General features: G+C 42.3%; 3 protein-coding genes across 5 annotated transcripts; 1 reads left to right on the forward strand and 2 right to left on the reverse strand.

Annotated features, from left to right (window-relative positions):
• The first annotated feature begins 11,346 nt into the window (after positions 1-11,346).
• Positions 11,347-84,965, forward strand: LOC127620834 (interleukin-17 receptor B-like). 2 transcript variants are annotated; one of them, XM_052094094.1, is made up of 13 exons: positions 11,347-11,474; positions 11,574-11,598; positions 11,789-11,908; positions 37,251-37,378; positions 49,340-49,475; positions 49,565-49,609; positions 60,644-60,783; positions 60,923-60,991; positions 61,439-61,505; positions 69,304-69,378; positions 75,812-76,075; positions 81,368-81,759; positions 84,657-84,965. In XM_052094094.1, exons 1-13 carry the CDS (start codon positions 11,388-11,390, stop codon positions 84,666-84,668), a joined length of 1,560 nt encoding a protein of 519 aa, XP_051950054.1. In that variant the 5' UTR covers positions 11,347-11,387; the 3' UTR covers positions 84,669-84,965. The 2 variants fall into 2 exon arrangements, with proteins under 2 accessions (XP_051950054.1, XP_051950053.1); XM_052094093.1 differs by lacking the exon at positions 84,657-84,965 and having other exon boundaries at positions 81,368-82,154.
• LOC127620831 (uncharacterized) lies at positions 72,322-79,496 on the reverse strand. The gene is made up of 2 exons (XM_052094089.1): positions 79,337-79,496; positions 72,322-75,559 (listed from the first exon to the last, which is right to left on the reverse strand). The coding sequence occupies exon 2, from the start codon at positions 75,150-75,152 to the stop codon at positions 73,080-73,082; it is 2,073 nt and encodes a 690-aa protein (XP_051950049.1). The 5' UTR covers positions 75,153-75,559; positions 79,337-79,496; the 3' UTR covers positions 72,322-73,079.
• Positions 84,966-117,215: 32,250 nt separating the features above from the next.
• Positions 117,216-130,208, reverse strand: selenok (selenoprotein K). Of its 2 annotated transcripts, none has more exons than XM_052094103.1 (4): positions 130,151-130,208; positions 120,771-120,861; positions 120,603-120,680; positions 117,216-117,312 (listed from the first exon to the last, which is right to left on the reverse strand). In XM_052094103.1, the coding sequence occupies exons 1-4, from the start codon at positions 130,167-130,169 to the stop codon at positions 117,216-117,218; spliced, it is 285 nt and encodes a 94-aa protein (XP_051950063.1). In that variant the 5' UTR covers positions 130,170-130,208. The 2 variants fall into 2 exon arrangements, with proteins under 2 accessions (XP_051950063.1, XP_051950064.1); XM_052094104.1 differs by having other exon boundaries at positions 117,225-117,312.
• Between the last annotated feature and the right edge of the window lie 13,971 nt (positions 130,209-144,179).

The raw sequence follows: 144,179 nt of genomic DNA on the forward strand, positions 1-144,179 counted from the left end.
TAAATTAATTAGTTTTAGAGAATTTCTGAGTGGAATTAAAAGTTGGATGGGTGCAACAGACGATGAGAACCAAGAAAATAATGAGGGTTTAGGAGACACTATTGGGCCAGATAATAATGTGTCTCAGATAGCAGTAAAGGCCCCTATTCAAAAAGAAGTCACTGCTAAGGCCCCCAGCATTGTCTCTAGTTATAGCAGCAAAGCCTCCAGTACATCAGCAGCTTGCTTGCAAGCTGAAGCAGAGCGTGCTGTTCTGAAGATAAAAGCAAAAGCTCTTGAACAGAAGCATGCTCTTGACATGGAGGTGGCCTGTTTGAAAGCAAAAAAGAAAAGCTTGCTTAAAATGTTGAGCTGGCCGCAGCTGATGTAAAGGTGAAAATTCTCAAATCTGCATCAATAGCAAAATATCAGAAGCATCTCAAAGGTAGATTCTACTAGTTTGTTTAACTCAAAGTCTAACATATCTACTGATTACATTCTTCCTGCTGTTACTTGTAACGCTTGGACCGGATAACTCAAGAGAAATCGAGGGTAGAAAGAGCTTGAAGGCTGAAAAGGCTGTATCATGCACATTTATTGACAAGTGCACAGGCAATGCAATCCTCTCATACATGAGAGATACTCTTCCTTAGCGTCACAAAACGTATCAAATAAAATATACAGGAAGAAGGGTAGAGCACGTCTAGCATCAACAATGTCCTCATCTCATCTCCAACTACGTCATCACGCATAGTACACGTCATGAGTGACGTAACCATCTCTCTTAAGACGTTATTTAACTCGTTTAAGGCTCTTATGAGAATACTCGACAAAACCGACATTTTGACATAATTATATGTTATTGTTCGTTCAAGTGCGAAAGAGAACTCGATTCTGGTGTTGTGTGTGTATGTGTGTGTGTGTGTGTCACATCAGGACATAGCATCCATTTCATTAACAAGGGTAACCTAAACAGTCTTGTCTATTTAACTTCACCTGCTGGCCCAGGACCCATCACTGATTCTGCCTGTTCCTCGCTGTGCTCTGCAAGATCCCCTGTAACAGCCTCTGCCTGCTCACTGGCTTGCTGCTCTGCCTCACTTCGGACATTATCGTCAAGTGTGTTCTCACACCTGCCTTCTTCCTCAGACCTACACTGTGCTACATTCCTTCTTAAAATTTTTTTAGATGCTTGTCGATTTTCTCTTCATTCTCTGCAAATTGATATAGCACAGTGTGACTAGTCATAGCTAGTAAACCAACTTTGCAGCTTATCAGCGCTAGCATTAATTTCAGCTACTGTTAATTCAACACTGTAAAAACTTTACTGAAGTTAATTTAGAACATACATTCATGTCTTCACTATAAGCCACTACTGTTATGGCATACATATACGTTGCCGTTTGTCGTCTCTCCTAAAAGTGTAGATGCTCTCCTGTGGTGGAATCAGTCAGTCAGTCCTGCTTCTTGCACTGACTGAGCAGTCAACGACGGGATTGGAGGGGGTGGACTCTGGTGGTGGCGCCGGCGCCAATAAATCTACAATCTTTTTTGTAGCTGCAGCAGGTGTTTTATTTTATTTCACTTCACGAACTATTGTGAATTTACATTATGTATTCAAATTAATAGTACCCACTGCAAAAATCATACTAGGGTGGCCACAGTTTATACATTGGTGGCCACCCCTTGGGGGCGCCCCTGCTCCTCAGCCAGATATATGCGAGAGCCCCACAATGAAAGAGTGGGCGCTGACTCCTGAAGTAAGCGAGGCGAGCGCAAAGCATTTTGCCCGAAAGCAGATAGCAATGCTCGCACCCGCCCTGCTCCAACGCGAGAGCAGCATGCTCTTCTCCCAAACAAACAAAGCAAAACTGATGCGTGTCCTTCTCTGCAAGAGAGCGTAAACAAGGGACCACGCATAATTTGCTCTGATTCTCAGTCATTCTCTCTCTATTTATATATATATTTATAGAAAGCAGAGAAAGGAGAAAAGGTTCACTGCGCACTGCCTAACCAAATTCTAACTCCTAGCAGAGGAAAGAAAGTTTGTGACAGGCTTGTGAGACACACACACACACACACAGAATGGGCTCTGAAAAAAGTGTATCTGATGACACGCTGGTGACGCGTCTATTTATAGCCTGGCCACAGGTGCATCCAATGATCTCACCAGCCGAGGCTATAAATTCCGGTCAATGTTCATTGACATGTTACACACATATTCACAGCTGGTCACAATGTAGGATTGTTCCCAAAGTGCTTTTCTCAGCGCAGCATCCTAGTGAAGCTTTTTGTAAAGGGAATGGCAGATGTTCAGTTGATATGGTTTCTTTCAAATTTTATCACATTCTTAAAAACATAAAACATATTCGAAACAAATATTATCGTTCCTATGCCCCTGAGATTCCATTACATAACAGAAGAGTGCTTAAACACGCTTTAAGTGTTATACTTAAGGAAAAAAACTTAAGGTGTTTTATGCAATTGAGCACTGTTCCTTGATGAAGATATTGATGAAAAAATCTTACAGCAATACGTTAATCCCAAACTATGGAATTGTCTTGATGCAGAATTATAACTGTAATAATATAAACATGATAAAGATTATCAAATTTAAGAGTGCCACTTTACCAGAATTTACCCTATTTGTGGAACTATTTGTTTCTTTTAAGGTATTACATTTTAAAATACAATACAATTTTATTTCTATAGCACATTTAAAACAAAAGCATTTGACCAAAGTGATTTCCAGCAGTAGTATAATAGTAAAACAGCATATGAGCATTCACACAACACAATAACGTTACTCCGCCTCAAATTCCAACCTAAAAAGATATGTCTTAAAGCAAGACGTAAAAATCTCCACTGTAGGATAATGTTTAATGTTAAAGGGAAGAGAAGTCCAGAATAAGGGTGTGAAGAGGTCTGACAATAAGGATGGAACGAAGAAGCAGATCTCTTCAGAAGTAAGGGTCCTTTTAATAGCCACAGCAATATTTTACAAACTTTATGTCTCTATGAACAAAACAAAACTTCTCTGCATAACATAAATCTCTCTTATTATTTGTCTATGCCAACACTGGATTGACGCGTTGTTCTCTCTCCCGTCTGGAGGTTCTGTGCCCGTTTTTATGCCGCTCTCCCGATGCTCACTGAAATTAGAGACAGGTGTTAAACATAATTTATCTCAGATGCAAGCGCCCTTACCGCTTTCTCCCTCGGACGGGCTCTTGACCACGCCCCCGTTGCCACATACCCCCACCGCCCAACTCAGGCCGGGGCGCCATCCGGCCTGTCTACCCCCCTTTCTGCAGATGGCGACAGCCATCTGCACCCCTGGTCTGTGGACCACCTCGAATTTAAAGGGCTGGAGGGCCAGATAGCAATGGGTGATCCGGACGTTAGTATCCTTCATGCGGTGGAGCCATTGGAGTGGGGCGTGATCCGAGCAGAGAGTGAAGGCCCACCCCAGCAGGTAATATCGAAGTGTGAGGACCACCCACTTGATGGCTAGACACTCCTCCTCTACCATGCTGTACTTGGTCTCCCTTAAGGAGAGCTTCTGGCTGATGTACAGCACCGGGCGCTCCTCCCCCTCTACCACCTGCGAGAGTACGGCCCCCAGCTCTCTGTCTGAAGCGTCCGTCTGCGATACAAAAGGGAGAGAGAAGTCAGGTGCATGTAAAAGCGGCCCCCCTTGGGTCTTGGGCAAGTCGCAATCGCCACGGTCTTGTCAATTTGGGGACACACCTGGCCATGACCCAAGTGGAACCCCAGATACCGTACCTCCACACACCCACACACCAACGCGCACTTCTTGGGGTTTGCTGTGAGCCCCGCCCGCCGCAACGACCTCAGGACCGCCCTCAGATGTTGTTTGTGCCGCTGCCAATCATTACTGTAAATTATTATATCATCTAAATAGGCAGCGGCATAAGCTGAATGTGGTCTGAGGATCCGATCCATGAGGCGTTGAAACGTGGCCGGGGCCCCAAACAAACCGAACGGAAGAGTCACAAATTGGTGCAATCTGAACGGCGTGGAGAAGGCTGTTTTTTCGCGGGAAATTGGTGTCAAGGGGATCTGCCAATAACCCTTCGATAAATCCAACGTTGAAGAAAATCAAGCAGTACCTAACCAATCGAGCAACTCATCAACACGGGGCATCGGGTATGCGTCAAATTTAGACACCGCGTTGACTTTTCTATAATCCACACAGAAGCGAACCGACCCGTCACTCTTGGGAACAAGAACAACTGGGCTGGACCAGTCACTGTGGGATTCCTCTATTACCCCCATATCAAACATCGCATCCAATTCTTCCCAAACTATTTTCTTTTTGTGTTCGGGCAAGCGATAGGGGCTGCTACGTACCACTACACCCGGCTCGGACTCAGTGTGGTGTTGGAAGATGTTCGTACAACCCGGTAGAGGGGAAAACACATTTGCAAACTCCTTTTGCAACTCGGTAACATCTGCGAGTTGGCACGGTGAGAGGTGATCCCCACAAGCGACCGGAGTGTTATGATTGTGATTTTTGTTTACCTCCGGTCCGAGCTCCGCCCTCTCTGGAAACTACCGTGGCCAACGTCACAGGGACCGCCTCTCTCCACAATTTCAGGAGGTTGAGGTGATATATCTGACACGCGCCCCCTCTATCAGTTCGTTTAACCTCATAATCGAGATCCCCCACTCGTCGTGTGACCTCAAAGGGTCCTTGCCACTTGGCGAGTAATTTAGAGCTCGATGTTGGGAGCAATACGAGTACCTTATCTTCCGGTGCAAATTCCCTTAGCTGAGTACCCCTGTCATAAAGCCGGCGTTGGCGCTCTTGAGCTTGTAGCAAATTCTCCTGTGTTAATTGCCCAAGTGTGTGGAGTTTTGCTCGAAGATCAAGAACGTACTGAATTTTATTCTTATTATTAGAAGGTCCCTCCTCCAAAGCTTCGCGGATGACGTCTTAGCACTCCGCGCGGACGCAGCCCATACAGCAGCTCAAATGGGGAGAAGCCAGTGGAGGCTTGCGGGATCTTTCGAAGTGCAAATAACAGGGGGTCAAGCCATTTATCCCAGTTTCTAGCATCTTTGTGCACGAACTTGCGAATCATATTCTTGAGGGTTTTATTAAATCGTTCCACTAGGCCATCTGTCTTTGGATGGTACACGCTAGTGCGAATCGACTTAATGCCCAACAGTTCAGAAAGTTAGCGAAGTGTACGTCAGTGGTTCCCAACCTTATTTTGTCTGAGACCCCCTTTTTCCCAAGAAAATATTTTAGGGCCCCCCTTCACATTTAATGATATTATCGCTCTTGTAAGCTTGCAGTAAGGATGAAAATTTTATTTTTTTCAAACAAACGGTATGTTTATTACTGTAACCATATATATTTATGCAAAACTAAAAGCCATACTATTGAAAATACAATAACAAAAACGTCAGTAGGCCATTTGTGATTATTTATTTACTCCTAAGTAGCCTATAAATTGGCCCTATTTGAAATGAAATAACAAAAATATCAGTATTCACATTAGTGTGTATGAAAAAAAAATGAATATAGACTATTACAAAATTAATGCTGTCTGGGACCACAATACTTGTATGTTTACTGCATGTTATTTGTGAGGCTTTGTCAATCAGTGTGAGGATTGCTGCTGGCAGTGAGTAATAATTTGGTCAATGCGTGGAGAGATCTTTGACAAAGCAAGACGCATATCATCCTCAAGGGTCAGTCTGGCCTTGTGTTTGGTTTTAAGGGCTGTCATGGTTGAAAACACAGCTTCACAAAGGTAGGTGGTGCTGAAGGGTATCAGCACCTTCATTGCAGCTGTGTGACAGACTGTGTGTTCTTCTGCAATTTCAGACCAGAATGATTCCAATGGGACCTCACTGAAACGGGCTCTCAGGCTGGCATCAGAGGATATTTCTATAAGCTCTTCCAGAAGTCTTGATGGCAGAGTAGCTGGAAGCTTTGCTTCAATGTTCTCAGTGAAGGGGTTTCTGATCCACAGAAAATTAGCTGCTTGCTCCTCAGTTAGAGCTAGGAAATAATGATCAAATTTCTCCAGGACCTTTGAGAGATGCACTGTTATTTGATGTTGAATGATTTTAAAATTAAAATGTTTTTCTGCAATAAATGCATGGGTGTGCTCGAACATGTCACTGATTCCGGAGGAGACACGGGTTTTCCACATGTGTAGTTTTCTTTTGAAAGCCTCTACTCGTTCATGCTGCACCACAGTGTTTATGTTTGAACCTTGCATTGCTCTGTTAAGCTTGTTCATTTCACCGAATATAGCTGAGTTAAGCGAGCCATTTGTCACTGTCCAAAAACTCAGCAAGGTCTGGTCTCTTGTCCACAAGAAATTCACACAACTCTTCCCTCAGGCTGAACAGACGCATCAGCACCCGCCCTCTGGACAGCCACCTCACGTCAGTGTGTATCAGCAGGGTATGGTAATCAGCGCCTACCTCTTCGCAGAGCGCAGTGAATAACCGGGAGTTGGTGGCTCTGGCTTTCACAAAGTTCACGATTTTTACGGCCACATCTAAAACTCCATGGAGACTGGGTTCCATTCCTTTTGTTGCAAGCGCAAGGGGTGCAACACTTTTGATACACTGAACTACCCCGGACTGCCTGCCAGTCGTCGCAGCAGCTCAATCAGTACAGACCCCAATACAGTCGCTCCAGTTTATCTCATTTGATTTCATGAAATTATCCAAAGTTTCAAAAATATCGTTTGACGTTTTCGTGGTACGTAGCTCTTTACAAAACCAAAAATCTTCTTTTATTTCGTTTTCCCATTCATAACGAACGTATGCGAGGAGTTGTGCCATTTTTGACACATCAGTAGACTCATCTACTTGAAGTGCGAATTTATTACCACGAAGTCGCGCAGAAAGCTGATCACTCACGTCTTCTGATATGGTTGCGATGCGACGTTTGACTGTACTATTTGATAATGGTATCTTGGCCAATTGTTTTGATTTATTCTCTCCAAATAATTCCTTGACAATTTCTGTTGCGCATGGCAAAATCAAAGTCTTTGCAATTGTATGCCCTTTCTTTGCTTTGGCGATTTTCTTGTCAGTAGCTGTGACTTCCCTCATCTCATTTTGCGAGAGTGTCAATTCTTTTGCCTTGTGCTCAAAAAATGCCCCGGGCTTGTATCAGCAGGGTATGGTAATCAGCGCCTACCTCTTGGCAGAGCGCAGTGAATAACCGGGAGTTGGTGGCTCTGGCTTTCACAAAGTTCACGATTTTTACGGCCATATCTAATACTCCATGGAGACTGGGTCCCCTGTATTGGGGATGAGTTGTCTGAAAATGTCTTATTAATTTGGACGGCCTCATGCATTCGTTAGCAAGGACTTTGGCGCAGAAAATGCACTGTGGTTGGGGCAGGGACTCTTTGCTACGAGAAAATGAAATAAAACCATATTTCAGGTAGCTATCTTGATATTTCCTGCATTTCGTGTTTGTCGTATTGCTAGCACTGGTAGCACCGCGACCAGACTTGGTGGGAGCTTCCTCACCTGGGTCCAGTATTCCTGGGTCATTACTATCAGCAGCTGTAGGCGAATCAGTGGGACTCTGTAGTTTTTGTGGAGGACGAATTACAAATTTGTCAATTTTTTGGTCAGATAAAATTAGCTAATCTAATATAATCTTCTCCTCACTGCTCAACACTTTTCAAGTTTTCAAAATATGACGCGACCCCCCACAGAGCTCGCTGAGGCCCCCTTGTGGGCCGCGACCCCCCTGTTGGGAACCACTGGTGTACGTGACATAAAAGTCGTGCCCTGATCGGTGAGGATTTCTTTCTGAATCCCCACCCGGGAGATAATTTTGAAGAGTGCCCCTGAAACACTACATGCTGAGATGTTGCTCAGAGGCACTGCTTCCGGTTATTGCGTTGCATAATCCACCAGGTCTAATACAAAGCGATGTCCACATGCTGTCCGTTCTAATCGCCCGACGAGGTCCATCCCAATCCTCTCGAAGGGGACCTCGATCAATGGAAGGGCCGCAAGGGCCGCGAGAGAGTCGCACATAACACATCTCCTTGCTTTCATGCAGAATGGGTGAGGCGGGAACTAACCTCGGCCTCCACTCTATGCTTTGTTCTGCGAAATTTAATTGTAAGGGTCACCACAGGGTATTTGTGAATATCCCCATGCACACACTTCACTCGCACCGATTTATGTGTACCCGATGCCCCATGTTGAATCAAGCGTTGGTGGATAGTGGTTTGATTACAACCGGTGTCCACCAATGCTTGGTAAGTACCCCCCTTGATTCTTACCGGTATCCGGTATGTTCAGGCTCGATCGGGGGCAGCCTGCAGGGCATCGGGTATCCGGACCACCGTCCCCAGCTCCATCACAGGGCAATGTTCCTGGGAGTGCCCCCGGGTCCCCACAGCCGCAACAGGCTGGCCCAGACGCCACGCCCGCACCTGTGTCAGCGGGCACTTCCACCTGAGGGGGAAGGCGGCGAGATGCTGCAGAGGCGGGGGTCGTCCACTGCCTTGCGCGGGGAACTGGTCACGTTGGCGGAGCTCCTTGCCTCCGCGGGGCAGGAACGGGCTCTGGGGAGAGAGCAGAGTGAGGGGGAGAGGGGGAACACACAGGGGGAGGGGGAAGAGAGAGAGAGTGGTCCTCCATGCGCTGGACAGCTTCCTCCAGAGATGATGGGCGGTGGCACTGGACCCATTCCGCTGTACCCTTCGGTAAAGACGGATCAGTGTTGAGGGTCAGTGATGACGAGGTGTTGCTGCATTTCAAGTCAAGTGGTTTTTATTGTCGTTCAACCATATACAGTTAGTACAGTACACAGTGAAATGAGACAACGTTCCTCCAGGACCATGGTGCTACATAAAACAACATAGGACAAACACAGAACCACATGAGACTACACAGACTAAATAACATACCTATATAAAGTGCACCTGCAATCGTGTGCAAAAAGTACGGGACAGTGCAATAAATTACTAAAAATGAACAGGACAATAGGCACAGTGAGAGACAATGAGAGACAGTGCAGCACCGACCAGTACACAGTAGTGCAAAAAGATGACAGTTTCTAAAAATGCCAAATGTAAACATAACATACTATGAAATAGTGTTCTATGGATATAACAGTTATTGAGGTAGCAGCCAGGTATAAAGTGACAATAATTAAAGTGCAACTCAGGACACGTGTGTGTGTGTGTGTGTCAGTCCAGTCTCTGAGTATTGAGGAGTCTGATGGCTTGGGGGAAGAAGCTGTTACACAGTCTGGCCGTGAGGGCCCGAATGCTTCGGTACCTCTTGCCAGATGGCAGGAGGGTGATGAGTTTGTGTGAGGGGTGTGTGGGGTCATCCACAATGCTGGTTGCTTTGCGGATGCAGTGTTTTGTGTAAATGTCTTTGGAGGAGGGAAGAGAGACCCTGATGATCTTCTCAGCTGTCCTCACTATCCTCTGCAGTGCTTTGCTGTCAGAAACGGTGCAAGTCCCAAACCAGGCAGTGATGCAGCTGATCAGGATGCTCTCAATAGTCCCTCTATAGTCTATAGAATGTAGTGAGGATGGTGGGTGGGAGATGTGCTTTCCTCAGCCTTCTAAGAAAGTAGAGACACTGCTGGGCTTTCTTGGTAATAGAGCTGGTGTTGAGGGACCACATACTGATGGAATTTAGGGAGCACTGTCTTGAGATTAGCATGGTTGAAATCTCCGGCGACAATAAACAGTCCTTCAGGGTGAGCGTTCTGCAGTTCACTAATAGCCCCATACAGTTCACCGAGCGCTTCCTTAGCGTTAGCGCTGGGGGGAATGTAAACTACATGTTATAATAACTGGTGAATTCCCATGGTAAATAAAAAGGCCTGCATCTAACAGTCACAAGCTCCACCAGCGATGAGCAGTAACTAGAGACTAGCATAGTTATTGCACCATTCCGTGTTGCTGTAAACACACAAGCCACCACCTGGAGTCTTACCTCACAGAGCTGCATTTCTGTTGGCACAAAACAAGGCGAGCCTGTCTAGCTGGATGGCGGCGTTCGGAACTCTGTAGCTGAGCCACGTCTCCGTGAAAACAAAGACACAGCAGTCTCTAAGCTCACGCTGCGTAGTCTGCTGGAGTCAGATGTAGTCCAGTTTATTGTCCAGGGAGCAAATATTTGAGAGCAGGATAGACGGGATAGCCGGCCAGCTAGGGTTTGTTTTTAGCCTAGCATGGATCCCCACCCTCTTGCCGTGATTTCACTTCCTCGTACACCACTTACAACGTCCCCTCCCCCGGTCAACTGCATCAGGTGACTCCGAGGTCTGGAGGCCTGGTCTCCGCAGCAAGCTGAGTTCACGTAGCTTCTCCTGCAGATCATCATGCAGTTATGAGTGTTATGGATCTTAAACCTAATGAGATTTTGTGGGATCAGCTTGACTGTAAGGTGCACGAGAAGTGCCTGACAAGATAGCCACATCAATGGCAAGTGCTACAGGAAATGTGGGATGAAATATCACCGAGTATCTAGACAAACTGACAAACTGATTTGTTTTTGCATTTAATATGAATAGTTTTAATAACAAGCAATGTTTTTTAAAGACTTTTTATGTATAAAAACATATTAGTGCACTAAAATAATATATTGTTTAAAGATTATATAAACAATCAAAATAGTTTTTTCTTTTACACAACTTTACCATGCTATCAGTTTCTGCCAAAACATAATACATTCTAAAGTGATTTTTACTAAGAATAAATCTGTGGTAACCTGTTATTATCAACCACTGACAAACAATATGTTTGTATGATACATGGTTTGTTTTTTATTTCAGCGAAAATCATCATAAATCAATCTATTTAAACACAATAGAATAGAGCAATTTACCACTAATCTAAACCATTTGGTTGAGAAAATGTTTCAAATAATTAACAATGACATATCAAACGTTTGGTATGTAGTTGATGTATCTTCAGTAAACCCTCTGAAACCATATATATATATATATTATAAATAAATAAAAAATCTTGCCTTTGAAAGATTCACAAATAAGTCCCACATCACTTATTTCACTTCTGCTTTCAAATCCTGAAATTTTGTGAAAAATATTTTTACAAAGTTCCTAGAAACTAAAGCAATATTTAAGAGGAAAAAACATAGGAATGTATTATGTGGGCCCTAATGTGTGGAAAAAAGCAATTAAATAAATTTCAGAGGTATCCCTTATATTTTTGCCCTTTTTTGGTGCTATAGAATCTGACAGTAACCTGCAGGTGTGGAGTGTTAGTGAGTGCTGTGTGCCTGTGGCTTAATCCGCCACTGCATGCATGTGATTTGTGGGCGTGTTTAATTTTGGCAGGAGATAAACCAGACATACATCTCATTTCTACAGGCATTTGTGTTTTCTCTCCTGTCTGTTTTAAATGGATCCTATACACTGCGTGATGACTACTGGTGTTTTTATCTTATTAATTAACTTGGTAACTTCTGACAGCAATGCTCCCAATATAGTAAGTATAATCCTAGCATATATATAACACAATTATATAAATAATCTCATGTTTTGATGGCTCGTTTGTTCCATCAATTAATAATTTTGATATTCACAGGTTGCCACATGTAACCATACAACAGGTAAGTGTTACAAAACATAATGAATTTATTAAGTTGCATTAAGTTCTTTCTTTCTTTCTTTTCATATCAATCACAGAAAATAAAAGATCAAAGTTCTTCTTGTTTTTTACTGTAGTTGCAGTGAACAATTAATATTTTTTTTTGGTCTCAAATAAACAAACTTTTTACATGTAATTCTTTTCTATTTCAGATGCAACTCTGGGTTGGTTGAAACCAGTTAGTTTTAATCCTTCACCCTTACGTGAACTGTCTGTGCAACTGAGTGAATCTGAAGCATCACTCGTTATAAAGTGGACCATTAATATTGACAGTAAGAGATATTTTCTTTGGTCTCTTGAAAATGTATTATAAAAGTATGATGATAATTTTTGGATCTTTGTGTCATTTTAAATTTAGTGGCATTTGCATCTGGAATATTTCCAAAAATGAAACTAAACCTTTTTTTTTTTTTTTCAAATAAAGTCTATAAATTGAGTTTCATTTTTTTAAAGATTAGATTAGAAATATTACAAAAATAATGAATGAAAGAGCGACAGACACTAGTCAAAGGCATTTTGCAAATGTTATTGTATTTTTAATATTGTTATGTGGAACCTATAGGATCACTTTACTATACCTACTTTTTTGCATATTGTGGCAGTTTCCTGATGAAATGAACACTAGAGAGGATACAACATAATGGACATTTATTCCCTTTCACACAAATCCCAAGTAAAACAGCAGATTATCTGTTCATAAACATTTACTTTTCACCCTGTTCCTGACACAATGCTATCTTATGTCATCAAAACATGTTTACTATAGTGCTTGAAAGGCAATACGTTTTATCGTTTGTACTACATATACAACTACATTTACAAGCTTGTTCGAGTGCAATGAAATTACGTGGATGTTGACGTTGCACTTGTGATATAAAAGGACTGGGGTACGAGTCCCGAAGAGCATGCGAGTTGACATGTGAGCTGAAAGTGTGGTCAAGTTTAGGTTAAATGGTTAGGGAGGTAGGTTTTGTTGATTGAAAACTATTTGGGAGAACATTTAAACTCACTTTTAGTGCCACATAGTGAACATTTCACCTCAGAACTGGCGTGATATGTGTAATTTAATTAAGTAAAAATGTTGCCAGTCACATAAAAAAGATCAGGCTGAGAATTGTCTTATGTCTTGTTCAATCTATTGTTTGTTAGTTTGAAATCATGAAGCTTGATTATTCAAATTATAAACACATATTATTTTTTCATTATTTTAAATGATTTCTATATTGTTTATAAACTGTATTCACCTTTCAAACCATCTAGCTTTCCAGATATGTTTGAATCACTTGAATTATTTTAACATTTATACTTCATTTTATTTGTGGTTAGGGTTAAGGTTAGGTGCTGGTTAGAGTATGGATTAGGATTAGGGTTGATAACCCAATTACATCAAGTACAAATTCAGCATGCACAAGTGAACAAAAATCAGACAAATAAGTGAGCTTTCTTGTTAAAAATAATATCTAAATAAAAAATAATAATAAATATCTGGTAGCATTTTGACTAAAGTATCAGGTTGTTCAGAGAAAACCATTCGGAGAAAGATTTGCTCAGGGAGGAAGATGAGTTCAGTCTTCTCAAGATAACACTTTGAGTTACATCCGGTTTGAAATGTCAGAGAGATATGAAGATCTCTGAGATTGCAGATGAGGATATTAAGATATGTTGTTGAGCATCACTGGCTCAGCAGTGATAAGAGATTGCCTGCCATTGGGTAAAGCTTTAGTTTTATCTGGTGTATACACATCTCTTCTATGAGCACTTGACACTCATTAAATAAATAAAAATAACTTGTATTTTTATATTATTCTTGTTGTACTCTAATCTGTCTTGGAAAGTATTTTCTTTTTTTTATGCATTTGAAACTTTGAAATGCAGCACTTGTTGGACTACTGTCTCCGCTTATGTTGTATTATTATTCTTTTGTAAACACTTTGGAGATCAGCGTCTGCCAAATGAATAAATGTAAATATGTAGGAGAAAATTAAAGGTCCCAGCCAGGGCCGGATTAGGTTTGTAGGGATATTTGGTATGCAACATTTAGAAGGGAATTTAGGGTCTCGAAATATGTGAGCTATGAACGTCATGGTTACTGTTGTAACCTCCTTTCCCCGATGGAAGGAACGAGACGTTGTGTCGATTGTATTGACATAAGGGGTCTCTTCTGAGAGCCTCGCATACCTCTGAACTTAAGAAAAGGCCAATGTCAAGTTGGCAGACAGAATTTGCATGCAACGCCCCCGGACATACGGGTATAAAGGGGAGCGGGGGAGCAAATGTCAGACAGGTTTTCACAGAGGAGCCGAGAATAAGGTTACGACGCATTACAGTGGTAGGGATAGTGATGTGGCAAAGGGAACACAACGTCTCGTTCCTTCCATTGGGGAACGGAGGTTACAAAAGTAACCATGACATTCCCCTTCTGTTACTCACTTGATGTTTTGTCGATTGTAGTGACACAAGGGGTCCCACTTCAAAACGCCATGCTACCCATGTTACGTGACTGCCGAGCCAGGTGCAAGCAGGCTGCTGCGTGCTAGATGCAGCTGGGGCGGCTGCATATAACCCTCTCCAACACCTCCAATGAAAGGTGTCATATACTGCTCTTGAGGTTCTCAGCACCCATACGGGAACAGGCGACATGACTTTTATGGGAGCCAGCTGGCCAGCCACGCCTTTTCTCTCTCTATGTTTCTCGTCATAGAATTAAAAAGCGGCTGGGGCTATCTTAACACTATAGATGCATCTGGGAAGGCTGCCTTTTCCTTTCCTATTCTGTCAGAGGGAAAAGGCCCTGTGGAGACCACAACCTGCCCAGACTAAAGGGAGGTAACTTGCGGCTAATACACACAGGGGTTGTCAAGCCACCTGTGGACATGGTGCGGTGGTAGATCCTGCCTGACAAGGAAGGAGTTGCTACAGACATGGTGACCGGGGGCAGCGAGGACTGCCCAAGGGAGACGCAGGTCCTGCCAGCAGGGGGACCGTATCGCAGAAAATACATCACAGGGAGTTGCCTGAAGCGGGAACTATGCCTGTGGAGCCCAAGTCCAACACGGAGCACTCAACTCGTGGTGGGTCTGGTGGCGAATTCCTCCGCCGAATTTGCTGGCCAGAGGGCTAGGGAGGAAGAGCATCCAGGAAGCAAGAGCTTAGTGGCTAACCTGGGAAAGAAGGCACACTGGATCAACTTGGTGAAGGGCACAAGGTGCAAGTGGAACACCCGGTCGAGCACCAATTTGCGAACAGACGCCACTTGAGGGCGTAAAGCTGCCTGGGGGAGCTCTGGCTCGGTTGATGTCTACGACTGTAAGTGGTAGACCGCTTAAGTCTTCTGCATTCCGGCCAGTGGCCAGACATGGAGGTTTCAGAGGTCTGGGCACGGTGCCAGAGGGTGTCCCGTCCCTGAGAAAGGAGGTCCTTCCTCAGGGGAATTTGCCAGGGAGGTGCTGTCACGAGGAGCATGAGATCTGAGAACCAGGTCCGAGTGGGCCAGTAAGGAACCACTAAGGTGACCTGTTCCTAATCCTTCCTGACCTTGCACAGCACCAGCGCAAGAAGGCTCACTGGGGGAATGCGTACTTGCGCAGCCCCCTAGGCCAGCTGTGTGCCAGCGCGACTGTACCGAGAGGGACCTCCGTTAGGGAGTACCAGAGCAGGCAGTGGGAGTTGTTTTGGGAGGCAAAGAGATCTATCTGCCGAAGCGGCCCCAAATCAGCTGGACCACCTGGCAGTGGAGCCTCCACACTCCACTGAGACCTGTCGCGACAGCGCGTCTGCCATCGTGTTGCGGCCACTTGGGAAATGAGTGGTGAGCAGCGACCTGAGTCGCGGCTAATTCTAAAGGAGGAGATGGCGGGCCTTGGCTATTTATGTACGCTACCGTGGCGGTGCTGTCTGAACAGATCAAGACATGCTTGTCCCGAATCAGCGGGAGAGACCCCTGCAGAGCGGGAGAGACCCCTGCAGGGCAAAGAGTACAGCCAACAACTCGAGGCAGTTGATGTGCCAACGCAGGCTAGGCCCCATCCAGGAGCCAGCGGGTGCGTGCCCGTAGAACACAGCGGCCCCAACCCAGTTGAGAGGCGTCTGTGGTGACCACGGCATGTCTGGACACCTGCTGTAGGGGGACTCCACGGTATGTGCCGCAGTGCCATGCCCATCATGGGACACGAGTCTGAAGCCAGTGCTGAAGCAGTCTCATATGCATTGACCCGAGCGGCGCGACCGAGGATGCCATATGCCCCAGGAGCCTCTGGAACTGTTTGAGAGGAGCCGCTGTGCCTGGCTTGAAGCGAGTGAGGTACCTGAGCACTGACTGCGCATGCTCAGTCATGAGGAGCGCTGATATTGAAACTGAGTCTAACTCCATGCTGGGAAAAGAGATGCTCTGAACCAGAGAGAGCTTGCTTTTTTCCCAGTTGACCTGAATCTCCAAACGGCTGAGGTGCGCGAGCACCTGGTCCCTGTGGGTGCATAGAGTGTGCTAGTATGAGCCAGTCATTGAGGTAATCAAGTATGCGGATGCCCACTTCACGTAGCGGGGCAAGGGATGTGACCTTGGTGAAGACGCGAGGAGATGACGGGGAGGACCTTGTACTGATATGCCTGGCCGTCGGACGCGAGCCGTAGGGCGCTCGATGCTGGGGCTGAGAGCTGGGCCCGTTTGACGCGGAGCTGCCTGGTTTAGTTGCAGGGGGAGCGCCCTCAGCAGGCAGATGGGGCACGGGCAGCGTTGAGGTGGTGGCACGAAATTATGTGAGATATAGCTTCCGTCTGCCTCTTCACTGCCGAAAACTGCTGGCCGAATTCATGAGTGGTACCCTGGCCCAAGGAACCAATCAAGTAGCTGTGAGGGGGGGGCGGATGTTTCCAGTCCACCTCACGCTCGCGGCGGCCTGGGAAAGCATAGCCGACATCCGTGCGTCAGGCTCAGACTAGGCGAGCAGACCCGAAGGTGGCAGCTCAGATGAGTAATCAGCATCAGACGCCGCTGTGATGCTCTCCGACGCAGCGTAGAAATTGTCATCCAATTCCAGGGGCTCAAAGGAGAATGCCGGCTGGCCGAGTGGCAGAATGTGAAATAAATAATCAATACAGTGAAAATGAACTTTATGGAGTCTGATGACAATGCCTTAAGAACTATTTATCCTTCTTTGAGACTACGTCGATTTGCTACTTTACTGATCAGAACCTTTGCCACTGTCATAGCATCTGCCTTCCTGCATGGGGAACAATTAGAGCCCACATAGAAAATATCAACAAAATCATAATACAGTATTTATTCTCCTGACATGATTTCTAGCTCAGTGAAGTCCATCATAATGTGCTGAAAAGGAAAATCATGTGGGGTGGAAGAAGTAAGATTGCTTACTTCACCCTTCCACGTTATTCGCTGTGCAAATGTGACAGTTTTCAACAAAACATCTCTGTAAGTGCCATTGCTGTAAATCCTGGAGCCACCCAGGATGTCTCAATCAATATCATTAATAGCCAATTTTTCGGGACATGTTCTGCCACATGGGACCATTTAAAAAAAAAAAAAAAACCTTGGATACAACAAAACGGTTTGGCAATAATATGGCTTGTTTGGCTTGGTGTGCCTTTAGACACCATCTTTCACTCCCTCTCTCACACCTCTCACTCTCACAACCCCCTTTGACCAAGACTTTGTTTCTTGGCCAGTTTGTATGCTTTGAATTCAAACAATGTTGGTGATAGTTGCGCATAGCCAGAAAAATGTGAGCAAACTGGGCACTGGTTGACATTATTTTTCCTTTTGTTTGTGCAGTGCACACATCTCGGATCTCAATTTCTTTCAGTAATAACAGATTCTTGAGCAGTTTATTTATTAATGTAAAGAGTGATTTGTGAAACACCATAAGGTCTTATGAAAACTTTCAGCTTGGTTAAGGTTTGTTGTTGTTTTATAGTATATGTAAAATAATGTATATTCTTTTACCGCCTGCTGATCAAAATCAGCCCCCAGGCTAGACACATATTAGAGGTATGAGAGATACTGTTGAACAAAGCTGCTTATATGTTTTTGACACTTTTGAATCCATTTCCTGTTTAAAAGGCTTAACATCTATTTCACAGGCAGTCTGACTCAGTAAACACAAGAACAATTAATGAACACATTAGATGAGAGCCCTTTCACATATAAAACCTAAATTACTTAAAAGTTCCAAAAAACATAGTAGGCTTGGAATCTAGCCTCTTAAGAACCTTGCCATTTTTGGGGATTTCCGCCTGGATTTGGCCTACCCAAATTAAAAAGCTTCCCATTCCCACATACTTTGGCCTAAATACACAGTTTTGGTGTCATTTTACAGGAAACCCTTTGAAGTTGCATAAAACACTGCTAAAAATAAAAAAAATTAAATATATGTTGTCTGAACAGTAATAACCCTCCTAAAAAAGAGAGCTTTTTGATTTTTTTATATAAATTCATTTTTGAAAGTGTATAACTCAAGCCCTGTAAACCCTAGCAGCAAGCAGACAGTTTTGGCTGTTTCCACTAGATGTCAGCAAATACCTGAAAAAGGAATTTTGTCTGTATCATGTTTTATTTAATATCTATTTCAATTTATTTGAAGGGAGGAATATTACCTTTTTTGGTGTACTTTCCGCCTACCCAAATCTAAAGTCTCCCCATACCCATATACAGTGCTATAAATGCAAAATCCCAGTGTAATTTTACAGAAAACCCTTTGTCATTACATAAAACACTGTTGAAAGTGGTAAATATGCGCTCTGGTGTCTGGTGAGACGCGTCTGTGTGTTTTGGGCACGTAACCTACCCAGTGATCACTTCACAGTCTGGATGCAATATCACAGCCCCTGATTGGTCTATTTGATCTTGAGAGACATTGCCGGAAAGCAGAGGGTCTAAGCTTTACGGCAATATATGCTTTATCCGGATCAGATGTTTACATATTTTCCTGGATTGTTGAATATCATGTAACATTACTTTGTGGTGTTTCTGCACTCGTGTGACATATCGAGGGATTACTTGGGCACACAACCACAGAAAACACTGAAAAACGGCTCATTTTGCAGAGAATAACCCAAGGTAAAGGATTATGTAGCATTTGTGGCTAACTGTGCTGTCTAGTGCGAGTAGCACGGCAAATATTCAATAATTTCACTTGTATGATTGTATACTTCATGATTCATTCGAAGTGTATTAGATATGTGATTATACCTCAATAAAAAGACTTATTGGAACTTCTTACTGGCAATGAGAGCTTTCATTTGATACATGGTTTGTACATGTGCGTCATATTTGAGCGATATGAGACATATGTATTCAAAAACGCACATAATTATGACCACGACTTTTGATTGGTGGAACTATGTAATTTATTGTAAATAAGTTACTTAGTGTAAAACAAATGCCAAAGTGATGCATATCTCAAGAAAGTAGACATTCTAAGCTTTCAAATGGTACCAGATATGAGCTCATAACTCCTCCGCATACATTTAAAATTGGAAGTACATTATTACTGACGTAATTTTAAATCCCGGAACCGGGATCGTGGATTTTAAGATGCTAGAGAGACACAGGAGCAAACGCACACCTTAAGTTTAGAGGTGGAAGTTAGGACAAAAACATTCAACAGAAAAATATATAACTTCACACTCTTGTACAAGTTTATTTTATTAGCAATGTTTCGGCAACAAGCCTTTATCAAAGTTGATAAAGGCTTGTTGCTAAAATGTTGCTAGTAAAATAAACTTGTAAGAGAACGTGCAGTTATATATTTTTCTTTTGAAAAGCTCAGAATTTAGTCCAGCACTGTGGTATCATACACATTATACCTAAAAAAATCTAATTTAAAACAGAATTGGTTATCTTGTGTTATAGGAATGGAGAAAAAAATTAAATATTCAGGAAAATTATCACAGAAAAAGATGACTGTACGGTTGGCAGATTTTGGGTGACCACAATTCTGAAGCGATGCATTCTAGTAATTTAGTTTGGTCCTCACGTGGCGTTTTTACACTGTCTCCAAATCCCCTCCAAAACTGTTCCCCATCTGTCGCTCACTTCGACATTGTGCCGAGTGAAGCGACACTAGGGGACTTTCTTGAAGTCCTCGATTACCTCTGAACTTGAGAAAAGGCCAATGACAATTTGGCAGACAGAATTTGTATGTCCCTCCCCCTGACATACGGGTATAAAGGGAGGGAATCGTGCAAATGTTCATGAAGCTTTTTCTTCAGAGCCGAGCGGTTGTGCAATCAGTGAGCTGAAGATCACTACTGTTCCGCTCGTCTGCTGTTGGATCTACAGCGCTTTTTCAGCTGCTTTTTCCTTCTCTGCACGGCAGTGCAGCTTTTACCCAGAGTGCTTTGACAGCACTGCTAAAAGAGAGTATATCTAAAAGAGTTTATTTTCTCTAAAAGAGCAATGTTAAGATTTGTAAAGATGCCCTTCCGCCCCTGTGTAGTTCTTGGATGCGGTGATTTCTCTCCGCTCCTGACGGTCATAGATGCTGCCTCGTGTGTCTGGGTCGCGATCACACTGAGGTGGCCTTTGAGTATGGTTCATGTTCTCACTGCGAGAACTTAACCATGGCAACGTTGCGGTCATGGCTTTCCTTCTTTTATTTATTATTTATTTATTTATTTATTTGAGCAGTAACCATTCTGCTCAAAAGGACAGAGCCGAAGCAAAAGAGCTTATAAGAAAAATTCTCTTTGTATTTAAAAAGATTGATGTTTGAACTTCGTTTTATCACTATCTCCAAATTATTCCATAATTGTACCCCATTGACTGTAAGGCTAAAACTTTTCAAAGTTGTACTGTGTTTCTGCGTCCTAAAGTTTAAATCATCACATAATTCATAACAACCAGTACGTTCTTGAAACCTTTTTTGTATTTTGCTTGGTAACAATTTGTGCCTTGCTTTGTATAGAATCTGTACTGATTGGAACTCAACAATGTCATAAAACTTCATGATCTTTGATTTTAAAAATAGTGAGTTTGTGTGGTCCAAAAACCCTACTTTATGAATTAGTCGAATAACTCTTTTTGCAACATTACTATTGGTCTTAATGTACTTTTATAAGTGCTACCCCATATCATAGAACAATAATATAAATAAGGCAAGATCAAAGAACAATATAAAGTATGCAGTGCTTTACTATTTAAAATATGCTTTACTTTAGCAATTACAGAAATGCTTCTTGATATTTTAGTGATGGTATATTTAATGTGAGAATTCCAAGTAATTCTATCATCTATAATAACTCCAAGAAATTTGATTTCATGCACCCGCTCTATAACAACACCCTCTATCTGGATTGCTTCCTGAGCATTGGTGTTACTGTTGCCAAATATCATCATTTTACTTTTACTCAAATTTAGTGATAATTTGTTTTGTTTGAACCACATATTAACACGTTTGAGTTCCAAGGTAACAATTTGACACAGTTGTTGTAAATCATCACCCGATGCAAAAATATTTGTATCGTCTGCAAACAAGATAAATCTCAGTATTTTTGATGTTTTACAAATATCGTTTATATACATATTAAATAATTTTGGACCCAGAATGGAACCTTGAGGTAAACTGCACACAATTTCTTGACAACTCGACTGATGATCTCCTATTGTCACACATTGTTTTTTATTTTTTAAGTAACTGGTAACCCAGTGTAATGCTACCCCTCTAATCCCATACTTTTCCAGTTTGTTAATCAATATATCATAATTTATTGTGTCGAAAGCTTTACTTAGGTCAAAAAATAACCCTATTGCATATTTCTTGCTATCAACAGCATTCGTTATTTCATCAACTATATCAAAGAGTGCATGTGAAGTTGAACAATTTTTCCTAAAACCAAACTGATTGTCTGAGAGTAATTTGTTTCTTTCTATAAAGCTATCAAGTCTAGAATTAAAAACCTTCTCTAAAATTTTTGAAAATTGTGGTAAAAGAGAAACAGGCCTGTAGTTAGTAAAGAGATGCTTATCTCCTGCCTTAAACAGAGGAATCACTTTTGCTACTTTCATACTATCAGGAAATTGGCCAGTTTGCAATGACAAGTTACAAATGTATGTTAACGGCTTACAGATACTTTCAATAACACATTTTAAGGTCTTCATATCCATATCATAGTGGTCTGTCGAGGTTTTGTTTTTACACCTTCCAACAATGTCCAATATCTCATTTTCCTCAACAGGATTAAGAAACAATGTCTTGGGATTTGTGTCTATTAGCTCACAATTATAGGTCTCGACATTTGAAATTTTTTGCAATTTCTTAAAGAGGATGCCACTCCAGCTGCCCCCCGCATCGCTCCTTCGTCCCACGGGATTGATAGATCCCCACGAAGCACCCGCCCTCCGGCACGCTCGTTGACAGTCTGTTTACTCCCTCGAGCCCCCCGAGCTGGATGATGAATTTGCCACTGCATCGGAGAGTGTCCCGGCATCTGACGCAGAAGAATCAACTTTGGGTCAGCACGCCCAGTCTGGGGCTGACGCCCAGATGGCAAACATGCTTGCCCGGGCCGCCATCAGCATGGGGTTGGACTGGAACCCTCCATCCTCCCCACAGCCTTCACGGCTAGTCGATTTGTTCCTCGGGTCTGGGCACTGCTCACAGCCACTGGACAGGCCGCCTCCGACCTGCATGCCATCACCAGGCCTAGGCACTCAAAGATCTGCACTTGGGTAGTCATGACCCTGACGTGTTGCAGGAACTGTGCTCTGCGACCCACCTCGCCCTCCAGGCCATGAAGGTCACAGCGCGGACACTCGGGCAGTCCAGGAATGTCACCTATGTCTGAACCTGGTCGAGATGCAGGAGGTAGACAAGCCTACTTTCTCAACGCCCCCATCTCCCAGCTAGGTCTATTCGGCTACAGCGTCAATGAATTCGCACAGCAGTTCTCGGCAGTGAAGAAACAGACGGAGACCATTTCCGACATCATGCCCTGCTGCCGTTCCAGCGTGGCCCGTGCTCTGTCTGCTTGCCCAGGGTGTCCAAATGCTAGGCAGCTCCGCCTCAACCTGGGCCCAGCTCTCAGGGAGCGCACTCCCCCGGCTCCCAAACGTCCTCGAGGACCCGGAAGGCTCCCAAGCCTTCCTGAGATGGATGACCCATGGAACGAAACGTTTGCTTCAGAGCTGGTAAGCAGACCACTCTGTCCCCCGGTGGAGGGCCGGGAAGAGAATCCTTGTATGAAATGATTTCCTTTGCCGCACCCCCTTCGGGCTGCGGTACCCACATTCTCAATAAAAGAGTGATTGTGACACCAGTAAATAACTCAACCCAGTTCTTGTTTTTTTTTCATTATTCATATTTCTGTCTCTTGTCTGACCTTCTTACCAAGATGTACCATTAAATTTTCTGGACAGTTTGTCAGCTTGCCTGTCACGATTCACTGTTGTCTGCCCTGTCTTTCTCCCCTGTCATCTGTTCCCGGACTACACTTCCCATAATTCCCTGCTCTTATCACTGCCAGCTGTCCCTCATTGTTCCATGAAGAACGCCGCGAGATCCATATTGTGGTCAGTTGTTCTGTAGCGTTAGAAAGGAAGTCATGAGAGCTGGATCTAGGTGCAGCGAAATAGTATTTAATAAAGTAAACAAGGTTCAGATTAACAGGGTAATCACAGGAACAAAAGAAACATCCACGATGGGAGAAACATAGGAACAGAGACAACATCTACGACAGGACTGGGTCAGTGAACAGGAGGTCAATACATATAACTACATTCAACAACTGACAATACTGAACAGAAATCAGGGCTTAAATACACAAAGACTTATGAGAACATTAAACACAGGTGAGGAACAATGAGAGACAGCTGGCAGTGATAAGAGCAGGGAATTATGGGAAGTGTAGTCTGGGAACAGATGACAGGGGAGAAACACAGGGCAGACAACAGTGAATCGTGGCATTGCCACACCCTCCATATTGCTGCTTCCTCTTTGTGTTGATTGGTTGTAATGTCATAGGGTAACAGAGGGGGTCAGTAGTGGTGGTAATGGAGATACATATGGCATGGATGAATAAACACAGATAAAATGTTCATGAAAAGATGCAGTTTATTTCATGCACAACAATGAACAAAACATGGTACCAGGAGTGGGGTCTAAACGGGGTGCGTTGTGAAAAGTGACATGGATTCTTTGAAGCCACCGAGTAGTCTAAACTAACGGGGAATGTCGACAGCAATTGGCGCACCTTCAAGCAGCAGTTTCAGCTGTATATCGCGGCCATGGGCCTAGAGACGAAGCCGGACACGAGAAAGGTAGCGTTACTGCTAACTATAGCAGGCCCTCAAGCCATAGAAGTGTACAATACCTTTGTGTATGATAATGCTGATGACAAGGATAAGCTGGATATAGTGCTTGAGAAGTTTGATGCCCACTGCTCTCCGAAAAAGAACGAGACATATGAGAGATATGTTTTTCGCTCACGAGTGCAGCAACAGCGCGAACCTTTTGATAATTTTCTGACCGACCTGAAGCTTAAAGCATAGTCATGCAATTTTGCTATACTGAGGGACTCCATGCTCAGAGACCAGATCGTGTTTGGTGTGGAGGATAAAAAAGTCAGAGAAAGGCTACTGAGGGAAACGGAGCTGACGTTGGACGGAGCTATCAAGATCTGCCAGGCAAGTGAGCTTTCGCAAATGCATGTAAGAACATTCAGTGAGATGACGGCGTCGGCGAGCACAGCGAGCGTCAGAGAAAGTGATGACGCGGCTGTAGGTGCTGTCTCCAGTGAAGGAAGGAGACGCACGCAGACCCGACCTGCACAGCGAACAGACGGACAAGCATTTAATTGCAAACGCTGCGGTTTGCAGCATAAGCCAAAACAGTGTCCAGCTTATGGTAAGCTATGCTCTAATTGTCAGGGCAAGAACCATTTTGCAAAGCAGTGTTTCTCAAAAAGAAAAGAGGAGAATAATAGAAAATCTATAAACATAGTGGAGGACACAGATCTGTGTGAAACATTCTTTGTTGGTATGGTTAACTGTGAAGATGAAACAGAAAAACAAGTCAATGCTGTCAGAGAGGATAAGTGGACAGCACCATTGGAGATAAATGGGACTATAATAACAATGAAACTAGACACTGGAGCAAAGGCAAACCTGATCAGCACATCTGACATCAAAGTGATGAAAGTGAAACCAAAAATACACAAAGAAATTACAGAGTTGAAAGACTACAATGGACAGAAAATAAAGTGTTTAGGTACATGCAGGCTGAAAGTGACTGTAAAAGAAAAGTACACCACCTATTCTTCTCTGTTGTTGCTGAGGACCTTGATTCACTACTGGGTGATAAAGCCTGTGAGAATTTGGGGCTGGTGAAAAGAGTGTATTGCATCAACACAGCCGCAAGTACACCAAGTGACACTGTTGACTCTATAACACAGAACTATGAAGATGTTTTTAGAGGTTTTGGTGCACTGCCTTTCACATATAAAATCCAGTTAAAAGAAAATGCACAACCAGTTGTGCATGCTGCACGAAGAGTTCCAGCACCACTGAGAGACCGTTTAAAAAAGGAACTGGACAGGATGACGATGTTGGGTGTGATAAAGAAAGTTGAAGAACCAACCGACTGGGTCAACTCCATGGTGTGCGCAAAGAAAAAGAATGGCGACCTGAGGATATGTATGGACCCAAAAGATCTGAATGAGAACATTAGGCGTGAGCATTTTCAGATACCCAAGCGTGAAGAAATCACAAGTGAGATGGCGAGGGCCAGATATTTCTCAAAACTTGATGCATCACAGGGTTTCTGGCAGCTAAAATTGGATGAAAACAGCACCAAATATTGCACCTTTAACACGCCTTTTGGCAGATACTGCTTCCTCAGACTTCCCTTTGGCATCATCTCAGCATCTGAGATATTTCACAGAGCCATGGAGCATATTATAGAGGGACTAGATGGAGTTCGGGTATATGTTGATGACATTATCGTGTGGGGCTCCACAGTCCAAGAACATAATGCGAGGCTGACAAAAGTGCTGGAGCAGGTACGCAAGTATGGATTAAAGCTAAACAAGAGCAAATGCCAGTTTGGAGTTGAGGAAATCATCTTTCTGGGAGACAAGCTCTCTGCACAAGGCATTCAACCCGACCAAGAAAAAGTCAATGCCATAATAGACATGCCAAGGCCTACTGACAAGACTAGAGTGTTACGCATCATGGGCATGGTCAATTTCATAGGTAAATTTATTCCAAATTTATCCGAAAAAACATCTTGCATCCGTGAACTCCTACACAAAGAGACTGAGTTTAATTGGACAAGCAGACATGAACTCGAATGGCAAAAACTCAAAGAAAGACTGACAACTGCACCTGTGCTGGCATTCTACGACCCGACAAAGAGGATCAAAGTGTCAACAGATGCCTCAAAGAACGGAATTGGTGCAGTGCTTCTACAAGCTGAAGGTGAGCATTGGAAACCAGTGGCCTATGCATCCAGGTCCATGACAGAGACTGAGTGTCGATATGCTCAAATAGAAAAAGAATGTCTGGGGCTAGTGTTTGGCCTGGAGAGGTTCCACAGCTACATTTATGGCCTACCCTCCTTCACAGTGGAAACAGATCATCGTCCACTAGTTGCCATTATCAAAAAGAATTTGAATGAAATGTCACCAAGGATTCAACGTTTGATGATAAAAATGCAGAGGTATGACTTTGAGCTGATCTACACGCCAGGAAAACACCTGATAATAGCAGATGTGCTTTCACGAGCACCTACAAGTAACATCGGAAGTACCACTGAAGAGGATGTTCAGTGTCAAGTAAGCATGGTGTCTTCTGCACTTCCGATATCAGATGCAAAGTCCAGACAGATAGCTGTTGAAACAGCAAAGGATACAGAGCTGCAGTGTGTTATTAATAACATGAAAAATGGATGGCCCATAGGTTCCTGTACACAGTTCTATCACATCAGAGGTGAACTCAGTGTCATTGATGGACTGTTGCTGAAGCAAAGCAGAATTGTCATTCCACTAAAGATGAGACAGGATGTACTACACAGGATCCATGAAGGTCATCTCGGGGTCAAGAAATGCAAACGGAGAGAGAGATAAACAGTTTTTTGGCCTGGAATAAACAAGGACATTGAGAAATTGATCAGTATATGTGACACGTGTCAGAAACACAGGAACAAGCAATCCAAAGAACCTATGCTGGTAACTGAGGTCTCAACAACGCCATGGCACAAGGTTGGAATGGATTTGTTTCAGTTTAAAGGAAAGGACTACTTGGTGATCATTGACTATTACTCAAACTTTCCGGAAATGGCTTTGTTTTCAAAAACATCATCTAACTGTGTCATAACCCATGCAAAATCCATTTTTGCCAGGCATGGCATACCAAACACTGTAATGAGTGATAATGGACCATGTTTCAGTAGTAAAGAATGGCATGACTTTGCAGAACAGTACGACTTCAAGCATGTGACATCCAGTCCTCTGTATGCGCAGTCAAATGGAAAAGCGGAAAAAGGAGTCCACATTCTCAAACAGCTCCTAAAGAAAGCTGCTGACAGTGGCTCAGATCCTTACCTTGCTCTATTAAGTTACAGAGCATCACCACTGGAGTGCGGACTGTCACCTGCTGAATTGTTGATGAGTCGAAAACTGCGCACCACATTGCCAAGCTACATGAAACAAAACAAAGATTCAAGGCTTGAACAAAAACTAAAACAACAAAAATGAAGCAGAAGTCATTCTATGACAGGACAGCTAAGCAGCTTCCACTTCTGTTGACTAATGACATGGTCAGGATCGAAAATCCTGATGGTTGGAAAACAAAAGCAACTGTTCTTCAGGAAGTAGCTCCAAAATCTTTCACTGTGAGGACTGAGGAAGGACAAATATTCAGACGTAATCGCCGCAGTCTTCTTAAAACACAAGAGACTTTCCCAGAGCTCGGCAATGCCCACACTGAGTCTGAGTCCATTTCTCCACCTGTCACAGACTGTAACACCAATGCACATACTCCAGGTGAACATGTGCTGAGAAGATCTACCAGAATAAGTAGAAAGCCTGAGAGACTGAATCTGTGATAATAGTAATTGACAGTAATACAATGTTAAAGTAAGAAATTAGGTACAACAGCTGTTTGCTGGTAGTTTGTTTGGTTTATTGTTGAAATGTTTGCCTTAAAGAAAGGGGGATGTGATGATTGGTTGTAATGTCATAGGGTAACAGAGGGGGTCAGTAGTGGTGGTAATGGAGATACATATGGCATGGATGAATAAACACAGATAAAATGTTCATGAAAAGATGCAGTTTATTTCATGCACAACAATGAACAAAACACTCTTCTAATCTCAGATGTGGTCCTTCTGTTGGAGGAACATCAATTTTGCCTCATCTGTGCAGGCTTTGACGTTAGCATTAATTTATCCAGGAAGAATTTCACCCTAGTGGCAGTCTCATTTCAGCTAACCCTCCCATTGCTCCCCTCAACTCTTCTCTCTTTGTGAAGCAACAACAATATTTATCAACAAATATATTCATCCCTCTTTGTTTTTTCCTTGTTTTTGAGTGACCATAAAATCTTAATTTGAAATAAAAGCAAAGTTTTTCTGGTCTACCTCCAATTTCAAGTTCACTTTAGCAGTTTTTTATTGCATCTAAATACCGTAGTGTTATTTCATTCTATTTCTTTTCAAAAATGGTATATCTTAATATCTCTCTATCTATTCAGTATGAACTTTTTAGTTTCAATAATAACATAATTCTGTGTGTACACAGCTTTTGCTGTAGACACAGAAACACAACAAATAGAACCTTCTTGAGGCTCTGAGGCTCGAGCCCTCAACAAAAACATCAGATCTAAATTGTCCAGAGGCTTATAAGATAAACCTGTCCTCTTATCTTATTATCACCATTTGTCACGGTCCTGTCACCTTGTCAGGTTTGGTTTCTGTCTGATGGGACCATGGCATTATCGTCCTGTCTCATATTTTGTGTACCTTTTTATGTGAGCACATGTGTCCAGTTGTTAGTGACCGTCGTGCACGAGTTACAACCATGCTCTTTCTGGTGATGTCGCAGTCCTGTCACCTTGTCAGGTTGAATTTTTGCCGAAGACCGTGGCATCATCATTCCCTAATTGTTGTGGTCAAAGTGTGTTTATGTTTTGCCCTCATGTGTTTCAGGTGCCACTCGCATGCAGAATCAGAATTTCCATGGGAATCCTGATTGTTTCCATGGAAACACTGATCATGACATCTTTCAGCTGCTAGTGGCACTTGCCCCTTGTTTGTTTCCTGCTTATTTTAATTAACATTTGTTTTGATTAAAAAATACACAGCAGAGAAAAACACAACACATACACAACAAATCAACATTTAACCCCCACAAATATCCCTCCCTAATCACCAACCTCACCCTAACCCCCAGCGAACACTCCTGTGGTCATGTCACATCAAGGGATGTCATAACTTTACTTAATCGGTTAGTCAGAATTTTTGACAATAATTTTACATCTAGATGAATCAGGGAAATTGGATGGTAACTCTTACACTTGCTTGGATCTTTGTAATTTATAAGAATCAGACTTGTCCGGGCTTGTGTCATGGTTGGCGGAAGCTTTCCATTCTTTCATGATTCTGTATAAACTTCTAACAAAAGTGGAGCCAGTTCTGTACCATAAGATCTTAATAATTCAGCGGCAAAACAATCGGACCCCAGAGCCTTGCCTGCAGGCAAGAACTTAATTACACCGCCAAGCTCTTCCAAGGTTATCTCAGAATCAAAATTATTTTTTTTTGCTCAGATGTCAGTTTAGGGAGATCTAATGATTCCACACATTTTCTAATGTCTTCATCAGTAGATGAAGACGTGGAACTATAGAGATCAAGATGCTTTAATAGCATTATTAATATCAATGGCTGAGGAAAATATTTCACTATCAGCAGCTTTCACTGAGGGAATGGTAGAAAAAGACTCCCTCTACTTTATATATTTAGCCAAAAGCTTCCTTGCCTTGTCCCCCTACTCAAAATATGTCTTGCCCTGAATAGCCAAAACTCCACCTTCCACGAATAGTATTCAAAATAGTATTATATCTGTGTTTCAATCGGGTCAATTCTCTGAGGCCATCAGAAGACATTCGGCGCTTCAGCTCTGCCTCGGCACTTTTAATATTCCCTTCCAACTGCACGAGTTCTCGCTTTGCATTTTTTGATGAATGAGGCATACTGTATGATCTGACCCCTAAGCACCGCATTAAGTGCATAACGAGGACCAGTTGATCTCCATATAGACATTGATTTCAGCATTTGTTGGAATTCAGGATTTTGCAAAAGGGATACATTAAAATGCCAACTATATGATTTATTTTTCTCCATATGTGGCAACACCTCTAAACTCACCAGGGCGTGATCTGAGACAAAAATATTTCCAGATGAACAGATGAAGTGAGGGACTTAGACATAAAACATTTTTTTCTAGAATAAATCTTATGGACTGATGAAATCAATTTATAGTACCTACCAGATGGGTTCAAAAGTCTCCAAATATCTGTAAGACCAAGATGTTTACACATCCTATGAAGCGTCAATGTTGCTCTAGGGGGCTTGCATGCTTTTGCTTCACTATCTTAGGGACTGAGTTCATCAATATATTAAAGTCTTCTCCCAATATTATATCATAAGGGGTGCCATCGGCTTGCAACATCCCTTCAATATCTGAAAAAAGCCCTGATCGTCAGTATTAGGTGTGTAAATATTAGCCAAAATCAACCTTTGCCCCTGAATTTCTGCTAAAATAATAATAATTCTTCCTAATTTATCTTAATCTGTTTGAGACTTTTGAATTGTAGATGTTTACTTATCAATGTAATGACTCCCCTTCTCTTACTTGAGACAGTACTAAAGAAAACTTGTCCACCCCATATCTTCCCATATTTTCAGCTTCCTGTGGTTATCATATTTCTTACATTTAACCTTTCTTTTTATTGGGTGCCCCCACCCATTGAGACAATTCACTAATATTAACATTTTTACATATTCGAAAATTTTTATTGTGTGTCAAAAATACAATTATACAGACCACATTCCACATTGGTGCAACAATCAACACCCGAACTTTCCCCAGAACCAAATAAAATAGATGAAAAAAGAAAAACTTTAGCATTAACCCCACGTGTTTCTATACCAAAATTTGTAAAACAGAGAGAACCCCTCCCCCCAGGACTCCTTATTCTTGCTCGCCAAACTGTCATGTACATTTTCAGTACTGACCCAAAATAGAAGAAAATTCCCTAAACTACCAAACTAACCTGGTACCTGGTAACTGGTCATCAGTGTTTTACAACTCAGCATCTGCTTGATAGTTTGGCAACATCCTGCCACGGACAATACTCACTCGATCTGAGATTGTTGTATGTCCCTCTAACTAACAATACTCACTCAGTCCGAGATTGTTGTATTGTGTCACTGCAACTCACTTATCTTAACTTACAGTATGCTGCAGCAAATAACTCAACCGGACTCCAGTTTCTCTTTGTCTCATTTATTAGTATACGATCTGTGAGATCTCTTTCCAGTAGAGACTCTCCCAAACAAAATAACTCTATGCATTTTTACATGCGTAACTCCCATAATACTTGTTTACTTCATTTTGATTGGACATGGTTAGGATTAGCTAAACTTCTTGGCAAGAGATCAACATTATGATATATTGTTATAAATAAAGAATATGATGAAAATTCCAGTCATCGTTAGTTGAATGTTCCAGTACATAGGGTTCAATAATGTCAGATTTCCATTTTCCAGTTTCCCTTAAAAGATTCCACTTGCACTGACCCTTTGCATCTTCTTAGCTATCTTTTACTTAACTAAAACTTTTCCATCACAGTCCCAGCTACTTTTTGGAATAGATTTCATCAGTTGTCTAATGCCGAAGAAACATCTCCAGTTCTTGAGAAGGAGTTTCCTTTTCATTTGTGTCTGTTTATTATAAGTGGAGATCCAGTTCTGAAGTTTCTTTATTGTTAATGTTATAAGTTCTTGTTGATTGACAGCGGACAGCGATGCTCTATCGTGAATCCAGATTATTATCTGCACATAACCAAATTAATATTCATGACCCCCCCCCCATATAGTGAGCAATATACATGCCAGTTCAAGCAAAAACATGTGACGATATGACCTTAAAATTTTAGTTGCAATGTTATTGGAAAACTCAGGCCATGATGAAATTTTACAACTGTAGATGTTTTCTACATTTTCTACATACAATTTTACAAGTCCATCTGACTGACAGATAATAATTATATGTAGCACAATACTATCCCCCATGTCATTCGCCCACACCCTCTATTTCATTTGAAACATTTTTATGTGATATGGTAAAGCATATAGGAACATTTTATTTAAAATTAGCTGATAAAATTGGAAACAAATATAGAAATATAGCTGGCGCATCAGCCACATGCAGTCACTGACTGGTGAACTAATTTCATTCATAAGAGCAAGTGGACTATAATAGAATTCAGGCAACAGCAAGAGGTAATCATGGAAATTATTTTGTCTTTGGTTTCATGAAAAAATTGTTGTTCCAGTCTTCTTATATGTTCAGCAAAAATATTATTATTTTATCGTTTTTCATTGCTTAAACTGTTTGTTTCTAATCCCTGATACAAATTGATTACATTTGTTAATTTTTTGTAATATATAAATATATACAGTACTCTGCAAAAGTATTAGGCACATATGATGCTTCACAAAACATTTGTCTTAAGATGGTTATTTATATTTTCACATTAGTGTGTTAATAGGAAATATATACTTTAGACTCCAAACATTTATTTTGCAAATAGAATAGAACAGAAGAACAGGGAGCCCTGCAACAGATGGCATGGTCCCCACAGAGTCCTCCACTGAATATTGAGTCAGTCTGGGATTATAAGAAGAGACAGAAGCAAACCTTAAATTTTTAAGGAAAAACCACCTTAAGTTTTTCCTTATGTGAAAGGAGCATTTTGTAATGTTAATGTAAATTTTACAGTAGAGTGCTACAGTCTGGTTCCAGAAGTAAAAATACAATTAATTTATTCCATAGACTAATTGATTTTCAACTATAACTTATAAACCTTTAAAGACAGACCTACTGTGAGATACAAGGTTGTTCATTGATTGTGTATGCTAAAACAAAGTTTGTGATGTGATTCTCCTCAGAGCTGGTAGGGTTAGTAAAATTATTGTGGAAAATATTTCAAGAATCCATACTGTTGCACTCTATTAATCTTTGCTTGTGGTCAGGGGCATAGATTCAGGGGGTTTGGGGAGGAGGTAAACCCCCCAGTAATCAAAACAAGCAAGTACAATTATAATTTATACCATGATCAATGGAAATATGGGAAAATGCCCACTGTTCAAACCAAATCTATGCTCTAGAGCAAACTAGAGCATAGATTTAGGCTTTTACAAGAACGTTAGAACTTTATGAATTATAGAAAAACGTACTCATTGATTCAGTATGTTTTCCTACAAGCAAACTTTCAGTTCTAAACTGATGCAGCCACTATTGCTAAAAAGAGTGATAACGACTGTATAATACTTATTGGCTGTAATTTAAAATGTAAAGTTCTGCTTCACTGAAATATAGCGCACCATTTTTCTAAGCATCCGTTTCCATGGTGACTCCGACACTCTGTTGAGAACGCCTTTCAGAGATCAACATGAATGTGCAAGTTTCAAACTCAGCTGGGTTGAGTAAACTAACCCAAAACTGGGATTCTGGAATCAATACCTGCGAATAAGCAATGGTTTGTTTAATCAACTCAGAGTTCAGGGTTCAACTTTACTGAAGCATTGTCATCAGTTGCATTTTTAACCTTTAAGTTATCAAGGAGAGCATCAACAAATTCTGCAAATATACTAGGTGTCATAGATAAATCCATCACAAATTGCACACTAGTATTGTCATTTTGGCCTCTTTTTGATAGAGACACATCTAATTCAGTGGCAGGAGATATCAATATATAAAACAAAGCAAATGGCGCTACGTCCATAATAACAGTGGGTGAATTGTTCAGACCCTTACTAATGAGCAGATTAAGAGTGTGTACAGTGTGTGTGCCCATTTACATGCTGAGTCAGATCAAATGTGTTTACAGCTGTTATGAGTTCATTTGCAGTGTTGTGTTCAGGATTATCTACATGTGGCAAAGCGCGTGAGGCAGCTCTATTATAGATGGAGTCGGGCGGAGCAAATAATTATACCCACGCTCAAAACTCCGGTTGATATTATTTTCGACTACGCCACCTGAGGAATTTCACCCCAAGAAATTAACAACCTCTAACTAAAAGGCACACGCAGATCCTAATCATAGACGGAATCAGAGACAATGGTAATCATACAAAAAGTTTATTAATTGGTTAAAAGACACAATAATTAAAAGCATTGACCAACAATCACGCTCATCTACTTGTTAATTTTATCGTGGGCAACAGAGGAACCCGGGCTTACCAACAGGGGCAGTCTCAAGATATCACCCTTAGGAAAAATCACTCTATTCACCAGTGCACACACACACTAGCACACACTCAGCAACTCATGTCGGAGCAAACCACAACACACAGTGAGGAGGCCACCACCAAAGATCACTCGTCTGCCCCCCCGGGTGCCCAGGTCCTGTCAACAAACGAAAAAAAGACATTAAGAAAGAGCATAGATATGCAAAGAAAACAACATACAGCTATATAATGAATTAATTGATACAACCCCAAGAAGGAACCAACCAGTTGGTCCCTACTCAGCAGTCACAAATCAAAACCCTAAAAAAATAACAAAGACACAGTATAAACTCAAAAGTAAATAAAACAAATGGTCAAAATGGATTCGGCAGTGTAACTCAACCAAATTTGAGTTACAAATTTATACTGTTTTGATAAGTAATACTGTAATACAGTAATTCTCTAATCACCATTAAATTCAAAACAAAGATATAAATTCAAAACTTACTTGACCATTGAAATCAATTAAAGAAATAAACAAGAAAGACAGAAAAAGAAACCCCAAGCACTAAATCACTGAGCCCAGCACAGAACATTCAATTTAAGACAACATGAGCTCGTGGACAGCGTATCAGTCCTGTGCTGGACGCGGGATAAACCGTGGAAACAGAACAGCAGTCTATGATGAAGCAAAGCAAACAGCACTTATGCTGAAGCGCAGGGCGTTGGAGCAATCAGCACATTATGATGAGGCACAGAGCACATACTCATTCGGAACGCCGCTATTGCCCTTAGCGCATGCCTAAAACAAAACAGAGGATGTTATACTGCAATTCATTCACCCTTAGCTTCAAGCTCGAGCAATATACTCATAGCAAAGCATGCTGTCCCAGGATCACTATCCCAAACTATGCGGTGGATGGAGCCAAATGTCTCCGACAAAACTCATTGGCAGGAAACGCAGATAGATCTTACACTGTCTCGATTGTCCACATTCAACTTCCCAGGAGTACACACTCAGTAGACAGCACAGCCAGCGGATAAGCAGCTTTAGCGGTCTTTACGATCAACACAGTCAACACTGCACTCCAGCAAAGAAAGCAGCAGGGCGCGCAGATGACGTCACGGCCCCAGAAAATTACGCACATCAATGAACTGGTAGCCCGTGCTCTTTATACGCAACAGGTGCCAGGCCATTGGCCAAACCTCAAACAAGTGGGAGGGGTGATAACCAGTCCTGCCACATACATATATGAATGTTGAAATCCCTAGCAAAAACAAAACAGTACAAATTGGTGGAAGTTCAGCTCTGTAAAGTCATAAACAAAGGCTGGAGAATATTTCGGAGGCCTATAAATAATTATAAATAAAATACAAGGAGTACCTTTTACCACAACCACCAAATGACACATGCTTGCATTGAAAGACATCTTTAAATATTTCAGCTAATCCTCCACCTCACCTAACAGCTGTACAGACACTCACAAAAGTAAAGTTTGGAGGGGCTTATCTATTGAGGACTGTTGATCTGCACCTGTCATTTAACAATGATTCAATTAGGAACATAAAATCCAGATTGTTGATGGTGATTAGGTCATTGACTAAAAATAACTTGTTCTTAAGTGAGTGAATGTTTAAAAGTACTAACTTGACAGTATCTTGTTTTGGCCTCACAACAATCTCGGATTGACGTCTAATAGGCAACAGATTAGATAGGTTTGCCATATGTCTTGAGAAGGCCTTAGTCTTTCTATCACTTAACATAACAGATATAGAGAAAGCTACAAGCACATCGGGTTCCCGCTTGTTCTGTGTACATTTGTGAGTGTTGCTGCTACCAGAGTGAAGACCTAACACATGTCACTTAGAGCTGTTATCAGTTGTTTGTTGTTCACCGGGAGCAGAAGAAGGACGATGTGTGCCCTGGTGTCGTGGCAGTGGCTGGAGATCTCTCTCAGAAGGACGGGAAGGGCAAGCTGTGCCCGCAGGCTTTGGTGGTAGAGGGGCCTGCTGCTTTTGGTTGGTATTTGGGGGCTCGCTGTAAAGGAGTTCCAGCATTCAGCAGTTCCTCCATTTTCTCAGAGAAGCTCAGAATGGGTAATGTTGGTGAGAGGGAGAAAGCGTGTTGTAACAGGGGCTGTGGCTCTGGTGTTTCTGGAAGCTCAAGTCTTCCTTGTTTTTCTTCCAGAAAGTTGTCCTTGGGTGCTGAATCTCTGTGAGTGGGGCTCAGCCAGGATTGTGTTATTGTTTTCCTTGTGGGATGAGTAAACCGAATGTCCATTCAGCTGCTGAAGTGTTTTCCTGTGGTTATCCAGATACTGAGCAGGTGTTTGTGAGCCATTCAGGTTGAGTGGATTCTGGGAACTCTTGCGCCCAGTTTGTTTGGGTGAAGGCCATCTGATTTAAAATAGTAGCTACCATACACCAGCAGACAAATAGCATCTGACACTATTTATAGCAAGTGTAAATAGCTTCTACAAAAAAGGGATCTACATCAATAAAATAACTATAATTGACAAAAATCCACTCATAACAACAATGAATGTGAAAGCAATATTTACCAATAATTGTGAAAAACTAAATTTGATGATAAAATGTTTCTATTTTCTCACTTCAGTAACGTAATTGAGTGTTATGTAAGTGAAAGTGTACTCACTAGTTAGGTTCCTAAATTTCAATTAAATAAGAATAACACAGCAGTTTAGCCTAATTATGGAACAGTGGTTCAAGACATGATTGAAGAAAAAGACATCAAATGAGGTTAGGTGGTCTGCAATTTTTGTTTTACTGTTGAAGTGGTCCACCACCTGAACAAGTTTGAGAACCACTGGGCTAGACATCTATCAAAGGATTAATGCTTAACATATTAAATTCTGACCTCCTAAATGTAGATGTTCAAACCATGCATTTCTTTTAAATTGAAAGATTTAACAAACATAAAACGCTACTCATAATCCATACCTATCTGGTCATAATATGTCAATGAATGTGTTGCTGGTCAACATGGCCACATGGGAAATCTACATTTGTATTAAGTAAAAGAGATGGAGGATTATTTTGGCAATAGAAGATGTGCAGCAAGTTCTTTATAGCTCTGAAATTTGTAAGTAGATTAAATGAAAACTGTGTTTTCAATCTTAACATATTGTAGGCAGCATTACCAGGAATAACGGCACATGGATAGAGTTGAATGGAGAAGAGATGGATGTTTTATCTTATAAATGTCAGTACCAGCCTCCATTCACCTCTGGGCAAAACAACTTCACTGGCCTACAACAGGTAAATTATTTAATATACAACAATTATAATTAAAATACACAAATTATTTAAACATATTGAATTACACATCTACGTAAGACTGTATTATAAATGTGTGATTGTAACATTGGCAAATGGCACATTTAATTTTGAATCTATATTTTTCTAATGATGGATAACTTTTAAAATTTGAACTTCAGTCATTTAAATGCTATAATTTAAGATAAGAGGCCAACTATTTTAAAATGAATTTATTGTACTAAAATGTTAGTGTAAATATTAGTGTAAATATTAATAAACTATTTATTAAAAACAAAAAGCTGTATCAGTGTATGTGCTGTCCTATCCATCTAAAAAAAGAGAGAGAGAGATATTTAATCGCATTAGATAGAATGTCAGTGGTAACTAAATGTAACTGGATCTGCTCGACCCACTCCGAGAGGGATTAGATCTGACTTCGCCGGCATGGGAGGTGAGCGTGCTAACTAGGAGTCTAAAGGTTACATGATCTAGTTAGTTGCTAGTGTGACTCTTGAGGCCAGGAGAGTGAGGATTACACACTGCATAGCACATACCAGCTGGCTACCATTACACTCCCCCCCCCCTAAACCTCAATCCCATCCCGGGTTTCGGCACCACTGTAACTAGATGCGTTGGACCCACTCCGAGCAGGATTTTATCCGGCATCGCTGGCATGGGAGGTGGGAGTGCTAATGAGGAAACTAACGGCAACAGCCTCTAGCGCCAGTTGCTAGTGCGCGTCTTGAGGCCAGGGGAGTGAGGTTCACACACTGCACAGCACATACCAGCTGGCTACCGTTACATATACATGGGTAATTCCTGTTATGCTGTAGGTATACCTCTTGCAATTCTGTGGCCTTGTCCCAAATGGAACCCTCCACCCTTGCAGTCTTCCTCTGAGTCCAGACTTTGGTGACGTAAGCGAGGGCAGACTGCTGGGGCACTAGTCAGCAAGTCCATGAGGGTGCATTAGTTATAAAAGTGTGCATTTGGGACAGACTTTAAGACTTCAATCAGATGATGCATTTATTTACACTATGTTATGTTAAATCTTTAGAAAACAAATAAACATGATTCAGACACATGAATGGTTACAGGCAGGTGCTTAGAACACAGTAAAATGTACAGAAAGAACATACCGCCATATATTCGCAAAAATAGTAAAAAAATACACACAGCCACACTTCAGTTAGACTGAATGTTGCTATATCAATAAATATGAGCAATCCTACAAGCTACAGCCATGTGCATTAAATTATTCTCTCCTGTCTTGATATTTTAGACTCACAATAACTCTAAAATCATCTTTGAAACAACAATAGCAAAGGTTTAATGTGAGGTTACTTACATTTATGAACTTAAAACTTCCCCAAGGAAAGTTATTCAATAAACTGAATAGGTTTTCATATCTCTGGAAAATGAAATGAAACAGAGTTCCCTGTCTGTCACTCATTTGACGTTGTGTCGATGTAGTGACACTAGGGGTTCGATCTTGAGAGCCCCAATCACCAATCACACAGGCCAATGAGAATTGGCGAGTGGAATTTTCATGCCACTCTCTGCCCCTGACCTACGGGTATAAAAAGGAGATGACGTGCATCACTCATTCTTCGGATCTGAACGCATGTGTGTTCGTCCCTGTCACCAATGCTTATTCTGCTGGATTTATGCCACATTTCAGCAGTCACCCTTGCATGGTCGACTGTTGTGCTTCCCCTGGGTGAGTCTGCAGCTGCTAAAAGAGTATATTCTAAAGAGTAGATTTTCTTCAAAAAAAAGCTTGCACAAATGATTGTCGTCTTTTTAAAGATGGCTTTTTGGCTTTGTGCTACTGGATGTGGCCGTTATCTCTCCCCTACGTATTCCCATGAGATCTGTCTCGAGTGCTTGTTGTGCCAGCACACCGAGGCAGCTTTTGTGGAGGGGTCATGTTCTCATTGCCAGAACATGCCCATGAGAACATTGTGGTCATGGCTCACCTCCTTCTTCGTGAAGCAGGGAGCCACCGCGGCTGCTTCCCAGCCCGGTCCGTCCTAGGCTGTTACTTAGGTGTCCGGGTCGACGAGGACCTCCCATCCCCCAGCAAATTTGTTCTACCCAGAGGAGCTATCGAGCGATGCAGGCGGTTTGCCTCAGGGCAGATTTAATGTCTTGTTCGGGGCACCTGATGAGGATGAGTCAGTCGCAGCATTGGAGGGTGGACTTCTGCTGTTGGAAGCAGACAAATCTTCTGAGCTCCCGCCCACGGCTAACTACCTAACTAACTACCCTCACCGGCGGAGCGGCTAAGCTATATGTCGAGCTTCTCCGGGTAGAGCATGCCGTAGCGGTGCATTTATGCCACACGGTGCAGCCACCTGGAGGGACTGATCAAGGCTCCCTTCCAAGGCCTGTAAGTTCTCTACCTGATGATGAAGGCTTACAAGGCCGTGGGTCAGGACCCTGCAGGTCCACCATGTCAAGACGTTGAAGGATCTACATGAGGGTAGAACCGTCCCAGGGCTTTTGCAGGAACTACAGGTGACAAAGGTCACAATGCATGCCCTGGGATGGACGATGTCACCTCTGGTGGTCCAAGAGTGGCACCTTTGGCTCAACCATGCAGAGATGCGTGACGGCGAGAAGTTTAACTTTCTAGATGTGCCCATCTCCAAAGTGGGGCTTTTTGGCGACACTGTCGAGGTGTTCGCAGTTCTCAGTTCCCGACGGTGAGGAAGCAGATGGAGGCAATCAAACATATCTTGCCGCGACTCGGCCACCTTCAGGCTTCCGAAGTCCCGCACCCTGTCTGCCTCTTGCCAGGACCGTCCTCCTGCGGCGCCAGCCCCGGCTCCCGTACCATCAGAGCCCAACTCCGGTCTTTTAGAAGAAGATCCTCCCATAGGAAGGCCCCAAGATGCCTCAGATGAACAGGCTTCAAGGCGGCCCTGACATGGGTGACCCAGGGATGAGGTGACTGACTCTGACCGGTCTGGCCCTGGTGAACTTACCAGCCCCACCATTGCCCCTGGGCAAGCGTATGGTGTATTCGCCCTCTGTGCCTTGGCACCCACATGGTAAAAAAAAGAGCAGTTTCCTCATTCCCTAGATTATCACACTTGCGATGGCCGAGGGGTGGAAGTTTTTCCAGACAACCAGTCGGACATGAGTACCTCTTGTTCCCTCAATCTCTGTCAAGAGATGTCCAGTGAACAGGTAAGTGTGCTGGTCTCTGGGGCCGCGCAACCGCCCAAGTCATTGGTCTCCATTGTGGGCTTGAATTGCGGAGAAAAGCTTTTCTCTTCTTGAAATGTATAGGCTATGTCTTGCTGCAAACCACCCTTCCCGGGCACGATAAATCCAGTCGTCCCCTTGGTGCTGCTGGCGCGGAGTCTGGAGGCCAGGTTAGAGCCCTCCAGCCCCATGCAGTAGCTCAGCAGGATGATTCGCCTTGGCTACACTATCCAATTTGCCAGACGCCTGCCCAGGTTCAGTGGCATCCTCTCCACTGTGGTGCAGTACCATGGTGTTTCTGTCCTCTGGGCAGAGGTTGCCACCCTTTACAGCCCTGATTTTATTGTGCCCAAGAGAGGGTGAGGGTCTCGGCCAATATTGGACCTACGTGCTTTGAACAAGGCCTTACACAGACTTCCGTTCAGGATGTTAAAGCAAAAGTGCATCCTGGCATCAGTACGACATCAGGATTGGTTCGCAGCCATCGACCCGAATGACGCATACTTTCACATATCAATCCTTCCTGGACACATACACTTTCTTCGGTTTGCCTTTGAGGGACAAGCATACCAGTGACAAGGTCCTCCCCTTTGGTCTGTGCCTGTCCCCTCGTTAACCAGGTCACAGAGGCTGCCCTGGCCCCATTAAGAGAGAAGGGCATATGTATCCTCAATTATCTCGACAACTGGCTAATCCTAGCTTACTCGTGTGTGCACAGGGACCTTGTGCTTCAGCACCGTGACTGACTCGGGGTTCAGGTGAACTGGGAGAAGAGCAATCTTTAAAAAAGAGCAGAGCATCACTTTTCTTGGTATGGAGTTGGACTCGGTCACTCTCACTGCACATCTTATGACGAGCGTGCACAGTCAGTGCTGACCTGCCTAAAAAGCTTCAGGTAGTGGAACGAGTGAAACAATTTCAGAGGATCCTGGGGCATATGGCATCCTCGGCAGCAGTTCTCCCCCTCGGGTTGATGCATATGAGACTTCAGCACAGGCTACAGATTTGAGTCCCGAGGTTGGCATGGCGCCACGGCATCCATCGTGTGACTTCCACGCCACAGTGCCATCAGACTTTCAGCCCTTGGTCAGACCTCTCATTTCTACAGGCAGGCGTTCCCATAGAGCAGGTCTCAAGGTGCATCGTGGTCATGACAGATGCCTCGAACTCGGGCTGGGGCACCATGTGCAATGGGCAAGCAGTATCAGTGTATCAGTATCAGACTCCACCCCACGTAGTCCAGCTGATTTGGGAGAGATTCGGGGAGGAACAGGTAGACCTGTTTGCCTTCCGAGAGTCCTCTCACTGCCCACTTTGGTACTCCCTGTCTGTGGCTCACTTCAGCACAGATGCCCTGGTACACAATTATGCGTTTCCTCCAGTGAGCCTCATTGCACAGACATTGTGCAAAATCAGGGAGGATGGGCAGCAAGTCCTGTTCATTGCACCGTACTGGCCCAACCAGACGTGGTTCTCAGACATGATGCTTCTGACAGTAGCCCCTCCCTGGCGTATTCAGCTGAGGCAGGACCTTCTCACTCAGGGACAGGGCACTCTCTGGCACCTGTGGCCAGAACTCTGGAATCTCCACGTCTGTCTCCTGGACCGGACGTGGAAGACCTAGCGAATATTCCGCCAGTGGTGGTAAACGCGATCACTCAGGCTAGAGCCCCCACCTCAAGGCGGCTGTATGCCTTGAAGTGGTGTCTCTTCACAAACTGGTGTTCTTCACGAACTGGTGTTCTGGTGGTGAACCTGCAGGTGCTCACTTCAGAGGAGGAAGACCCTTGTCGCATCTGTCTGGACTGCACGCAGAGGTTCAGATGCTCGGAGTAGCACTTTGTCTGCTTTGGAAGACAGCAGAAGGGGAAATCTGTTTCCTAACAGAGGCTGGCCCATTGGATTGTGGATGCCATTTCCTTGGCTTACCAGTCATAAGACCTGCTGTGCCCTTTGGGAGTTCAGGCGCACACCACTAGAGGTGTTGCGTCCTCCTGGGCACTGTCAAGGGGGGCCTCTCTAGCAGACATATGCAGGGCTGCAGGTTGGGCAACACCCAATACCTTTGCGAGGTTTTACAACCTACACATAGAACCGAATTTGTCCCTAGTGTTACGAGGTAACAGCAGGTAGGCCGGGCAGCCAGTTGGGTGTACCACTTGCATTATACCCTTCCCCATTTTCAAGGTGATAATGTGCATTATTTTGTCCACAACAGTTCCTTGTAATTGGTTAACTCTGGATGCCTCTTTAAATCTTAAGTGCTGTTCGGTGATGAACTCGGCAGAGGAGTGACACCACCAGGCCCAGTACTCATGGTATGCCCCTTTTCAGGTGAGCCCATGTACTTGGGCTCAGTGCTTCATACATGCTGATTCCCCTTTGGGTAATCCTGTGTGATGCATTTCCACTGTTCAGGTTTCTCCTCTGGTGAACCCTGTGTTTCTCCTCATCAGAGGCTCTCTCTGCTTCGCCACTGTTGCTGTGTACCATCTCCATAGATAGGGTCCTCCCGGTGGTCTCATTCCATATGTGAACTACCCATTGGTAAGTCCATGTGAGGTATTCTCCACATGTTAACCTCCCTCTGGTAGGATGTGGTCTCCTTAGTGCCCTTCTTCCTGGAGAGGGAAGAGCACTTCTCAGTGTTATTCTAGAAGGTGCTCAGCAGGAAATTGCTTAACAGCAAATATCAGAAAAGGACACCGCTGTAGCCGCCTTGAGTAAGTGCCTTCCCCCCTTAAAAGGACTATGGAGACACCTTACCTAAACTTGCTGGAAGGTCACAACTTGGTCAAGCGCTCGCTGGTTCAGTGGCTGTGGCGTATAGGAACCCCTAGTGTCACTACATCGACACAACATCCAGACAGGGAATGTATGGGTTACTGGTGTAACCCCTGTTCCCTGATGGAGGGAATAAGACATTGTGTTCCTCCTGCCGTTGTGCTGAACAGTCCACTGACATGGCAGGGACTCTCTATCGGCTCCTCAGCATAAAGCTGAATGGGTGATGCACGCCATCTCCTTTTATAACCGTACGTCCGGGCGGAGAGTGGCATGCAAATTCCACTCGCCGATTCAAGGCCTTTTCTATTTTAAGCAAGGGTGATTGGGACTCTCAAGATCGAACCCCTAGTGTCACTACATCGACACATTGTCTCATTCCCTCCATCATGGAACAGGGGTTACACCAGTAAACCAGATGTTTTGGCCCAGTTCTACACATAAGACTTAAAAGCGATACTATATACACGCATTCACACTCCGCTCATGGACGATGTGTAAACCCAGCTTACTGACAAGCGCATCTCTCAGCAGGCATTTTTGCATCAAATCAAATGTGTTTACCTATTTTCTTTGGCCTGAACAATAGCACATTGCATCAACAACTTCAGAGACTGGGGTTCTGGTCATGCATTAAAACCCAGGAAGTAATTATGTTCACGTATACCACAGGGCTTTTAAATGCTTGATTCTGATTGGTTGACGAATGTTCTAAGGCATTTAGGTAAACCAACGGCTATGAAGAAGTTCCTGGTCTTGACCGCATAACGGTTCCATATCACTTCACCAAATCACTTCAGTTAATAGCAGAAAAATAGCAGTACAGGCTATCACAGCAAAATAACCACATTGTAACGTTAGCAGGTGGAGGCAGACGAGGAGTGAGGATCTAAATGCGGATTTTATTTAACAAGGTGAAAACTAGACAGACAGGAACAAAGGAAACATCCACGATGGGATAACGGAAACAAAAACATGAAAAACATTCAAAGGGTACATGAACTGAGAGAGCAGGGCAAAATATCAACATCCAGGCATCTACCAACAACGATCGACAGAGTCTGAACAAACAACCAGGGTTTAAATACAGAGAAACTATAATGACAAAATGACAATCAGGTGAGAACAAGAACACAGAGCTGGCAGTGATGAGGGCTGGGAATCATGGGAATTGTAGTTTGAGACAGGGGACACAAGAAACACGGGGCAGACAACCAGGAATCGTAACACACATAAAACAAAGACACTGGATAAATACATTGGATAATAATGACAAACAATGTCTATATTATTCTAAATTTATTTCCATTTCAGTTGAAAAGAAATAATGATTTCCTCTTCTGGAAAGTCATTCAAATGTAATAGGAGCAAATGGGTAAGTGAAAATAAAAACATTTGTGGTCTCCCATTCACCGATGTCCCATTCAAAATATATATAGGATATTAAAATGAATAAATGTCTATTTTTCCAGCCTGTTGTATTAGTATTAATTTATCACCCCTTATTTAATTTAGATACAGTTCCTATATATTGTGATATACAAAGGGCAAATATAGCCTACCATTTATCAAATCTACTTTTAATTATTATCATATTTTAATGGGGATATAATTTATTACAGCTCACAGTTATGTGAGCAAACAAGGTTTGAACATCAACCATAACAAGATCAAACGTCATGGTTACTGTCATAACCTCTGTTCCCTGTGGGAGGGAACAAGACATTTTGTTGAATGAAGTGACACAAGGGGTCTTCCTTGGGAGCCTCGCATACCTCTGAACTTGAGAAAAGGCCAATGTGAAATTGGCAGACAGAATTTGCATGCCCCGCCCCCAGAAATACGGGTATAAAGGGAAGCGGGCGTGCATCTGTCAGTCAGGTTTTTGCACTGAGGAGCCGAGAATAAGGCACGGCTGTTTACAGTGATAGGTCTAGTGCTGTGGCAGAAGGGACACAACGTCTCGTTCCCTCCCTCAGGGAACGGAGGTTACGACAGTAACCATGACATTCCCCTTCTGTCACTCACTTGACATTGTGTCAAATGAAGTGACAAAAGGGGTCCCATTCAAAAACTCCACGCACTAGTCCGTGTAACGTGAACTGAAGAGACGGATGCAAGCAGGCTGCTGCTAGAGACGACTGTGTCGGCTGCACTTAGCCCTCCCCAACGCCCCCAAAAGAGATGTCATATTCAGACCTTAGGTTCCCAGCACACCTGAGGGGGGAACAGGTGCTACATGACTAGCATGGGAGCAAGCCCGGCAGCTGCGGCCTTTTCTCTCTCTATGTCTGTCGCATAGGATATAAAGTGGCTGGGGCTATCTTAGTGCTATGAATGCGTTGGGGAAGGAGGTCTTTCCCATTCTTTCAGGGGAGAAAGACCCTGCAGAGGCCACATCCTGCCCGAGCTAGGGGGAGGTAGCATGTGGTAAATACACCACGAGGGTTGTGAAGCCGTACATGGGAGCAGTGCGCATGTCCTCCCCCTTATGAGGGGGGAGCTCTACAAGCACGGCGACCTGGGCAGTGGGACTGCCCAAGAGAGACGCGGGTCCACCAACAGGGGGACCATACCGCAGAAAATACATCACAGGGAGTTGCCTGAGGAGGGAACTAAGCCCGTGGACCCCGACCCCAGTACAGAGCACCTGTGGCTCGTAGTGGGTCTGGACATGAATTGCTCTGCTGAATTCGCCGGCCAGAAGGCTAGGGAGGAGAGCATCCAGGAAGCGACGCTTAGTGGCTAACCTGGGACAAGTGGCACTGGATCAACTTGGTGAAGGGCGCCGGTCAGTTGTGCCATGTTACTGAGTTCTACCGGCTCGGTCCTGACAACGCACGGGCGAGACCTACTCAACCCTGAGATTGTAAATTCTGGCAAAGGTATTGGGTGTTGCCCAGCCTGTTGCTCTGTAGGTGTCTGCTAGGGAGGTGCCATTGGCCAGTTTTGAACGGGAGTCTGATTGGTCACAAGATTGGTCACAACCCGCCACTTTTTTTGTGTATGATGAAGTAAGGGCTGTAGAAACCCTTCTTCATCTCGGCTGAAGAGATGGGCTCTATCGCATCCTTGAGAAGCAGAGTCGTGATCTCTGCCCGTAAAGCGATGGGTTGGGCAACGAAAGCCATGTGTCCAAACTCCGCTCGATGGGCACTAATGGGACAAATGCTTTTGATGTACCTGGCAGGGCTTTGCGGCGGGGGGGAGCAGGTAATAGTGCGTCGGGAGGCAGAAGAGCGTCCCGAGGCTTGGGTGCTGAGAAAAGACTCAAAGGGGGCAGTTTAAAGACTGAGGAAGAGCTCCTCGAGATGCGTCTTCAGAACTCGTCAATGCTGTCCTGCCGGAGCTGAGTAGTCGCGGGTCCGGAGGCAAGAGAGCTGCGTCCAGGGAGCTGGGACTGTAGAGTTTTGGGGCCGGGGTGCCGTATTACAAAATCATACAATTTATTCAATATAAAATTATATATTGTATACAGTATATGAGAATAAACTCCCAGTCAGCAGTTTTACAACTTTGTTGTCATGACAGCATAACAGTGTTAACCCTGTAATCCTGGTAAATGACGGTTTAAATAACTACTGTATACAGTTCATATAATGCAAAAGAAGAATTAATGTTAGTATTTTTATATTCCTTGAGTTATCATGCTAAATTGCTAATTTGGTAATAGAAAACACAGATATTGGACAACAGATAATTGGACAACAGTGTTGTAGATCTTAACCCCATTGAGCTTTTGTGGGATCAGCTAGACTATAATGTGCGTGAGAAGTGCCCTACAAGACAGTCACATGGCAAGTGCTACAGGAAGTGTGGGGTGAAATGTCACCTGAGTATCTGGACAAACTGACAGCTAGAATATCAAGGATCTGCAAAGCTGTCATTGCTGCACATGGAGGATTTTTTGATGACAACTCTTTGAAGTAGTTTAAGAAGTTCTGAATATTTTTTCTAATTATAATAGTCATTTTTCATGTTATTAATGTCCAAAAAACATTGTGATCAGTTGAATGACACCAATTTATTTCCATAAGAGCAAACTCATTCAAAATTATTCCAAACTTTTGGCCTCCTGTATGTGTGTGTGTGTGTGTGTGTGTGTGTGTGTGTATACAGTATCTCACAAAAGTGAGTACACCCCTCACATTTTTGTAAATATTTGATTATATATTTTTATGTGACAACACTGAAGAAATGACACATTGCTACAATGTAAAGTAGTGAGTGTACAGCTTGTATAACAGTGTAAATTTGCTGTCCCCTCAAAGTAACTCAACACACAGCCATTAATGTCTAAACCGCTGGCAAAAGTGAAAATGTCCAAATTGGGCCCAATTAGCCATTTTCCCTCCCCGGTGTCATGTGACTCATTAGTATTACAAGGTCTCAGGTGTGAATGGGGAGCAGGTGTGTTAAATTTGGTGTCATCGCTCTCACACTCCCTCATACTGGTCACTGGAAGTTCAACATGGCACCTCATGGCAAAGAACTCTCTGAGGATCTGAAAAAAAGAATTGTTGCTCTACATAAAGATGGCCTAGGTTATAAGAAGACACTGAGCTGCAGCACAGTGGCCAAGACCATACAGCGATTTAACAGGACAGGTTCCACTCATAACAGGTCTCGCCATGGTCGACCAAAGAAGTTGAGTGCACGTGCTGAGCGTTATATCCAGAGGTTGTCTTTGGGAAATAGACGTATGAGTGCTGCCAGCATTGCTGCAGAGGTTGAAGGGGTGGGGGGTCAGCCTGTCAGTGCTCAAATTGTTCTGCATGGCTGTCATCCCAGAAGGAAGCCTCTTCTAAAAATGATGCACAAGAAAGCCCGCAAACAGTTTGCTGATGACAAGCAGACTAAGGACATGGATTACTGGATGTCTTGGGCCTTACTTTTTATTACATTTCCTGTGGTCTAATAAGACCAAGATAAACTTATTTGGTTCAGATGGTGTCAAGCGTGTGTGGTGGAAACCAGGTGAGGAGTACAAAGACAAGTGTGTCTTGCCTACATTCAAGCATGGTGGTGGGAGTGTCATGGTCTGGGGCTGCATGAGTGCTGCCGGCCCTGGGTATCTACTGTTCATTGAGGGAACCATGAATGCCAACATGTACTGTGACATACTGAAGCAGAACATGATCCCCTCCCTTCGGAGACTGGGCCGCAGGGCAGTTTTCCAGCATGATAACGACCCTAAACACACCTCCAAGACGACCACTGCCTTGCTAAAGATGCTGAAGGTGAAGGTGATGGACTGGCCAAGCATGTCTCCAGACCTAAACCCTATTGAGCATCTGTGGGGCATCTTCAAATGGAAGGTGGAGGAGCACAAGGTCTCTAACATCCACCAGCTATGTGATGTCGTTATGGAGGAGTGGAAGAGGACTCCAGTGGCAACCTGTGAAGCTCTGGTGAACTCCATGCCCAAGAGGGTTAAAGCAGTGCTGGAAAATAATGGTGGCCACACAAAATATTGACACTTTGGGCCCAATTTGGACATTTTCACTTAGGGGTGTACTCACTTTTGTTGCCAGCGGTTTAGACATTAATGACTGTGTGTTGAGTTATTTTGAGGAGACAGCAAACACTGTTATACAAGCTGTACACTCACTACTTTACATTGTAGCAAAGCGTCATTTCTTCAGTGTTGTCACATGAAAAGGTATAATCAAATATTTACAAAAATGTGAGGGTTGTACTCACTTTTGTGAGATACTGTGTATATATATTTATAAATAAGCTTCACATTTATGACTTTCTACCTTCGATTTTATTTTTATAGTAATCAATATTATGCCACAAATGCTGTCATTTGAGTTTATCTTGTATTGAACCCAGAAGATTCCATTAATTCAACATTCTTTGACAGATGTTCAGTCTAGAATCAAAGTGTTGATAGAATTCTGATTTTAATTCATACACTTTATTTCTGTGTCCTAACCTGAATGTTTTCTTGATTGATAGTTATGGTTCAGTTTCACCTTGTCAGATGTGTCTGTTAGTCCTTCAACTGAATATTACATCCAAGCTTTTAACCTTCCTCCACCGCCACCTAATACAGGATGGAAATATTTAAAGAACACATCTTATAAAACACCAGGTTAGACTGAATTGATCTTAATGTATTATATATAATTTTCTCCACTCTCTGTGATGTGATATTTGATTGTTTTATCTCTGTCTTATTAGGATGTGAGAGTAAACGTATGAGCGATCACCCACAGTGTTCAACACGTAAGTCCATGTTTTGTTCAGGTTTTGGAGAGAAAGTAATCATCTGCAGGGTAGGAATAAATGATGGAATCTTTCATGATAAAAAAAAAGAAGCCAACAAACCGACAGGATCAAAAGAAAAAGACTGACCTGGAATAAGTTCACAAACCAAAACCACACGGCAACAAATAGACAGGGGTTAGAGAAATAGGTGGACCTTCTACACAAGCAAGGGCTAACAAAAGTTGTGCGACCAGGGAGCAATCAATTGAGAAGGAGCAATGAGACAGAAACAGACAGGTAAGGCTAGGGAACATATGGGTAACCGAAACACAATCTGAATGTCAAAAACAACAAAACAGAACAGGTTTGTCAGGAAGATCCTGCCACTAAGTGTGAAACAAGATTGGAAAGAGATGACAGGATCCTGACAATTTCACTGTTGTACATCCACAGACACTGTACCTGAAATTTTATGTTTTAAAAGCCAAAGAAAATCAGTCCTCAATATATTTTGAATATGGATGTACATATTAACTAGATATTTAAAATTTTTTGACATTTTTTCTTTTGCTTGATGTCAGAGTTTATCTGACAACTTTCCAAATATTTGCTAAGCCATAGCAAAGGTTTCTTGAGTGGTTTCTTAAGGCCCTGATATACATCACACCGCTGTGGGAGGTATTTAGAAATGTAAATATGAGGACGCCTGTTATGCTTGAGTAACGAGGCAGACGAGGAAATGCGGATCCAAACGCAGTTTGAACTTTATTAGATGAACTAAAACAGGAAAACACAAAGGAACAACCCACGATGGGGAAATGAAACATAAAATAGCAAACTAAACACGACGTAAGCAAACAGGGGACTCGAGGAGGAAACACACACCAGGTTGACATCAAACAACGATCGACGGAGACTGAACAAAGACACAGGGTATAAATACATAAACAAGGGGGAAAGGGGCCAATGAACGAACAGAACTCAAACAAGATAATAAGGTGATTAACAGAAGCAAACGGCAAACTAATGAGGGCAGGTGCAAACAATGACAGGGAACACGAACGCTAACAGAGGACTATGGAGTTACATAAGGGACTAAAGTGAAAACTAAGAAGTGCAAAAGTGACAAGATGGAAAACAAGAGGGCAACAGTGAAACAAGACAGGGTAACCGTTACATAGCCCCCCTCAAGGATCGGATACCAGACGATCCTTGACAACAAACAACAAAAGACAAAAATCCACAAGGACAACATGAGGGCACCAGGGGCAAACAGACAGTACAAGTGGGCACATGGGCAGACAGGCAGACCAGGGGGCACACTGGGCAGGCAGGAAGTCCGGGGGCACAGAGGGCAAGACAGGCAGGTCCGGGAGGTGCCAGGGGCAGACAGGAAGTCCGGGGAAATGAGTCAGTCCACGAGGGCACGAACGAAGGTGAGACAGTCCACGGGGGCACAAGTGGAGATGAGGGTTAGGGGCCCAGGGAGGTATCGACCGGGCAGGGACAGGTTTTGATGGTCTGGGAGCGGGCCATCGGGCAAGGACAGGTTTGGGGAGCCTGGGAGGAGGCCACTGGACGGGGACTGGGTCAGGAGGCCAGGAGGGGGGGACTCAGGACGGGAACAGGGTCAGGAGGCCTGGGTGGAGGCCACAGGACAGGGACTGGATCAGGGGGCCTGGGAAGAGGCCACGGGACAGGGGCTGGGTCAGGAGGTCTGGGGGGAGGCCACAGGACAGGGACTGGATCAGGGGTCCTGGGAAGAGGCCACAGGACGGGAGCAGGGTCAGAAGCCCTGGGAGGTGGCCACAAGACAGGGACCAGGTCAGGAGGCCTGGGAGGAGGCCACAGGATAGAGGCCGGCTTTGGTGGCCTGGGAGGTGACCACGGAACAGAGGCCGGTTTTGGTGGCCTAGGAGATGGAGTGGCCACAGGGGAGGCCGGCGGTGCTGCGTGAGGCGGAGCCAAGGAGGACCTCTGAGGCGGAGCCGAGGGAGGTGATGGCTCAGAAGGCCCAGAAGGCGCGGCTGAGGGAGGCTCAGGAGGTGGAGCTGAAAGAGGCTCAGGAGGTGGAGCCGAGGTAGGCGGCACCGTGGGAGGCTTTAGGAGCGGAGACCAGGAAGACTCTGGAGGCTCTGGGGACAGAGACGTAGGAGGCTCTGAGGGTGAAGCCGTCGAAGGCTTGAGTGGCTCGAGAGGCGGGGCCGGAGGAAGCTCGGGAGGCGGAGCCATAGGAGGCTCGGGAGGCTCTGAGGGTGGAGCTGTCGAAGGCTTGAGTGGCTCAAGCGGCGGAGCCATAGGAGGCTCGGGAGGCTCGGCGGGCAGAGCCGTCGAAGGCTTGAGTGGATCGAGAGGCGGAGCCATAGGAGGCTCTGGAGGCGGAGCCGCAGGAGGCCCCGGGGGCGGAGCCGCAGGAGGCTCGAGAGGCGGAGCTGCAGGAGGCTCGAGAGGCTCTGGGGGCAGAGCCGTCGAAGGCTTGAGTGGATCGGGAGGTGGAGCCGTAGGAGGCTCTGGGGGCGGAGCCCTGGAAGGCTCGAGAGGCGGAGCCCTGGGTGGCTCGAGAGGCCTGGAAGGCGGAGCCCTGGAAGGCTCGAGAGGTTCGAGAGGCGGAGCCCTGGGAGGCTCGAGAGGCTTGAGGGGCGGAGCCCTGGTAGGCTCGAGAGGCGGAGCCCTGGCGGGCTCGAGAGGCTTGAGAGGCGGAGCTCTGGGAAGCTCAGAGGGTGGAGCTCTGGAAAGCTTGGGAGGCTTGAGAGACGGAGCCCTGGAAGACTCGAGAGACTTGAGAGGCGGAGCCCTGGAAGGCTCGAGGGGCTTGAGGGGCGGAGCCCTGGTAAGATCGGAGGGCGGAGCTCTGGAAAGCTTGGGAGGCTTGAGAGGCGGAGCCCTGGAAGACTCGAGAGACTTGAGAGGCGGAGCCCTGGAAGACTCGAGGGGCTTGAGGGGCGGAGCCCTGGTAGGGTCGAGAGGCTTGGGAGGCGGAGCCCTAGAAGGCTCGAGAGGCTTGGGAGGTGGAGCTCTGGGAAGCTCGGAGGGCGGAGCTCTGGAAAGCTCGGGAAATTCGGACGGCGGAGCTCTGGAAAGCTCGGGAAACTCGGAAGGCGGAGCTCTGGAAAGCTCGGGAAACTCGGAAGGCGGAGCTCTGGAAAGCTCGGGAAACTCAGATGGCGGAGCTCTGGAAAGCTCGGGAAACTCGGATGGCGGAGCTCTGGAAAGCTCGGGAAACTCGGATGGCGGAGCTCTGGAAAGCTCGGGAGGAGGAGCCCTGGAAGACTCGAGAGACTTGAGAGACTTGGGAGGCGGAGCCCTGGTAGGCTCGAGAGGAGGAGCCCTGGATGGCTCTGGAGGTGCTGGCTCTAGGATGGGCACGACCACTGGCGCTGGCTCTTGGACGGTCACGGTTACTGGCACTGGCTCTTTGACGGTCATGGCTACTGGCACTGGCTCTTGGACGGTCATGGCTTCAGGCTCTGGCTCTTGGACGATCGAGGCTTCTGGTACTGGCTCTTGGACGGTCACGGCTTCTGGCACTGGCTCTTGGACGGTCATGGCTACTGGCACTGGCTCTTGGACGGTCGAGGCTACAGGCGCTGGCTCAGGGACGGTCGAGGCTACAGGCGCTGGCTCAGGGACGGTCGAGGCTACAGGCGCTGGCTCAGGGACGGTCGAGGCTACAGGCGCTGGCTCAGGGACGGTCGAGGCTACAGGCACTGGCTCAGGGACGGTCGAGGCTACAGGCGCTGGCTCATTGACGTTTGAGGCTAACGGCACTGGCTCACTGACGTCTGAGGCTACAGGCTCTGGCTGGGTTACCGTGGTATGTGCCAGCTTAGGTTCGCCGGGCGCTGAGGGCAGAGTCAAGGGGGGTTTAGGGCATGGGGCTGCGGCAGGCGGAGGCTGGAGCACAGAGACCACTCCCTTTCTCCTCTTCCTCCGGGCTGATGCGACTGGCGAGGCTGGGATGCTGTTCCTGGTCAGCGTGGGTTCAGGCTCGCTGGCCGTGATTGACGACGACTCAGGCTTGTTGATGGTAGAGGCCGTAGGCGCTGGTTCGCTCACTGTGACATACGTGGCTGCTGGCTCGCTCACTGTGACATACGTGGCCGCTGGCTCGCTCACTGTGACATGCGTGGCTGCTGGCTCGCTCACTGTGACATGCGTGGCTGCTGGCTCGCTCACTGTGACATGCGTGGCCGCTGGCTCGCTCACTGTGGCAGGCGTGGGCCCTGGCTTGCAGACCGGGGCAGGCGTGGGTTCTGGCTCGCAGACCGGGGCAGGCGTGGGCTCTGGCTTGCAGACCGGGGTAGGTGTGACAGGGGGGGCCCCGGACAGCTGAAGGGTCTCCACAGTGGGTGGAGGGGTAGGGTCCTCCTCCACGACGCCCACGGTGAGCTGTGAGCCGCAAACTAGTAGGGTCGCCTCCAGGAAGTCGCAGAGCGTCCAGCCGTGCGTTGCCTGTGGCAACCGCTCCCTCAGCGCCGCGTTCAGATTGCCCCTAAAGAAGGCCACCACGGCTGAGTCCGGGAAGTCTGAGACACTCGCCAGGTTCAGGAAATCGTGGATGTGGTCTTCAATGGGGCGGTCCTCTTGCTTTAAGCAGAGCAGATGGTAGTTCGCACGTTGGACTGCTGGATCCATGGGTGGTTCGATCGTTCTGTTATGCTTGAGTAACGAGGCAGACGAGGAAATGCGGATCCAAACGCAGTTTGAACTTTATTAGATGAACTAAAACAGGAAAACACAAAGGAACAACCCACGATGGGGAAATGAAACATAAAATAGCAAACTAAACACGACGTAAGCAAACAGGGGACTCGAGGAGGAAACACACACCAGGTTGACATCAAACAACGATCGACGGAGACTGAACAAAGACACAGGGTATAAATACATAAACAAGGGGGAAAGGGGCCAATGAACGAACAGAACTCAAACAAGATAATAAGGTGATTAACAGAAGCAACCTCAAACTAATGAGGGCAGGTGCAAACAATGACAGGGAACACGAACGCTAACAGAGGACTATGGAGTTACATAAGCGACTAAAGTGAAAACTAAGAAGTGCAAAAGTGACAAGATGGAAAACAAGAGGGCAACAGTGAAACAAGACAGGGTAACCGTTACAACGCCAAGTAAAACCTTAACTAACGTGACATTAAAATGTGTTATCAGTGACTTTATACCTCATTCTATGAATAAAGTTTAAATGAGGTCAGTAAAAGAAGTCGTTTTAACCACTCAATGATGATTAAGAGAAATATATACTGTATATACTGTAAGAAAATCTTTTTTTGTCTTGTTTGTCTTGTTTACATTGTGAATTAATTGTGCTAATGTGCTAACATACTATATGTGGCATAATATGCACTGATTACACTGTAATTTATGTTGATACTGAATCAACTGCATAAATTGGTGTGTAAAAGACTACCGTAATAATGGCAAAATACAGATGAAAAGTGATAGAGGCATATCTTTCTTTGGTCAGATGTGTGAATGGCTTTCGCTGCAGATGGCACATGAGTGAATGGGCACTTGAGAATATGAGAGTAGATTAGATTCCTTTTGTAGACTACATTAAACACACACACAAATCACATGACATGTTCTTGTTCTCGTCAGTGTGTTCGCCATGAATACTGACTGAACAACATAAACAAAGTAGTGTGTGGAGCTTCAGGTCACACCTACTTATAACGTGGACCAATGGAAGCAATGTGTTTAGCAGCTGGTTAGAAGTTTTCCTAAAAGTTTTCCCAAACAAGCTGTTCCGAACCACACCCTTTCGTTCTTCGATTTCGTATGAAGTAGGTTATTGGGGCTTTTCCGCTGCATGGTACAACTCGACTCAACTCAACTCTGCTTGCTTTTTTGGGGTTTTCCACTTTGGATAGTACTTGGTACCTGATCACCTAGGTCGAGGTTCCAAGCGAGCCGAGCCAATACTAAATGTGACATCAAAATCCTGCAGATCACTGATTGGTCAGGGAGAATCGTCACTACCAGCGTCACTGGATTTGGGACATGAACCCGCTAGTTTTAAAGTTAGCAACAGCGATAACATTATAATTTGTTCACGCACCTTTCAAATTGTGAAAAAAGAAATGGCTATGTGCAAAACCACGCTGTGGTCAATAAACGAGGTGCAGACTGTCCACTCTTTAGCGAAGAAAGAAACGATGCAAAACTAAAAAGTCTCTCAGGAAGTGTCTCAGCTGTTGGCTGCACACGGCTACCACCGGACCTACCAACAGTGTAGGGAAAAGTAAAAAAAGGGGAAAAAAAAACTTAAAAGTGACTACAGAACCATCAAGGAAAAGTGGAAGTGGTTCGACCAAATGGACGCTATCTAAACCGGCGAGCAATGAGAGGGAGAGTGCCCTGGACACAGCCACGTTGGAGGATGGTACATTTTGTTACGTTAACTCTATACTCTGCTTGAACGCTTCACATTAATTAGTTGACCAGCTACTGGAAGCTTGCTTCTAAAACAACCAGACTAATTTAACTGTTACACTTGTGTGAAAAAATCACAATGCAACAACTGCTTTATGCAGCACAATGAGCTAGTAGCTAACAGCTAGCTGTTGTGTTATTGTTTTGGTCCGTTTGTGTCGTGTTTAAGATGATGTCACGGCACGCAACTATGACGATCAGCCTATAATCCCACCCACGTTGTTGCGGCACTAAACTGCAGTGGAAATGCAAGCTCAGAAAAGTAAAGCGAGTAGAGTTGAGGTGAGTCGAACTGTTACGTGCAGTGGAAAAGTGCCATATATCTGGGCCTTAAAAGTGTTGCTAGGTGGTTACTACTACTAGGGTGTTCTGTGTGGTTTCTAGACGGTAGCTTTCTGGTCCAAGTAAAATGAGCCCAACCCAAGTTTAAATTATATTCTGGTCTCTAGAGTTAACCCTACTTTGAAGCTTATTTAACTTTTAGAGTTGAAAGTTTTTGTCTGCCAGGCAAAAATAGTCTGATAGCTTAGAAAAGTGACAGCACACCTTTCCTCAACAAGCAGCATAATTTGATATATCATTCATGTCTGTAGCAAAAACTATGGTACAAGTCACACCCAAATTTTAGAAGTTAAGGCCAGTTTATACTTCTGCGTCAAACCTACAATGTAGGCTCTGCATAGTGGCCAACGCTTTGGTTTGCCTTTATAGTTCTGCGTTAGTGTGTCTGCATCATTCTGTGAGTAAACAGCCAAAATACTTTTGTATTGAGAAAAAATACCTTAATTTCTGAAATAACTGTACATTTAATAAATAAATAGTAGGCAATGCAATGGTATTCATTAAATTATTGAAGCATTAAAAACAAGTTCATTAAAGTATGTATTAAGTTACATATGATTTATTTTATACTGTATGATGCCTGCAATGCATGTAAGATTGCTTCTGAGCCTCTTAAATAATAATAAATAAATAATGTGACATATGCTCCGTGCTGAAAAAACATAATCATATTAATCAATAAATGCTTGCTTGACCAACACAATGGGTGTCGTTTTAAAGCTTAAACTCTTTACTATGAATTTAGGCAAAATTACCAACACTAAACAGGTTACTTTTTAATCTACAGACAAACTAGGAGTGTTCTGTTATGAAAATATATAAAAGGGGATTTTCTCCCCTTTTCTCCCTAATTTGGAATGCCCAATTCCCAGTGCATTTTAAGTCCTCGTGTTGGCATAGTGACTCCGCGTCTGAGACCGTCAATCCACGCATCTTATCACTTGGCTTGTTGAGCGCCTTACTGTGGAGACATAGCGCATGTGGAGGCTTCACGATATTCTCTGTGTCATCCACGTGCCCCACCGAGAGCGAGAACCGCATTATAGCGACCATGAGGAGGTTACCCCACGTGGCTCTACCCTCCCAAGCAACCGGGCCAATTTGATTGCTTAGGAAACCTGGCGGGAGTCACTCAACACACCCTGGATTCGAATTTGCACGACTTCAGGGGTGTTGTCAGCATCTTTAGTCGCTGAGCTAACCAGGCCCATGAAAAATTATTATTTACATATAGCAACATATAGCTACACTGATATTTTTGTAAATACATATAAGTAGCTATCTAAAACCCATATGATCGCTTGACCAACACAACATGGTTGTCGTTTAAAGCTTATAAACTGGAATTTACATTGCATATAGGCAATATAACCAACTCTAAGCAGGTGCTTATTTAATCTGCTGACAAATTAGAAGTGTTCCGTTTTCATTACTTATGAAATATGATTATTTAATTTACACCATACTGCCAAACATACTGTCAGAACCAGAGGTGGGTAGAGGAGCCAAAAATTGTACAAGTTAAAGTACAATTACTTAATTTTTTTTACTCAAGTAGAAGTAAAAGTACTAACATAAATAATTACTTGAGCAAGAGTAAGAAAGTATCCAATTAAAAGAGTACTCAAGTAGTGAGTAACTTGTTACTTTTACAAATGACATAATAGAAGTTAATTATCATTGTCATTCACCATCATGTTGTTCCAAACACATATAACGTTCTTTCTTCCATGCAACACAATAAGGAGATATTAAACACTGTTTGACACACTAGAGCCACTATTTACTTTCAGTGAATGTTATTTTTCTCCATATTTTGAAAGTGAATTGTGACTGAGACTGTCAGTCCCTAAAATTCTGTCTAACATAATTTGTGTTCCATATTATACAAAGCGTCACACTGGTTTGGAACAACATGAGGGTAGGGACATTATGACAGAATATAAAATTATGGCTGAGCTATAACTTTAAAGATATAGTTTACACAAAATTGAAAATTCTCTCATCATTTACTCACCCTCATGCCATCCCAGATGTGTATGACTTCCTTTCTTCTGTAATTATTGGGTGAACTATCCCTTTAAGGGCTCTTGTCAGATCTGGATGAATTTGTTAATAAGAGAGGTTTCTAAACATTTCTAGTAATTATTACGATGAAAACGTAAAAATGTCCCACAAGGACATTATATATACTGCTGAAATATAAACAAAAGCAAGATCATGTTTTATTAATGCCTACTTTAGCTATTTCATAGCTTTTAAAGTCATGTGTGTATTCTTATTTCAGTGTAGTTACAGTTTTCAGTGTCGTAAGTATTTAGATCATTAGATCTGTACAACAGTACCACCGCTCTCTAAATGCATATATGCAGTCTAATTCCTAGGGCACCAACCCCGGTCATTGAACACTCGCTGTGTCTGAAACCACTGCCTATCCTCTATATAGTGCACTATTTCGGGTGTTTGCCATTTTGTAGAAGTGTCTGAATTCTGAGTGAACCACTCGTTCCCTACTTTTGTTCACTCAGTTTTACACACAATGCACTCTCATTTCGAGTGTACGTTTGATGTACACTCAACAACTGTTAATTGCCCATAATCCACCATGGGTAAGAAATACGAGCTGGGATACACAGCTCCCTTCACTCCAACAATTTCATGCTGTATGTAGCAAATTAGCATTTGACAAATCATTACTTGATTAAAATAATATAACATATAAAGAGGCAAAACATACAGATACATTTTAAAATGTACTCTTTATTTGTTAAAATGTGTTTACTTTTTATATTAACACACAGTACATATTTAAAATGACAAACAGAATGAAGATTTATTGTATTAATATATTATTTAATAAGAATAACAAGTAAGGCCCAAGTATTTAAAAATTTCATATGTGACAGTCCCAGAGCTCTGACACTCAGTGTATACGTCAGCATCCGAATTCACTCATTTCGTTCAATTACTGCTGAGATGTAGTGCACTAACTGCCATTCACTCTATAGGAAATCGTGAATGAGTGAACGATTGCAGACACAGCCAGTCTGTCTTTGCCATACTAGCGCCCGCACATCTCACATGTGCAAGCCCTGTGCACCTCACTGTGCACGTGCAGAAGTGCTGTCTCTTCACGCTCCAGTTATCACGTGAATGGTAGACCAAAATACATTTATTTACACTTAACTTGGATGTTTACATGGGTTTATACAGTAATCCTCCTGAAGTAGCTGCGAAAATTTCCAGTACCGCCGCAAGGGTGCGGGGTAAATGCGTAAATACTGCTCATGACATGCGGGACAAAGCGCACTTATATATTGCACTGATTTAAACATTTACACTTAAAAACTGGTGTCATAAGAGCCCAGTTACATTATTACCCTGAAAATGACCATCACATTATCCCACGTTATCATTAGAGCCAAAACTTACCTCAGCCTGCTGCCTTAAGTTGGAGCTGTGATTTTAATCTTGAAAAATCAGCTTGTCTTGGTGTTAAATGAAGGCATTGCATGACAAAACTATTCTTTTTTTTCACTGTGTGGAGCAAAGAAGGTGTTTCACTTTAAAGAGTTTGATGCTGCAGCAGTGATTGAGTGACAGTCTGAGACAACAGCTTCCGCACTCGTAAAAGTCCCATTCAGTAATCTCACAATAAATTACACATTAATTAAAATTAAACCCATTAATGTAATGACAGGAACACCACCCATTGTAAAGAAGTAAAAGTAAGAACAATTTATTAGAAATTTACTTGAGTGAGAGCAAAAAGTTCCCACTTTTAAACCTACTCTAGAAGTATTTTTTCCCCAAAAAGTTACTCAAGTAAATGTTACGCAGTAAATGTAGTGCTTGACTACCCACCTCTGGTTAGAACATCGTACAGCTTGGAATGTTCTGGATTAGAATATGGCAAGTATTATTTTATTCACCTGATATACTGTATATATAGAGTAAATGGCTCCCGCATATAATTTCTTATCATTTGGGGGCGGACTCTGATAATACAGTGGACTAATCACAACTCATTTCATTTGTATCGACGCAACGCAACGCGCAGTTACATTTTGAATTGGTGCATGTCAGGCTACGCTGTTACATATGTAGCTACGTGTGGCTTATGGCATAGGTTCAACTCAGAAATATAAATCAGCCTTCATGGTTAAGGGTTTGTTTGAATGCTGTTCAGTGTTTTTTGGGTTTAATATTACTCTTCCTGAATATTACAATTAATTGACTTTGTGTCCTTAAATCTAGATAAGTGGGATGCTGGTATTTTTTCAGTCTTTCATGATGATAAAATAGTTGTGACCTTTACTACAAGCTCAGCATCAGATAAATACACCATCATACTGAGAAATGGAAGTGAAATACTACACATGGAGTACATAAATGGGGTAAAGTAGGTTTTTAATCACCATCTTCTTACATGCTAATTTAATTGAAAGGACATGCACAGACTGCAGACACATCAACTCTCGCCTTCTGTTTCACGTAAGTTTCTCTTCCTAATATTTGTTTACGTTTGTCCTGCAGGGAGGAAAATTGGAAAATCGTACAGTGGAAGTGAACTATACGGGCATCTGTGAATATCTTTCGATATCGGTGACTATTAAATGGGTTCTGAATCTGATTTCTGATGTCTGTGCAATATGACCTCAATAAGTCATGCTTAATTAAAATTCATAGTAACATGGTAACAAATTCATGGTTTCAAAATTTAATTTGGAAATTTCTGAATGCCTTTACAGGTTCTTTGAAATGCCAAATGTTCAGCAGTATCAATTCTAAAGAGTGTGAATTACTGAAATAATACAAGCTGTGATTCTGACCATTTGCACTGCAATTGTTTTTTTTTCCTAATCAGTATTTTGTATTGTTGTCCAGGAAAATATTGGTTACACTTTACATTAATGTTCCCTTATGATGTTAAGGGTTTATAAATGTGTTAATTAATTACTAATAATTTATTTACAAATGCTTTATAAATGATTGAAATGCAGTTGGGGTGGTATACTTTTTTACACTAATAAAATTGTTTTTTACTGACAGATAAAACCATACTTTCCACACTGTGGCCATGGATGTCCTTTGGTTCATCACAAAGTTAACTGTTCGAGTGAGTATCTTAAAATTCAACGTCTAAATCCTCAATTACCAAATGGTTCAGAACAGGACAATGGTTATTTAAGCAATGGCAGAATGTACACAGAATTATCCACTTTCATTACAAAAGACTGCCATTTCTAGCTTGGAGAAACTGCCGTTTCTAGCTTGGAGTCTGTGGCAGCCCATAGAACCGTTTGGTAAAAAGTGTGATAATTGAAACACTGATAAGGGAGAGTCTGAACATTGCTGGTGTCAAATTTGGAGTGTTTACCTTAAACCCTCGACTCAAAATTAAATTTTACAATAATTTTTGAAATGCAAGGAAAAAACGTTTCCTCTGATTCCTTGGCTCTTGCCGATTCGAATGCATACCATGATTACAATTTTTGCTCGACTAGATTTTACGGCATTTAGAATTTTGTGGAAAGCCTACTTTTTCTAACTCCCCCTAGGGTGTATGTTTAATTCGCAAAAATGTGGCATGTATTATCTAGAGACACGCATGACAAAAAGTTATTCAAGTTATTCATATATATATATATATACACACACACACACACATTGTTGGCAAAAATTTGGAATAATGTACAGATTTTGCTCTTATGGAAAGAAATTGGTACTTTTCTTCACCAAAGAGGCATTCAACTGATCACAGTGTATACTCAGGACATTAATTACATGGAAATTTACTATTACAATTTGGAAAAAAAAATTGTACTACTTCAAAGAGTTCTCATCATGAAATCCTCCATGTGCAGCAATGATAGCTTTGCAGATCCTTGGCATTCTAGCTGTCAGTTTGTCCGGATACTCAGGTGACATTTCACTCCACGCTTCCTGTTGCACTTGGCATAGATGTGGCTGTCTTGTTGGGCACTTCTCACGCACCTTTCAGACTAGCTGATCCCACAAAAGCTCAAAGGGTTAAGATCCATAACACTCTTTTCCAATTATCTGTTGTCCAATGTCTGTTTTTCTTTGCTCACTCTCTAACCTTTTCTTTTTGTTTTTCTGTTTCAAAAGTGGCTTTCTCTTTGCAATTCTTCCCATAACTCCTGCACCCCTGAGTCTTCTCTTTACTGTTGTACATGAAACTGGTGTTCAGTGGGTAGAATTCAGTAAAGCTGTCAGCTGAGAACATGTGAGGCGTTTACTTCTCAAACTAGTGACTTTGATGTACTTATCCTCGTTTAGTTGTATCTGGACCTTTCGCATCTCTTTCTGTCCTTGTTAGAACCATTTGTCCTCTATCTTTGAAGAGTGTAGTGTACACCTTTGTATGAAATCTTCAGTTTTTAGCAATTTCAAGCATTGTATAGCCTTCATTCCTCAAAACAATTATTGACTGATGAGTTTCCAGACAAAGCTGTTTTTGTTTTCTTTTTATTTGCCATTTTTGACCTAATATTGACCTTAAGACATGCCAGTCTATTGCATACTGTGGCAACTCAAAAACAAACACAAAGACAATGTTAAGCTTTATTTAACAAACCAAATAGCTTTTAGCAGTGTTTAGTATAATGGCAAGTGATTTTCTATTACCTAATTAGCAAATAAGAGATTACTCAAGGATAAGGTGTTGAAGTGATGGCTGCTGTAAATGGGGCCTGTCTAGATTTGATAAAAAATGACTTTCAAAAAGTGATGGTGCTGTTTTTTACATCAGTAATGTCCTGAACATAATTTTGATCAGTTGAATGCTACTTTGGTGAATTAAAGTACCAATTTCTTTCCGAAACAGCAAAATCTGTACATTATTCCAAACTTTTGGCTGCAGGATTTATATATATATATATATATATATATATATATATATATATATATATATATATAATCCTGCAGCCAAAATTAGGCAGTGCGCACACAAAAGAGGTTGAAATGCTATATTTTGGCAACACTTTGTTATACTGAAACATGTTATCTTAACTGCTTGGCCCCGTAATTACTGCTTGCAGCTATATTCTGTTACTATTTTCATCCTGTGGATTATTTTGGAGACATGTGAGAGCCATACAGTGAGGAGTAACTTGTATGTAATGTATTAGCTGTAGACAAGTGAATAGGTTGTCATTTCTATAAAGAATTGTATTCTTGATCTGACCAAAATTAATTCATATTTTTTTTATTTATCTTCATTGGTGTAACATCAATTAGCTTGATTAATTTAAAGATATAGTTCACCAAACAAAGAACATTTGTCATTGTGTCTCCCCTATGTTGTTATAACCCCTAATACTTTCTTTTTCTTAACAGAAAGAGAGAAATTTTGAAAAAATTTACAATATGTTGCTTATTAACAGAGGTGGGTAGTAATGTGCTACAATTATTTGAGTAATGTTTTTGAATTTTTTATTTTTTTTTAGATTTTAAAGTGGGTACTTTTAATTCTCACTCAAGTAAATTTCTAATTAAACTTTTTTACTTTTACTTTGTTACAATGGGCGGCATTCCTGTCATTATATTACTGGTGTTATGTAACCACAGACACAAGATGGAGTTCTGAACCCTAGCATTGGTGTTTATTTACATATTGGGGTGTTTATTTACAAATTGTGCTCAATTGAAGGTCGACTGGTGAAGTACCATTCTTGGTGGAGAAGGAGGGTGAATGGTAAGACTAAGCCAGATACACAGAGGTGTGCTGATGTCAAGGGAGGTGTTCACTTGGTGAAGGTGAATCCACTGGTGAGTGTATCACCTTTTGCCCTGACATAATTTATATAATTGTTCACTTATAGTCGAGTCACCGTCTGGGTGACCGAACACCTCTTGGAAGTGAGCCATGAAGCCATCAAGGGTGTGTAAGACTGGGCTATCCTGCTGCCAGAGAGTTTGTGCCCATTGAAGAGCTCTTCTGTTGGTGGGGAAACGGTGCGGCTGCATTTCCAACAACAGAGAACATGTATTCAAGCCTCGAGGGGTGAAGCCATGGCAGGTGGAGCTGTGGTAGGCTCGAGGGGCAAGGCCGTGGAAGGCAAAGCCGTAAGAGGTTCAATGAACAGAGCTGTGGCAGGCAGAGCCATGGTAGGCTTGAAGAGCAAAGCCGTAGAAGGCAGAGCCATGGAAAGCTCGAGACTAAGAGTCCTGGATGACTAGGAAAAGACCTCAGTGGTCGTAAACATGAGCAGAGTCTCAGGAACGACCTCTGTGGTCGTGGGCATAGACAGAGACTCTGGAACAACCTCTTTGGTCATGGCATCGACTGAGACTTGGAAACGTTCTCCGTGTTCGTGTACATGGGCAGAGACCTGGAAACTACCTCTGTGACCTGGAAACTACCTCTGTGGTCGTGTACATGGGCAGAGACCTTAAAACGACCTCTGTGGTCGTGTACATAGGCAGAGACTTGGAGACGATCTCTATGGTCGTGTACATGGGCAGAGACTTGGAAACGGAAGCCCCCTCCTCCAGGAGGCCGAAGTTGGCAACGCAGGCTCTGGGACAGTCAAGGCTAGCAACACAGGCTCTGGGATGGTCGAGGCTACAGGCACTGGCACTGGCTTGTTAACTGTGGCATGCATGGGCAAGGGCTCGTTAACTATGGCAGGCATGGGCGCTCACTCGTCGACCATGGCGTGGGACGCTAGCTCGTCGACCATGACGTGGGATGACAGCTCGGAATCCGTCTCCCCCACAGTGAACGTAGAACCGGAAATTGAGGGGACTGCAACTGCCAGGCATCAAAGAAGAGATTAGCTCACTCAATCAAAAAATGGAAACTGTCATTGAGGGCAATCTTATTAAACCTCAATGTGGAGCGGAGGGGGGTGGGGCCGGGCTAGAATGTCACACGCCCGATCCCCAATCGGCCTGATGGTGGAGGGATAAAGGTGGTTAAAGAGAGAGAGAGAATTACGGGCATGTCCGTCATGTGTGTGTTCATGTTTGTGCTTTTGGTTTGAGTTTAATTCAAATATTATTTATATTGACATGCCGGTTCTCGCCTCCTCCTTGCCCATCTTAACCCCCTTACATTGGTGCCTAAACCCAGGAAGGAGGAGGCATGCCCGTCGCAGAGTCCTCGACACTGCCGTCCACCCAGGGGAGCGCCGCTGCCATCTACTGGGTGACGGAGTAGGCCGACCGGCCAGATGCGGGGAAAGGCCGCTGTCTGCGGGGCGAGTGGGGACTGGATTCCCCGACCTCCTGGAGCGATGGAGCCGCTGCCAGGGGCGGAGGAGTGCCCTGCCGTCCCCCAGAAATGCGGAAGGGTCGAGTGAAGACCGCCGTCCACAAGGGGAGGAGGGAAGTAACTCCCCGATCGCCTGGAGCGGTAGGGCCACTGCCAGGGGCGGAGGAATGTCCCCAGGGGCCGCCAGAAAAGCGGAGGGGCATTCTGTCCGCTGGGGGTTGGAGGTTTGACTCCGGTTTGCACAGAGAGGAGCGGCTGTCGTCCGCTGGAGAGTGTGGAGGAGTGTTCGAGGACCACGCAACGGTACATCAGAGAACCGGTGAGTGAGCTTTTTCTCTCTCTCCCTAACTGGAGGTTCCGTGGCCAACTTTATGCCGCTCTCCCCATGCTCACTGAAATTAGAGACAGGTGTTAGACATAATTTAGCTCAGGTGCAAGCGCCCTTACCGCTTTCTCTCCCGGACAGGCGCTTGACCACGCCCCCGCTGCCACACTCAACCTCGCTGACCAGAGGGCAGAAGTCCCCCACATATTCCTAAAAATGTCCTGTTAAACAGACTATGCCGCACGGAGAGAGATGATAATGAGACATTATGCATGGAGAGACATGGATATTCAGTCCTATAGAAAGAAACTGTTGATTTCTTGTGTTCCAATGTGTGGATTACTAATTTTCACCAACATGTTGTAATGTATAGGAAGGAAGTTCAGGAGCTGGATCTAGGAGTGGGAAAAGAGTTTAATGAAAAGAAATAAACAAGTTCAAAATAATGGGTAAACACAGGAACAAATAAAACACCCATGATGGAAAACATCCACGAAGGGCATGGGCAAAACACGGTTGGTCTAGATACATTAAACAACTGACAAAGAACAAGCAACCAACAGGGCATTATATACAAAAAGACTAATGAGTAAATGAAACACAGGTGAGGACAATAGAAGTCAGCTAGCAGTGATGAGAGCAGGGAATTATGGGAAGTGTAGTCCATGGGGAACAGATGACAGAGGCAAAACACAGGGCAGACAACAGTGAATCGTGACACATATAAACATTGAAAAATGTGGGGATTTCACACACTGTGAACACAGAATATGCGGGGATACTTAAAATGTTGCAAAACACGTTAAATCCCACTACGAAATTCATTAAGTGGGTTTTTTCCTGCAATTTTCTACACATTGATAATAGCTGCTGCTAAGACACTTGGAAAAGAGCGAGGACAGTGCTAGGAGAGTGCGCTCGGTGTCTGCATGATCTTGAGCATGCACGTGACTGTGCCTTGGCATGTCCAGTATATTATGCATTTGCACATCTTTGCAAGATAAATATACTCGTGCTCGCTCCTCGGTTAGACTTTGTTCACCCCGCGTAATTTTAGTGCTCTCTCGTTTGTTGTTTGCTTGCACTAATGTTATAAATGCAGCACTGGCCCAATCGGGCAAGTGACAGTTCTAGCAACTGGCCTGAATCTTTCTCACACTGGCCCCGGGCCATCCTTATTGTTGAGCCCTGAAGGTCTTGATCCTCTTCAAAGTAGAGAAGCACCTCTCTGGTTCTGCTGCTGTGGGTGTGGTGATAAAGATCTTGAGTAGACTGGTGGTCTCTGAGAAAGTACTCTGCAAGTTGTTCTCCATGAAAAAAACGGTACAGAGGCACTGCACCACTGCTAGACTTGAACTCACTGTTCTCATAGATGAAGGAAAGTTCTGTTTTAAGCTTGGCCTTGTTCAGCATAGGGTATGGTTCTGGATGAAGGAAGCTTCAGCTCCTTGGCATGCACCAGGATGGTATCACATACCTGTAAAATATACACCATCAGCTTAAATTTACGATAAAGCTATTTTGATGAAAGTGATTCTGACTGAACACATGCATATATATATCCAAGTCAATTATATGATTACCAAGGTTTTAACACTAGTATTCTTAATTGCATTTTACAGTATGCTTACTTTACGATCTTTATCTAGCTATTAGTTTCCCCAACAAAACAAGGTCTACAGGGGCATGTCAAAAAATATTGGATTTCCCATTTAGAAGATATAGCCCATTGAGTCAAAATGAGCCATGGCAGTATTGGCTCTGACTACCACCCCTGGAGTCGCAAGTTCGAGTCCAGGGTGTGCTTAGTGACTCCAGCTAGGTCTCCTAAGCAACCAAATTGGCCCGGTTGCTAGGTAGGGTAGAGTCACATGGGGTAACCCCTTGTGGTTGTGATTAGTGGTTCTCGCTCTCAATGGGGCCCGTGGTAAATTGTGCGTTGATCACGGAGAATACCATGAGCCTCCACATGCTGGGAGTCTCCACGGTGTTATGCACAGCGAGCCACGTGCGGATTGACAGTCTCAGAAGAGGAGGCAACTGAGACTTGTCCTCTGCCTCCCGGATTTAGGTAAGTAACCGTGCCATCACAAGGACCTACTAAGTAGTGGGAATTGGGTATTTCAAACTGGGAGAAAATAGGATAAAACAAATAAATAAATGAGTGTGGCAGGGCGGAGGGCAGGGCCGGGTTGTGATTATACACACCCGGTCCCTTATCTGGGTAATTAAGCCTCAGAGAGGGATAAAGGCGGATGACAGACGGTGGTGCTACGAGAGAGAGAGAGATAGTTTATGGACATGTCCGTCATGTGTGTTTGTGTCTTTTAAGTTATTCATTAAAATATTATTTATATTATCAAGCCGGTTCTCGCCTCCTCCTTTCCAATGAATCCCTTTACAATGAGCCATGGCAAAAAATAAAGACATAAATACATACATATAAAAAAAAAATCAGCTCATGTCTTTCAAACTAACTGACAATCCAAAAATCCCAAAACAACTTCTGGTCAGGAAGGTCTTATGTTACTACATGCACATTTTTGTGCAAATCACACAAATGGCCTAGGAGTTCAAAAAAGGATGTTTTTTTTTGTCGAAATTCAAAATACTATATTTTTTTTCTTGAATTTATTTTAATAGAAGTGAGCGGAAACATAAATGTGTGTATAATAGAGATCTCTGGGCTTTACGGTTTCTGACACCTAGATACTTTTAGGGGGAGAAAAAATTACAATAATAATTAGAAAATCAGTACAAATACTGTACAATAGAGCTGATCGGCCATGATGTCAATTCGCAGGTGAACCCGTAAGGCTAATTTGCCCAGGCTGTTTTGCTCTATGGGCTTTTATAATGAGGGTTTTCAACTAATGAGTAAATAAGGTCTGTGGTAAACAATTTTATAGCCAACATGTAAAAAACTATGTAATTCAATATGGCTTCAAAATTCACACTTGATGCATGACTGTGTGTAATTTATGTTGTAGAAGAAAACATCCACGTCCAACCTGAACAGCTCTAAAGGTTTCCAGTACCTTCATTACTTGGACCCCTAATTAGATACAGATATTCGCTTTTGTTAAGATTGAATTCTTAAGTTGAAAAAACTAAGGGAATTACTTGTAATAAGCTGACAATTGTTCTGCTTTGTTCCAATGACACATTTCTTTCAGTGTGTCTTCGCGCACCCCATTACATTATGCTTGCAATAACAAGGTTGAGGGTTTGAGTTTTAGGGAACATGTGTACTAATAAAATACTATATAATGTAGCTATACTATAAAAATTGTCTGTCAAATGCATAAATGTATATAATGAGTACATTTTGTTTGTGATTTTCTACTGCAGAAAGATCTGGGTTGGCGATCGGTATTGGATGCGTGCTGTTGTTTCTTCTCATACTGCTCTGCTGCTGCATACTGCGTAAGAAAATAAATACTTGCCTTTTCAAACTTTAGTAGAACATCCAAGGGTGAGGGATGAGATACATGCCGAGTTCGGGGTTTGTTAAAATCACTACCCCTTACCTATGAGCAATACTAGGCTAACTGGGATGGTTTTCAAACAAAACTCTTGATTCTGTTTCTGAAAACATTTACCTGTTTCATGTGACATCACTGTATGACCACGCCATCTTGTTTGTGAGCAAAACCCCATATACACTCACTGAGCACTTTATTAGGAAAACTGTGGTCCTAATAATGTGCCCAGCGTGGTCTTCTGCTGTTGTAGCCCATTCGCATAAAATCGACCGTAGGTTCTCTGTCAACTCGAACCAGTCTGGCCATTCTCCGTTGACTTCTCTCACCAACAAGGCCTTTCTATCCTCAGAACTGCCACTCACTGGATGTTTTTTGTTTAAAGTCTGTTGTGTGTGTGAAAATTCCAGGAGATCCCCAATTTTAGAAATACTCAAACCAGCGCGTTGGGCACCAACAATCATGCCACAGTCGAAATCACTGAGATCACATTTTTCCCACATTCTGATGATTGATGTGAACATTAACTGAAGCTCCTGACCAGTATCTGCCTGATTTATGGATTGCACTGCTGCTACATATTTGGCTGATTAGACATTCACAAGAATAAGTAGGTGTACAGGTGTTCCTAATTTAGTGCTCAGTGAGTGTACCTTCAGAGTGCTGCGCTGTGGGATGCAACAAGAATCTGCATATAAATCTTAAAATATAAATATAAAGTGATACTGCTGTTTACTTACCAGAGCCAAAATGTAAGTTTTCTTCCAATAAAGTTATATCTTTCAAATGACAAGTCAAGCATTGATGAAGGGGGAGAGCAGGGATAAAACACTTGTTGGTTTTTGCTCATTTATTCAGACATGACAGTTTTCTGTCCACGGGTCAATTACATTTATAACAAAATTGATTTGGATACATAGACGATGCTAAATTCTCAACATCCAGACTATATAAATGTATATGATAATTGTAACACATTGTAATTAATAAAAAAAGCATAATGTCAGTATACATTATATACACTGATGAGCCAAAACATTATGACCACCTGCCTAATATGCTGTTGATCCTCCACATGCCAACAAAACAGCACCGACCCTCCAAGGTATGGACTCTACAAGACCCCTGAATGTGTCCTTTAGTATCTGGCACCAAGACAGCAAACCCTTCAAGTCCTGTTGCGAGGGGGAACTGCTGTGGATCGGACTTGTAGTTCCAGCATATCCCACAGATGCTCTTTCAGATTACTACAACGTTTAGATAAGTGGGGGCGTGTCAAATTGATGTCCACATGAATGGCTGGACCCAGGCATTCCCAGCAGAACATTGCATCACACTCCCTCTACAGCTTCCGGTCTTCTCACAGTGCATTCTGGTGCCATAACTTCCCCAGGTAAACGGCACACATGTACACAGCTGTCCACATGATGTAAAAGAAAACAGGACCAAGCAACCTTCTTCCACTTCTCCAAGGTCCAGTTCCGACACTCGTGTGACCATTGTAGGTGCTTTCCATGGTGGACAGGGGTCATCATGGGCACTCTGACCTGTCTGCGGCTATGCTGCCCCATTCGCAGCAGGGTGCAATGCACTGTGTGTTGTGACACATTCCTCCATAACCATCATTAAAATTGTCTGTGACTTGTGCCACAGAAGACCTTCTGTCGGTTCGGACCAGATGGGATAGCCTTCGTTGCCCTCATGCATCGATGAGCTTTGGGTGCCCATCACCCCACAACATCCTGACCGGGAGCACCCCATGTGTCTTGCCATTTCAGAGATGCTCTGACCAAGTCGTCTGACCGTAACAATTTGGCCCTAGTTGAAGTTGCTCAGGTCTTTACTCCTGAATTCAACACATTGCCTACGAGAACTGATTGTTCGCTTACCATCTAATCTACCCAGACCATGACATGTGGCCTTGAAAGGAGATGATCAACGTTATTTGTTTCATCTGCGAATGGTCATAATGCGTTGGCTCATTGGTGTACAGTATACTAATACACAGTCAGTAAACAACACATGATAAGATTATTAAAAACAGACTTTATTAATGCCACCAGACTAAAATGTAAACATCTTAGTCATATTTACACAGCAAGCTGGTATGGAAAATACTGTCATTTTTTTTTAATTAACCTATAACTATATTAACTTTTTAAATGTATGACAACATAAGTAAAACACTATAGTAGTTAAACTTCTGGTACACTTGCATAGGTGTGTTCACCTCTGTTGCTCTGTGTATTTTCAAAAGCTAAAAGAAGCTCTTACATTCCTACAGGGATCATCACAGATGTATTGTTATATTTGATTTGATTTGATTTATTTTGGATTTGACAGACAACATAATCCAAAGGATAACATGTTAAAGTGTAAACACTTATTTCCAACATGGTACTTGGTGTTAGAACGTTTAACACAAAACGAATACCTATTGCAAGACAAAGACAAAAACATTTAGCACAAAATCATCCAAAGTTCAAAAACATTCTAAAATCATAAATAACATAAAATAATCAGTCTACTCTAATTAAAAAGATTGGCTACTCTATTCCATAAAAAAGCCTTAACCTGATGTCTAAAAGCCCCTCTAGTATTTACATTTTTGAGGGAAAGCGGTAAATTATGCCACAATATTATACCTGTATAAAAAAAAAAGAACTTCTGGCTGTATAATTAACTCTGGGCACTTTACAAGAACGGACACTGGCCCTAGTATGATTGTGCTGTGAATTAACCATTTTTATCTGGGAGTATAAATATTTGGGAGCAGAGCCATTAATGACATTATACATATGATTCAACTTTAACTGCTCCACTCTAACATGTACTGGCAGCAGTCCTACACTTTTAAAAGCATCTCTACCAATATGGGTCCGGGGGTGCATTTAACAGGTAGCGGATAACATTATTTTGCATCACTTGCAGTCTGTTTTTTTAGTTTAACTGATAATCCACAGTACCAAGCAGAACATGCATAATCAAAATGACATTGAATCAATGATACAACCAGTAATTTCTTTAAAGAAAAATCTAAATGCCTTGTTCTGCGATACAAGAATTTCAATTTACCTGCACACTTGGATAGTATTTTGTCGGCAATGGATTTACAAGTTAATGACTGCTCCAATGTTAACCCCAAGTATGTAACACTTTTCTGAGACAGTATTTCAGTGCCATTGCATGTGACCTTAAGTACATTTGTTTTAGACAACTTCCTTTTTGTTCCAAATAAAATTGACTCAGTTTTTCCCAGATGTATTAAAAGCCTGTTGTCAATAAGCCACTTGCTAACACTATTTAATTCATTACCGAGAGTCTTCTCAATCTCGCTGATATCATCCCCAGAGACCAACAATGCAGAGTCATCAGCATATAAAAGCAGCTTACATTTCACTGCAGCTGGCATATCATTGATATAAACTAAAAATAGAATGGGGCCAAGGATTGAACCTTGAGGCACCCCACAAGTAATATCCTGAGGATCTGATATGGTCCCCTCAACATCACAAACTTGAGTTCTTCCAGTGAGGTAAGAGGTGAACCATTTCACAGCAGTATTTCTGAAGCCTATACTTTGTAGCTTTGATAGTAATATTGCATGGTTTACAGTATCAAAGGCTTTTTGCAAATCAAGAAGTATCATGCCCACATACTTTCCTTCAAAGTTTTGTCTAATATAATCACATAAATGAATAAGACAGGTTTCAGTAGAGTATGCTGCTCTAAATCCCGACTGAAGTTCATACAGTAGATTTTGTTTGACAAGATACTCTTCCACCTGCTCATACACCAGACGCTCAAACACCTTCGATATGGTTGACAGAATTGATACAGGCCTATAATTACAACATCTGATCTACTATTTTTCTTAAAAAGGGGGACTACCCTAGCCCTTTTCATACCACTTGGAAAGATACCCTGACTTAAAGACAAATTTATTATATGGGTGAGTACCCTAGAAATTACATTGGCACTATCGCTCAAAAATCTGGACGGAATAAGGTCCTGTCCAGTAGCTTTGTTAGTTGACAATGTGGATAGACACAATCTCACCCTCTCCTCTGATACAGGGCCAATCTCAAAAGCATCAGGAGTAACATGTTTGTTTATATAAAAGGAATTTACAAACGATGGGTCATATCTACCTGACACACTCTGCAACTTATCAAACAGACTGGCAGCAACTGTTGTAAAAAAGGTATTAAAAACACAAGCAACCTGCTGTTTGTCAGAAATCCTTTTATCCTCAATAACTAAACTAATATTACCAGACTTAGATTTAGATTTTTCTTTAACGCCCATATCACTAAGAACTTTCCATAGCTTTTTAGGCTGATGTAAGTTTGCCGTAATAGCATCGGCATAAAATTCAGACTTTGTTTTCTGTACCTTATAACTAGTCTGATTGCGAAAATATATATATTTATCGTAATCACAAGACAAAGTTGACCTCTTAAACTTTCTGAACCATTTATCACGTTGTCTAATGAGATCCAGAATGTCAGAAGTCATCCAAATTGCACTTCTCTGTTTAATTCTGGTCTCCTTCATTGGTGCAACATTATCAAGAGCAGCTAAAAAGTGCTGTTTAAACAAAGACCAAGCCCCATCAACATCATTGCTTCCTAAAACATCTGACCAATCCCTCCTGGAAAGCCTTTCTTTAAAATCCTCAGTTGTATAATGTTTTGTGCATCTGTACCTAATTGAACTATGGTTACCAGTCTTCAATTGTGATTTAGATATTTTGCGAGTGCAAAAAGTGACGTTATGATCACTCAAAGCAATATCAAGGACGCCTGATTGAGAAATATTTTCACGTTCTGAAACTAATATTAAGTCCAATAGGGTTTGACTGTTGACAGACACTCTAGTAGGTTCAGTGATTAACTGTTGTAGGCCAGACACCTTACAAATAGTTGAAAGAGATTCTTTCAAACTATTAGTACGAGGCTGTAGTACATTTGTGTTAAAATCACCCATAGGCCTAATGATACATTCATTCTCCATACATACATTACTCCTACAAAAAAACATTTCAAAGAGCTCATAAAAATCTGTTTGCTTAGGAGGTCTATAACAAACGCAAATAATAATGGGCTTAGTTTTAGGAAGCAACAGTTCAATCCATGCAGACTCCAAACCCTTCTCATGGAGATCAGTCCGCGGGTTATATGTCAAATCATTCCTTATAAATAGGCACACTCCTCCTCCGTTTCTGCTCCGATCGTGCCTGTAGATGGAGTAACCCGTAAGCTCAACTTCAACATCCTGTATTGATCCATCAAGCCAGGTTTCCGACACGGCAATCACCGCAGCCTTAGAGGTACTTGCAAGTTGACTGACCTCCTCAAGTTTAGGCAGCAAGCTCCTTGCATTAATATGAATAAAATGAAGCCCTTTCCGACTAAAAACAGCCTCACAGTCATTCCTTGCATCAACCAAACTGTCCCCAGAACAATGCATTGTCTCCTCCAGACAATCAGTGCCGTTCGCGTGACACATTTCATTCATACAACACCTGTTGCATGCTAACGGAATGTCAGAATTACTCTTTACGGCCAGTTCATAGATTTTAGATGCAATATTTCCACATTTTATGTGAACAAAAGCATCACAAAAGTCACATGCGACAGCTTTAGCGTTTATCCTCACAGCCTTACCGCAGTTAGGACAGTCACTGCAACATCTCGTCTTTGGCCGGTGTTTCATTTGCAAGTTGTTTGGTCCCGGACACTGATGAATATCTCCCGCGAGCAGCAGACAAATGGATAATATTGTGCCGAAAGCGTCAGCCTGTTTGTGACCAAATCAGAGCACAAAACAACATGGAAACTCTGAATGAAGGATATTCAGGTTGATGTATCGGTAGGTGTGTGTACTCGGTGGTTACACATCAGCCTCGCTGGCGTATGGAGATGAATCATGGATAAGATATATTTAAATGTCCGCAAAAGTCAAATTTGCCAATATTTGTGCTGAGTAACTGTTCACTGTTTTCCTGAGACACGGATCAAAAGCAATTGATTTATTTTCTTGATATCGTTTATCGTCTTGACAGTTTTTTTTTTCCATTCCCCGACATTGCTTTCTCCTACTGATGGTCACAAATATGGCCCCTGCAAGGAAAAATAGATGTCACTGAAACAATATGAATTATTCCATGTTTCTAACTGTAGTGATATTGTTGTCACATGAACTCATCATGTTGAGACGTCTAGTTTTTATTTTACATACAAACATTTTATTTTGCATTTACTGTTCAATTTCGTATGAAGATGTCTTTACTTTTTGCAGTCCAATCAAATGATGATTTAAAAATAAATTGTTTGGGTGCCTGATATTATTTCCACTCCTTTTTTTCCCTTCAGGTAAAATCTATTTCTCACGTCACAGCTCCGAGCGCAACGTGTCCGTGCCAGTGTTGGTTGTATACCCTGCAATAGATGGCTTGTTTCAGCGTGCAGTGATGATGCTGGCAGAGTTTTTGCAGAGTGGTGCAGGTGTACACGTCATCGTTGACATGTGGGAAAGTGGAAGTCTAGCAGAACAAGGGCCACTGCGCTGGCTCAACTCACAGAGCGACCTCGCCCAGAGGGTTCTCATCATCTTACCTCCTCAACTCACACACACTGGTAATAATGTGTTTTTACCAATTAATTCTCTGAAAATGATGCCATTAGTGCCCTAATTCAGTAAATTACAATCAGTCCCAGCTCAGGCTCATAGTTCCAAGGCCATAACCAACTGGGTTTCCTTTCAAATTTGTATGCTCGCTTAAGGTGGATACATTTTATATTTAATAAAAAAATTGCATAAACTATTAAGGAAACGCAATTACAGAATAAACTACTATTGAATTTATTAGCAGCTGTATTCCACTACAGTTACAATTGAAATCATTGGTATTTAGAATACAGTTACAATAAAAAAGTATTTTTTTACTGAAGAGATTACTTAGCATTTTATTCACATTTGTTTAATTTAATATTTAGTCCTTTCAGATGGAAAACATTTATACATATAAATTATGTGATACAAAGTGCATTTGAACAGCGGTGAAACACTTTCTTATTATGTGTTACATTCATACGAGCAGACAGAGAAGTACGTTTGAAGTAAGTTTGGAGCAGAAGAAATAGAAATAAACATTGTGTAAATTGTCAGCTTTACACTAAGCTAAAATGCTATTTCTAGCCATTTTACATGCACGTGTTACCAGGCACGATCATATTTTTTTATCAAATAAATTCATAATACATTTTTTCTAGTAAGACCTTTGATATGAGGGAAAAAAATCATATTCTTGATAATCATTTTTGTTTGGTTTTCCTGTAAAAATATCTAAAAATCCTGTAAATAAGATCAATTTGATTTATCTTGTTTTAGAAACAACACTGCATAAGATATTTGGGTTTTTCAGATAATACATTTTTAACGTGAATTTTGTCTTACTGAACTGGCAGAGTTTTTATAGTCAAAACAAGTGAAAAAAATCTACCAGTGATGAAGTAGTAATCCAAAGTATTTAGAATATGTTATTGACCTTGAGTAATCTAACGGAATACATTACAAATTACATTTTACAGCATGTACTCTGTAATCTGTAATGGAATACATTTCAAAAGTAACCCTCCCAACCTGTTTAGACTAAAGATGTGCATAAAAATTAATTAATATGACTGAATTACTCATAACTGGACTAACCACTGAACCAATCATCGCATCTGAAATGCTCCTGTGGTCATCCTGAAATAACGATGTAAAAAAAAAAAATCCAAAGCCATCATAGAAAAAGAATAAGTCGAATACAAACTTGAACTGTGCTGAAGATTCACTGACACTTTTGAAAACGACATTATAGAACCACACAGCAAAGACATAAGGACGGAGAATGCACACACATAGTGCTCCCGAACTGTTTGACGCACTTTTAGACACGAGACAGAGTTCTTATGTTTATATACTTTAATACACAGTAAATTGTAGCAGATAGCTTGCTTCATATAGAGTTCAGCAACAGTTCAAGAGTTTACCTTAATAATTTATGTTATAACATTGATTTAGTAGTGCAGCAATTGTAGTAATTGGACAGCCTGCGTTTAAGTTGAAATAATAACAAAATTAATAAATCATATACATTTTTACAGACTTAAGTTAACTCTGTGATCTGATTGTTCCCATTATGAACTAATGCATATTTTTAACAAATTTGGGTCTGCTCAAAATACTAATTAATGCACATTTTTGCAACTCAATCAAGCGTCAAGCATTTGACCCACTCAGGGCCCCTCTCCCCTGAAACAACTCTACTGCCAAGTAATATAGTTCATTACCTTAACTGTAGGCTGTTTGCAGTTACCAGACTCAAGCAATCTGAATTTATAGTCTGAAATATTAATTTTATAATATGTTTTTTTCAGTGGCTGATTCTTTAATATGTGCGTACAGCTTTGCGAAGGGCGAGTAGTTATTAATCATTTCTAATCCTTACTAAATATAAAAATATAACTTTAGCAAGATCTTTTTTTTTTTCTCTCTATTAAAAAATTATCACTTTACTTTTTTTTCCCATAACGAAGTTGAGGTTTATGAGGTCAATGAAAGTGTAAACATGAAATAGTTATAAAGCTTGTTAAAAAATAATAAAGCATAATGTAATAACTGCACATAAAGCAGTTATAAGTTAAATGTAATTTAACTTATAACTGCCTTATGTGCAGTTATTACATTATGCTTTATTATTTTTTCATTCTGTAATACTTTTTCAAAATATAATAAAATTGTGAGTGCATACTGTAATAGGTTATTAACTTATGATACATTTTTTACATTATGAACTGATATTAAAAACACATTTTATACTAATTCTATTACCTTGTCATATTGAAATAATTTTCAAAACAAAACATAGGCATAAAAAACATTGATATTTCTTTTTGCAGTCCTTTTATTATCTAAACCGAGTCTTAAACTACATACAAAATATTCATAGATGTATTATTATTACTACTACTAATATATATATATATATTTAAACACACATTATACTAACACATATTTCTAATCATTTAAATTATAAATATATATATGTTATGTATGTATGTTTGAATTCAGACATGAGCAAAAGACACATTTTATCCTCAGTTTGAAGAGGATATAAAATGTTTTTCAATTTGATAATTAAAGGTATACATACTGAAAAATGGTGTAAATAATGTGAGGTAACTATACTGTGTACAAAGTATAACAGGGGTATTAAATTAAAGTTTCAAGAGGTCTGGTTTCTAAATTTCATCCCCAGCAAGTGTCTTACATGATTTCAGAAGCCAATCTCGCTTGTAGGACTTCAAAATTATATAAGCAATCTACCTTTTTTGGAATAGTTATTATAAATTAGCAAATTGGCAGCAATCATACTTATTTCTTTGTCCAGTATATACCAGGGACAGTGATGAGGCCATTAGGAGCCCAGAGACAAAGCCAAATAAGTGAGGTCTGAGGGATCTTTTATCATAATACTAAAACAGATTAAATGTACTGGCCTCACTAAACGTATGCTTATTTAGCTATCCAGCGCGTATAAACAGCCAGGTGAGGTGAACAAAGAAATGAGATGATGCTTTATGCTGAGGTCCTTTTTCTCCTCTCCTTTATTTTACACACAGCAGTGCAAAAACAAGCTGTAAAACTGTAAACACAAATAAAAGTATCTATTAACTCAAATTGTCTTCTTCAATCATTTCCAAAACCAAATGCAACTCATACATCGTTTTCTACTAAGCATTAGCCGCCATTACACGAGAAACAGAGGAATCTACACTTCGTGGCAACACGTTAATTTTCTTCTTACACATCTTAAGAAAACGACTAATATTACACACAGTGCTACTCACCGGCATTGCCCACGAGGGAAACACAACTGAACGAGGTTTGAAGAAACTTGACAGCAGAATTTACACAACACGGAGTACAACTCGCTCCGGAAAAGTCGTGTACTAACTAAACACTAATCTCGTTCCAAACGAGAATACAACAGGAAATAGAAACAGTACACCAAACCTGTCGTTACCACAAGTGTTCGTTAGATGGCGTTAACGCACTGCAAATAACTAAAGAAACACAAAATGAATGAATGATCATTAAGACCAACACATTAAAAGATAACATCAACTGTGGGTTTTGAACCTGAATGAGCAGTCCCATATTTATGTTTGAGTGCATTTAAAGATATTATATTATTCAGACTTATATTTACCTTCAGATGCCTTACATGGGGCATAGGAGGCTTTCTGGATGAGGAAAGATCCTTTGTGGTGTTTCAGAGGACTAACACAATTCAGCAGTTTAAATGGAACATTTTTATATTTTTCTTAATGCGAGGATCTACTAATAACAAATAAACCACAATTTACATCACAACAGTTCTTAAAAATACTGCTCGCTATTATATGGTCAATATAATATATATATATATATGGTCAAAAGTTTGGAAAAAATTTCAGATTTCTCTCTTATTGAAAGAAATTGGTACTTTTATTCACCAAAAACTGCTTCAAAGTGTTCTCATCAAAAACCTCCACGTGCAGCAATGACAGCTTTGCAGATCCTTGGCATTCTAGCTGTCAGTTTGTCTATATACTCTGGTGACATTTCACCCCACACTTCCTGTAGCACTTGCCATAGATGTGACTGTATAGTCAGGCAGTTCTCACGCACTTTACGGTCTAGCTGATCCCACAAAAGCTCAATGGGGTAAAGATCTATAACACTGTTGTCCAATGTCTGTGTTTTTTTGCCCACTCTAAACTTTTCTTTTTGTTTTTCTGTTTTAAAAGTGGCTTTTTCTTGCATTTCTTCCCATAAGACCTGCACCCCTGAGTCTTCTCTTTTTCTCTGTTGTACATGAAACAGGTGTTGAGTGTGTAGAATTCAATGATGTGAGGCATCTACTGTATTTCTTAAACTAGAGACTCTGATGCACTTATACTCTTGTTTAGTTGTATATCTTGGCTTTCCACAACTCTTTCTGTCCTTGTTAGAGCCAATTATCCTTTGTCTTTGAAGACTGTAGTGTACACCTTTGTATGAAATCTTAATTTTTTTTGGCAATTTCAAGCCTTGTATAGCCTTCATTCCTCAAAACAATGATTGACTGATGAGTTTCTAGAGAAAGCTGTTTTTTGTGCCATTATTGACCTAATATTGACCTTAAGACATGCCAATTTTTGCATACTGTGACAACTCAAAAACAATGTTACCATTCATTTAATGAACCAAATAGCGTTCAACTGTGTTTGATATAATGACAAGTGTTTTCTAGTACCAAATTAGCAATTTAGCATGATTACTCAAGAATAAGGTATTGGAGTGATGGCTGCTGTCTAGATTTGATCAAAAATGACTTTTTAGAAATAGTGATGGTGCTGTTTTTTTTACATCAGTAATGTCCTGACTATAACTTTGTGATTTGACGTCATTGCATGTCATGCAGTACTGTATCTAACCCTAACCCTAACAACTTCTTATAGCAATATATTTTTCTTTTTTAAACCAGTAACTTTAAAAACAAACAAATACAAAAACAGCAGAATATTTCAAAGCGAGTCTAAATGTTGGTGCAGATCACAAACACAATATTATTATAATTACTTATGAAAATGTTTCTGGTGAGTTCACAATGTAGCCTAATACCTTTCTCTTAATGTAATAATAATAATTTAAAAAAGTTTTGTGCTCATAAATGTATTGTTAAAAGTCAAATATTATAATCAATAGGCTGTTTCACTTACACTTTGTACGCTTTGTTATTACACTGCTACAGACCCATTTTTGTCACCATACTAGGCAGTTATTGCTACTTACTGCATTACATACTTATTGCATTTATTTTATTTTATTTTATCTATGAATATCTGTCTTTACAGAAAATGTTAAACCAAATGCAGCACCTGGTATGACCGATCACACTGTCTCAGCATCTGCCTACAGTCTTTTTGCCCTGGTGCTTAACCTAGTAACCAGCGCTGCTCATGACCCACAACAACTGGAAAAGTTCTGGATCATCCACCTGGATCAGAGCAAAGAGAAGAGAAAGATGCCTGCTGAACTCAGAGGCTGCAGGACGTTTCATCTGCCCAGAGACTTACAGAAGCTCCAAGAGAATCTGTCGGGCAGAGCAGACATGACAAGATCAGCCCTGAGAAGATCCTTCAGCTCCTTCAACATCAATGACAAGTCCTGGAGGGTAAAAGAAGCCCTACAACAGCTGGACATCAACAGAAACATAATGGCCTGTACTGAAGTCAACAGTTTAGATGTAAGTCCTACACTCCCTGACTAATATGTGATTTTCTGATTGTTTTAATTAGACAAAGAATCACACTGAAACTTTTAGTTTGTCCTAAAACATAAAAAAAAAAAAAATAATACTTACTTAAAGAGTATGGCTTTTGCAATTCTTATTTTTACCTAATCACATTTGAAATAATGGATACACTTTCTCATGATTCCTCAGCCACATAATTAATGTTTAGCTGGATTGATAATAATATGAGTATACTGCAGGTTTTATCTCTTTATTAATTCACTCTACTCCTTATCACAAAGTTTGTTTGTTTTTTAGAAATCTTGTCATACAGGGAACTATCTGAGTGGAAGAATTGTTTAATGTTGTTTTCTAGTCTGTCAAAGACCTCAAGCATTGAAACTGAGTTTGCATGCATTTTAATACCTACACAAGTATCATTTATAAATAAACAGACATTAAATTTAATAAATCCAATAGTGTATTTTGTGTGTGTTTTGTTCTGATAATATTTGGAGGACAATACATAAGTCTGTGGGTATGGGGGCGTGGTCGTGTATCAGTCTGTGGATGAGGGAGGCTCGTTACCTGAGGTGTCATTATCTTTAACATCTGTGTCTTGTTAGAGTGATGGCAGAGGGAGACCTGAAAAGGCAGACAGATGCATCAGACAGGAGAGAGACACAGCAGAGAGAGTTGGCTGCGTGTCTGCTATTATAGACTGAACTCGCATCGACTCATTTGTGTATATATATTTAGCCACTAAGAGCCTCTTTGTTTAAGTTATACAAATACTCACATTGACTATTCACTGCATCCTGACTACTCCATTGCCTGAAAACATGAACATTATCACAAAGTCCAATAACACAAAAATGAGTTTTCTCTAGCAGTGATTTGTTTGAAGTCTGTCCTCCAAACAAATTTTTCAATATCATATTTTACTGAAGCTGTAAACAAGTGATCACAATCAAACCACACTAGCATACACTGCAAGGCTCAGTTATATCATGAAGAAAAAAAAATATTCTCCCCTTTTCTCCCTAATTTGGCATGCCCAATTCCCACTGCTTACTAGGTCCTCATGGAGGCAATCCGGATGGTGGGGGACAAGTCTCAGTTGCCTCCACTTCTGAGATAGTCAATCTGCGCATTTTATAGCGTGGCTCGCTGTGCATGACACTGCGGAGGCTCACATCATGTGGAGGCTCATGCTATTCTCCGCGATCCACGCACTACTTATTACATGCCCTATTGAGAGCGAGAATCACTAATCATGACCACGAGGAAGTTAATCCATGTAACTCTACCCTCCTAGCAACTGGGCCAATTTGGTTGCTTAGGAGACATGGCTGGAGTCACTCAGCACAACCTGGATTCAAACTTGTTACTCCAGGGGTGGTAGTCAGTGTAAATGCTGAGCTATCCAGTCCCCATGAAGGTAGATCTTAACAAAAATGTAAACTATGTTTTCAGGACAAAGATATATTTCATACATGTTAGGTTGGGACAAGTTACATTTTGTTGAGGAAGGTTGTAAATATGAGTTTATCAATTATAATATGTTGGCCCAAAACAATGGTTAGATATTTTTCTTTTCCATTGTTGTTGTTTTACTGTATGAATCAATTTCATAATGAATCAATAGGCTGTTTAATGCAACATCAGGATAACACAAGAAATCATGTATTAGTTCCAAATGTTGTTTCATCTAAAGTGCTGATTTCTGAACAAGTGCCACCATGCAGCTAATGTTCAAACCCCTGAAAATGCATGCTGTGCCTTTGATGTCACATTCCTTTTGAACTCTGGTTATAAATTTGCACAGAAGTGAAATAATGCTGTCTTGGTCTCTGTGCTGTTAAGGTTATTATTAGGGTTAGGACTATATTGATGTAAATACTACTCAAATGTTGTCAGAAATCAGGCATAATGTGCCTTTTTTCATGTCACATCCATTCACATACGCAATTGGGGCATGTTGTCACAAGCGGTCAATGTGTGTTCAATAAACTGTTTCCTTTTTCCCTGGGTAATGTGAAAATGTTCAATAGTTCAAAGACGTTAAGTTACAGAGGTAAAATTCAAAATGGACTAATAAAATGTACCCTAAATAAACCTAGCCTAGGAAATATCAAAGGAGTCAAAAGTGTAACAAATAACCCCAGTGTCCCCTATATAATGAAACAAAAGGCAAATGTCACTATATTACATTTCATACAGGTCAATCTGCGGTCTTAAGGAAATCAATACCTGCTTTTGTGAATAGTGTGAATAGTGAATAGTGTCACATCATTTGAAAAAAAAAAAAAAAAATTACCATGTCCAATTTGTTTTGGTTGCTATAAGTCTTGTTTCATTGGTTTAATTTGTTTGTTGATTCTGCTGTGCTGCCTGAACATTAGACCTGTGCCCGTCAATGACCTGTGTGCTTTTGTCACTCAATGACTTCAACAAGAATAATCTTTATAGCTCACTCTGTCTCTAAACCCAAGAGGTGGAAAATTGCACATATACATAGTCACATCTTATTTGTGCCATGCGATTTGAAACTAAGGCTACGTCCAAACTAATATGTTTTTGTTTGAAAACACTTTAATTTCACTGTTTATGCCTTTCATCCAAACTTTTCAACTTCATAAAATGATGTTTATGCTTTTCCACCACCAAAAATGAAGTGTTTAGGAAACAATTCAATCAGTGTGGATGTCGCTTAAGTATAATAAAATATTTTAAAATAAAGTGGGGTGTAATTAAATAATTTATGCCATAAATTACATTATCCATGTTATCCCTTCATGATTTGACAATGTGCCAAAGAGCATCTTGTGTGCTTCAATGGAAACAAGAAGATCTGATCTGCCATACAATACAGTAAAAGCAGATTTATACTTCTGTGTCTCTTACAGAGGTGGGGATAAAGTCTTGAATAATCAGGCCAGGAACACACTGAATAATGAAATCAGAGTTGCTAAAAGAAGATACTCAAAAACAAGTTCCCAGCTAACGACCCTGCATCAGTGTGGAGTGGCATGAAACAACTTACGAATTACAGGACTCCTGCCCCCAACCCTGTGGTGGACCAACGACTGGCTGATGATCTGAATGTGTTCTACTGTAGATTTGAAAGGCCCAATCTCACACCCCACACCCGCTCTGACCTTCACTTCAAACAAACGACAACACCTTTTGCAACCCCCTCCTCCCCCCACCTGCTACTCAACCTGCACTTAAGATATGTGAAGAGGAGGTGTGCCATGTCTTCAGAAAACAAAAGTCAAGGAAAGCACAGGGCCCAGACACCCACGTGTCTTAGATCCTGTGCTGACCAGCTGGCCCCCATCTTCACACTGATTTTCAATAGATCACTGGAGCAGTGTCCCATGCTGCTTCAAACACTCACTCATCATTCCTGTCCCAAAGAAACCAAAAATCACAGGACTTAATGACTACAGACCTGTTGCCCTGACGTCTGTCGTCATTAAATAATTTGAGAGACGGGTGTTGGCCCACCTGAAGGACATCACTGGACCCTTTCTAGATTCCCCTTCAATTTGCTTATCGAGCAAACATGTCTGTGGAGGATGCAGTCAACATGTTATTGCATCATGTCCTGCAAAATCTGGACAGACCAAGGATATATGCAAGAATCCTTTTTGTGGACTTCAGTTCGCCTGTCAACAACATCATACCAGCTATACTCCAGACTAAACTACACCTGCTCTCTGTTCCCATGTCTATCTGTCAGTGGATTATTAGCTTTCTGACAGACAGGCAGCAGCTTGTGAGACAGGGGAAATTCACTTCCAGCACCTGTACAATCAGCACTGGTGACCCCCAGGGATGAGTGCTCTCCCCACTACTCTTCTCCCTCTACACCAATGATTGCATCACCAAGGACCCCTCTGCCAAGCTCCTGAAGTTGCAGATGATACCACTCTCATCAGCCTCATCCGAGATGACGATGAGTCTGCATACAGAAGGAAGGTTAAACAGCTGGCTGTCTGGTGCAGTCAAAACAACCTGGAGCTGAACAGGCTCAAAACGGTGGAGATGACTGTGGACTTTAGGAGGAACACTGATCCCCCTCACCATTCTAAACAGCACTGTGGCAGCAGTGGAGTCATTCAGGTTCCTGGGCACTACCATCTAACAGGACCTGAAGTGGGAGACCCACATTGACTCCACTGTGAAAAAGGCACTGCAGAGGTTCCTTTACTTCATTTATCAGTTTAGAAAGTTCAACCTACCACAGGCACTGCGGATACAGTTCTACTCAGTAGTCATTGAGTCTGTCCTCTGCACTTCAGCAACTGTCTGGTTTGGTTCAGCTACGAAATCGGATATCAGAAGACAACAAAGGACAGTTCGGACTGCTGAGAGGATTATTGGTTGCCCCCTGCCCTCCCTTTAAAAACTGTAACTCTTCCAGAGTGATGAAAAGGCTAGAAAAATCCCTCTGGACCCCACTCACCCTGCCCACTACCTTATTGAACTGTTGCCATCTGGCCGACGCTTCAGAGCTCTGAGCACCAGAACCGTCAGGGACACATTTTCCCTCAGGCCATCCATCACATGAACAGTTAAAACTACCTTATTCAGCAATAATTATGTGCAATTCACAGTCTAGTCTTTTTAAATTTATCCAACACATCCAATGTCTGCTACACATATATACAGTGTCTGTTCCACCTTCACTCATTCAGCTGGTCATCCTGACCCAACTTGCTTCAATGATGGCAACAGCATGACTATTTCATTTTATATGCATAAAGCACACTGTAATCACTTCATAAACTTACATATTTTATATTAAATAACAATCATTACATTCTGTATTCATTTGATTAGTATATTAAGTTATATTCCTTATTACAGTCATTGGCTACACACATTCTTGTAAGATGGGAAATATGTGCACACCCACATACATCTAATTTCTAGCACTAATTAATGCACATGGGTCCTCTGCCTCCTTCAGGCAGGTGCCAGGCAGATCCTAGCTTTGTTCTAATTAAAAACATTAGATCATCCCTTTAGTATCAATACACTAATTCTTTCAGGGTCATACACAGAAAGGGTATAATTTTCCCCAGAGGAGGTAAACTAACACAGGTGTTGCTCATCTTAAAACTCCTTACTCATTCGCTTATCACATACATTCCATTTCCTCCTGTTTCCCAAGGTCTCTCACTGTCTGCATCACATTCACTTATTTTCAGGCAGGTTTCCAAATGCCCTGCCTTAGGTTGCCCCCCTTTTTTGTAATTGGAGAGTTTTACCCATCATTGGATTATCACCTCTTGCCACTGGTCTCAATACCGCTCAGTCCTATTAGCCAATCCTTAATAATTTGGTATCAGTAAGCAGATATTTTCTTTTCAGGGAGTATCACCTGAGAACCATCACAGCCAATGGAAACATCAACAACTGCTTAAATATGGAGATAGTTCAAAGCATGGTTAAATTCAAAAAGCATTATTCAAAATTCATCAATCTATTAAAATTGTCAAAATTAAAATTAAAAGTAAGAATGCTAAAATTGAACTAATTTAAAGATCACTAATTTCCACTCTTATTTCTACTTATCAAATGTCAAAAAAACATGTGTCATGTGTCATTATTGAATTAAGGGGATGTTTTTAAGCTTCCTAGAAGCTTGACAGAGTCCCCCTGTCAAGCTTCTATGAAGCTTAAAAACATCCCCTTAATTCAATAATAGTCTCTATATATTTTTTTAATCTACATTAATTGTGTCAGATGAACTGAATCTCTTATCTTTAGTATAAACACATAACTTCAAATTTAGTATATAAAATCTTTAATCATTATGAGGAAAGCTGTTTGAACCTCTACTTCCTATCACTGTATCTACCATTATTGTCAAGTCACATAATTTTCCATATAAAAGAAAATAAAATCAAAATAAAGCAATTTAGAGATGTGCTTTTAGCACACTTCAGAATCTGCTCATGTTTCTGTTTCAAGCAGACACTTACAGTATCTTCGACACAAAGAGTGAGAGAGAGAGAGAGAGAGAGAGAGAGAGAGAGAGAGAGAGAGAGTGTAGGAGGGGGGCATTCCACTCCCTCACACTGTTTCTAATCTTATTAGAGCTCATTATTTCTTATTTTTTCATTTTAGAATCTCACAATAATATACTTAGGTTATTCTTCAACAATAAAAAATTGCGATAATTATAATAATTCATTATATTAACTGCTTTCAAACTTTCCCATCTCAAACCATCTAAAAAAACGAATTCCCTACTTTACTTTGTCCATTCAAACAATATACATAGAACCTTCAAATCTTAAATAAAACACAGGCTTTACCTTTCTTTTTTGACATTCTCTTTAAATTCAAAACAACTTACTTTTAGCCTTCTGTTCAAGCAGAGCTTTTACATTTACAACACCTATCTTGTGCCTGTCATCTTATTATTAATATATTATATTCCCTTTTTATTTTTTATTAAATAATAATTTATTATGACTACTTTCTCTATTTCTTACTCTTTCTCAGGTGAAGGAACTTCCATCTTATAAAATAATATAAATCAAGTTTTTAAACTAACAGAAAAGTAAGTAAAAGTTTAACAGAATAAAGTAGTAAAGAGGCACAATGGACATTCAGACAAATCTCTTTTCTTGTGTTTTGAAATAATTGATCAGTAAAATACACTACGTCCTTTAAATTTTCATGACTCTTCCATTTTTTATATATATAGCCAAATATTTCAGTATCATTTAACAATACGATTTTCAGTTATTATTCTCTTATACTTATCAGCATTTTTTGACAAATGATTCAGTTAAATAGTAGAACCAAAATTCACAGTGTATTGAATTGAATTGTATTCCTCTAAAATGATACTTTCACATATTAACTATGGCAAATGGAAATAGTAGTAATAGAAAAAGACATTCAATCCTTCTTTGTAGCACCCAATAGCCTTTTTTTTAAGTGAGGGTACTCTCTGGAAAATTTGGGGGAGTAACCAATCCAATAGGAAACTCTTAATTTGCCATACATTTTATAATATTTACTTTTCAAATCAATAAATCAGTGGTTAGCTGCTGGATTTAAATTTAGACCCTCAGAACAATTTAGACATGGCATTCTGGAAAATCAAAACCCCAATTAGACATATAAGACTGAAATCAATTTATCCAGATAAATTTTAATCCACATTAGAAATGGCAAATCAGTAATGATTACCAGCAGTAATGAGAGCAGGAGGACCAACCAGATAATACCACACATCATTTTCAGTCTTCTTTTTCTCTGGACTTCCACCTACAGTATTAGTAGAAGTATTAGAAGTTATTAACATTCATAATTGAGGAAGTTAAGATGTTCAATTTAATCTTAACATTTCTCTATGGGCTTCACCTGCCCCCAATGACCAATTTTTAAATGATCCAGATCATTCTTAAATTTATTTTAGTCTCAAATTCAGCTTCTCAGTGTATCATGACCAACCAATGCCTACTGCGTATACAAAACAAAAAACAAAAAATAAATATCTAAATGAAATAAATCTACTATCTATCTTTTCTAAATTTGGAGATGCCCCTTTCAGAGTGGAGACACCAAGAGACGAGCCCTCCCATTCAGAGCAGCGTCTCATCTTATCTTATTTTTGTCGGTTGATCAAGTTTACCCAGATAAAGCCGCAACACACATGTAAATTTGTTCTCCAGACATACTCAACACATACTCCATAAAGTAATCATGGGTTCTTACATTTAAATATCAAGATTTTACAGTGTGAAATGTAATATTTTTCAAAATTGTATTCTCTCATAAACTGGACCAGACAGAAACTAAAACTAAATGTTTGCACATTTAAGGTTTGCTTCTCACACTCAAGTTACAAAATAGAATTTGTTTTGGAAACATCTATCCTTATTAGCCAGTTTCACCTTTTTTTCTCTTTCCCATTTCTTTGATATTTTATCATCAGTTTTTTCACATTGGATATCTAAATGTTAGTATTTCCATAATTATACCTTATTATAATGTAACAAAACTTATCTTCAATACAACTTTTGTTTAAAATCCAATTATTTAGTTGTCTTTAGTTTAAAGTAATACATTAGACTCAAAACTTTATTGTTTCTCCAGGTAATGTGATACGAACTGTAACTCTAAGCACAGATATACCACTTACTCTTTCTCCATTTAGTTAATCAAATTAAGCTTACTTCATGGCATGTAAGGAACAGTCCAAGGCTGAATTTTGTCCAGCCAGCTATGAGTTAACTTTTTACTTTCATTCACACTATTACAAACAATGGCAATCCAGTCACTTCACACACACTTTCAGACACAGATACAAACATTCTCACAAACACAGAAGCTTTCACACTTTTTACAAACTTTATAAACACAGAGATCTCAAAAAATACAATACGATTCTAAAACACAACTTTGACTTCGGCCCCTCCTTTTCGCTCTCCTTCTCCCTTTCCCTTCGATTTCTATAAGAATCACTCATTATTTACAGTGGTTGATTGCTAAATCTGTTACTGTTATTTAACACCCATATGCCTCCACCGACAGCTTTCGCTTCCACCTGGGGTCTCTGTTCAAGAAAATGTCTACATCTACCTTTCCTACAATCCAATTTGTCCTGGACATTGGTGCTAATTCTCCATTACTCTTACATTTACATTTTATGCATTTGGCAGACGCTTTTATCCAAAGCGACTTACAGTGCAATTATTACAGGGACAATCCCCCCGGAACAACCTGGAGTTAAGTGCCTTGCTCAAGGACACAATGGTGGTGGCCGTGGGGTTAGAACCTGTGACCTTCTGATTAACAGCCCTGTGCTTTAGCCACTACGCCACCACCACTCCACAATACTCCACATACTCTCCCTATTAAAAAGCACCTTACACTTCCACTGCACTGGTCGTATGTTTGTGCTTATTCTAAGGTAGCCATTTCTCAGGATTGTTACTTTTCTTGTCCCCTTTGGCCATCGACTACTTGAATTTCTCTTAACATAAGGCACATACACTGAGCCAATGGGTATTTCTGCTGAATATACAAATTGACCCATTTGCATAGGGGACTTAGCATATAAAGTCCATCCAATTGTACCAATGGTTCAAAGGTTAAATGTTTATTCACTATAGCTTTCCAGTCTACAGATGGCCATTCCTGTTCTATTTCCCGCAAATTTGTGATTGTAGTCAATTTATTCATAAATAATTTTTTTCTTTTGTTCTGTCAATTCCCATTTTTGACCTACACAGTCTACATTCAGATTCTCTCCAGAAATTATCACTAATTCCCTGTGTTTCTATTAACAATCTTTTCTCCTCTCAATTAACCTCCTTTCAAATTCAGTAACAGCTTGCATCCATATTAGGATTTATTTTTCAGGAGGAAAACTGAGACAAGATAAAAAAGGCTTCTCTCTTTCTGTCCATGCTCACAGCCCTCCCTTTACTGTTCCGTCTCTGCATCTGTCATGTTTATTCTGGTGGTCCCTAGTCATGTGATTCCTGTTTCCCTCCATGTTCATGTTCATGTGTCTTGTTTTCATTGGTCTATTGTTTTGTTACTCATTATCAGTTCTAGTCTGTCATTGGTTTAAGTTTATTAGTCTTGTTATCTTGTTTATAGTTCTGTCTGTTCATTGGTTGTCTTGTTACCCATGTCTATGTATTTAAGCCCTCATATTTGCCATTGTCTCTTGTCAAGTATTGTGAATGTAACATTGTTGTTTTGTTTATGTCAAGTCAAGTCAAGTCAAGTCCAATCCAGCCAAGTCTCGTTTAAGTCAAGTCATGTTTTGTTTTTGTCAAGTCTAGTTCACGATTTTAGTTAGGGTTTTTGGATATTCACGTTTGGAAATAAACTGCACTTGGGTTCATCACTTCACCATCGTCTCTTCGTCTGCCTGTTGCCAGCATCGTTACAGAATACTTGACCACCAACCATGAACCCAGCGGTCTGACTCCTGCACTTACATCAGGGGAATCGATCCCGGAAGGAATATGTGGGGGACTTCTGCACTCAGTGAGGTAGACTTCGAGGTCGCATTCAAAGACTGTTTCCGTTTCGGAGTGCATGAGCCAATCTCCACCTTGATGCCTGGCGGTCGCAGTTCCCTCAGCCTGGCTAAGTATATCGACCTTGCCCTGCTGATTACTGGTTCTACGTTCACTGTGGGGGAGGCAGTCGACAAGCCAGTGTCCCACGTCATGGCCAAAGAGCCAGTATCCCACGTCATGACTGACGAGCCAACGAGTCAATGCCCACACCTGCCACTGCCAACAAGTCAACACCACGCCTGCCACGACCACAGAGGCCGTCTCCGATTCTCTGCCCATGTACATGACCGAGGAGGTCGTTTCCAAGTATCCACCCATGTACACGGCCACAGAGGTCATTTCCACATTTCTGTCTACGCCCATGACCACTGAGGTTTTTTTCCAATCATTCAGGACTCTTAGTCTCAAACTCTGGAGCCGACTCTGGCGTGGCGGACTAAGAGTCCTGGAAAAAGACCTCAGTGGTCGTGGGCATAAACAGAATCTTGGAAACGACCTCCGTCCCTACTGCTCCGCCTTGGTCCTCAGCACCATCGGCCCCACCCCTTGAGCCTCACGGGGCCCCACTTTCCTTTGGCTTTGCCCTGATCCCATGCCACACACTCTGTCTCACCACGCCCTGTCTCGCCAAGCCAAGTTTCTAGGACCCCACAACCCCCCCATTAACTTTGATAAGATGTTTTGGGGCATTTCAACAAAGCCAATATCTTGGAACACATTTGAGTTCTTGGAATGATTTTTTCCAACTTATTTCACACTTTTTTTTTATCATTAATTTTACATTTATCAAACCCAGAGCCTAATACACCTGTTTCTTTATATTACTGCACACTCAACTGTATACTCACACACAGTCCCGGCGCCATGGGCGGGCATTGGGGGGCCTGGCCCGCCCTGTGAGTCACTAGTGCCCGCCCTGGACGATCCTGTCTCCCTTCATCAACTCTACGTCACGTCTCACATCTCATTTCATCGCGATCTCACAAAGCTCTTTTATTATGCTGCATGCAGAATTCAGCACTGAACAAAAACGCCAACGTTTTGAGCGGTGAATGGATTTTATCTGAAATGCATCTGATTGACCATTGCGTTTTAGAAATCAACACATATGTCTGTGATTGGCTACATTGCACAACGCTGCAAAAACACGTTATAATGAGAACGTCTACTTATGCTTGCGACTGTAAATCGTTATTTTGTTTAGACGTTCTTATTGCTTTTGTGCAATAGATGAATAACAATGTATTTGTTAGAAAAAAAAATGTCCAGGGTGCTCAAGGAGTTCAAAAAAGTATACGAAGGTGCTCTTTGGGGTCGAGAGTTTTATTTTTATTTTTTTTTTGTAACCACCTCCCAGTGGACCTTCTCTGTATGTGCAGGCTATTTGTCATCCAGGTGTTTCCAATTGGCATCTATAAAAGAGGAAATTGTTTGTTTGGAAAATATACCCTGAAGAAGGCTGTTTGTGCCGCTACGCGTGGGTTGTATCTTTTCCCCCACATGTTTTAATTATTTTTTCTATCATGATATAGCCAGTCCAATAAAGGCTTTTTTATTTTTCTAAGAAGAGTGCCTTGGATTTCCTTTTTCTACATAACAATGTATTTGTTTTTGGATGTTTTATTTAGATAGGGAGTCCCACGAATCGTTTTATTCTCCCGCAACCCATTAACGCCCACGCCCGCACTCGACCATCAAATCTAGTCGTGAATGTTAGTAGTCCCGCGGGAGTCGACCAACCACCAGTCCTTGCTTGTTTGCACTTTTATTTATATATTTTTTATCAATAGGCTACTGTAACTTTCGTTACAAGTTGGTAAGTTGTCGTTTCGTATATACATGATGAATAAACTCCTGAATAAAAATAAGAATTAAAATTTCGTGTCCTGGTGTTTATTATTAATATAACAGATTCATTTATTCATGGATTTTGATTCCAGTGAAAAAACTTGCTGTACACAAAGCGAGGCACGCACCTTCCGGGGCAGTCTAGCAGCTAATATATAATAGGCCTATGTATTTGTATAGTCTAGCACTATTATATATTACAAAAAAAGATCGTATTATGTATTAAATGCAAGTACAAGTCTATTGCTTGATTAGTATCCTTTGGAAGATCAAAGCGTGTCTCAGCCATGACAGTATTACAAATGTAGACAGTAATGTCTTTGTATTGAAGGCCAAGTTTAAAATATGTCTCTATAAATTCCTGCGCATCCATGCTCTGAGTATCTTTGAGTAAATGAATGATGGCAATGACGCGATCGGAAAAGAGCTATACTATAAAGTATCTCGTGCGCACGCGAAAGTCTCTTAGATTTTTTTTTTTTGCACAGGTCACTTCGGGGGCTCCGCAGTTTGTCGACAGTGAGCGCGGGAATGTTTGTTTGTGTACTAAGCATAGTAGCGCTTAATAACGATAGCTGTTATTTTTTTTTAAACAACTATGCTGAGCTATTTCGTGTGACAATTACCATGGATATACGGCGTTTCTTTAATCAAAGACCACCAAAGTTGGCAGAAGAGAGCAGCGAGGTAAGGGGAGAAGACCCAGGGTGTAGCAGTTCACAAGAGGTCGATCCAACTCCCAACACTGCAGAGGCTACCCATTCCAGCGATACTAGTTGGTCTAACGTTACTTGCCATAGCCTCAAGCGAGGGACGTCACTGCCACAGGTGGGTAAGGGATGCGGCTGCGGTGTTAAGCGAGTCATTGAGTCATTTGTTCAAACGATTCGTTCAAACAGCTGATTCATCAAGAATAAAGTAGTCGTTCATGAATGGGTCATTGAATCTTTGACTCAACCGATTCGTTTAAAACACTGAATCATTTAGTAATGAAAACACGGTTGACTGTGAGATGCGTTCTTTTTCTGCTGGGATCTTTGTTTTAAAATAGAACAAAAAGTCAATATTGCATCTAAAATGTAAGTGACTTAATATGAATTACTTGTTTATTGAACTGTCGAAATCAGTGTTACATTTTCAATCGTGATGGTATTCAGCACTTGGTTGTATGGTGTTGCTTCATGTTATAAATATAAAAACTAACTTACACATTTTGAATTTTTTACCGCAGTATGCTAACTGAGTTTCTTTGTGTGAGCTGCAATTAGGCCTATTTGTTTCATCGAGAGGCTGCGCGAGCCTAAACAGCACAAATCTTTAGCGTCAGTTATGAATTTGAATAGCGTCAGTACATTATGTAACAGGCTACTATCGATCATTATCATTGTATCATTATACATATTCAATTCATAATCGGTCATACCATTTAATGTTATTAGGGAATTAGGTTTATCTCAGTTGTGCCCCTCTGAAAAAAATGTAATGCCCGTCCGTGAATTTGTGTCTGGCGCCGGGTCTGCTCACACATACAACATAATACAGCATAATCAGCAAAAGCACACAACCCAGCCAACATAATCACAATACAGTTAAAGTCAGCTGCGCATAAAAACAAACAATGCAGTCAATTCCACACATAGCTCAACATAACCAACACATATACAAATTTTTCAATAGATCTCTACATTCTACACAGCCCGGGCTTTAAAAACTTAGAAACTTCTCAATGCCACTTCTGGCAACCTATATAGGATTTTCCACACATCCCACTTCTGGGAGAACCCACTTCTGGGTAATCATGCTACTTCTGCATGATCTGCCAATGCCCGACCTCTCAGCAGTGCTACTTTGAGATGCAGTGCCACATCAAATTGCGGGCTCACTGTCTCTCAGCCAGCTCTAGGGCCTCTGTCTCAGTTCAGTCTCCATCTCATCACTGGGGCCCTGAATTTTGTCACACTTCAAATTATTTACAATACCTATTTTACCTTTTCATGCACAATGTTTCTGAAGCCTGGAACCCAGTTCTCTTTTTTATCCAATTAATCATTTAATTAAGTTAGAGACTGGAGAGGCTCATTGATTTATCACTGCCCAGGTCAAACTTATGACAGACTACACAAAACACCTTTTAAGCAAAATCGCTTGGCTATATTTAAAAATATATATTTTTTCCCAGCCCCACGTTGTGCACCAAAATTATGTTTTGGAAAACCTTTTTCTGTCTCAGTAAGAAAACTCTCGAAGTCAGGGGTTTGAGATGTTCCATATATCACTTTATTGTGCAAAACAACAAAGCCGAGATGCCAGCTGTATCATCTGGTCTTCTCATTCAAAGCATACTTGTTTATACACTTCTGCTATCACACATTACATTATAAGCACACCCCTCTTGTTATCTTAAGCAATAAGCATGCTTCTCCACTCTCTTGTTCGCCACCATTATTTCACAGACTCTCTGACTTCTTTTTAATGGTGGAATTCTGGCAGTTGGTCTATTTTAAAAAATAACCTTTTAAATTAATTTATTATGAAAGTATACAATAACTTTAACTATTGTCTGTGCCATTCAGTGCTTTGAGGAGTACTCCCTCCCTAGTAATTTTCTGTCATGGCTGAGTGCCCAGATTTCTCTCAGCAAGGTCACGAAGACCTTACAGTCTCATCCTTATTTTCCTGGATTAAAATAATGCTCAAACTATTCTATATAAGTACTTTTGCTATGTTTAATATATAAAAATATACTATAATATGTAAAGAAATACTATACTCGCAGCTATATTTATTTTTATTATTATTATTATTCTGCCTCAAATATATATAGGCTTTCACTTCTTGTCAATATCAGTTCTTTGCTGTAAGCACGTCCCAGCCGGGTTCGTCACTTATTTGGTTCCCCCGGAAACATTTCCGTTGTGGTCTGTGTTACTTGCAGCGCGTTTCTGTATTTGGTTGTGTTGTGAGTATTTGGAGCACACGTGCGTTGTGAAACTAATGAAGATGTTTTCTTAATTTGCGGGTGTTTTTTCTATTTGCATGCATTTTTTTCTATTTGCATGCGTCTTCTTTAGGTTGCAGCACGTTGAACTCTCTCGGCCACCGTAAGAAATAGCTATTTTTACGGCTGCATTTTTTTACGTTTCGAAATATGGAAATAAACAGGCTGTTTTAATGTTTGTCCACCAGAGAGAGCCATACGACATGAAATGTCTTCAAAGAATACTAACATTTATATTTTGACATTCAGCCACTCCTTGTAAATCAGATACATGTATTATTAAATTAACAGAAATACATAATAAATAAATAAACATTAAAATAATACATATACAGTTTAATAGTATGCAGCTTTTGTGTTTTTGTATATTGGAAACACATATGAAACTGCTTACTGGTGTGCATAATACATGCAAAACTATGCCAAAATGTACAAGTGGGGGTGGCCACTTGATACGTTGGAAAAATCTTGTAAATCAGCACTTTTCAGAGATGTTGGTTTCCAAGATGCTAGAAAATGTAAGACTGCTGAGTTTATTCCACGAACCTACATAAGATTCTGAGTTGGGCCCTCTGCGTCATAATTCAAATTGTTTGCATACATATGACCAAAGTAAGTTAATAGTTGTTGCTTCTTTCCCGAATACATTTAATGTGATAATATTCTTTTTTTTTTATTTCTCCATTAAACAACAGTTTAATCACAAACTGAGCTTAAATAAATGTGAGCAGTACATAAGTGGGCAGACGATGGCTGTCAAGTAAAACACTGCGGTCAAGCCAGCCGCCACGTCGAAATGAGCGGTCAAACTAGCCGCCCCTATATTTCGTGGTGCGCGTATACACTGGCTATTGCGGTATGGCCGTCAGAACTAAAAACAGGTTAAATTCCTGCGAAGGCAATTTCACATTCATTCATTTATTATGTCTGTCTGTCTGTCTGTCAGAAAGAAAGAAAGACAGAACGAAAGAAAGAAAGAAAGATTTTAGCACACCTCACAACCTGTCACTGCATGATATATTGAATTCCAAAATAAGAGCCCCCCAAAACTCATATATTACCTTTTTTTGTCCATACATTCAGAAAATCATAAAAATAAAAGTCCTAGCTTCCACAGACCAATTTCACCTCAGGTGGAGAGGACACCTTCTCAAGGTGTGAACTTCAATGTTTCAGGACATTCTGATGTTGTCTTCCAAAATAAGAGCCCCCCAAACTCGAATATTAGATGTTTTGTTTACACATTCAGAAAATCATTAAAATAAAAGTCCTAGCTTCCACAGACCAATTTCACCTCAGGTGGAGAGGACACCTTCTCAAGGTGTCAACTACAATGTTTCAGGACATTCTGATGTTGTCTTCCAAAATAAGAGCCCCCCAAAACTTAAATATTAGATGTTTTGTTTACACATTCAGAAAATCATAAAAATAAAAGTCCTAGCTTCCACAGACCAATTTCACCTCAGGTGGAGTGGACACCTTCTCAAGGTGTCAACTACAATGTTTCAGGACATTCTGATGTTGTCTTCCAAAATAAGATCCCCCCAAAACTTAAATATTAGATGTTTTGTTTACACATTCAGAAAATCATAAAAATAAAAGTCCTAGCCTCCACAGACCAATTTCACCTCAGATGGGGAGGACACCTTCTCAAGGTGTCAACTACAATGTTTCAGGATATTCTGATGTTGTCTTCCAAAATAAGAGCCCCCCAAACTCGAATATTAGGGAGAAGGTGTCCTCTCCATATGAGGTGAAATTGGTCTGTGGAAGCAAGGACTTTTATTTTTATGATTTTCTGAATGTATGGACAAAAAAGGTAATATATGAGTTTTGGGGGGCTCTTATTTTGGAAGACAACATCAGAATGTCCTGAAACATTGTAGTTGACACCTTGAGAAGGTGTCCTCTCCAACTGAGGTGAAATTGGTCTGTATGATTTTCTGAATGTATGGACAAAAAAGGTAATATAAGAGTTTTGGGGGGGGCTCTTATTTTGGAATTCAATATATCATGCAGTGACAGGTTGTGAGGTGTGCTCAAATCTTTCTTTCTTTCTTTCTTTCTTTCTTTCTTTCTTTCTTTCTTTCTTTCTTTCTTTCTTTCTTTCACAGACAGACAGACAGAATAAATGAATGAATGTAAAATTGCCTTCGCAGGAATTTAACCTGTTTTTAGTTCTGATGGTCATACCGCAATAGCCAGTGTATACGCGCATCACGAAATATAGGGGCGGCTAGTTTGACCGCTCATTTCAACGTGGCGGCTGGCTTGACCGCAGTACGAAAACACTTGTTAATTCGTTCTCTTTATAGTGAATTCCATGCAATATAAAGAGCGATTTCTGATTGTAGTGAAGGGAACTAACCAGTTGATTACAGTCACATGACACGTGGCAGCCGCAAAACTTGTTAAATTTGGTGAAAAACAATTCTCGTGATTGAGGATGACTAGAAGGGAATGCCACATCCCATACCGCCTTTACACGCTACTAGATTATTTTTTGTTCTGTGACCCTGCTCGATTTAAACATGGATGTTATTTGCCTGCTCGTGACATTTCATCGAATTATTGGTTTAATAAGTATGAACTTTATATGATATGCAAAATTATGACATTTTTTTTTTTTAGCGCTTGTATTTTTCCAAGCACGACTATTTATCAAAACAGAAAATGTAAAATATTTTTTACTGTGCGACTTGCCGAAAGGCGAGCGCAGATATTATTAACTGCCCCCCTCCCCCAAACACACACACACACACACACACACTTTAATTTTCTTATTATACTGTTCCCTTACGACTTCAGTCCACTTGACATTGCGTTTACTAACGCATATGAGGAGTGCCTTCATACACAACCTCTTTGAAACCTCTCTACAATAACGGCAATATTGTAATATTGGCTATGGTGTTTGAGCCCCTGAGGGACGATTCGGCCTCGTCTCATTTGGTGGATCTGATGCTGGTGATGATGACAATGTCATGTCTCTCGCCGCATCAGGCAAATGGTCAGTGGATGATGCTGCCGCCCCTCCCCCCAGCTAGGGTGAGAAATTTGCATGCGCCACTGACAGGGAGATGCTCCGCGTCCTTACTAGGGCAGTCGAAGAGCTTCACCCTGACTGGTCTTCCCCAGAGGAACCTGAACAGTCTCGCCTCAATGAATGGTTCCAGCAGTCCGGAAACCATCAAACGGCAGCATCCCACACAATTCTTTCCCGAAGTTCATAACAAACTATTCAAGTCCTGGCGCGCAACCTTATATGGCGCACTCGCACAGTGACGCCATCCTCTTTAATGTGGATCATGGGAAAGCAACAGTTATGCCAAATTACCCCCTGTGGAGGAGGCGTTAGCGGCACACCTCTGCCCAGCGAGTAACATCCTTCCAAACTGTGTCGACAAATGTCCGCACTGGCGGGAAAAGCTTACTCGGCAGCAGAACAAGCTGTATCAGGACTCCACACAATGGTGGTGCTCCATGGCAGAAATGAGTGATAAGGAAAAAGCCACTCTTTTGGATGCCCCAGTGTCTCCAGCCGGCCTTTTTGGTGGCTCATTGAACAAGTTTGCTGAGCATTATGTCATGATTCAGCAGCAGTCACAGGCTATGAGACACTTGACGCCAACACACAGAGTACATCACAGCCGGTTCGCCCTCGCTCTATTTCGAGTTAGCATGCGACTAAAAGCCCACAAGCCCACAACCTTTTGAAGCGGAAAGCAGAGTCCGCGACTGTTCCCCATCTCCCCACTTTTGTTTGTCGAGAAAGGGATATTGTTGTTCAAAATGTTGTTTCTGTGTCTTGCACTGAAATAAATGCAATATAAAATGCAATAAGTGCAAAAAAGAATACAGCATTTGTTGCAAATGCACGAGATGCTCACAAATTCTCAATAAAGAGCCTCTTTTTCCTCTTCAAAGCACACACATTATGCGCAACCGCTTCCCTATAATGAGCATCGCATCATATCATATGGTGTGCAAACCAAATTGTCCTCTGTCCCATGACGCGGATGTGTGGCAAGCCCTAACGGGTATTTCAGGATGGGTACAAAAATCGAACATGGTTATACGATACAATTTTGCACACCGGCCACCAACGGCGTTCTGTCTTCCACGGTTTCGTCCGATGACGTGCCAGCGTTTCAAGCCGAAATACACCTCTCGTTGTGAAAAACGCGATAGAGATTGTGCCAAATTGTCAAGCACAAAAATGGTTTTACAGCCGTTATTTTCTTGTTCCAAAGAAAGACGGCGGGCTTCGGCCAATCCTGGATCTGAGCCTATTCAAAATGATTACTCAGAAATGGATCTTATCGCATGTACACCCACACGATTGGTTGCGTTGATAGATCTGAAGGATGCATACTTTCATATCCAAATTGTACGTCATCACAGGATGTTTTTGAGATTCGCGCTCGAGGGAACAGCGTATCAATTCAAAGTCCTGCCCTTCGGACTGTCTTTGGCTCCTCGTACATTCACAAAGTGCATTGATGCGGTTCTCGCCCCTCTGAGACTGAGTGGCATGTGCATCTTGAACTACCTCGACAATTGGCTGTTACTGTCGCAATCAGAGGCTTTGTTATGCCAGCACGGTTTTACTGGTTTAGCCATTTTACAGTGTCCATCTCAGTTCAAACTGGGGATAACATTTCCACCGAAACTTGTTTCATAAAGCATTGGGATTTGTGGCGGTGGCATCCGTAATTCCATTAGGTCTCTTACACATGAGACCTCTTCAGTGCTGGCTGAAGCGCCGTGTGCCACGACGTGCTTAAAGCCATTGACGCATGCGCATCACTATATCCAGCTGCTGACAGCTCCCCCTGCATCTTACCAGTGAGGTGTCGTGCTGGGGCAAGTGTCATGCAGTGCCTAAAGCCATCGGCTGTATTTCTAGACTTAAAGGCTTTTCAGTCAGATATATCAAACTGTCATGTCCTGGTTCACTCAGACTACATGACAGTTGTGGCATATATAAACCGCCAAGGTGGAATTCAGGAGACTTCACCCCTTCACAAACTGTATTGAGGATTTGGGAAATATCTGGCAAAGCAGGTATCAATCTTTTTGCCTCAGCGGAGAATACTCACTTTCCCCTTTGTACTCAAAGTCCCAAGTTTTCTGGCAGAAAGTGGTGAACATTGTTGCTTCAAACAGAGGTTGGGGGGGGGGCAGTGTGCAATGGACAGCCAACTTTTGGCAGCCGGACAGGTGCGAGGAGGGCGTGGTACATTAACCGCTTAGAGCTATTAGCTGAAATTCTAGCCTTAAAGGCTTTCAGTCAGAAATAGTGAGCTGTCATGTCCTGGTTTGCTCAGTCAACATGACAGTTGTGGTATATATAAACAGCCAAGGCGTAATTCATTCACCACCACTGTCAAGAATGACGCATCACCCCCTCCTATGGAGTGAGCATCATCTCACCCTGAGAGTGACATATGTCTCAAGCTGCCTGAATTACAGTGCGGGTCTACTGTCACGCTAAGGGGTGATACCGGGCGAATGGAGACTTCATCCTCAAACTATACTGAGGATTTGGGAAATATTCGGCAAAGCAGAAATCTATCTTTTTGCCTCAGTGGAGAATGCCCACTGTCCCCTCTGCTATTCGAAGTCTCAAGCCCCGCTGGGAAGGGATGCAATGGCACACAAATGGTCGGTGAAAAACAAATATGCGTTTCCTCTGGTATGCTTGATCCACTCTGCCATATGCAAAGTCTGAGAGGACAAGGAAACGGTTCTATTAGTTGCACCGAAATGGCCAACCAGCCATGGTTTCCGGAAATGATGGAGATGCTGTACAGCTCACCTTAGTCATGAACACCATTTTACAAGCCAGAGCACCGTCCACTAGATGCATCTATGCACTAAAATGGAAGGTGTTTTCTGATTTGTGTCTGTCACACAGCAAGGACCCAGTAAAATGCCCCATACATGAAATTGTAATATTTCTTCAAGAGCGATTAGACGCAGGACTCACCCCATCAATGCTCAAAGTGTATGTGGCAACTATATCTGCATGTCACGCACATGAAACCGACACCTCTATAGGCAAGCATGATTTAATCATAAAGTTCCTTAAAGGAGCAAGACGATTAAACCCACCTTGGCAGGCTACAGTCCTGACTTGGGACTTAACTATTGTCCTAAAACCTCTCGCAGGGCCCCCCTTCGAGCCTTTGGACTGGATTTGCGTATGCTCTTTATTAAGACTGCACTACTGCTGGCTCTGGCCTCAGAAAAACGGGTCGTGACCTACATGCATTATCAGTCGACAATTCATGTCTGGAGTTTGGCCCCAGTCTTTCAAGAGCTACTGAAAGGCTATGTAACCAAGGTCCTGACCACACCCTTCAAAGCGCAGGTGGTTCGCCTTCAGGCCTTCTTCCCTCCTCCATTTGGAACAATCATTGCATTTATTATGCCCTGTGTGGGCGCTACATACATACGTTGAGCGTACTTGCCAGTTCAGACTGTCTGATCAGCTCTTTATATGTTATAGAGGACACGCAAAAGGAATGTCCGTCTCCAAGCAAAGACTTTCTCACTGGATTGTCTATGCAATTACCCTGGCCTATGAATCGCAGGGTCAGACTTGCCCAATTGGTGTTAAAGCACACTTAACTAGAGGATGGCCTCCTCATGGGCATGGACGAATGGTGTGTCCTTACAAGACATATGTTTTGCAGTAGGATGTCCTTGCAAAACATGTTCGCAAGGTTTTACAACCTATACGTAACATCTCTTTCTTCACAAGTCCTCTCTGTTTAGAGCACTTGCTATTCATTGGCCATATACACATATATATATATATATATATATATATATATATATATATATATATATATATATATATATATACTTATGCCCCTTTTTAAGTACGGGCTCCATAAGTATAATTAAGTATAATTCCATAAGTCACAATCACTTCATTATAAATAAACTCCCTTCCCGGCCGGGTTCATAAGGAGTAATTCATACTATATGGCAATAGCTCATATATTCATTATGATTGCTCTTCTCCTGGCCATCATGAGGACCACTCATAGCGGCATACACATGTCGGTCGCAGTCCCATAAGACTAGGGTCATGTTTCCTCTCTAGGAAGTTATGTTGTGTAGTGCGGCGGATTCTGTTCCCCATATGCATTAGTAAATGTAATGTCAAGTGGACTGAAGTCGTAAGGGAATGTCTCGGTTACATATGTATCCTCGGTTCCCTGAGACAAAGGGACATTGCGAACGCTAGCCGCACCACAAGACTCAGAGTTCTTAAGACACAAGCAATGCGCTCCTTGTTCTCAGTCAGAAATTCCGAGGAAATGGTGTCTATGCACCTGTTTTATAGCGGTCAGTTCGCACCAAAATGAGCGGTCAGTTTTGCGCCAAAACAGGCAGGGCTCACACACCATAGCCAATATTAGAAAATTGCCGTTATTGGAGAGAGGTTTCAAATAGGTCGTGTATGAAGGCACTCCCCATATGCGTTAGTAAACGCAATGTCTCGTTCCCTTTGTCTCAGGGAACCGAGGTTACGTACGTAACCGAGATGTTTTTGCTTGCACTTTACGCAACACATTAATTCTGCAGTAACACAGTAACATAATCATTGATGTATTGTGGCTTGTGACCACTGACATAGGTGAGGCAGATCTTGTTCTGAGTGCTAATTTTCTTTCTTCCTCTTTTTCCATGTTATTCAACTCGTTCTTCAAACAGAAACAAAATGACACAATAATGGGGTGTCCATTCCACCACAAGGTGGCATAATTGTTTTATAAGAACAATTTACCATGGAATGTTGATTTGCTGAAGATCAAAATCTAAATCAAATATAGTTTTATAATATTGTGTTATTAAAAAAAACCAGGAAGGAGAGGAAAAGAAAGCTATGAATAGAAGTATCTATCTACAGACATAAACAGAACTATATGCCATTTACAGGTTTTCACAGAGCTAACAATAAATACAAAACATGCTTTTAATAATAATAATAATAATAATAATAATAATAATAATAATAATAACAATGTTTTAAATCACAGTAAGTTTCAAGTTGTAATTAAGTTTGCAGTAGAAATGTGTGGCAGCGGGGGCGTGGTCAAGCGCCCGTCCGGGAGAGAAAAGCGGTAAGGGCGCCCACACCTGAGCTAAAATGATGACTAACACCTGTGTCTAATTTCAGTAACATGAGGAGAGCGGCATAAAAGGGCAGCACTGACAGAGCATGAGAACAGAGAACCCGACCAAGGAAAATCCTTCAACACTGTTCTGTTTGAGAAGAGAAATAAAAAGCTTACCCCTTAAGCTGACACCTGTTTCCGTCTCTTCCTTTGGCGGCTGTCACAGTGGTGCAGAAACCCGGGAATATTTTTTCCTTTGTGTTATGGAGCAAGGTCGTCCCATAGAGTCCTCCCAGCTGGCGGAAATCCTCCAGTCCCTTGCTACTCTCCATCAAGGCCACCAACAATCCCTGCTTGAGCTCCGGCAGGATCAAGATCGGCGGTTCTTCGAGATCATGCGGGCTCAGGCAGAGGACCGACTTGCTATCCGGAGCCTCCTCAGCCAGGAGGCTGCGCCGGCCCCAGCCGCGACCCCGGACATTCACGCTACACTGCCCCCGCCCACGTTACAGAAGATGGGGGTAACAGATGATCCTGAGGCCTTCATCGATTTGTTTGAGAAGACGGCTGAAATCTGGAGCTGGCTGCCCGAACAGTGGGCAGCCCGTCTAATTCCTCTCCTGTCCGGGGAAGCACAACTCGCGGCACAACGACTGCCGGCGACTAACCTCCTGGCGTACTCTGACCTAAAGAAGGCCATTTTGCAACGGGTTGGTCGGAGCCCGGAGGAGAATCGCCAGCTCTTCCGGAGCATGAAGCTTGAGAAGTCCGACCGCCCGTTTGCGTTTGCTCAATGGCTCCGGGACGCCTGTCGGCGGTGGCTGCTCGCGGGGGACCGCGACGTCGAGGGAGTCATCGATCAGGTGGTACTGGAGCAATTCGCGCAACGACTGCCTAGGAGAACGGCGGAATGGGTCCAGTGCCACCGCCCGGCGTCGCTGGAGGCAGCTGTTCAGCTCGCGGAGGACCACTTGGCGGCGATACCGAGGGCGGATGAGCCCTCCCCCTCTCTCTCTCTTTCCCCTTCCCCTGTGTCTCCCCCTGCTCCCTCTCGCTCTGCTCTCTCCCCAGGGCCCGTTCCTGCCCCCCGCAGGCGTGGAGGATACACCAGGCCAACTTCCCGGCCGTGGGAGAACCCGCCTAACCCTTCCCCGTCCTTCAGCCGCTCTCCTCCTCAGGTGGTGGTGCCTGCCAGCACGGGTGCGGCCGTGGCGCCTGGGCCGGTGTGCTGGAGGTGCGGAGACCCGGACCACTTCCGGGATCAGTGTCCGCTGATGGAGGTGGGGACGGTGGTGCGGGTCTCCGATGTCCCGCAGGCTGCCCCCGGTCGGGCTGGAGCATACCGGGTCCCGGTAAGGATCCAGGGGGGTACATACCAAGCATTGATGGATACCGGCTGTAATCAGACCACCATCCACCAATGCTTGGTTCAACCCGGGGCTTTGGGCACAGCTAAACGGGTGAGGGTGAGGTGTGTGCATGGGGATATTCACAAGTACCCCCTGGTGACTTTAGCGATCAAATTCCGGGGAGAAAAACATAGTGTGGAGGCAGCGGTTAGTTCCCGCCTCACCCATCCGCTAATCTTGGGTACTGATTGGCCGAATTTTAGAAGTGTATTAGAAGGAGTTTGTGTGGATGGGTCCTGCATGAAAATGAAGAGGTGTGCGATGTGCGATGCTTTGGCGGGGGAGGCGGAGCCGGGGCCGTCCTCGGCTGCTTCGAGTGACGAGGCAAGGGGCGAGGGGGTCGCCCCTCTCAGGGAGTTCCCTGAGGGGGACTTTCCCTTGGAGCAGTCGCGGGATGAAACCCTTAAGCACGCTTTTGACCAAGTGAGAGTAATCGATGGTCAACAACTCCGGCCGGGTATCGCCATTTCATATCCGTATTTTTCAGTTATTAAAGATCGGTTGTACAGAGTGACGCAGGACGCTCAAACAAAGGAGGAAGTGACTCAATTATTGATTCCACGGAGCCGCCGGAAATGGTTTTCCAGGCGGCTCACTATAATCCTATGGCCGGTCACCTAGGGGAAAGAAAGACACTTCTCCGTCTAATAGCCCATTTCTATTGGCCGGGCATTGGCGGTGACGTCCGCAGGTGGTGTGCGGCGTGCCGTGAATGTCAGTTGGTAAACCCACCGGCCACCCCAAAAGCGCCTTTGCGCCCCTTCCATTGATCGAGGTCCCTTCGAAAGAATTGGAATGGACCTCGTCGGGCCATTAGAACGGACAGCACGCGGACATCGCTTTGTGTTAGTCCTAGTGGATTACGCAACGCGATATCCGGAAGCAGTGCCCCTGAGCAACATCTCCGCACGTAGTGTTGCAGGGGCACTCTTCAAAATAATCTCCCGGTGGGGATTCCGAAAGAAATCCTCACCGATCAGGGCACAACGCTTATGTCACGTACACTTCGCGAGCTTTACTGAACTATTGGGCATTAAGTCGATTCAGCACTAGCGTTTACCATCCGCAGACTGATGGCCTAGTGGAGCGATTTAATAAAACACTAAAAAATATGATTCGTAAGTTCGTACACGCAAGACGCTAGGAATTGGGATAGGTGGCTCGACCCCTGTTATTCGCGAGTACGGGAGGTCCCACAAGCCTCCACGGGGTTCTCACCGTTCGAGCTGCTGTACGGGCGACGCCCACGCGGGTCCTCGACGTCATCCGCGAAGCTTGGGAGGAGGGACCTTCTAATAGTAAAACGAAATTCAATACGTTCTTGATCTTCGAGCAAAACTCCACACACTGGGGAAATTAACACAAGAGAATTTGCTCCAGGCTCAAGAACGCCAACGCCGGCTGTATGACAGGGGTGCCCAGCTACGGAATTCGCACCGGAGATAAAGTACTTGTATTACTCCCAACATCGAGCTCGAAATTACTCGCCAAGTGGCAAGGACCCTTTGAGGTCACACGACGAGTAGGGGATCTCGATTATGAGGTTAATTGTACCGATAGAGGGAGCGCGCGTCAAATATATCACCTCAACCTCCTGAAATTGTGGAGAGAAGAGGCGGCCTCTGTGACGTTGGCAACGGTAGTTCCGGAGAGGGCGGAGCTCGGGCCGGAGGTAAACAAAGCCCGCAATCTCAACACCCCGGTTCCGTGTGGAGACCACCTCTCACCGCGCCAACTCGCAGAGGTTTCCGAATTACAAAAGGAGTTTGCAGACGTGTTCTCTCCTCTACCGGGCCGCACAAACATCATACATCACCATATCGAGACTGAGCCGGGCGTGGTGGTTCGTTGCCACCCCTATCGCTTGCCCGAACATAAAAAGAAAGTAGTTCGAGAAGAATTGGACGCGATGCTTGAGATGGGAGTAATAGAAGAATCCCACAGTGATTGGTCCAGCCCGGTCGTCCTTGTTCCCAAGAGCGATGGGTCGGTACGTTTCTGTGTGGATTATAGGAAAGTCAACGCGGTGTCTAAATTTGATGCGTACCCAATGCCCCGTGTTGATGAACTGCTCGATCGGTTAGGTACGGCTCGATTTTATTCGACCTTGGATCTAACGAAGGGTTATTGGCAGATCCCCTTGACACCAATTTCCCGTGAAAAAACGGCCTTCACCACGCTGTTCGGATTACACCAATTCATGACGCTTCCTTTCGGTTTGTTCGGGGCACCAGCCATGTTTCAGCGCCTCATGGATCGGATCCTCAGACCGCACACTGCTTACGCCGCTGCCTATCTAGACGATATCATCATTTATAGCAATGATTGGCAGCGGCACATGCAACATCTGAGGGCCGTCCTGAGATCGCTGCGGCGGGCGGGCTCACGGCGAACCCAAAAAGTGCTGCGGTTGAGCGTGTGGAGGTACGGTATCTGGGGTTCCACTTGGGTCATGGCCAGGTGCATCCCCAAATTGACAAGACCACGGCGATTGCGACTTGCCCTAGACCCAAGACCAAAAAGGGGTGAGGCAGTTCCTGGGGCTGGCTGGCTATTACAGAAGACTTGTGCCTAATTATTCGGATGTCACCAGCCCGCTGACTGACCTCACTAAAAGGGGGCTCCAGATCCGGTCCAATGGTCGGAGCAGTGCCAACAGGCGTTTATACAGATTAAAGCTGCACTTTGTGGGGGCCGCTTTTGCATGCACCTGACTTCTCTCTCCCTTTTGTTTTGCAGGCGGACGCTTCAGACAGGGGCTGGGGGCGTACTCTGCAGGTGGTGGAGGAGAGGAACGCCCGGTGCTGTACATTAGCCGGAAGCTCTCTTTGAGGGAAACTAAGTACAGCACCGTAGAGAAGGAGTGTCTGGCCATCAAGTGGGCGGTCCTCACCCTCCGATACTACCTGCTGGGGCGGGCCTTCACCCTCTGCTCGGATCACGCCCCACTCCAGTGGCTCCACCGCATGAAGGATACTAACGCCTGGATCACCCGTTGGTATCTGGCTCTCCAGCCCTTTAAATTCAAGGTGGTCCACAGACCGGGGGTGCAAATGGCTGCCGCTGACTTCCTCTCCAGAAATGGGGGGGAGTGGTAGGCAGGCCGGATGACGCCCCGGCCTGAGTCGGGCGGTGGGGGTATGTGGCAGCGGGGGCGGGGGCGTGGTCAAGCGCCCATCTGGGAGAGAAAAGCGGTAAGGGCGCCCACACCTGAGCTAAAATGATGACTAACACCTGTGTCTAATTTCAGTAACATGAGGAGAGCGGCATAAAAGGGCAGCACTGACAGAGCATGGGAACAGAGAACCCGACCAAGGAAAATCCTTCAACACTGTTCTGTTTGAGAAGAGAAATAAAAAGCTTACCCCTTAAGCTGACACCTGTTTCCGTCTCTTCCTTTGGCGGCTGTCACAAAATGTTAGTCATTTAACACCGCTCCTCAATGCCGTTTGAGATGACCAATCAAATAAAACAAGCGGTACTCACGTTTCGAGAGGTGTAGCACGCAGCTCAATGCAAAGCCAGTAATAAGTTAGTTCAGCAGTCAGTGTATGATGTGAGTAGTGAAACTATATGGCTTTGTTTACACTAAAGGAAAAATCTGATTTTTCCACATATACAGTACGATTTGTTTTGAGTGGCTGTTCAAACAGCAAGTTATATGTGGCTAGATCAGATTTTTTCTGTTCAGACTACAGTCGCTTTTGCTATCATGTCCACATTAGTTGTCATGGTAACGCAGCAATACTTGTGTATATTCACCATGCATGATATTTTAGCAATGGATATTTTACCATTGATTATGCTTTTCATGAGTATCCAAGTATGAACATTCTTCACAGACAATGTCTTAAAATGTGATAGGTGGCATATGCAATGTTTGTTGCTGCTAGTGATTTTAGATCTTAGTGCTGCCTTCAACATGATAGGTCTTATTTAGCAGTTCGCTACCACTTTGTCTATGTAAATGAGGAATTGTCAAACCAAACAAAAGTTTTTGTTTGACAAGTATGGAGTGCGTACTCGATGGTAGGGAATGAGGTTTTGCCCCAAGTGAAGGAGTTCAAGTACCTCGGGGTCTTGTTCACGAGTGAGGGGACAATGGAGTGGGAGGTTGGCCGGAGAATCGGGGCAGCGGGGGCGGTATTGCACTCGCTCTATCGCACCGTTGTCACGAAAAGAGAGCTGAGCCGAAAGGCAAAGCTCTCGATCTACCGGTCAATTTTTGTTCCTACCCTCACCTATGGTCAATAAGGTTGGGTCATGACCGAAAGAACTAGGTCGCGAGTACAAGCGGCCGAAATGGGCTTCTCCCTTAGAGATAGGGTGAGGAGCTCAGTCATCCGTGAGGAGCTCAGAGTAGAGCCGCTGCTCCTTTGCGTCGAAAGGAGCCAGTTGAGGTGGTTTGGGCATCTGGTAAGGATGCCCCCTGGCCGCCTCCCTAGGGAGGTGTTTCAGGCACGTCCAGCTGGGAGGAGGCCTCATAAATTTCCACTGTTATGCTGATGATACTCAACTTTATTTTTCTTCAAAACCTGACAAAATTTCTACATTTTACAAATTAGCAGAGTGTATCAATGAAATGAAAGATTGGATTGCCAGAAATGTCCTTCTACTCAATTCAACATTACTGGGAGGATGTTCTGCAGGATCAATAAATAATCTTCAATTGGTTAAAAAATGCAGCAGCCAGAGTGCTGACTAGAACCAAGAATTATGATAATATTAGCCCCATTTTGTCATCGTTACATTGGCCACCTGTTAAATGTAATATTAATAAAAAAATTCTGTTAACTATGTACAAAGCTTTGAATGGTCAAGCTCCACAGTACTTAAGAGACAAAGTACAAAGTATCTCATTCCTGCTTCATGTTGAACTCCACAACTACATGTCTCTGAGTGATGACAACTAATGGAGCCGGTGCCACTTCAGTCAATTACGATGGAATTCAGAGAATGAACTGATGCCAACTCCAACCATAAGACATGGGATACATCATATACCAATTCCTGAATCTTTGTCTTAGGATAGACCTCACCGAAATTATCGGCAGGTTGAACTGCGATGCACCTCACTGATCTCTGCCTGCATCCCCTTGGTCTAATGATGGACTACACTCTTGAAATGGAATACATAGACTATCAATTAACTGCCAACAAAACCTTTCATCTGCCAATTAACAAGGACAATTGCATCTACTGTATATGAACATATCCAGTTAATCCAGGATGAACTTCAAAGACATTAGTCATTAATCTTACAGTTCTTACAAAATCTTTGTTTAAACACTGTCCCTTAACGCTTACTTAGTTTAATAATTTTAAACCATGATTTGCACTATACATAAGTAATATTGGCATTATATTCATGATCTTAGCCAGAGGGGAATTGGCCCCCACAGTGAGTCTGGTTTCTCCCAAGGTTATTTTTCTCCATTAACCAACATCATATGGAGTTATGTGTTCCTTTACACAGTTGTCTTCTGCTTGCTCACTGGGTTTCGAAATACAATTATTATTTAATTACTTATTTTTAAACACAATTCATAATCAAATTTGATCAAACTACACAATGATGACTCTTAAGACATTATAGATATTACAGTTTCATTTTCTGTTAATGCATGATTTTTTGTAAAGCTGCTTTGAAATGATGTGTGTTGTGAAAGGCGCTATACAAATAAAGTCTTGACTTGACTAGTGTTGTTGCTGCCCATTTTGGCCGAAATTATGATGTCCCATATGGGACGCCTTTTATCTTGGGGTCCTGTATTTTAGCAGAGAGCGAAACATCCTGTATTAAATCATAAATAGGTCAGATGATGAGACGAGATCTGTGTCCTGTGATGAAATGCTCAAAATGGTCAAGCGTCCCGGATTCGCGTGACATTCAATACTTTATAGGTTAAATTACTATGATGTCACACCACAGGAAACCTTGTTTCCAGGTTCTTTCGAGCAGCAGATTTCAATGGTGGAAATAGGCAGCGCTGCAGTTTTAATCATCTTTTACTCTTTATAGAAGGTAGTAATGTATTTTAATGTTAATAAAAGTTAATATATATATGGTTTATCTATGGTATACAGTGAAAAAATTAAGTGGGTTCATTTCTGAAATATCAGCAAAACAAGTTTAAACTTGGTTCAATATGCCTGTATGATCATGTCGGACATGTAACAGGTTGATGAATACACATCCTCATGTTTAACATGCTTCTAATGACTAAGAAATGTGATATATAAAAAATAAAAACTACCACTGGAAATGCAATATGTGTCTTTACTGCTAAATTATTAACCCACATCAAATTATTTTGAATATTCTTACTTCAGTATGATCATATTCTATATCAAAACTTACTAACAGCTGTTTTTGATTGATCAGTATTATTTAATGCATTCAAAATAAATGCAAAAACATACTTTTAGCAGAATTACATTATTTGTATTCACTTATCGTTTCACAAACAGTAGTCCATGCATTGCAGAATTGATAACAAGGATGGTGAACCATGAAATATCATCATAATTTATGTAAAATCCTATGTTTGTCCTGATGCAATGATCTAGATGAAATTTAAAGCCCCACTCAACAATAATCTATGGAAAACAGGGTGTTCCATCCCCACAAACAGCACTTTTTGGGTAGTTTCAGCACAATTTGAGCAAATCACCCATAGACATTCTTTTCTGGGCTACCAAAACAACTCGGAAGGGGCGGAGCATTTGTTTGTAAACAGTAACTTCATCTATAGCATTGTGGTTTCTCGCAACCGGTATGGTTACTGCACCTTAGCACATCTCTTTTGGTAAGTTAAGCCAATTTCTATGTTATTATAAGAGGGTTGCAGTGCTGTGCATGCATAAATGACATAAGTGGGTGTTTCATTCAGTGATGATCTCTATGCCCCGTTTACCTTCCATTGTGAAAGTTTTGTAGGGCTGAAATTTTTAATAAAACAGGCTGAACTCAATTTCCAGGTAATTTTTATAAAAAAATTCTGTTTTTTAATGAGCCACACAGGCCATCATTATTGTATTCAATTTGAAGTGCACTGTGAAGGCATTCATTATGACGTTCAGAGCGCAGTGTTTTCTCGCCACAAATCCTGACAAATAACAACCGTCACGCACAGGAAATTATGAAAAAATCACATGAAATCCGATCTGAAAGATACGCATTAAGAAAAATCAGATTTCAGTCAGATTCCAAATCAACTACAAATGTCATTTGGCTAAAGCTTGTAAAAATCTGACTTACTTTTTGTCCTGTTCAGACTAGGTATTTGGTGTTTAATGCACAACAGTAAGCAGTTTCATATGTGTTACCAATGTACAAAAACACAAAATCTTTGTACCCAGTTGAGATGATAATATATTTGTTAAAGTGTTTACATGGTTGTAGTAAATTATGTTGCACCAAATTTGTTTAAAAATAATAAGGGTAACATTTAAATAATAATTTTGATCCTGATTTAAATTTCTCAGTAAATCTGAGTTAACTTTAATGCTGTTGTTCCATTACATTAAACTGAGATTTAAATCTCAGTTATGAATTAACTTTAAACTTGCAGCAGAGGTGGTTTAATTATTAAATTGACCTACAATAAAACATGTATGACTTTGTAAGACTTTGTTTTTTTTCTGCCCTAAAACTGATTGTATAGACCAAACCGTAAGGCCTAGAGAGTTCAAATTGGGGAATGTTAGTACTCCATATGGCTAGCCATATGCATTGAATCGGCCCATAGGTGGCGCTATAGATAACAAAACAAATATGTTCATATTTTGGGCAATAACTCTTGTTTAACCATAAGGGCTAGAAAATTATTTTACCTTCTGATTCCTTGAGCCACACTGAAGAGTTTTGCCCCTTGTCAAACTTTTGCTCCACCCCGCTATTTTGGATTGTTTGAAAAAAAAATAGAAAATTTGCTTTTACTAGACTGTTTGCCTAATTGAAAACAAATAGTGCATAAAGATTCAGCATAGTCCCATTATGAAAAGTAATCAAAGGAATTTTGAAATGTTGTTTGTCATCAAATGGTACACCAAAACGTATGTAGTGGGAGTGACCTTTTTATATAAACGGTTATAACTTTTGAAGAGACAGATATTATAACCAAATTTTGTACACTTATTAATGAGGCAATACTGAGGATACACAAAAGCAATTGTGCATCTCCGCCTCTTGGTGGCACTATAATAGTAAAAAAAAATTCAAAATGCATCTAACTATGGAACAGTTGGGCCGATCAACTTGAAATTTTCAACTTGAAGTTGCCATCAATGTCTGAGGACAGTTGCATACCTTGAAAAACCAAATCATCTTTTAGCAGCTATTTGAACCAGTCCATTCATCTGATTGGAACCAAACTAGTGCATAAAAGGTCTCTTGAGTCCCATAATTAATATTTCTAAAAAAAATGTTTTACTTTTGATTCATCATTGTCTTTGACACTGACTGTCAATGTTTGCAGAGGATTACAGAGGACTTGCTATGTGTTGAGAAGGTAATGGCAGTTTTGAGTTAATAATAAAAAGTGCGACCCATGACTATAAAAAGCGGTATTATTTAGTTTAGTTTCAGTTATTTTACCAACTGTTTGTTAGTATTTGGTTTAGTTTAGTTTTTTATTCTATAAATATATTTAGTTTTTTTATTTCTATTTCAGTTAACATAGATGAGTAAAATACTTTGCAGGGGACAACTGTGTAATTTTCTTTAAAATAAACTATTCCATATCCTGTCCAAATTACACATAGGTCTACATATTGTATGCCTAGGCTGACATACAACATGGTAAAAACAACCAAGAAGGACTTACAAATGTGAAGATACACTCACCGACCACTTTAAAAGGTTCACTATTCTCCTATAAAGTGCCCAATGTGGTCTCCTGCTGTTTTAGCCCATCTGCCTCAAGGTTCAACATTTTGTGCACTCTGTGATGCTATTCTGCTCACTAAAGTTGAAAGAGTTACTGTAGCCTTTCAGTCAACTCCATCCAGTCATAGATAGGCGCCAATTGTATCAACAATCTACATAGGTTTACGATGCTTTTCTGAAATGCAGCCCTGGCCATTCTCTGTTGAACTCTCTCATCAACAAGGCATTTCCGTCCGCAGAACTGCCACTCACTGGATCTTTTTTTTTTTTTGCCATCATTCTGAGTAAACATTGTGCATGGAAATCCCAGGAGATCAGCAGTTACAGAAATACACAAACCAGCCCATCTAACACCAACAATCATGCCAGAGATCAAATTTTCCCCCCAATTCTGTTGGTTGATGTCAATATTAATTATCTTGAATTAATGGTTCCTAACCCATATCTGCATGATTTTTTGCATGGCTGCCAAGCAATTTGCTGATTAGATAACCGCATTTATAAGTAGTTGTACAGATGTACCTAATAATGTGGTTGTGAGTGTATGTATCCCTTTATTTTTTGAACAGCAATGGATGATGTGATTAAAACAAACTAATCCATTTATCTTCAAACAATGAGTGAATAACCAAATGTGGGCACACACACATGAACCTCATGGCCAGTAGACATATTTGTGATGCAACAAATGGAAACGTTAAAAGAAACAAAAACGGTTTTGTAACATGCACAAGTCGAAGTTTAAAAAACTAAAACTGAAAATATTTTATGATATTTTAATCTTTTTCATTTTAGTAGTTTTGAAGCAATGCATGATAGTTTCAGTTTTTAATTTGGTTCCTTTAAATCCCCAATACTACCCACTATGTTGTGGAATTTATAACGTTGGAGTTCACCCGATTACAGTTATAATAGGATTGGAAAAAAAATAAAGACATTTATAATGTTAAACACTGCTGTGGGCCCAAATAATTTAAAATTATTGCACTACTGACTAGCGTCATTTACTCATGTCCCCAGAGTTAAAAAATCATCTTGAACATAAAACATTTTCTGTAATTTGTGATGTTAGTTATATGTGGTAAAGATACAGGGAAAATGTAAGCAAATGTATAACTATGTTATCATTAACAGACAATGTTGTAGCCAATTTTCCACCCTGAACCTGCCCATTAAATCAGAATTTTTAAAGTCATTTAGCATGACTGGTATGAATGATAAAATCTTTAACATGTCCTTTTAATGAAACATGAAGATACTAATAAAAGTGTTGCTTTTTTTTCACAGCCAAATTGTAGGAATGACCAAAATAAATGACATGAGCTCAATTAAGCCATGAAATGTAAAAAAAAGAATAATACAAATGTACTCTTTTCATCATCCAACAATGTGTACATAACCCTGTAGGGCGTTTTTTATTTTGTATAACTCCCATTAAATCCTAAGTGACCTATTTGAATTTGTCATTATTCCCATCTTCTTAACATTACTGTATTTCCTTTAAGAATTACATCTTGTGCTCAGTCAGAGTGGGCAATTTGTATGCTTTTCAAGGCTGCCAGTCACAAATCACTCCAAGCATACTTCCTCCACTTAGTGGACAGTCAAGAGAATTAAACACAAATGCTTTCATGTAGTTTGTTTTCTTTTAATGATTATAAAACTGCTTGGCTGGATAGGAAACAAATGATCATTTACGTGATCTAAACGGTCAACATCATTTACTTTATTGAAGCAAATTATACATACAGAGTCTGCTACACAACCATACATTTCATAATATTATATAACAAGATGTATGTTTCTGTGTGTGTGTGTGTTTCTGTAACGGCGGTTGTGGTTTGGCTGCTGTAATCAGCCACTCTGGCCCCTTGGAAAAGGAATTCCCAGCGCAGCATCATGAACCTGCTGTGAAGGCAGCAGCAGCCATGAGAAGAGGAGTATGCTGGACTGTGCACGCTGGAGCATTAGGCAGCTTTTGTGAGCAGCACGTCACACCCCTCTATGCCTGCATCAGTGTGCAGGCGTTTACCTGTGCATGACAGATGGATCAAAATAAATGCTATTCTCGATGCATGTATTTGTAAGTTTGTTCTATGGGTTATTCAGTCTTACTCACCGTCCTCATCCCCCTCCACCCATAGGAGGAGGTGTGGGACCTGCACCGTGGTTTATTCTGCCCATCCGTCTGCGGCCAGGAAAACCAGGAGGACTGCAACAGTATTACAAAATAAACACAAATAAATCAGTGCTGAGGATCACTAGTGGTCATGAACAACTTTTTTTGAACAAATCGTTTTAGTGAACACATCAATCTCATTAATTTCCATGCAGGTTACTAGTATTGTTTGTTATAAGTCGAGAAGAAGTCTCTCCTTGTGTGACTGCTTTTTTTTTTTTTGGTGAAAACCATGATCTTGAAACAATTACTATGGTTTTACTACAGTAATACTGTAGTAGCCATAACTGTTTTATCCATGGTTAATTTTGTGGTTACTATGGTTTTAATACAAATATCATGGTTAAGCAATGATTTCTGTAGTAAAAACACGGTTAATTTTCTTAAGGAAATGTCACCCTGATTAAATATATAACTATCAGATAATATTATTGATTTCAATATCATCATTCGATTACTATACAGTATATCTAAAAAAAATAAAAAATCTTAACATAAATTCAATGTAGTTAGCTATACTACAACCTACAAACAAAAATTACTACTAAAGTAGAGTATATGCTGAAGATTACAGTTTAAATATTCTTGTCAGAGCAACACCGACATACTGAGAGGAGATAGAAAACAGAACCAGTTTATGAGAGTTGTGCAGCAGGTGCATCATCAAGCATCACAAATATAGGATATATTCACAAATACCCTGTGGTGACCCGGTCAATAAAATTTCGGGGAACAAAAAATAAAGTGGAGGCCGCAGTTAGTTCCCTCCTCACCCAACCGCTGACTTTGGGGAATTTAGAAATGTATTAAAGGGAATATACGCGGATGTGTCCTGCATAAATGTGACGAGATGTGTGATGCTCTGGCAGGGGAGGTGGAGCCGTCTTAGTCAACTCCACGTCATGATGACGTGGGGGGTGCGGTCTGTGACGTTGGCTATGGTAATTCCGAAGAGGCCGGAGCTCTACCCGGAGGTAAACACAAAACCTAATTATATTAAATTATAACACTTGCGGAGACCACCTCTCACCGTATCAGCTCGCAGGGCTTGCAGAGTTGCAACAAGAATTTGCAGACATGTTCTCCCCTCTACCGGGTCGTACGAACCTCATCCAGCACCACATTGAGACCGAACCGGGAGTGGTGGTACGTAGCCATCCCTATTACTTGCCCGAGCACATAAAGAAAAGAGTACGGGAAGAATTGGAATGCGATACTTGATATGGGGGTAATGGAGGAATCCCACACGATTTGTCTAGTTCGATTGTTTTAGTTCCTATGAGCAACGGGTCTGTACAGTTCTGTGTGACTATAGAAAATCTACACCCGATGCCCCACGTTGATGAGTTGCTCGATTTGACAAAGGGTTATTGGCAGATCCCCTTGACACCAATTTCCCACGGAAAAACAGCCTTCTCCATGCAGTTTGGATTGTGGCAATTTGTGACACTTCCGTTGGGTTTGTTTGGGGTCCCAGCTACGTTTCAGCGTATCATGGATCGAATCCTCAGACTGCATAAAGCTTACGCCGCTTACATGCAGCATCTGAGATCGCTGTGGCGGGCCAGGGCTCACAGCAAACCCCAAGAAGTGCACGATTGGGCGTGTGGAGGTTTGGTATCTGGGGTTCCACTTGGGCCACAGGCAGGTACATCACCAAATTGACAAAAGAGTCCCAAGACCAAAAAGGGGGTGAGACAGTTCCTGAGGCTGGCTGGCTATTACAGGAGGTTTGTTCCCAATTATTCGGACGTCACCAGTCCACTGACTGATCTCACTAAAAAGGGGGCTCCAGACCCGGTCCAGTGGATGGAGCAGTGCCAACAGGCGTTCACGCAGGTTAAAGCCGCACTTTGCGGGTGGAGGGGCTCTTTTGCATGCACCCAATTTCTCGCTCCCTTTTGTACTGCAGACGGAGGCTTCAGACAGAGGACTGGGGGGTCGTACTCTCGCAGGTGGAGGGGGAGGAGGAGCGCCAGGTGCTGTACATTAGCCGTAAGCTCTCCTTAAGGGAGAAAAAGTACAGCACCATGGAGGAGAAGTGTCTGGTCATCAAGTGGGCGGTCCTCACTCTCCAGTACTACCTGCTGGGGCAGGCCTTCACCCTCTGCTCGGATCACACCCCACTCCAATGGCTCCACCGCATGAAGGATACCAACGCGTGGATCACCCGGTGGTATCTGGCACCCCAGCCCTTTAAATTCAAGGTGGTCCACAGACCTGGGGCGCAGATGGCTGTTGCCAACTTCCTTTCCAGAAATGGTGAAGTGGTAGGCAGGCTTTCTGCACAATCACTTTTAAATGGATTTTCCTCTTCGTAGTAATATCACTTTGCCTAGATTTTGCTGACAAAAACAGTTTAAAAGGCTTGTTAAAAAAGCTTTTTATAAAAAGACTTTAAGTCAAGTACAGGCTAACAATATATTCTCTACATTAAGATAAAATAATAGTGAAACTGATAGCCCAAAGGTACAATTAAACTTAATGGTGACATTTTTGGTTATTGATTGTTGTCACTATTTCATATAATTATTATTATTATTCCTTATTTTATTTTTGCAATGTATTTAATACACTATATTACGGTATCTTAATATTGTATAAATGATTATTATATTTATAAATTCCTTCCTTGCCTTTTCATTTAGTTGGATGATTGTAGTAATAGTTTAGGGTATTAATAGTAATTTTTACTAGTTGCTTCTTGAACTTTGAGGGGAACACACATGAAAGTAAAGCGGAGAAAGAGCGCATGTTTTTGGACTCTACAGGTGCTACTATTGTTAATACCATTTAATAGGGAGATACTGAAAAGCTGCTGCCATGAACGATAATAAGGACAGTCTCACAGCTTGCGCTGTTTTCTCTTTGGCTTGTTGCATGTAAACGGCACATGAACATCACAGTACATAAGCTTTTCATATCTGCCATACCACTGCATCTTAACTGCTGAATCATGTTTATTCTACAACACAATACCAGTATTCCCCACACTCTGTGATGCCATGACAGTGCTGCTCAAGCCTTAAAGGAGCCATGCCTATTTTGGATCATGAGTGATCTGTTTACACAATCGGCCAAATTACCGATCGGGTCATAGGACATGATCGGATTATTCTTTCATACCATTTAGGGATCGATCGGAGCATCCCTAACTGGTATGCAAGAATTATTCCCGGTACTGTGAAAAGCATTGCACATCATTGCCGGTACTGTGTACTGGCCCACTTTGAGCACTGATCACTGGGATGCATAAAAAGCTCCATCTATGAGATCATGTGTACGGCAATTAAATGTGTACATGTATGGATTGACAGACGTACCCTCTGCCATCACTGAAGCGACTTGATGCACTGTTGTGTCCATCTTTAGACAGATCTGGCTGAAAAAGAGTCTGGAAGCTGGTGACACATAATACAGATCATTTTTAACAATATGCACACATTAAACAAATTATGAATATAACTTTTAAAGAGAACAAATAAACTTACAACAACCCAATAAACTCGACTGCACCCCAGAAGAGGTCACTAAGGAAAGAAAATCTCCATGGCGACTGGGTCCTGCTGTCCAGAACCTGACCTGAAAAGTACCATAACATTTTATATATAACTTACTTTATTATACAAAACAAAGTTTCATGTCTCCATCTTCTGATTGGCATCGCCAGCAGGTGGGTGCGTCTTTAAGACCAAGTCTATACAATCTAGAGGGATCCAACAGAATCCATGTCAAATCTTAAAATTGCATAAGGTGCACCCTTGCATCTCAAGGTGCAGACTTGACATTTTTTTGAATCCTAGCCCACACTCCCTCCTCCAATACCATGTTTAAATCTTTCTCCCATAATCTCTTGATAGAAGTTAAAGCTCCATCCCCAGACTCTGAATAAGCAGGGAGTAATACACTGATGCCTCATGACCATTTCCAAAAGCAGTACCAGATCACCTATCCCAGAGAATCTGTCACTTTAGGGGGTGTGTGCTACTCCCAAAAACAATACAGGGCAGGTGGCGCAGATGTAAATACCTATAGAACTGAGATCTAGGAATCCCAAAAAGTTTAACCAAATTTTCAAAAGACCTCAACATCCCACTCTCATATAGGTCACAGAGTGTAGTAACCACCCACAATCCACTCTGACCAGCAGAAAAGGGACCTATTAATACATAATTAAGGGTTCAGCCATATGCTTGAGGCAACATTTAAATAAATGTCTGAATTAAACACTCTGGACACTTTTGTCCATACCGAGCAAATGTGAGATAACGGGGTGTAACTTAACTTCTCTGATAAGTTTGATAGAAAGGCTTTGCAATGGTGAAATAAGGGCAAGAACTTCCTTTTAAATTCAAACCCAGTGAGGGGCTCTCTCAGGTGGAAGCGACCAATGAGCCAAATGTCTGAGACCAAACGCCTAATAATAAAACTAAATCTTTTTTTAGGGTAGGCCTAACCCACCTTTGTCCATCAGCCCATGTAATTTGTTGAAATACAGTCTGGGACATTTACATTCCAAATGAAGGTCTTCGCTATGTTGTCAAATTGTTTGAAATAAGAGAGGGGGACATCTATAGGGAGTTACTGTAGCAGGTAGTTGAATTTTGGAATGCAATTCATTTTAATAACATTAACCTTCCCAATCAACCTTCCTCAAATCTTTTTATTAAAAGGGTCAAAATTAACTAACAAAACCAGACAAATTTGCCAGGAATAAAATGCCCAAATACTTAATGCCCTGTTTGTGCCACTGGAAGGCCGCTACAGGACAGTACGCTGACAGAGCCAAAGCTTCAGATTTAGCCCAATTGACTTTGTATCCCGAGAACTCGGAAAATAAATTAATAATTCTGTATTATTAACTCATAGATCTAGTAGATGCAGAGACAAATAATAAAATATCTTCTACAAAGCAAAAGCTTATGACCATACCTCCCGCCATCACCCCTGGAAAAATCATCCTCCTTTCTGACTGCTAATGGTTCCAAGGCAAGACGAAACAATAATGTGGAAAGTGGGGAACCCTGCTCCTATTCAGAGTAAAATTATCTGAAAATAGTCAATTTTTTTGTACTGCTGCTACAGGGTGTTTATAAAGTAACTTAATCCAACCAATAAATGTATTCCCGGACCCATACATTTAAAAAATCTTAAAAAGATGATCCCATTCTACCATATCAAACGCCTTCAAGTGAGATGGCAGCGACTGGAGACTGGTCATTCGCTACTAACCACATGATCAGGGCTCTACGCTAACTTTTTTCCCAAGGAGTACATGCACTCCTAAATGAAAAAAATTAGGAGCATACAAAGAAATTTAGGAGCACAGTGAAAATTAAGAGTTACAGAGTTTATTAACAAACAATTTATTACATACATATTTATACTGCATGTATGAGTGTGTGTGCGTGTACTAAGGGACACACATCTGTGGAACAGCACATACCTCCCAAATCACACATTGAACCCATGCCTACTAAAATCAAAGGATATCAGTTGTCCAGCTGCTTTTGTATGTTGACCGTCTGGCATACTTAAGAGGTCAGCCAGCGATCTCTCATTATGTCAGCAATTTGACCGATCATCTCTGCACATTGTCGTATGTGGGATTCATGTAAACTCAGTTTTTGTGGTGGAGTCTGATAAGCGGCCCAAATTTGACAAAAGGTTCTTCTTCTTTCACAATGAAGTATGCAATGTTTATCTTTATTTTCAGCTGCTTCCTCTTCTTCTCCTCCTCAGACTGCAGCACTTGCCTCCTCAAGGCTGCTGACACAGAGCTTGATGGTTTCTCCGGTCTCATCCAGAGCACTGGATATGCCGCCGTGAGATGTTTTGCTACACTATCTCTTTTCAGATTAGCAATGGGCATTCCGGCTCTTTTCATAATTGGTGTTAAACAATTCTAATTAAATTATTAAAGGTAATTACACTCTACCTTAACCATAATTTATTTAAAAATGCATTGATTTGTTAAAAAAATAATACTATTAATCATTTGCATTTAAAGCATAACTTATTGTATATAAACAAAGTGCATATAAATCTAACCATTCAAAACGAATACAATCTGAACAGCATAATAGACAGGGCCACCGCTGGCCAAATTGATGCCCTACGCGTGATAAGAGCGTGAAGCGATCGTCTGTGTTCCGCAACTGCTTTCGGGTCCTTGAATAACGTATAGCGAACGAGTAAGGCAGCCGGTGGACTTTCTGGTGCCATCCTGGGGTAAGATGGTGCCCCCCTAGGGAGTTGATGCCCTACGCAAACTGCGTAGTATGCATGTAGCCTACTGATAATAGAATGCAATAATAGAATAAGGATGTTATTTCACGTGTGCATTTTTTGTATAACTTTTCAATGTATATAAACAAAGTGCATATAAATGTAACCATTCAAATACAATCTGAACAACATAAGTTGGCTCCGCCCTCCCTCACGCATCTTTGGTTCATTGGTTGACACTGCGTGTCTGATTGACAGGAACAACAGGTGAGGCTTTTAGTCTGAGCAGACAGTCAGAACTAATGTGTGCGCTTGAGCATTTAGGCCTTTATTATTTTATTTGTTTTTTTTTGTTATTTTTAAATCTTTTGATTATTCATATCTTAATTTTTTTTTTTATATTTGTATAAATAGATTCTGATATGTGAGCCGGCTCCCAACGTTCACCTACAAGAGCCGACTCATTCGCAAATGACACATCACTATTTCAGATGCGGGTTTCCTGACACGAAGGACAAGTTGTCCACCTATTTCTGCCCTCTACAATATTTGCAGAACATGACGTTGTTTTCGAACTCTAGCCATGGGAACATTTTGAGACAAATTACGTTTGTAATCTTTAAATTGCACACTGTGCTTGTAAATAATTTTTCCAGTTCGCACATATCTATTTTTAGGGGCAAATGCGAGTGAAATACTCGCACTGTAGAGCCCTGATGATATTGATGAAACACCTAATATTATCAGAAGAGCTACAGACTCCAATAAACCACACCTGATCTATATGTATAAGAGATGTCATAACTTTATCTGAGAAATCGGTGAGCCAAATTATTTTACAAAATTTTTACATCTAGCTGGATCGGGGAAATTGGACAGTAACTTTTACACTTGCTTGGATCTTTGTCCTTTTTAAGAATCAGAATGATCTGAGCTGGTGTCATGGTTGGGGGAAACTTTCCATTCTTTAATGCTTCCATATAAACTTGTAACAAAATTGGAGCCAGTTCTATAGGATAAATAAAATTCAGCATCTGGCCCCAGAGCCTTGCCTGTAGGTAAGACCTTAATTACCTGATCAAGCTCCTCCAAGGTATTCTCAGAATCAAGAAAGATTTTTGCTCAGTTGTCAGTTTAGGGAGTTCTAATGGTTCCACAAATGGTCTAATATCTTCATCAGTAGACGAAGGCGTGGTACTATAAAGATCAAGATAGAATTCTTTAAAAGCATTATTAATATCAATGGCTGAGGTAAATGGTAGTAAAAGACTCTTTCTGCTTTATATTTCTAGACAAAAGCTTCCCTGCTTTGTCCCCTGACTCAAAGTATGACTGTTTTGCCCTGAATAACAAAAACTCCACCTTCTGTGACAAAATAGGGCTGGGCGATAAAACAATATCAATATTTATCGCAATAAAAAAAAACTCCATGACATCGACGATAAGCTTATGAGTAATTTTCGATATTTAGCCTGTGTTCTACATCTAGACATGTGTGTTGCTAAAAACGCTACCAGTTTGGCTTTCTTATGGTATGTTTCTACTGGCGGGTACTGAGCGAATGTGAGCAAGCGCTTTTAATTCCTTCCAATGGAAGCAGAGCATCAAGCTCGCGAGGTGGATTGTAAAATTGTCAGCATCACGGAGCGTTGGGAGTGGCTTTGTGTAGACTGTATGAAGTTGCTATTGCCCACGCTATGCAGGTCACCGCGTTCTGGACCCGGACCCCAGATTGAGTCTATCTCATCGTCTCTAGTGATCAGTGCGACAAAACAACAACAATAACAGATTACATCATATCTGAACTTTCTGCCCTGTATTCTTGAATATTTTTCTCTAGCACTGAAACACACTTCAGTGATGCCCTGTCCCGGTTCGCACCCTCTTCCTCTTTTCCCCATATGTGAGTAAACATGAGTGAGTTTCCAGAGCGCCTTTAGACCATAACGTTTTTTCTTTCTAAATCTTGTTTTATTAATCAGCATGTTCCAAGCCTTTAATAAAAAAACAAATAGATTTCTGTTCTAATTTTGTGAAGTTATTCAGGTTTCATCATCTCTGACAAGGATGAAAGACAAAACAATTACTAGTTTGCAGCCTAGTCTCTCACTTTAATGAAAATAGAAAAATGGTCCATTCAGACTCTCTGGATATACCTCTGAACCCCTCTGTATGTGGCAACATTTCTAAACTCACCAGGGTGTGATCTCAGACTAAGATGTTACCAATTGAGCAATCCACAACAGATGAAATGAGGGATTAGATATTAAAATAATATATATATATATATATATATATTCTAGAAAAATGTTATGGACTGATGCATTTTTTTTTATAGTCCCTAATAGTGTTGACACGGTACCAAAATTTCAGTAGTCGGTACCAATACCAGTGAAATTTCACGGTACTCGATACTCGGTACCAAAGCAAAACACAAAAACAGGTTTCTGAACAACACTCTTTTAAGAACAAAAATATGCCATTGAGCAACACTTTAATTTAAATAAATTATTTTTTTTAATTATAACAAAACTGAACAATGTATGCCTAAAGTATTTTTGAACACTTATATAAGATTTGCTTCAACTTTTGCAACTTTTAACAGGGCCTGAATTTCGTTTTTTAAACCGGGGGGGAATTCCCCCCTTACATGGGTCACATGGGGGGGGGTCTAAAGATTATGGGGGTAACTTTTGATGCATTGCTAATTTCATCATCTTCATTTATTAATATATACAGATTTGTATGCATGAATTGTGCATTTCCAGTTCTCAAAACAGTTAATAACAACAACAACAAAAAAACTTTATACAAAATACACCATGCTCTTCTTCAAATTGACATTAAGACCTCAGACCACATGCGCATGCTCTCCCGTGGCGTCTGTCGTTGCTATGCAACCATGAACTGCGCTCTCCATGATGACAAGGAAGCATCAGCAAAAGATTAATTGATTTCTAGCCCTTGCTTTACTACTAGATATATTTATGGAGATGAATAATAAGGCGCCCTGTACAGCTATCATGATCAGCTGTTCAGCCGAGAATTCAATGTTGTTACGCTGTAAGCTGATCAGTTGGTTCGTTGCTGCCGCGCTCTATCACTCGCACACCATAAAAAGCAAAATGGTTTTTAATGTTTCAACTGCGTGATTAAAATGACATTATTTGGAAGCGGATAATTTCTTCACAAACAGCTCATTATGACTCAAAATGTTAGAATGCTGCACCTACACTCGATAGTGTGGATAAGATCAGCGCAACGCAGACCACTGCATTGACAGCGTGAAACATGATCTGTCTGTAACAGCCAGGGCTCAGCGGAAGAGAATGCTGGTCCAGCGCTGATTGAGGTATTAAATTCGAAAATAAAATACAGTTTGACATCTTTTTTCTCGCATCTGTGAATTAATTTTTTAATCATTTGCTCTGAGATGAAGCAAATATATTTGTGCGGGAATTTCTCGCACTACAAAAGCTAACCCTGAGGGAATGGCTTAAATTATGCGCAATCCCCGCATTCCCGCACCGAAATTCAAGCCCTGTTTTAATTTAAGTTTTTACCAAGTACTAAAAAACAAAACCTAAATAAACAAGCATACAATAGAATGAATAAAAAACAATTTCCAAACTAATGTGCAAAGTGCTCTCCTATTAATAAAGCTGCATTTTGCCATTTTTCTTCATGATAAGAAATGCATATGGACATATATTTAGATATATCATATTATGATTAAAGTCAAGAGCAGTCGCGTTCTAATCTAGCAGCATTAAGCGTGTGTGCTCGAGGGATGAGTTCCCCGAGGCAGAGTCTCTTTCAGCCGGGTGGAGTTTCAATCTCTCCCCCTTAGATTCAGTTGAGACTCTGCAGCAGCAGCTAATTTGCTTGCTGCAATCTTTTGCTTGTTGTGAATGTTCGAAAGTTCCCACCTCTGCATTCTGGTATCGTAAATAATTTGTTGTTTGAGTACCGACTTGGTACCGGTATTTTTGACAACACTAGTCCCTAATATATAAAGTTGCCAAATATCTGCAAGACCAAGATATTTACACATCCTGTTAAGCGTCAATGTTGCTCTAGTGGACACACTTTTGCTTCACTATGACCAAGGACTGAGTCCTTTTAACTCGTAAAATACAACAAGCACATTCGTTTCACTCACAAACTAGTGTTTTTAGCCATCTCGAGTCACTCAGTGAAATTTTTTTCAAGATCTGAGCACTGTGTTAGGTTGTGATTGGGCTTGTTTTAAATAAAAATGTGCTGTGCTGCAAGTAACGGTGTGCTATTTCCCACATTCTGTATGCTTCCTTATGTAATAATCGAAAATGATCGCACCCAAGTAACATACATACATGTTGTCATCACCTTTTCACTTATTGCCTAATAAAAACAAACAGAATGTAAATAGCATGTCGTTATTATAGCAGATGATCCAGAATTAAAACCAGACCCAAAACTATTAAACAAGGCGCAGAGATGTTGAAATAAACCACACAAAGCGAATGCGCACTTTCAGATTAACCATGTGGATGATGAGAGTTTAACAGATTTAATGTCCATTGCAATGAATATGCAACTTATGTGGGAACTAGTTCTTTCAATTAGTCAAACTCCTACTTACAGTAGACTTTGGGAAACATTTGAGGTTACTTCAATTGGTGCCATTTTAATGCATTTCTACATTTATATTGTGGAAGGCTTTGTTTGTAAAATGTTAATAAAGCATTATATTGCTACATATTGGATTTTTTTCTTCCTAAAATGAAAATAAACATTTTGATAAGAAAAGTATATACTGTATAGTCTAAAATTTCATCGTTTTCAAAATCTGTATTTTAACTACAAAAAACTATGCGATTAATAATTTTAAATCGACTGGCGGCACTAATATGTATTCAGTATATAAAGGTGCATCTCAAAAAATTAGAATACCGTGGAAAAGTTCACGATTGTGAGGCAATCACCCTGTGGCACTGCTGAGGTGTTATGGAAGCCCAGGTTGCTTTGACAGCAGCTAATATTGTTGGGTCTGGTGTCTCATTTTTCTCAGGTCAGGCGAGTTGGCTGGCCAATCAAGCACAGTAATACCATGGTCAGCAAACCAGTTAATGATAGCTTGGGCACTGTGGGCAGGTACCAAGTCCTGATGGAAAAGGAACTCAGCATCTCCATAAAGCTTGTCAGCAGATGGAAGCATGAAGTGCTCTAAAATCTCCTGATAGATGGCTACATTGACTCTCAACTCGAGAAAACACAGTGGACCAACAACAGCAAATGACATGGCACGCCATATCATCACTGACTGCAAACTTCACATTGGACTTCAAGCAACTTGGATTCTGTGCCTCTCCACGGTTCCTCCAGACTCTGGGACCATGATTTCCAAATGAAATGCAAAAATTTACTTTCATCTGAAAAAAGGACTTTGGAACACTGAGCAATAATTATTTGCAGTAATTTGTGCAAAAGGAGCCCTGACCAAGTATTGAGTGCATAAGTTAACATACTTTTCACAAGGTCGACGTTTCTGTATTATAAATTCTTTATTCTAATATTTTGAGATGCTTGATTATTGATTTACATGAGCTGCAAGCCATAATCATCAAGATTACAAAAAAGGGCTTGAAATATTTCACTTTGTGTAATTAATCTAGAGAGAGAGAGCGCGAGATGAAGTCAGAAGTTTACATACACTGGGATTTAAGTAATTAAAACTCACTATTTTAACCACTCCACAGGTTTCATATTAGCAAACTATAGTTCTGGCGAGTAGTTTAGGATATCAGCTTTGTGCATGACATGAGAAATTGTTAACAAAGATTGTTTCACATTTAATTGACTAGATCACAATTCCAGTGGGTCAGAAGTTTAAATACACTAGGTTATCAGTGCCTTTCAGCAGGTTGGAAAATTCCAGAAAATTATGTCAAGCCTTTACTTATCACAACATTTCACATAACAAATGTTAGAAAAGCAGAAAGAAAAAGAGTGGAAATCACATAGTAAAACTATATACAACGGGGTATTAAAAGAAAGAATGTAAGATAGAGGTCTCCATATGGAAACTATGGAGCTGATTGCGACACACTCTCTGCTTCAGAGCGCCGAAGCGAAAATGAAACATATTAATTATCATCATGATCATGATGAGTAACGCAATGTCACGTTCACAACATATGCTTAAGTTATTTATTGGTAAGGTTGCAAATTAGACCGGCGAATGAACAAACGGCTTCATGACTATTACTTAGAGAGGATACAGGAAGATTTAAATAAAAACGTCACGTCACCTTAAATTACTATTCATGACCAGCGCATTTACCATAGTAGGATCTGTAATACTTCATCCGGATTTCATCGCTATAACATTGACAAGACAAATGTTAACATGTTTGTTAGTTCAAATAAATATAACATGTAACAATTAAAATCTGTAATCTAAGCAAAATTAAATACAAACCACTGATAATGGATGTATTCGCACTTAGCTGACGTAAAACAAACGCAATAACGCTGTCACATTTTAGCCAGTCAATTCGAAATATTCAACATAAACAGGATTGTACGCATTTCCAAAACAAATATTTACACAGTTAACCCATTTTTTTTTTCGAAACAAGAGTTTGTTTGTAGCACTTACCATTCGATACATACACCATTTTCACTGTTGTGGATAAAACCCGGATGGTGAGCTTCACTTCCGGTACTGCGCAATGTTCCTGAAGTTGAAAGGTACAAACGTAGACATAATGTCTATGGGTACAAAGGTACATTACATAAATAAATGGTTAAAAACATCACAAATTAAATTTACTATTTTATTTTATAGCATGAAAGCACAACAATTGTTTTTAACACATTTAAATTATTATATTTTTAAATAATGACAATAGTATATAGGTAGACTATTATATTATAATATGTAATATGGTTAACAGGTCAGTATCAAAATATGGTGACAAAAATGTCCCATGACTTTTCAGTAAAAATAAATAAATAATAAAACAACAAATCTTTTAAATAGTCAAGAAACCCACTTTAAAATGTAACTTTCTATAAACTAACCTTAATATTAAATAGATATTGTTTTACTTTAATGGTTTATTGTTTTACACACACACACACACACACACACACACACACACACACACACACACACACACACACACACACACACACACACACAAAACAATTTCCCCCTGTTTCTGGTACACCACTTCTATGACATTTATAGTTATTTATTATTTTTTACTCATTTTGTTTCAGGTCAAGCATTAGTGTAAAGCCTAAAAAGTGTGCATAAAAACTAAAACTATTTTAGTTTCGTAACCTAGACGTTCCGCTTCTGTCGCTCTCTCCACGTTGTGTCAGAGAAGCGACACTAGGGGTCCAATTTAAATTATGCCAAGCGCTGAGCCGTGTACGTGGTCTGACACAGGAGCGGGCAGGTGTTTTTTACGTGCCAGACGACCAGCTGTATCAGACTACACGTACCCTTCCCCAATGCCCCACAAAAGTCGTCGGAATCCTTTTGGTTACCCTGACAGGGAAACAAGGCGACGCTTGCCAACCTGGGAACGGGCCAAGCCTGGCTGGGCCTCTTTTCTCTCTATGTTTCTCACATAGAGCAATAGACAGCCAGGGCCCTTACACACACTGAGGGAAGGGGGTCTTACCCAATTTACTATTCTTTCAGGGGGAAAAGACCCTGCGGAGACCACCCCTACCCAGCTGGGGAGGTAAGGTGGTGAATACATCACATGTGTTTTTAGGCGACACGTGGAAGTGGCGCGGTGGTAGATCCAGCCTCAGCGAGGGGGAGTTGCTTCAACACGGCGACTGGAGGACAGCCGAAACTGCCTGAGGAAAACGCGGGTCCGCTCGAAAGGGGACCGTATCGCAGAAAATACCCACAGGGGGAGTCTGCGTAGGAGTCCTCACCCTGTGGAGCACCTATTCCAGTACAGGGTAGATTTGAGTACCCGCAGTGGAATGGGTCGGCAAGTTCCTCCGCCGAACTGCGGACCCATGAGGGCTAGGGAGGAATCGACCAGGGATTCGAGTTGAGTGGAATCTCCTGGGAAAAAAGATGCACAGTTTTACCTCAAGCGAGGGAAAGGGCGCTAAATGCAAGCGATTCACCCGGCCAGCCCATCAGTGTGTTACCGAGTTCTACTGGCTCGGACCTGAGAAAACACAGGATTAAACTGACTCAACCCTGAGATTGTAGTATCTCGTAAAGGTGTTGGGTGTCGCCCAACCCACTGCTCTACAAATGTCTGCCAGGGAGGTACCCCTGGCCAGTGCCCATGAGGACGCAACACTCCTTGTCGAGTGAGCTCGGACCCGCAGGGGGGGCACGGGCACGGCCTGAGTGTGATAAGCCAATGAAATGGTATCTACTACCCAGTGGGAAAGCCTCTGTTTGGAGACATCGTTTCCTTTCCGCTGTCCCCAAAGCATACAAAGAGCTGCTCAGAGTGTCTAAAGCTCTACTTGCGGTCTCTGACAGAGAACGCTTGCAGGTCCCCGGCCCTCTTGATGGAGGCGAGCGTGATCAGCAGGGCAGTCTTAAGAGAGAGGGCCTCTTAGGAACTTGATGATTAAGTCGTCAGGGGACTTGCCATCTAATGCGTCGTGGTGGGCCGCGATAGCCGCAACATACACCTTCAAGGTGGATGGGGACAGCCTCCCCTCCAACCTCTCCGGCAGGAATAGGAGCACTGACCTAACTGCGCACTTCTATGGGTCTTCAGCCCGGGAAGAACACCAATTTGCGAACAAGCACCACTTCAGGTCGTAGAGCTGCCTGGTGGAAGGGGCTCTGGCTTGGTTGATCGTGTCTACGACAGTAAGTGGTAGGCCAGCTAGATCTTCTGCGTCCCCGTGGCCGTGAGCGGCGCCCAGACCCCAGGAACCAGTCATCCAACTGCGATGGCTGTGGGGAGGACGGAGGGTTCCAGTCCAAGCCCACACTGGCGGCGGCCCGGGAAAGCACGTCAGACATCTGAGCGTCAGCCTCAGCCTGGGGGTGCTGGCCCGAAGGCGGCAGCCCAGGGGAGTCATCCGCGTCAGACTCCGCGCTCTCCAATGCAGCGGCGAGCTCATCAGCTTCGAGCTCTAGAGGATAGGCAGGCTGGCTGTGAGGCGAGCTGCTGTTGCCTTGAGCACGGACGGGAGTCAACGAGCGTGCCGGGTGGTCCGCGGGTCTCTGGTACTCGACGGAGCCGCACCCGCTGCCATCCCCAGATCGCTTCCACCGCCACTCGCACCATCCTCAATCCCGTGGGAAGAAGGAGCAATGCGAGGGGCGGCTGGAGTGGCTCGTTCTCGGTAGAAAACGAGCCGCGACCGCAACGTTGTCATGGTCATGTTCTCGCAGTGAGAACATGAGCCATCCACAAACGCAGCCTCGGTGTGATCGCTACCCAGACACACGAGACAATGCCTGTGGTCATCTGAAGCGGAGAGCACTCTACCGCATCCAGGAACTGCACAGCGGCGGAACGACATCTTTATAAAGACGCGTCCTGAAAAGGATGTTCAACGCTCGCTGTGTTTGCTCTCTTAGAGGAAATAACTCTTTTAAATAAAATCACTCTTTTAAGAAAACTCTTTCGAGTTTTATCTGCGCTGTCGAAGCGCCCAGGGGCAACAATGCACAGCCGTGCACAGGAAAGGAGAAAGCCGCTGTTATGCGGCGTCAAATCCAACAGCATGCAGATCGTCAGAGGAATACACGGGAACTTGGTGTGTATGTAACTCGCAGCAGACTGCATACACGACCATCGGCTCCGAAGAAATTTTCTGAATGAACTCTAGTATTTGCCTCGCCTTTGTACCCGTATGTCCGGGGGCGGGGTATGCAAATACTAGCTGCCAACTTCTCATTGGCTTTTTTTCATAGATCAGAGGTATATTCGGTGCTCAGGAGAGACCCCTAGTGTCGCTTCTCCGACACAACGTGGAGAGAGCGACAGAAGGGGAACTGTCTTTTGAAAATACAAAACATTGTTGAAAAGAACTTCCAAGATCAAAGTTCAGAGGAAGAATATAGTAGGCTGCTCAAATGTTCATAATACTGTGATTTCCCACCATGATGAAAAAGTTATTAATTAACTGTAATTTTTTCACATGGTTCATTTAAATACATCATTTGTGTTACATTTGTTTTCTACCAAAGCACTAATTGTCAATGAAATGATTACAGATCATAGATTGGATGCGCTCTGTTTGACTGAAACCTGGCTTAAACCGGATTAATATATTAGTTTAAATGAATCTACTCCCCCAGGTTATTGTTATAAACATGAGCCTCATCTGAAGGGTCGAGGAGGAGGTGTTGCTACAATTTACAGTGAAGTTTTTGGTGTTACACAGAGGACAGGATATAAATGTAAGTCTTTTGAAATAATAATGCTTAATGTGACACCGTCAAATACAAATATAAATAAAAAATCTCTGTCGTCCTTTACCCTTGCTACAGTGTATAGATCACCCGGGACTTATTCTGATTTCCTTAGTGAATTTGCTAATTTTTTATCAGATCTTGTAGTTACTGTAGATAGAGCCTTAATTGTTGGTGACTTCAACATTCACATAGATAATGAAAATGATACATTGGGATTAGCATTTATCGATATTCTCAACTCTCTTGGAGTCAGACAAAATGTAACAGGACCAACTCATCGCCATAATCATACGCTAGATTTAATTCTGTCATATGGAGTTGATGTTGATAATATAGAAATTCTGCAGCAGAGAGATGACATCTCGGATCATTACCTCGTCTCTTGTATACTGCAATCAGCTAATGTTACTCAATCTACACCACGCTGACGTTCAGGAAGAACTATTCTTTTGACCACTAAAGATAGCTTAACTAATACTCTTGATGTTGTCGCCCCACTTCGATTAAAGAAAATTAAAGAAATAAGCCCTGCACCATGGTACAATGATCACACTCATGCTCTCAAGAGAGCAGCTCGGAAAATGGAGCGCATGTGGAAAAATACAAAATTAGAAGTATTTCAGCGTGCATGGAAGGATAGTGTCTGTAGCTACAAACACGCACTCAAAGCTGCCAGTCAGCATATTTTAGTAAACTCATAGAAAATAACCACAACAATCCTAGATGTTTATTCAGTACTGTGGCTAAATTGGTTAGGAATAAAGCCTCAACCGAACCAGATATTACGTCACAGCTCAAGAGTAATGACTTCATGAATTTCTTTACAGATAAAATTGAAATAATCAGAAATAAAATTGGAATTATGCAATCATCTCTCATAGCACCTCAGAAAACAGTGTCTAATAATTTTCCTCATGTGCAACCTCATTCCTTCGCTATCATAGGTCATGAAGAGCTAACAAAACTTAGCGAAACATCAAAAGCCACAACTTGTTTGTTAGATCCTTGTGGCAGTGGGGGCGTGGTCAAGCGCCCGTCCGGGAGAGAAAAGCGGTAAGGGCGCTTACACCTGAGCTAAATTATGTCTAACACCTGTGTCTAATTACAGTAAGCATGGGGAGAGCGGCATAAAAGAGCAGCAGCCACAGAGCCTCGAGAGAGAGAGTGCCTACACCCAGACCAGCAATTACAGAGAAAGTGTGCTGTACAATTGTGTGTGTGTGATAAAAACTGTTAATTAAAGATCCTTACCTTCAGCAAGAAGCTGTTCCCCATGTCATCCTTTGGGAGCTGTGTTACACTGGTGCCGAAACACGGGACAAAGGAAAATTGGAGAAATCGTCCAAGAATGGAGAAGGGTCGCCCCGTAGAGTCCTCCCAGCTGGCGGAAGTCCTCCAGTCCCTCGCTACACTCCATCAGAGCCACCAACAATCCCTGCTTGAGCTCCGGCAGGACCAGGATCGTCGATTCTTCGAGATCATGCGGGCTCAAGCAGAGGACCGACTCGCAATCCGGAGCCTCTTCAGCCAGGGGGCCGCTTCAGCTGCAGCCGCAACCCCGGACACCCGCGCCACGCTGCCCCCGCCCACGTTACAGAAGATGGGTCGGCAGATGATCCAGAGGAATTCCTCGATCTGTTCAAACGCACGGCGGAAATTTGGGGTTGGCCGCAAGACCAGTGGGCAGCCCGCCTAGTCCCTCTCTTGTCCAGGGAAGCTCAACTCGCGGCCCAAAAACTGCCGGCAACAAACCTCCTGGCTTATACGGATTTGAGGACGGCCATCATGCAACGGGTTGGTCGGAGCCCGGAAGAAAATCGGCAACTCTTCAGGGGTTTGAAGCTGGAGAAGTCCGACTGCCCGTTCGCGTTTGCCCAACGGCTCCGGGACGCCTGTCGGAGGTGGCTGCTTGCGGGGGACCGCGACGTCGAGGGACTTGTCGACCAGGTGGTACTGGAGCAGTTTGTCCAATGCTTGCCCAGGAGAACGGCGGAGTGGGTCCAGTGCCACCGCCCGGCGTCGCTGGAGGAAGCCGTTCGACTCGCGGAGGACCACATGGCGGCGATTCCAAGGGCTGAGCCCTCTCTCTCTCTCTCCCCTCCCCCTGTGTCTTCCCCTGTTTTTTCCCCCTCCCCTCTTCCCTCTCGCTCTGCTCTCTCCCCAGGGCCCGTTCCTGCCCCGCGCAGGCGTGGAGGATTCGTGAGACCAACTTCCCGGCCGTGGGAGAACCCGCCTACCCCTTCAGCGTCCTTCAGCCGCTCTCCTCCTCAGGTGGGGGCGCCCGCCAGCACGGGTGCGGCCGTGGCGCCTGGGCCAGCCTGCTGGAGGTGCGGAGACCCAACGGCTCCAGGATCAGTGTTCGCTGATGGAAGTGGGGATGGTGGTGCGGATCTCCGATGTCCCGCAGGCTGCCCCCGATCGGGCTGGAGCGTACCATATTCCGGTAAGGATCCAGGGGGGTACATACCAAGCATTGTTGGATACCGGCTGTAACCAGACCACCATCCACCAACGCTTGGTTCAACCCGGGGCTTTGGGCTCAGCTAAACGGTTGAGGGTGAGGTGTGTTCACAAGTATCCCATGGTGACTTTGGCGATCAAATTCCGGGGAGAAAAACATAGTGTGGAGGCAGCGGTTAGTTCCCGCCTCACACATCCGCTAATCTTGGGTACTGATTGGCCGAATTTTAGAAATGTATTGGAGGGAGTTTGTGCGGATGGGTCCTGTATGAAAGTGAAGAGATGTGTGATGTGCGATGCTTTGGCGGTGGAGGCGGAGCTGGGCCGTCCTCGGCTGCTCCGAATGACGAGGGAAGGGGCGAGGTTGTCGCCCCTCCTCTCAGGGAATTCCCGGAGGGGGACTTCCCCTTGGAGCAGTCGCGGGATGAAACCCTTAAGCATGCTTTTGACCAAGTGAGAGTAATCAATGGTCAACAACTCCGGCCGGGCGTCGCCTTTTCATATCCATATTTTTCGGTTATTAAAGATCGGTTGTACAGAGTGATGCAGGACGCTCAAACAAAGGAGGAGGTGACACAATTGTTGATTCCACGGAGCCGCCGGGAAATGGTTTTCCAGGCGGCTCACTATAATCCTATGGCCGGTCACCTAGGGGAAAGGAAGACACTTCTCTGTCTAATAGCCCGTTTCTATTGGCCGGGCATTGACGGCGACGTCCGCAGGTGGTGTGCGGCGTGCCGCGAATGTCAGCTGGTAAACCCACCGGCCACCCCAAAAGAGCCTTTGCGCCCCCCTTCCATTGATCGAGTTTCCCTTCGAGTGAATTGGAATGGACCTCGTCGGGCCATTAGAATGGGCAGCATGCGGACATCGCTTTGTGTTAGTCCTGGTGGATTACGCAACACAATATCCGGAAGCAGTGCCTTTGAGCAACATCTCAGCACGTAGTGTTGCTGGGGCACTCTTCAAGATAATCTCCCGGGTGGGGGTTCCGAAAGAAATCCTCACCGACCAAGGCACTACTTTTATGTCATGAACACTTCGCGAACTTTACGAGCTCTTGGGCATTAAGTCGATTCGCACTAGCGTGTACCATCCTCAGACAGATGGACTGGTGGAACGATTTAATAAAACGCTCAAAAATATGATTCGTAAATTCGTACACGAAGACGCTAGAAATTGGGATAAGTGGCTGGACCCCCTGTTATTCGCAGTACGAGAGGTCCCGCAAGCCTCCACAGGGTTTTCCCCATTTGAGCTGCTGTACGGGCGATGCCCACGCGGGGTCCTTTACGTCATTTGTGATGCTTGGGAGGCGGGACCTTCTAATAGTAAAAATGAAATTCAATACGTTCTTATTCTTCGAGCAAAGCTCCACACACTGGGGCAATTAACACAGGAGAATTTGCTCCAGGCTCAAGAACGCCAACGCCGGCTGTATGACAGGGGTGCTCAGCTACGGGAATTTGCACCGGGAGATAAAGTGCTTTTATTACTCCCAACATCGAGCTCGAAATTACTCGCCAAGTGGCAAGGACCCTTTGAGGTCACACGACGAGTAGGGGATCTCGATTATGAGGTTAAACGTACCGATAGAGGGGGCACACGTCAAATATATCACCTCAACCTCCTGAAATTGTGGAGAGAAGAAGCGGCCTCTGTGACGTTGGCAACGGTAGTTCCGGAGAGGGCGGAGCTCGGACCGGAGGTAAACAAAGCCTGCAATCCTAACACCCCGGTTCCTTGTGGAGACCACCTCTCGCCGCGCCAACTCGCAGAGGTTTCCGAACTACAAAAGGAGTTTGCAGACGTGTTTTCTCCTCTACCGGGCCGCACAAATGTCATACAACACCACATCGAGACCGTGGGTGTGGTGGTACGTTGCCGCCCCTATCGCTTGCCCGAACATAAAAAGAAAGTAGTTCGGGAAGAATTGGACGCGATGCTTGAGATGGGAGTAATATAAGAATCCCACAGCGATTGGTCCAGCCCGGTCGTCCTTGTTCCCAAGAGCGACGGGTCTGTGCGTTTCTGTGTGGATTATAGAAAGGTCAACGCGGTGTCTAAATTTGATGCGTACCCAATGCCCCGTGTTGATGAACTGCTCGATCGGTTAGGGACTGCTCGGTTTTATTCGACCTTGGATCTAACGAAGGGTTATTGGCAGATCCCCTTGACACCAATGTCCCGTGAAAAAACGGCCTTCACCACGCCGTTTGGATTACACCAAATCGTGACGCTTCCTTTTGGTTTGTTCGGGGCACCAGCCACATTTCAGCGTCTCATGGATAGGATCGTCAGACCGCATACTGCTTACGCCGCTGCCTATCTAGACGATATCATCATTTATTGCAATGATTGGCAGCGGCACATGCAACATCTGAGGGCCGTCCTGAGATCGCTGCGGCAGGCGGGGCTCACGGCAAACCCGAAAAAGTGCGCGGTTGGGCGTGTGGAGGTACGGTATCTGGGGTTCCACTTGGGTCATGGCCAGGTGCGTCCCCAAATTGACAAGACCGCGGCGATTGCGACTTGCCCTAGACCCAAGACCAAAAAGGGGGTGAGGCAGTTCCTGGGGCTGGCTGGCTATTACAGAAGATTTGTGCCTAATTATTCGGATGTCACCAGCCCGCTGACTGACCTCACTAAAAAGGGGGCTCCAGATCCGGTCCAATGGTCGGAGCAGTGCCAACAGGCGTTTACACAGATTAAAGCTGCACTTTGTGGGGGGCCGCTTTTGCATGCACCTGACTTCTCTCTCCCTTTTGTTTTGCAGACGGACGCTTAAGACAGAGGGCTGGGGGCCGTACTCTCGCAGGTGGTGGAGGGGGAGGAGCGCCCGGTGCTGTACATCAGCCGGAAGCTCTCCTTGAGGGAGACCAAGTACAGCACTGTAGAGAAGGAGTGTCTGGCCATGAAGTGGGCGGTCCTCACACTCCGTTACTACCTGCTGGGGCGGGCCTTCACCCTCTGCTCGGACCACGGCCCACTCCAGTGGCTCCACCGCATGAAGGATACTAACGCCCGGATCACCCGTTGGTATCTGGCCCTCCAGCCCTTTAAATTCAAGGTGGTCCACAGACCGGGGGTGCAGATGGCTGCTGCTGACTTCCTCTCCAGAAATGGGGGGGTAAATTAAGGCATATGCTCTCGGTTGCTGATGCTGAAAAACTAATTCATGCATTCATGACCTCAAGACTAGATTATTGTAATGCATTACTGGGAGGATGTCCAGCAAGATCAATAAATAAACTTCAATTGGTTCAAAATGCAGCAGCCAGAGTGCTGACGAGAACCAAGAAATATGATCATATTAGCCCCATTTTATCATGGTTACATTGGTTACCTATTAATTCTGTTATTCCATATTAATTTTAAAATTCTGTTAACTACGTACAAAGCTTTGAATGGTCTAGCTCCGCAGTACTTAAGTGACCTTCTACCACGCTATATTGCAACACGTTCATTAAGATCGCAAAATTCTGGCCTGTTAATAGTTCCTAGAATATCAAAATCCACTAAAGGAGGAAGATCCTTTTCATATTTGGCACCTAAACTATGGAATAGTCTCCCAAACACTGTTCGAGATGCAGACACACTCTCTCAGTTTAAGTCTAGACTAAAGACTCATCTATTTAGCCAGGCATACACCTAATTTATCCTCCAACCCACAATTAGGCTGCTTTAGTTGGGTCTGCCGGAACCAGAAACCAGAAACATTGAGCATGATCTGCAATAAATTGAATGGCATCTATGCTTACATCTTTTTATTTGTTTCCCTGTCTCAACCTCGGGACTCCTATCCTGAGGTCACCAGAGCCGGCTGGATCCAGCACCATTCCTGCTTCATGTTGGACTCCACTGCTACATGTCGCAGAATGATGATGACTAAATGCAGCCGATGTCAGCCAAACATCACTTCAGTCTATTATGATGGACTTCAGAGGATGAAATGATGCCAACTCCAACCTGCATCACCTCGGTCTATTGATGGACTACGATCTTGAAATGGAATGCTTAGACTAACTATTGCCAACAAAAGCCTTCATCAGCCAATTAACAAGGACAATTGCATCTATGTGAACTTCTGCAATTAATCTAGATGGACTTCAAAGACTTTGGTCATTAATCTTACAGTTCAAACACAATCAATGTTTAATCACTGACCCTTAACACCTACTTAGTTTAATAATTTTAAACCATGATTTTACCTATACATAATTAATATTTACATTACATTCATAATGTTAGTTGTCGGAGAGCCAAAGTCTCAAAAATGGGTTGAACCTGACATGGTCTGCCATACTTTTTATTTGTGTTTTTTCTGTTAACTTTGACCCTAAGAACCAACAATTGGAGGGTCTGCTCTGCCGGAAATATCGCGAAAAAAAATTGTGGCCATTTTAGTGTATGCACCCTTTATTTTTTATCAGAAAAATGTGAAAAAATATATTTTTCCTCAAATCCTCAGTGGATTGGGTAGGCTGTCAATAAATGCATTCCAGATACACAGAACTCATGTGCTGACAACATCCACTGAAAAAATAACTCTTAAAACACATTTCTACATGATTTTGCATCAATTTCACGCAAAGAAATTTGGCGTTTTCTCACTTTTTTTCAATATTTTCATCTTTACTTCATTGGCAATCAACTATTCCCCTAAGTTATGGCATCAGTCAATATGCCATTCTTTTCACCAAACAGTATACTCATTCCACAGAAAAAAAATATAAAAATCCAAACAAAATCAATGGATCTGTGATGATTTCACTACTAGTTGGCGATCAACAGGCTCAGAACTTCAATCTAATTTTTGACTACTCTCAAAATTCCGAAAGACATACTGGATATTTAACAGGGTTGTTAATGTCCACATTATTAAACATCATGGCCTAGGCATCTTTTTAATTTAAACATAACCCTGTTCTCCCAATGGAAATGTGTCACACAAGAAATATAATACAGCAAAATGACTTTCATTATTTTATTGCCTCAGATGACAACTATTACAACTTCAATAATTTAACATAACTTAATTAACTAGGTGCAGGTCCCTGTGAGGTGGGATAATCAGGAGGGTGGCACACTGCAGATACTGCTCTGGGGACAGACCTTCACCCTCACCACCTGAGGAGACAGCAAACAAGACCGACAGGGTGGGTTATACAGCAGCGCGATAAAAGATGCACCCCCCCCTTCTCTCTCTCTAACACACGTGGCCTACTTACGTGTCCCTGTCTTCAAGCGCAAGTTCAATCCTTGAACATCTGTTGGGGTCCCCGGTGCAGAGACATGCAATGCCACACTTCACATTGGCTCTTGCACAGGAGCATCCTCGGGCACACATGCTTTTCTTGCAGCGGCAGTATTTGATGAGTTTTGAGTTCAGCAGGTTTTGCCTCTTTCAGCATCATGGTTGCCACCAATTTTCCATTGAAAAGTTGTCTCCCAAAATCAGTGGCAGCTGGGTAGGTTGGCTTAACCATGTGTGCCCGCTTACACACAGCCAACTGATGAAGGGCTTGGCGAAGGTGTAATAGGAAGGCATCTTCAGTTGGTGGAAGGCAACGCCTGTCTCCTTTGATGCTCACAAAGAGATGGGCTCGCAGTGCATCTAGAGTACCACCAAAGTTACTCCTGTCATAGAGTGACACCATGTATCGCCGTGCTGCTGTTACAACTTCTTCCTGAACATCCAGGCTTTCCTCAGGTTCACCATACCTGCACAGCGGCAAAAGGTCTGTCAGGTGTTTAATAGCAGTTGTGTAGGCACGCCTTTTTCATCTTCTGTACAGATAGCTCACTGTGTCACATCCGGTAAGTATGTAGGTGCTGAGGAGAAGGGATGTAAGATCTGAAGCTGCAACATCATACTTCCCCGCCAGAGCTTCTGTGATGGCATGAACAGGTAGGAAGATATCCATCGTCTTCACCCACAGCTCCTGCAGCCCATCCATGTGTGTGATGTAGTACATGCACATCATGATCACATCTGTGTCAGTCGCAACCACCACAGCCTGTTTGTGGTGCAGAATTTGAACTGAGTATGCAATGTGAGCAAACATCCTGGTATCTGCCTCTTCATGTTTCTCACAGGAAAGTTCTGGAAGCTCAACCTGACAATCCGCTGACAAGAGGACATTGCGACCAGGATCACAAAAGATTCCACCAAGAATACATGTGCATCCTGCAGGAAGTGACTTGTTCTGAGCTGCCCATGCTTCCCCCATGTAGTTCAACAGATTAGCTTTATTCAGTGGATTGTGAATGAAGCCTTTCCATTCAGGTATAGGGAGAGTATCATATGGCTTGTACTCCTTCATTCTGCTGGGGCAGGTCTTCATCCTCTTCTCTCGTTCCTCACCTTTCAGACTTTCAGCAGGGGAGACATCATATCGATCACCAACAAAGTGGATGCAGTCACACTTGTCTGGGAGGATTCCAAGGAGCTGCCTTTGGTACTTTCCTTGCAGTTCATGGAAGGTGCTGCTCCCAAGATGTTGGTAACATTGAATGAACGCCATGGCATCTACTACCATTACAACAGGCTTGTCAGATGGCGGTAGTTTGTCCACTTCCCCCCATGAGCTGCCAAGGGCTGTCTTGATTGCAGCCAGGTAGTCTGCCTTGTTTCCTTTACGCATTGCGTAACTTTGGTCAAGGGACGGATCTGGCTCAAACAGAGAGGCTGGGCAACTTGTCCATTCATGGCCAAACACTTCCACCTTCCTGTCTTCCTCTAAGTCCTGAACAAAGTAAAGGTTCCGTACAACTGCACTCTCCTCCTCATAGACCTTTTTGGCTTTGAATGCCATGGACATTGACTTCTTTGGCTTTGCTGCGAAGGTTGAAAGTTTAATTTGGGCTACTTTCTCACTGTCTGTTCTTCTTGCTGCAGCCAGTGCCTCCAGTCCTTTTTCACAAGCGCCATTGAACCGTCCTTCTGTTTGACGTACAGTGAACTTCCCATCCTTAAATTCCCTATATATGTTTGGAGCTAGTGTAGGCAAGCTTCTCATTGCTTCTAGGTAGTGGGGCAGGCAGGATACGTACTTGTAGTGGCCAGCAGCTACAAGGTATGGTAACATCTTTTCCACTTCAGCCAGGTGTTCCTCCCACAGACCTGCACGCTCAGCATGGATGAACCGTCTAAGAATCATCACCATATCCATGTACATTAGCCATAGCTTTGTGGTAGGTGAGGTACGTGCTTCATCAAACTCAGCCATCAAACATGACAGCTTTTTCAGTTGGTCAGTTGCATCAGCACACGCAGAAGTTGCCTTCTCTACATCCTCTTCTGACAGGGCATCTAGGAGTAGCTGGACATTGTTGCTAAGCACACACATGTACTCCAGGTCCTTCTCTTCATCGACCAACCATCTGGCAAATGCTTCCCAGTGTAGGGCAAACATGGCTGCATACACCATAGTGTATGCGTGCAGCATTGCATAGTAGTCTTTCCCACTGATGATTTTGTTTGCTGTTCCATGGAGACAGACATCAGCTTCGACCATGATGTCTTTGATTCCAGTGGACTGCATCAAATGCCCAATGGCTCCAAGGAAATTCGGAGCAATATGGAAGCCACCCATGCGCAAGATAAGTTTGGCATACTTCTCTTTGTTCTTCTTTTGCAGACTCAAAACCACCTCATAGATTGCTTGGTCACATGTGATGATGGCATACTCTTGACCATGTTTTCTCGACACATCCATGCAGTACTGAACAGACTGTTCAACCACATCTGGGTTTGTTGGTGACTTGGGGAAGAAGGGACCATAGCTGATCACAG

This window comes from Xyrauchen texanus, chromosome 27, assembly GCF_025860055.1.
Source record: "Xyrauchen texanus isolate HMW12.3.18 chromosome 27, RBS_HiC_50CHRs, whole genome shotgun sequence".
Lineage (NCBI taxonomy): Eukaryota > Metazoa > Chordata > Actinopteri > Cypriniformes > Catostomidae > Xyrauchen > Xyrauchen texanus.

Bases quoted from the DNA above. Each gene is read 5' to 3' on its own strand.
- LOC127620834 (XM_052094093.1), top strand. From the start codon at position 11,388: ATGGATCCTATACACTGCGTGATGACTACTGGTGTTTTTATCTTATTA. The intron at 37,379-49,339 runs GTAAATTATTTA...CTTGATTGATAG, and splicing joins ACTTCACTGGCCTACAACAG to TTATGGTTCAGTTTCACCTT. The intron at 60,992-61,438 runs GTGACTATTAAA...TTTTACTGACAG, and splicing joins GTGAATATCTTTCGATATCG to ATAAAACCATACTTTCCACA.
- LOC127620831 (XM_052094089.1), bottom strand. From the start codon at position 75,152: ATGAAACACCGGCCAAAGACGAGATGTTGCAGTGACTGTCCTAACTGC.
- selenok (XM_052094104.1), bottom strand. The intron at 120,681-120,770 runs GTAAGTTTATTT...ATGTGTCACCAG, and splicing joins GTCGAGTTTATTGGGTTGTT to CTTCCAGACTCTTTTTCAGC. The intron at 117,313-120,602 runs GTACGTCTGTCA...ATACTGTTGCAG, and splicing joins CGCTTCAGTGATGGCAGAGG to TCCTCCTGGTTTTCCTGGCC.